This window comes from Rhinolophus hipposideros, assembly GCF_964194185.1.
Source record: "Rhinolophus hipposideros genome assembly, chromosome: 7".
NCBI lineage: Eukaryota > Metazoa > Chordata > Mammalia > Chiroptera > Rhinolophidae > Rhinolophus > Rhinolophus hipposideros.
This window is the reverse complement of record NC_138053.1, coordinates 10,934,916-11,079,094: the sequence shown is the minus strand read 5'-3', so window position 1 is coordinate 11,079,094 and position 144,179 is coordinate 10,934,916. Positions and strand designations below refer to the sequence as shown.

General features: G+C 37.2%; 3 protein-coding genes across 5 annotated transcripts in view; 2 read left to right on the top strand and 1 right to left on the bottom strand.

Moving 5' to 3' along the window:
* The first annotated feature begins 34,769 nt into the window (after window positions 1–34,769).
* SLC27A6 (solute carrier family 27 member 6) lies at window positions 34,770–95,304 on the top strand. 2 transcript variants are annotated; one of them, XM_081054251.1, is made up of 10 exons: window positions 34,770–36,123; window positions 45,374–45,577; window positions 53,507–53,665; window positions 55,019–55,143; window positions 73,149–73,343; window positions 82,455–82,545; window positions 89,175–89,373; window positions 90,344–90,441; window positions 91,590–91,720; window positions 94,725–95,304. In XM_081054251.1, exons 1-10 carry the CDS (start codon window positions 35,643–35,645, stop codon window positions 94,899–94,901), a joined length of 1,860 nt encoding a protein of 619 aa, XP_080910377.1. In that variant the 5' UTR covers window positions 34,770–35,642; the 3' UTR covers window positions 94,902–95,304. The 2 variants fall into 2 exon arrangements, with proteins under 2 accessions (XP_080910377.1, XP_080910378.1); XM_081054252.1 differs by lacking the exons at window positions 89,175–89,373; window positions 90,344–90,441.
* LOC308500091 (glutathione S-transferase A4-like) lies at window positions 73,618–75,783 on the bottom strand. The gene has a single exon (XM_081054253.1). It carries the CDS (start codon window positions 74,804–74,806, stop codon window positions 74,138–74,140), a length of 669 nt encoding a protein of 222 aa, XP_080910379.1. The 5' UTR covers window positions 74,807–75,783; the 3' UTR covers window positions 73,618–74,137.
* A 38,703-nt stretch (window positions 95,305–134,007) lies between the features above and the next one.
* The window catches only part of LOC308500089 (isochorismatase domain-containing protein 1), a 17,159-nt gene continuing 6,987 nt past the window's right edge, over window positions 134,008–144,179 (top strand). Inside the window, exons 1-3 of one of the 2 annotated variants that reach the window (XM_081054249.1) lie at window positions 134,008–134,403; window positions 142,959–143,078; window positions 143,185–143,388. In XM_081054249.1, the coding sequence (XP_080910375.1) occupies window positions 134,095–134,403; window positions 142,959–143,078; window positions 143,185–143,388 (633 nt within the window). In that variant the 5' untranslated portion in view covers window positions 134,008–134,094. The remainder of the gene's footprint in view (window positions 134,404–142,958; window positions 143,079–143,184; window positions 143,389–144,179) is intronic. The other variant, XM_081054250.1, reaches the window with a different exon arrangement.

Genomic DNA, 144,179 nt, shown 5'->3' with positions numbered 1-144,179 from the left:
ACATATGGAGCAAATATAGACATGGCCTTGACCTTGCAGAACTTCAAACATTAATAATAATCAAAAAACCTTAGAAGGAAGTGGCATTTAATTGCAAGCCAAGTATAAAAAAAGCTCTTGATAAACAAATTCAAGCAATTTTCCATTGTAGTACCAGAAATTCTATCTTTTCTAACTAAAAAAATTCTCATGTCTTTCTTTGGCAAGTCATAATTAAAAGCGTGTGACTAAATATGGTTGCTACCTATCACGATTTCTTATATTTATAATATCCATGGCCTTATCCTTCTCATCTATTTGTGTCAACTTTTGTATGTGGTTTTTTTCCCTTGCTATCCGTTGTCTGAGGAAATTGTGGTTTTTTTATGATAAGAAATATTGATGTTTAAAAATTGAGAAGAAATTATACATTAACATGATAAATATGCTGAAAATTTCTAACAAAGGAAGAGTAGGATCATTCCCATTCACTGTTGCTTGAACTATCTTCAAACTCCCATGACATTTGGCTAGGAACACTTTGGGATTACAGTAGCCTCTTATATTCCATTGAGGTGAGCATGGAACGGTAGCTTCTTTACATTTTTTCCTCACTACAGTTAAAAACTAATGCCTTAATGCTACCACCACAATGCTACCACTTCCACGCTACCAATGAAGTTCTTCAAATCCCTCCCCCCAAAATTGAGAAAAAACGATCATATTTTTGTCAAAGAGACATTAGAATTACAATATGAAAGACTAGACTTTGCAGCAAAAGTCAGAGATGAATAGAACAATAGGAAAATGTTTCCATTTGTGAGAAAAAAACCTAGGAAGCCATCTTCGAATACTAGTCGTGAGGAGTTTGGGTGAGGAAGCTTACTTAACGTATATCACAAAAAGAGTATAAATGCTTAATGTATTAAAGCAGTAAAATTGATTATGATCACATGTGTAAAGAGAGATAGACAAGTGAAAAATATTTATAGAAAAAAAGCAATTAGTCAAACAAATGTTATGGAGTACCACACCCCTCAGCTTAATCCACTGTACTACAGTATGGAGGGGATGCAAAGGAAGAAAGCAGAGGTCAATAAGAAAGTATAGAGTTTAAAGACATGATGCTTTAGAGGGAGAAATGGGCATGTAGTTATCTACTATGCAAAGCAAATGTGATATGCTGCAGTAGATGACAAATAAAGCTCTTCAGGAAGAGAAAAGTTGCTGAGGTTAATTGTGGCTTAGAGAATGTGGGAGGAGACAACATTTGAAGTAGACATTGAAAAATGGGGAAGATCAGGTTGCTTTGGAAATGAAGAGCTCAAGATGTCCAAAAAGAGAGTTAGTGATGTCTAAGACGTTAAAGATGGAGAAAAGACATATTCCGGAAATACAAAGTAGTAGAAATAGAAAATGAAGGAGAGTGTCAGACTGGAAAACAGTATAAGGAAATTGATTTTTCTACCTTGTGAAAAGTGAAAAATAATCTGATAATGATGGCATGAGGCTGTAATGTGAGCAAAGTAAATAAGTGACTGGAAACAGTAATTTATCTTAGAAGCGAAGTGACCACATAATTTATCCTCCAAACTGGGAAACTTGAGAGTAAACCATGGGCACTAAAATTATTAAAATTTAGCTTTTAGAAATATTTATAGGCCATCAAATTGGTTTTATTTTTTTGATGGACTGATAAAATTGTTCTATTTAAAATTCATTTTCTTTTTTAATTAAAGTTTATTGGAGGGGCAGTGGTTAGTAAAGTTACATAAGTTTCAAGTGAACAATTCTGTAATTAAAATTCATTTTCAAAAATAGAATATACATTAAAGGAAAAATACTGATTAGCTGAAAATTAAAAATAACAAGTTAAATACTTGCTTCTGTTTTATATACATATATATTCACATATTTTAATCAGTTTCATAGCTATTTCTGCTTTTAATACCTCATCATTAATATTTTCTAGAGAATATATTTTCAATGTAATGTTATTATTTTTAATTTTTCATTAAATTGCCTGAAATCTTCTTGAAAGTTGTCTTTTATGATACTGAATTTGAAACAGATTTGCCTGTAGATTGTGACAGTTTTTCTTGATAAAATGCTCTCAGTACACATGCTGATGTGCTTAATAAGCTCAGAACAAGTTCTGCTAAATAAAAGACTTCCTCAATTTTAAATATTTTATTAAACTTGGAAATTTTTGGCTTACTATTTCAGGTTTATTCATTTTTATTTTTTTGGTTTTTTGGGGGTTTTTTTGCTTCTGTTCAGTAAACTATCGTTGACAAATATTATTCCAAAACAAAATTTATCAAAAAATCTTCCTGTGTATGATTCTTTTCAATGTTTTGCCAAGCTTAAATGTTAGAAAACTGTAAGCCTGCTCAATTTCATTCCATTCCAGTATGGAATTTAATTTATTAAAAATAAGAGCTCTTAAAATTAAATATTCTTCCTGCAAATTGAGACGTTTCACATTTCAACTGTAGAACATCAAACTTAAATCTTATACAGTACATCCTTTGATTTCATATTATCTAATTTGTTCAGTTCCTCTTTAGCTTTTGTAAGCGTTATTTGATTGTATTCTGTTTTGTAAGAAGTGCTCTCAGTTGGTATACTATGCAAATACTTCAAAGATTTTTAATGCTCAATTTGTAGAACACTTTGAAAGAAAATTCTTCTAAACTTTAAGGGACTAATTTAAAGAAACGTTCAATGCCCTTGTAGAGCACAGGTTGATTTACAAGGTAGTTCTTCAAAGACTTAAATACTCATCTTCAATTAATATTCAATTAGTAAAGGGCCTGCAGTTATGCTGAAGTGGTTTTTAAAATATTAAAAATTAGCTTCATCACAAAAATTTTAGACCACTTATTTACGCCTATGTAATGATATTTATAAATCATAAATTTGGACAGTTAACATATTCTGTTTCAATTAGTGGAATCCTGAAGCTTGTTTGAACTCAGTTATGAGTTATATGTTCACCACCACCAATTCCAAGTGGAACTTTTTAGGACTGTTGTTCTTAATCATAAAACTTTGTTTATTCTAAACTTGTCTCCGTATTTTTACCACAAAATAAATCATTTTATCTTCAGTGTTGAACTTTTAAACAAGTTTTACAAACTGTCAGAGGTTTGATTTTTGCAAAATGAACTAAACATTTCTCTTTGATTCCAAAAATTGGATGAAAAACATTTGAGTGATTTTTGATATGAATTTAACTGATTTTCTGTTGGAACAACCTGATGACATTGACGAACAAACAGCATTAATTAACTGTTTGCCAAGTTTTCTTTTGCTAATAGAGGATGCATTAACAGCCACTGCCTCACTTTCATATATGAACAAGAAATCTTGGAATTGAAAATGAACACATTTAACATATAATCCTAAAATTTATATGGGACCATAAAAGACCCCGGATAGCCTCAGCAATCTTGAAAAATAAGAACAAAGTGGGAGGTATAACGATACCTGATTTCAAATTATACTACAAGGCTACAGTAATCAAAACAGCATGGTACTGGCATAAAAATAGACACATAGATCAATGGAACAGAATAGAGAGTCCAGACGTAAATCCATGCCTATATGCCCATCTAATCTATGACAATGGAAGCAAGAATGTACGATGGGGTAAAGACAGTCTGTTCAATAAGTGGTGTTGGGAAACCTGGACAGACACATGCAAGAAAATGAAGCTGGACCACCTCCTTACACCATATACAAAAACAAATTTAAAATGGCTTAAAGACTTAAATGTAAGATCTGAAACCATAAAATATCTAGAAGAAAATATAGGAAGAAACTTCATGGACATTACCCGGAGTAAGATTTTCACTGACATATCCCCTCGCGCGAGGGAAGTAAGAGAAAAAATAAACATGTGGGATTACATCAAACTAAAAAGTTTTTTCACAGCAAAGGAAACCATCAATAAAACAAAAAGGGATCCTACTGTATGGGAAAAGATATTTGCCAATGATATACCTGATAAGGGATTAATATCACAAATCTATAAAAAACTTACTCAACTCAACTCCAAAAAAACAAACAACCCAATTAAAAAATGGGCAGAGGACTTGAGGAGACATTTTTCTAAAAAAAAGGGCATACAGAAGGCAAGAAGACATATGAAGAAATGCTCAACCTCACTAACCATCAGAGAAATGCAAATAAAAACCACAATGAGATACCACCTCACTCCAGTCAAAATGGCTATCATCAATAAATCAACAAACAACAAATGCTGGCGTGGATGTGGAGAAAAGGGAACGCTAGTGCACTGTTGGTGGGATTGCAGATTAGTGCAGCCACTATGGAAAACAGTATGGAGGTATCTCAGGAATCTGAAAATGGAACTACCCTATGATCCAGTAATTCCACTCCTAGGCATCTACCCGGAGAAATCCAAAACTCCAATTCAAAAATCTGTATGCACTCCTATGTTTATTGCAGCACTTTACACAATAGCCAAGATATGGAAACAACCGAAATGCCCATCGGTAGATGACTGGATTAAGAAGCTGTGGTACATTTATACAATGGAGTATTACGCAGCCATAAAGAAGAAAGAAATCTTATCATTTGCAGCAACATGGATGGATCTAGAGAACATTATGTTAAGTGAAATAAGTCAGAAAGAGAAAGACAAGTACCATATGATCTCACTTATATATGGAATCTAAAGAAAAGACTATGTGAATAAACTAATCAGAAACAGTTTTGGGGACACAAAGGAAAACCCGAGAGTTGTTAGATGGGTGTGTTGGGGGGGGTTGGGGATAAGGGGAAAGGTGAAGGGATTTGGAAGCAGCTGGTAACCACAAGATGGCCTCAGGGTTTTTTTGAAAATTAATTTGGGGAAGGTATTCAATAATGTTGTAAAGATTTTGTTGGGTATCCGATGGACATGCGTCCTATTTGGGAGACCACCTCAGGGATACTGTGGATACCTGATCATGGCATTGTACACCAGAAGCTAAACATTAATGAATGCCAACTATAATTTTATATATATAATGTGATGGTTCAGTGTGAGGTCGGAGGGATAGTGGATGGGGGGAGGGGGGTTCACAGTGTGAGGGATATAAATGATGAACGTCTAAGTATTACCTTGTCTTGTACACCTGAAACTAATAAATAAATAAATAAATAATAAAAAAAAAGAAATAATGATAAAAAAAAGAAAGAAAATGAACACATTTAATTTAGAAAATCAGTCCTTTGCTGTAAATGAAAGTCGTGCTTCACAGTTTGATATGCAAACACATTTTCTGCAATGGCAGATACTAAATTATTTTCTTGAAGCACAGTCTTCCTAAAATAATTAATTTTGAGGTAGGTGTTGATCTTCTTTAGCAAATTTGTATCTTCTAGGTTTCATGAGTTAGTGACATAGTACAGATATCATGGTGGAAGAGGAATGAAGAGTATTTTGTGCAAATCACTTTTTATCATTTACTTTCTTGAGAATTGAAAATTCAGTATTTTATTTTCCTTAAATCTACACTTTTATTTTTAGCTCATTGGTTCTGAATATTTATTACAAATTTTTAAAATTTGAGAAACAATAAATAAATTTACATGGTCCAGTAATAATGATTTCACTACATCAAGAGTAAGACTATTCTCTATTCACTCAATAATAAGACAGCTCCAGTTCTGTTTCTTATACTTAACCTGTAATTTCCCATGTTTCCCCCTAAAGCCCCTCATCCCCGTCTATTATGAACAGTCTTTCATGCAGGATGGTGGCCTGGTAGATTTGTCTATCTGGGAGACCAAGGCAGGACCAAGGCAGCACTGGCTGGTTTGCTAAGTGGCCAGCTAGAGCAGTAGCGTAGAATGTTCTCTCCCTCCAGCATTACCTGAGACCAGAAAGAAATGGCTGTCTCTTGTAGCTTATGTCCCAGGAACATAACCTTATCAGGAAGCACCCTACATATTGACCTTGAAAGGAAATGTTAGTTTTCTTCAGTCTGAGGAAAGTAGAAAAGAGTTATGTAGGTTGTCTTTCAGTTTTAATTAGGTTTCAGGTCGAAACTAATTATTCCCCATAATTCTCACAATCTCCTAGATGAGACTATGACAGAAACTACCAAACCTGTCTTGGCTTATTTTAACACAATTATTAATAATACATTGTGAAAAATAAAAAATCCATAACAAATATAAATCATGACAGAATGCCTGGACAACTGGCAGAAACTGGAATTGTCCTGGGCAAACCAGCATGTAGAATGTTCTGGTTATTAATTGCTACATATGAAACTACCCCCAAAAGTACTAGCTTATAACAACACTTTTATTATATCTCATGATTTTGTGAGTCAGGAATTTACTCAGAGTTGAACTGGATGATTTTGCTATTCGATGAGGCATCCACTGGGGTCACTTGGTGGTATTCAGCTGGCAGCTGGTCTGGTTTGGAAAGGTTCTAAGATGGATTCATTCACATGCCTGTTGCCTTAGCAGAGACAGCTGGAAGAATAGGTTGTCACTCTTTCTCCCTTTCCACTGTAATCTCAGGGTTTCTCCATGTGTTCTGCCCCTCAGTATTCAGACTTCTTACATGGCAGCCTTGGAATCCTAGAAGCCACTGGGAAAGTTGTCAATCCTTTTTAGGCCAGACTTGGAACTACTCTAGTGTCATTTCTGCCATACTCTGTTGGTCACAGCAGTCAAAGCCTAGCCTGGATTCAAAGGGAATGGGTATTATGCCCAGTTTCAATGGAAGAAGTGTCAAAGAACTTGTGGCTGTCTTTAATAAGCCATATATGGTCACAGTGGGCTCAGGGTAACATTGGAATATATGTTCACAGCCGTTCACTTGCTGCTAAAGTAAATAGTATCATCTGTTTTTCCTTATTCAGAGCTGGTAACACCAATTTACATAGTCAGTTTCATCACAATATTAATCTCTTGCCTATCAGTCAGACAAATAACCATTAACACCATCTATGCAACAAGATACTGGCATTCTGCTAATTTCTATGGAGTAAAAATATAAATAAAAACAGCAACCCTTTAAGAGCCAAGAATCTATTGATAAGATAGTCACGCTCAAACAAGAACCAAAAAGAAAGGGAAGTATTTTCATAGGGAAGTTGACCCCCCCACACACCCCTCCGACAGTGCCCATTAAAGCGTATGTACAGTCATACTAATGATCAAAACAAAATTTTATTAAATAATTTAATCTTAATACATAAGTGTCAAACCCATTTAACATTTTATTTCCCGCATTCTTAGTATTCGAAGGCATTCAACTGTTGTAATATGATTTAATAACTAATCACACACGTTAGGATGAGTTAATGTCCTCATTTAAAAACATTTTATTTATCCTTAAAATTAAAACCTTTTATAATGTTAGAGGGGGAAAATATGTACTAGTGAAATGTGGCATTAATACAGGTGGACTTACAGATCTGAAAGAACAAATGTATTGTCTTAAGAGTTAGAACTATTTGTGTGCCAGACACATGAAGTCCTAGAGACTGCTCACATACACACACACACACACACACACACACACACACAGAGAGCAAATTGTATGTGTTTCCATGGTGACTTTAACTTATGATTATCCCTATGTGAAAAAAAGGACAGGCCTCAAAAATAACTGGTGGAAAAAGCCAATGTTTTGTGCATTGAGAAACAATTGGTCTAACTCTATGTAGCTAATACCTCCAGAGAAAGAGATGCACCCTCTCCAAATAAGTGTTACCTTTAAATCTGTAAAGAATTAGTAGATTTTTTTTTTCTTAAGAAATGCAGCAAAAATTGGAAAGCAGTGTAGGATGGGACTATAAGGAAAAAGAAGAGAGACCCAACCAAGTGTGTTATACTTCAGGAGACTGAAGGTTAAAAGCTAGGATCTCAAATGTTAGCAAAAGGTGAACCAGCAATTCATTCTGGAATTCCTAATAATAATAATGGCACCAGAAATCCCCTCCTGATAAATTCTCAAAGGTCATTCACACTGATTAACCGGAACAAGAGCAAGTGAATGTGATATAATGTGGTTGTCATTCCATACTTTTATTATGTTTATCATTTGCTTGATTTGAAGCAGATTACAGCAGAACATCAGTTGACAGAGATTGCAGAAATAGCTCCGTGGTTTTTTTTCCTTTTTGAGTGTTGAAATATTCCCAGCCAGAGCTACAGAGTTTATCTCACTACTCTACTTGGAATGCAGAGGAAGACATAGTCTGGAGATAATGTGTATGCTTATCAGTCACTACAAATGGGTTTGTTTTATAAATCCATCTGATTTATTTGGAATATTTGGTGTTCCTGGCTGGTAGTTACTGTTATCGTTATTATTAGATCTGACAGTTTTTTTCTTTATTAAAAATTTTTGTTACAAAAATAATAAATTTTCTTTAAGCAAAAAATCAGTAAAAAGAGAGTAAAAGTTATCTACAATCTAGAAATAATTCTGTATCATTTTGTGGCCTTTGTTCAGTGTTTTAAAAATCCGCTTATATATATATAGGATCATGTGTATTGTGTATAACTGTCTGTATTACACCTACATGGATAACAGGGGGTTCAAATTCAGCATTAAATATACTTTATTTCAGACCCTTCGGGGTTCAGAAGAATGTGTAAATCACATAGGTCTGACTGGAGATGGGGTGGACACTGAAAGGTGCCTTAGGTTCAGTTCCTTGAAACAGAAATGAAATGATGTGTGCAGGAGTCTAATTAGGGTGCTTGAGGGGTTTCTCCTCTTCTTTCATCTGTAAAGAAGTAGGGAAACCAGGATTGAGCAGACAGGGGTGATGCAACAGAAGGCTCAGCCAACCCAGGGTGAGTTTCGAGTGTGCATGGTCCTTCAGAGTCATCCCGCAGCAGGGCAGGCTTCCAGTAGTAATAATTTGTCTTTAATTTGGAGACAATGTCTGGGCACATCCCATACTATCCAGCTTCTAAAATCTTAACTGATGTGATATGCTCCTGAACTTTTGTAGGGTGTATTTTCTGCTTTGTAGTGTGTCTAGCGTCCTCCAACATACAGCTACTTCTTGAAGTCGATTTTTTTTTTTAATTAATATGTAGGACACTAGCTGTCTTTTACAAAACTTCCTGGAAGAAGTCTCTTAGCACCTCTGTTTCCTCCTCATGGGTTGGAACTTAGAGAGTCATATCTAGAAGGCTGAGAAATGCAGTTTTCAGTCTAGGCATCCAAGTGTGCAGGTGAAAATTGAGGTTTGAGTTAGGAACAAGGGACAAGGTAGAGGATAGATAGAGGAGGACCACTAGCTGCTCTGCTGTTAGCATTGAATATATCTAAACATGGAACCAAGGTTAAACAAGTGTGGGAGTTATGCTGTAGAACCAAATGTAAATGCCATACATCTTGACAATATAAAAACATATCTGTAGGGGAGGTGAGATAGGTCTGTGAGACCGACCCAGCCACCATCCTTTGTAAGATAAAAGTGATGGATCTGGGCTGGGTGTGAGCAGGGCCACAGCACACAGGCAAAGGTCAAACTTGGGACCCAGTACTACAGCAGAGTGACCTGTCACACACTTTTGCTCTCAAGTCAGATGAGGTCACAGTAACATATCATTGGTGATGTCCCATGTTCTTGAATTTTCCATGTGACAGGGAGTTATTTTTATGACACATTAATTCACCTCCTCGGGAAGCTCCCCCCTCAGGAAGCTCCCCCCTCCCCAGGAATCTTGTTCCTCTGAGCACAGAGCTCATAAATACCCAGGCCGTCGTCAGTCTGTTCAAGTCCCTTACAGCTAAAAAATACCAAATTCATGGATGTGGGGAAGAATAAAAATTCTTCTTTTGAATATAATCTAGCATATGCAAAAAAGCAATTCATCAAAGATTGAAAGACCAGATCTGCTTCAGTGTAGAAAGGGGTTGATTTGGGGAATTACAGAATAATGAAATTAATCTAAAAATGATGTATTGTGTATTGGGAAGAAATTTTATATATGGTGAAATAATTTTACAATGCAATTCATTGTTTTTAGTCAAACTACTCAAGTCTGTTTTTACAAATTTCACTTTTTAGTTGTTTTATTCAATGTTAACTTAATTCAAAAGTATTTCATCTCAAAGATCAGTTATAAAACATGCTTTTGTTTCCCAGGAGACACATTTGGTCAACTAGGAGAACCTGTAGTGGCATAGGTGTAGTAAATGTAGTAATTTAATAAGATTTTTCTGTTGTGCCACAAGATGGCAGCACATGCAAGGGTGCCTATTTGCAGTAGTAGTTGTGATTGTGTATAATTAATGTTTCCTTTGGTTTGGGGACATGTAAAGCATGACTCAAAGGCTGACATGCAGTTTTTAGACTGTAACCAGTTTATTTTATTGTTGTTCACGTTCTTAAGTTCACGAGCAACATATACTTTTCACCCCGTGGTTCTTTTATAAATGAAACTACCTGGTGAAAAATCTATTTACATTTAGGCCAGTGGGAAGAAACATATCTTATTTGGTCTGTCTTCTAATTTACAGTCTTCAGGGGAAAATCATCTCAAATTGCTGTTCCTTCTGAAAGATTGTTCCCCCAAATTCTGCATGGCTCCCTCTCATTCCATAGGTCTTTGCTCAACTCACTTCAGTGACAATTTCCATGACTACCCTGTAAAAAATAATAACACAATTAGGTATCCCCTGCTACCCCTTGGTATTCCTTTTTCCCCTTACCCTAATTTATTGTTAAAATCTACATTTATCATCAACCAATCTACCATGCATCTGCTTGTTTATTCATTTGTGTTCTCCCCTAATGACATGTAAGCTCCTCAACAGATAGAATCTTGTCAGTTTTGTTCATTGTTGTATCCCCAGCCTCTAGAACAGTCCCTGCATATCATGGGTGTTTAATAAACATGTGATGAACATATTACCACAGAGACTGGAACAAATAATTTTAGCAAGACGGTAGATGGATTTAAACAGGGCAAGTGTTGCAAATGAAAGTGTCCTAGTCTAACACTAGAAAAGTAGTTCTCATTCCTGTTCTAACTGGTGAGGGACCTTGTGCTGTTATTCAAACTTTGTGGGTCTCAGGTTTCTATTTAGTCAATATGGAGTAAAAATAAAACCATTTTAACCCACATCCTAACATAGGTGTAAAAAGTCATACCATGCTAATGATTCCCACATGTATCTCTCTAGTCAGGACGTCCTCCCTCCACTGCAGACCTCATTGCCTACTCAATATCTCTATTTCAGGGTCTCACAGGCTTCTCAAACTTAATACACCTAAAACTGAACTCCTCGCAATTCTGTCTTTTTGATGAGTCAGGTCAAAAACTTTGGGTTTGTGCCTACCTCCTTCTTTCTCATACATTTCTCATACATCCTAACCTCTAATTCATCAGAATACACTGTCAATTCCATTGTCTTAATATATCCAAACTCTGATCACTTTTCTCCATCTTCACTACTGTCAGCCGGATCCAAGATATTCTCATTCCTAGAGTACTATCAAAATCTTGATGGAGGTACTGAAGATGTGTCTTGACCATGTATCCAAGTCAGTTCCTGCTGGTATCCATTGCCTGACGTTGTAACAGATGAGAAAATCAGTTGCTATTATATATTGTGTATTTCTTGGACTTATGTAACCAAGAGACCTGACATCCCTTTTGATTTTGCTAGATCAGTATACTTGAACTTGCTCTCTCAACATTCATTCATTCAGCATACAAAAAGGGTCTGATATAAGCAAAACACTTTGCTCGCTGAAAAACAGTTAAGGGCTCATATACAGCAGGAATTATTATTTAAATACCTAATTACAGAAACCTGATTAAAGTTTCAAATAATTAACAAAATACCTACATATATAATTAGATGCTAAAATAAGCAGATAAGAAAATAAGTACTGCAAGAATTCAGATACAAGAGTGCTATACAAGAGTGCTAAAGATATTGAGACATTTTTTAAAGAAATTGGGTTCGACCTACACAGTTGACAATTTGAGAAGGGCAAATGGCATTTCCAACTTGAAGTTGGAAATGGGCAGTTTGGGGCAAAGAGCAGTATTAAGAATTCATGGAAAATATGGTTGAATAGTTAAAGGGAGAGGTGTGGATTAGAGAGTACTAGGAAGGGAAATTTGAGAGCTATCTTACAAGATATGAGAATGACTAAGCGCTTTTGAGAAAAAGAATGACGTGGAATTGATATTTTAAAAACATAATATGACTGCAGAATGAGAAATAGATTGGAGCAGAGAGATGTTATATAGATATAGATATATAGATATATAGAGATCTGTATGTATGTACACACACACACACACACATACACACACATTTCCAAAAAAAGGGATTGTTGCTAAAATCATCAAATTCCCTGTCCGACTCAACCAACCAAACCTCTACAACAAGGACTACGCATATTTAGTACTATGCATATTTAGAACTATGCATATTTAGTCTGTGTCTCATTGTCCAAGCACACACAAGTGTTTCCTAGACCTACATGAGTTGTCTGTAGCACAGGTATGTTTTTTTTTAGTGTAGATTCTGACCATCCTCTGACTCTTGGGTCAATACAATAGCCGATTCTGTCTACTGCTCACCTTGATTATTAAAGAAGAAAATTTTAAAAAGGACTTATCTCTGTTCATTAACTTAATTTATTAAAAGAGCTCATAGTGATATATGTCCAATGAAATTGCTCATTTTTAATAAGAATATTTTCTACAATCCTTAGATTCATGATTGCCTAGTATAAAATGTATTCATTAAACCAGATTATTTGTATAACTTGAGATTCATGAGTCAATTAAAAATTATAGTTCTTGGTAAGAAATAAAAAAGAAAAGGATGTAAGTTACAGCAATGCTGATTAGAAAAACTGCCAGACAGCCATTAAAATCATAGTCATTCTTGAGATTCTCAGACTTATTCCTATGTGCTTTGAAAAATATGATAACAATTGTAACTAGACCAGGTCAGAAATTATATTCTTGTAGGTTTCCTCTGTTAAAGGAAAAATGAATTTCCAAATAACAGAGTGGTACAGGGATACTTTCTGGATTAAATGCTTTTGTTCTTAGAGATTCTTTCAAACACTTGAAAGTTGGTGTTGAGAGACATGTCTGGAGCCTGCCTGACAATATGAGGTGCAGGAGTAATGGAGAGTATCTCTCAGAAGACCATTGGAACTGAATTATTAGACATTCTTTAGAAAACAAGACATTAGACATTCTTTAGAAAACAGGACATTAATTATGATGTTAAAGCATCCTGAGTTCCATGTCTGCCTTATAAAACCCTTGACTTAACCCAGTTCAGCTGTGGGCTCAAACAGACTCAAGAACAACTATACCGGGTTGCATGATGAGAAAGATAACTTTATAAACACATCATAGTATTAGATTGGTGCAAAAGTAATTACAGTTTAAGAGGGTAAAAATAATTGCAAAAACCGCAATTACTTTTGCACCAACCTAATACGTGAAGAAAGACTGACAATCATAGGCTATGCTTTCAAAGTTGGATTAATGGATATGGAAATATGAGGAACAGGAGAAGCACTGAAATTACTGGTATTAATAATTTATACTGACAATTCTGATTTACCTCATTTCTTTGGATAATTTAACCCGTTTGAGAAAGCTCTTTTTCCTAAAAGTGCACAGAAATGTTTCCCCTGGCCAGACTTAAACGTGGTAGCTGAAATATACCACTTCTTATATTCTGCAATTTCAGGGTTAATGGAAATGTCTACAGTTTTTTTTCCAAGTACTTACTGGTCTAAAATTAGACCTCTTTTTTTTTTTTTTTAACATAAGGCTTTTTGTATTTTGGTAAAGAGCAAACACGACTGCTGCCTGATTCTCCAATAGGGTGCCTCTATGACACTGCCAGTGACACCCAGTCATCTCTGTGCTTGCATGAGGCTGCCGTCAACATCCTTGTGTCTGTCTGTTCATAAGTCTGAGTGGATTGGGGGAAGGGAGGTGGGGGACTATGATTCTTCCATACCCCACCAACCCCAACAGCCTGGGAGTCATGGTGCAAGCAATTTTACCTAGGCAGTGTGGTGAAAAGCAAGAGCAAAATTTATGGCTTTCCTCCAAACTATCCTTTCGTTTCAGCCACCAGCCACTCCTGACCCCATAACAGCACTGCCTCACTCACTCCTCAAACCAACTCATGGCAGTCTTCAGTCTCCTCAGGTAGACTCTTGCTTCTGTAGTTTCTCTAGGCTCCATTTAGAGGAGGGTAATCAGGAGCCATTTAACAAAAAACAAATATAATTCTTTGGAAGTGGCATCCCTTTCCTTACTATGACTCAAGTTAGGAAGAAACTCAGCATATTCATAAAGTCTTGTCCCATCTTGCTCTTGAGGTGGATAAGAAACATCATTACCCTTCCTATCTGCCCTTTGGAGTCTAAGATGAATGGATGATCATTTTCATTGTTGCTTGACACTTAACATGGTTTAAAATTTATTTCTTTAAACTTCATGCCATAGGAATTTCATAGTTTATCATTTTTACAACCAGATAAAGTAAAAATAACAATCATCTGAGCATGGCATGGGAGTAAAAAGCATTCTGGAAACAAGGGAAAGAATAATAGAAAATCTTAAGGTCCTCTTACCATATGATTCTATCATTCATGATTAAATTCTCTAGGAAAAACAGATGAACTTGGGGCACTGTCATAGTTTGTTCTGCTATGACAAAAATACCATAGACTGGGTAGACTTAAACAATCATTATTTATTTCTCATAAATGTTCCAGTTCTGGAGGCTGGAAGTCCAAGATCAGAGTACCAGCAGTGCTGGCTTCTTGGTAAAGGCCTACTTCCTGGTTTACAGGCAGCCACCTTCTAATCGTATATTGTCATGGCAGGGAGAGAGACAGGAAGCAAGTCCTCCCATGCCTCTTTTTATAAGGGCACTGATTTCATTAACAAGGGAACCAACCTCATGATCTCATCACCACTCAAAGTCTCCTCTTCCTAATACCATCACATTGGGGGTTAGGAGTTCACCTTATGATTTGGTGGGAGATACATTCAGTCCGTAACAGGCACTTAAGGATATGTGCCAAACGTTATAGAGTCTTAATTTGTTTAGTGGAAGCTACGTCATGAATAGATTGATTATGAATATACATATGTGCATACACATATGTATACTATATATGTATACACATAATCATGTGTGTACATATAACCATGTGCATATGTATATATCATACATATGTGTACACAATCATGTATGTGCATATATGTATATCTACATATGTATATATGTATAGAGCTATCTGTCTATCCATCCATCGATCTAGTTTGGAAAGTACATTTTATGTTTATGGAAAATTTTCTAGGGCTGCCATAACATTACCAAAAACTTGGTAGCTTAAAACTATAGAAATTTATTCTCTCGCAGTTTTGGTGGCAAGTCCCAATCAAGGTTGGCAGGACCTGACTCCCTACCGAGACTCCAGGAAGAATCTGTCCCTTGCTTTTCCAGCTCCTGCTTAATGGTCACATCACTCCAGTCTCTGCCACTGTCTTCACGTGGCCTTCTCCTCTGCATTTCTTTTCTGTGTGTCTCTTATAAAGACATTTGTCATTGGACTTAGGGTCTACCCAGATAATCCAGGATTATTGCTTCATCTCAAGATCCTTAATTTAATTACACTGAAAGCCCCTTTTCCCAAAAAATACAACATTCACAGGTTCCAAGGACTAGGGCATGGAGACAACTTTTGGGGGGCCACTGTTCAATCCACTTCAGAAAGGAAGATATTTTACTTTTTGCTTTGTGTTTGCTTGCCTGTCATTAAACTCTTTACTATATTTTTTAGCTTTGTGTGATTGCCACAATAATACTGTAGTGTTATGTCTTTCATCTCAGGCAATCAAGAATGGGGTACTGGAAAGAAAGCCATCTTATACTCAATTTGGTATAAATATACCATCTATGACCATCTCCAAATTGTTCATTCTTTTTTACATCAATATGAAGAAGGTGATAGAACTGTCAAACTAAATGAAGTAAAAACACCATTTGGTTCAATCGTGGTTATTTCACATACACCGAAGGAAGTCTGAATCAAACTTGTATACTTCCAGAGGCAGGAGTCAGCCTGCCTGTCTACACAAACGCATGGTGACATTTCCCTCAGAGAAGACACTATGATATCCCACAGCCCCAGTGGTGTTTGTGTAGATGAAGACAGGATATATTTTCCTCCTTGGATCTCTAAACCTCAACGTTTTAACTGAACTAAATGTTCAAGAAGTTCCTTCCAAGTCTCAGGCCTTACTCCAGTTCCCAGTGATCTCTCTTTTCTTCTAAAAATGTAACACTTTTATGTGGCATGTATTCGAACGATGTTTTAGGAAAACAAAGAGTGGAAAGGAAATCATGAGGCCAAATACTAGATGCACAGTTTGTTTTTAGGGCTTCATAAAAACTGTAAAATACGTTCCCATTTAATCATTAGGTTATAAATGAAACTCACAGTATTGTGCTCACTTTCTTTACTGGCTTCCAGGTTCTTAAAATTAGAGGTACAATGATCCTTTTGCAGAAAATGAGTCTTCCTTTCTCAGAGTGAATTTGTACTTAACCTGTGTGGGGCTATGATAAACAGAATACTCAGTTTCTTATTCATTACTTTCCTGTGGTAACTTTGTCGCTCGGTGATAATGGAGCACAATTTGAGGATTGTCTCACACATTGTGACTTTTTATGTGCCAGAGTTCCTCTCAGATTAAATGAGGATCTTAGAGGTAAGGTCAAAGGGCCTCAAGATAGAATGTGCCACTCTTCACTACTTCTTGGCCCCTGGTGGATAATTGACCAAATTTCCTCCTTACAATGGGTAAGGAAGCTGTATGAGTGAGAATATGGTATATTCAATGCATCCATTTGTAAAAAGCTTTTATTTAGAACAATTGTACAAACATCTTGTTGGTTGGTGAAAATGGAGGAATATAGCACAATTCTAATTTTATGTCACACCAATTTTTCAAAAATGCCAGTTGTATAGCAATGTGACTGTAGTGTTTCTTAGTTCCACATGTGCGTGCCATGTGCTAGATGGAGCCCTTCACTCTCAGTGCCCCAGAAAATGGTATTTCTTTTCTAATTTGAGTTTTCATTTTAACCTTTAGAATTGTTCTCATGTTTTGCTTGTCCTTCTCCTGCTTTTACCTTTTCCCCAGCTTGTGATGGTTATTTGTCTTCCCATCATTAGATTTTGGTTCATAGTATAAATGAAAATATTTATGAGGTTTTAAAAAAAGGTCAATTTTAAAATTTGCACATGCAAAAAAATTATATTGGGAAATGGCATTGAATGAATAAATGAATTTTATATTTGCTAGTATATATAATTAGGAATTGTTTGGGGTGTGCAGAAATAGGCACTAATCAGAAAGGGCAATTAGGCACCTATAAGATATATTCACGTCCAACCTAAATAAAAAAACACTAAATATCATTCATAAGGAAAATCTGAAAATTTTTTTTCTCACAGAAAAAGGTTCATCTACTTTATTTAAAAAATCTATAAATACCTAGCCAGTTCAGAAATACGAATAGAATGTTTCTCTTAAATCTTGAGCTAAATTTCTATTTGTCTTATAGCAAAACCAAGGCTATTTGATGAAGTAAATTGAAAAGTGTTGTGGACATACAGATATTAATTAATATTTAGGTGAGTCCCATTAATTTTTAGGTGATGTCCCATAAAAACAGAGACCAGGACTGCTTGACTTCATCTGAGCCATGTTTGAAACACCATGCATATTTCTGTTCTTAATGATTTTTAAATCACATATTAGCAGTATATTCTGGCCATTATATGATCTTCTTACTTATTAATACCCTATTTTTATAACAAACTATAACCAAAAAATTAACTTGCTTATAATTTATCTCCGCTCCATATCTCTTCCATTACGAACTTGCTCGTTTCAAGAGACAGAATTCTAGAATCTCATTCTTCATCTCTACCAACGTTTAAGAAAAGTAAAAGAAAACTGTTTCTGGGCTAACCTAGGTCATGCTTAAATACAAATGAATGTGTCACTCTCGTTAATCATATCAACAAAGCACTCACTGGCAATTCTTACTGATGATCCATAAAGCAGAGGTATTTCCATTTTTATGGGCATCGAAAACATGGTAAAGCCATAAACCACTGATGGGACTCATGAGGGAAAATTGTGAGACCTATGCTGTGTAGAGCATTATCACATCTGAATCTGTAACTTGGTAGTTCGAGATAAAATGAAAATCTGTCCTAGGCAATGGATCATCTTATACTACAAATAATTTAGTTAAATGTCTAAAATTCTAAAAACATATATCAAATTGAACACAGTTTTATGACTCTGGCAACAGAGAAATTCATGAATCATTCAAGTCCATTTAGCAGAAAAAAAACTGGAGAAAAGTATTTGTCTTTCACATCTTAATGTGCACTCTTAGATTTTTAACTTAAAATTGTAAACTTACAGTGGCAATGGTTTGGGGAGTAAGGGCTATTCCCACATCCACTTAGATTGCAATTATATTCCTGTATTTATTTCCAGTTTTCTAAGTTGTGCTATTCAGAAGCATGTCAGTTAATTAGTTGTGTACAGTGTGCCATGGGCCAGCAGAGAAACAGTGCACTGTAATAAAACTACCAGGACTTTGGGAGTCGGTCTGGACTTGGGTCCACATCCAGGCCTGGTCGCTTTCTATTTCTATAAACTTAGGCAAATTATTTAATTACTCTGAAAAACACCTATCTTGCATAAATAATGTAAGGGTGAACTAAGGTAATGTATGAGGGTGCCAAAAAATGTATACACATTTTAAAAAAGGAAAAACCTATTAAAATTATACTGATGGTAACCACTTTGAGCACCTCTTATAATTGCAGAAGTCAAACGTGACTTGTGTTCATCTTGTTATCAGTTTATATTGAGTATTACAATTTTAATACAGTTTTTTCCTTTCTTAAAATGTGTATACATTTTTGGGGCACCCTCTGTATATATTAAGTGCAGTCATTGCACCCAGCTTCCTTTGATTCTTGTTTTGCCTGTGTCTGATTCTCCAGCCTTTCTGGCAATTTCCTTTTTGTTTGAATCTGCATAGTGTAGGTTAGTTTCTCTTCTTTGCAATATATATTATATATGTGGTTAGAGAGAAAATGATTAGAGAAAAGCCCTAGCATGCTGCCTGCAATTTAGTAGATAACAACCTTTACTGGTCAGAAGCAGAAATATGGATAGAGCAGTTTCTTTTCTGTCACCATCAAAGTTTCTCAAAGCAGACTATTGACGTTTTGAGCCAGATAATTCTTTGTTGTGAGGGATTGTCCTGTGCACTGTAGCGTGTTTAGCATCATGCCTGACCTCTACCTGTTAGATGCTGGTAGTGTGTCTTCCCTCAACTTCCCTTACCTCTCTCTGCCACTTGGGAGCCTTGCTTGTAACAATCAAGAGTGTTGTGCGGACATTGCCCAATATGCCGTAGGGCAAAATCTCCCTGGTTTAGAACCACTGGTCTACATGAAGAGCAGGGTCCATTGCCCAGTATCCTGGACCCAACCCTGGGAACCTGTCCTTCAAATTCACCCTTGGCTAGTCACTAATTAATGCAGAATTACCCCAATATATAGAAACATGGTCACTGCATTTTTGGTAGTCATTCCAGACCTTACCGGAAGAAAACTTCTTAATCACACAAGTTGTTCCTAAATTAGCATAAAATGTCAGGAACAGAGAGAAGTGAGATGAGATATAGTATTGAATTACTTAGTGCTCAGTAAATTCCATATGAATTTGAAAAGAAATGACCACTTCAGATTATTCATTCAGAAATATAAATAATTCATATTTAACAATTATCCTTATTTAATGAAGAAAATCTCAAGACATTATTCCATTTCTAAAATTCAGATATAATCAAAATGAAGTGAAATATGTACTGGGGTAGCAAAGTATTCTGCCTTTTGCTAATAATTCTATTCTGTGGTCTTTATTAGACACTGTGTGGGAGAAATTTAAAAACCTGCTGTTCTATGACATACCTGCTTTCACAAATGGTTGCTTTGATTTTAATATCTTTGTGAGGAAATAAAACTTTTTAAATTACTATAAACAAACTGCTGACAGTTTTAAGCAATAAAATCTATTAAGCCTGTAAAATGAAAGTGTCTGACTAGACATTTCTTCAAAGAAGATATACAAGTTCCACTAGGCACAGGCTCAATAACGTTACTCATCATGAAAATACAAATCAAAACCACAAGGAGATACCACTTTACACCTATTATAATTAAAGAGACAGATAATAACAGTTGCTAGTGAGGATGTGGAGAAATTGGAGCTCTCATATACTGATTGTGGGAATGTGAAATTTGGAAAATACTTTGGGAAACAGTCTGGGATTTCCTCACAATTACCATATGATCCAAAAATTCCATTCCTAGGTATATCCCCAACAGAAATGAAAACAATTTGTCCACAAATAAAACATATACGTGAATGTTCATAGCAGCAGCATCTGCAATAGCCAAAAAGTGGAAACAGCTCAAATATTCATCAACTAACAAAACACAGTATATCTATATTATGGGATATTATTCAGCAATAAAAGAAGTGAAGTATTAACACTTTTTATAACATGAACCTTGAAAACATTATGTTTAATGAAAGAAGCCAGCCAGATGTAAATGACCACGTGTCATATAACTGCATTTATCTGAAGGGTTGTGTTGGTATGTTTGGTTTGGTGGTAGTGGGGGTGTTGTGGTCAGAGCTGGAATGTCCCATCTGAGGAGAGATTTCCCTGACCACCAATCTAAAGCAACTACCCAGTCCCTCTCTGAACATTTATAATTTTAATAGTCTGCATAAAACCAATCAAAGTCTGATATTTTTCCTTATTCATTTATATTTTATCATCCTATCACTGAAATGTAGTCCTTCAAGCGTAGACCTGGTCATGTTATTCATGGCTGCATATCTAGGACCAGGAATGGTGCTGGGCACAGAGTTAGCCACTTAATAAATGTGTGTTGTTTATACAAAACATCTTAAACTAAGGCTATGGGAGAATCAAGGATAAAAATATTAAACTAACAGTGACAATTTCTTGGAAGTCAGTACTTTAATCTTCACATAAGCCCTGGGAGGTCAATAGTATTATTTCCACTTTTAGAGAAGTTAATAGTTCACTTGAGATTTCAGTCTGTCCTGGAGCAGGATTACAGCTGATGTTTTCCATACTAAAAATGCCATGTTTTTAAGAATTACACAGTACTATAACTGACATTCAAGCAAGTACCACTGAGAGTTAGGGGTACCAGGGAATGCTTCAAGAAGGATAGATATTTATAACTGGGTTTTAAATGAGAGGAAGCTTCTTCTTCAGGTGGTGGGATTATATACCAATCATAAGCATGGGGAGAGTAGAGCACAGAACTTGTAGAAAGCAGTGAGGGGTTCACTTTGCCAGGAGTCCAGAATGAGCTATATTCCAAGAAGAGGTTTGGAGAGTGAGGTGAATATTATGATTAATTTGCTCTTTTTTTGCAGAAGTATTAGGCCTTCACAGAGTATGTGTTTCACTTCTCTCCCCACACTCTAGCTAACTAAAGAGCTTTCTCAATTCCTAGAAATATTTTAGAATCTCTATAGGCTGTGTACAATAATTCCATTACAGTTCTCTTTTTTCTTTTTTTGAGATTAAGAAATAAATCCAATTCATGTAACATAGTGAAATTGTACAGATTTTCTTAAATGTACATAACGTAAATAAACGTCCAGTTGGCTCCCATAGCTATTGGAAATGGATTGCTAAATAAAACGTGTGTGTGCTAAATAAACACACAACCCACACAAGTGATAAACCTGGAGCACCCAGCTCTGGTGACCAGGGAGATTGCACCACTTGGCCCCAAAGACACCTACTACATAAGGCCACGCAGCCAAGATTGGGAGATTTAACATATCTACCTAATACGTAGAAACAAACACAGGGAGGCAGCCAAAATGGGGAGTCAAAGAAAAGTGTCTCAAATGAAAGAACAGAACAAAGCTCCAGAAAAAGAACTAAACAAAATGGAGACAAGCAATCTACCAGACACAGAGTGAGCTCAAAATACTGGTTATAAGGGTGCTCAATGACCTCAGTGAGAACTTCAACAAAGAGATAGGAAACAAAAATGGACATAAATCATTTCAGTTAGAAATGAAGAATACAATAATTGAAATGAAGAATGCATTAGAGGAAATTAACAGTAGATGAGATGAAGCAGAGGAAACTGATTCCAAATCAGCGATTTGGAAGGTAAGATAGAAGAAAACACCCAATTACAACAGCAAAATGGAAAAGGAATCCAGAAAAAATGTGGATAGTGTAAGGGGCCTCTGGGAAAACCTCAAGAGTACCAACATTCGCATCATTGAGGTACCAGAAGGAGAAGAGAGAGAGCAAGGAATTGAAAACCTATTTGAAGAAATAATGACAGGAGACTTCCCGAACCTGGCAAAGGAAATAGACATACAAGCCCAGGAAGCGCAGAGTCCCAAACAAGATGAACTCAAAGAGGCTTACACCAAGACACATCATAATTAAAATGGCAAAAGTTAAAAGCAGAGAATCTTAAAAGCAGTAAGAGAAAAGCAGTTAGTTACCAACAAAGGAGCTCATAAAATGTCAGCTGATTTATCAACAGAAAAGCTTTGCAGGCCAGAAGGGAGTGGCATAAAATATTCAAAGTGATGAAAAGCAAGTACCTACAACTAACATTACTCTACCCAGCATTCTAAACTGTCATTTAGAATCAAAGGTCAGATGAAGAGCTTCCCAGACAGGAAAGCCTAAAGGAGTTCATCACCACCAAACCCATGTCACAAGGAATGTTAGAGGGACTTCTTTAAGATGAGAAAAAGAAGAGATAAAAAATATTAATAGTAAAATGGCAATAACTGCATAGCTATCAATAATTACTTCAAATGTTCCAATCAAAAGACATAAGGTGGGGCTGGCCCGGTGGCTCAGGCGGTTAGAGCTCCATGCTCTTAACTCCGAAGGCTGCCGGTTCGATTCCCCCATGGGCCAGTGGGCTCTCAACCACAAGGCTGCCGGTTCAAATCCTCGAGTCCTGCAAGGTGGGCTCCGCCCCCTGCAACTAAGATTGAACACAGCACCTTGAGCTGAGCTGCCGCTGAGCTCCCGGATGGCTCAGTTGGTTGCAGCACATCCTCTCAACCACAAGGTTGCCGGTTCAACTCCCACAAGGGATGGTGGGCTGTGCCCCCTGCAACTAGAAAATGGCAACTGGACCTGGAACTGAGCCCTCCACAACTAAGACTGAAAGGACGACTTGACTTGGAGGAAAAGGCCTGGAAGTACACACTGTTCCCCAATAAAGTCCTGTACCCTTTCCCCAATAAAATCTTTTTTTAAAAAAAAAAGACATAAGATGGCTAAATGGGTAAGAAAACAAGAGCCTTACATGCGCTGCCCAAAAGAGTCTCACTCCAGATCTAAAGATATACACAGACTGAAAGTAAAGTGATGGAAAATATATTTCATGAAAATGGAAACAAACAAACCAAAAAGCTGGGGTAGCAATACTTATACCAGACAAAATAGACTTTAAAACAAAGGCTATAACAAGAGACAAAGAAGGATCCAGTAATCCGACTTCTGAGTATTTATCTGAAGAAACCCGAACACTACTTTGAAAGGACATGTACATCCATATGTTCATTGCAGCATTATTTACAACAGCCGAGCTATGGAGGCAACATGGGTGTCCATCAGTGAATGAATGGATAAAGAAGAGGGGATACATATACACAGTGAACATTACTCAGCCATAAAAAAACAATCCCATCTGCCATCTGCAATAACATGGATGGACCTAGAGGGTATTGTGCTGAGTGGAGTAAGTTGGACAGAGAAAGACAAATGCCATATGATTTCACTTATATGTAGAATCTAAAGAACAATACAAACATACAAAACAAAAACAAACTCACAGAGACAGAGAACATTTTGAGGGTTGCCAGATGAGAGAGTGGTTGGGAGTTAGGGGGGCGATGAAGAAGGAGAAGAGATTAAGAAACACAAATTGGTAGTTACAAAATAGTCATGAAGATGTAAAGTACAAAATAAGGAATATAGTCAGTAGTATTGTTACAACTGTGTATGACGTCAGATGGGTACTAGACTTATTGGGGTGATCACTTTGTCAGTTATATAAATGTCTAAACAATATAGTGTACACCAGAAACTAATATAATATTGTATGTCAACTGTAATTGAAAATTTAAAAAGAAAAACATTTAGGAGACATAGCAAAAAAAGTCATTCAGTGGATTTGGGCTAGAATTAGGATTTGATTATAGTATAGATCAGAGTGATTATAATATATCACTCAAATTGTCTGGTATAGATATCATCTATAATGGCTTTAAAATAAATACTTTGGGTTCTGTGCTATGATGGAAAAAAGGAAGCTAAGAGTTGGGGTATCTGATGAAAACATGGGATGAACTTCCTGCCTCCAGATTTATTTTACCTAAGAACAAAAGACTAATTTATGTAAGCCCCTATTATTTAGATATATTCTTGTCTATACAGCTGAAGCAGATCCTAAAACTACCAGCCCTAGAGAGTTTCACTCAAGGGAGGCAGAAGGAAATAGCAAAGGAAATAGCTACTCTAGCAAAGGAAACAGCACTCTACTGGACTACTTTTTAATTTTACTTTCATTCTCATTTTGATAGTTTCTATAAAGCCTTTGGTAACATTTCTTGTGGTCTTCATTTTTTCCAACAATACTTCCACATCAGAAGAGGTAGTTTAGCTCTATGGACTCTTGAGTCAGAATACATGGTTAGGATCCCAGCTTGGCCTCTCATGAGCTGTGTGACTTTGAGCAATTATTTAATCACTCTGTTTCATCAACTGCAAAGTATAAAGAGTGATGAACTGCAGTTTGTAGGGCTTTTGTGATTATTAATTAGGAAACACGTAACAGTAAATGTTGGAGAGAAACACAGCTATCCCACCCCAGAATGACTTGTTGAGCGTCAGTTGTATATTGAGCTCTATATTCAACTTGGGAGCACAGAGTTAATTAAGTCTCATTCCTTACTCCCTAGAAATTGACAGTCTAATGCCCTGTGAGAGAAAATGTGTCTGCATTCTTGGAGATGATTCTCTACATAGTTCCATGTCCTGTTAACCACATCATAACAGGCAAGTCTGAGTTACAGAACAATGCTTAATCAGCAGATAAATTATGCAATTCAGTGCATCCTCCAGTCCCAAGAAGGGATGTCTTTGGCATGGTGTACAGAAAGATCAAAGTGAGTATCATGAGATTTTTTAACCCCACAAAAAGGGAAAACAGACTGGCTCTCAATACCTTCAAGTTGAAGATAATTCAGTTTTAGGGAGACAAAGTATGACAAAGTATGACAACATGAAAAATGTCTAATATTACTGAAATTTGTGCAAATGCCAAATTAAACTATAAAAGCTTTAAAAAAATTATACTATGAAAAAACTGACAAAGCAATTTCTACATGGCTTCTACCGCCTGTTCATATGTTTATGCTGAGAGATGCTTCCACTATTGTCAACATGACAGCCCCCACCCCTACTTAGAACTACTGGAGAAAGTTACTAAAGCTTGGAAAGTTGTATCAGTTCTTTAGAAATTGAACATATTTTCAATAGAAATAATGTTATACATGTAGCCTCCCTAACTCAAGATGTGTCTAAATATAGCAATAATAACACTGCAGGCTCTAGCAAGGTACTCCACGCTTTCTCAGGGGAAATTCATAACAGATTCCAACTTTGGATGTCAGGAACCATGTTCCAGTGTTGTCAACCTTTCTGACACTCTCCTCAATCACTGGGAATGATTACTGGGACCTGATAAAGAGTTCCAGCCATCTGGGGCTATGGTAAAGGATAATAGGAAGAGAACAAGAAGTCCTGGGAGTGCCTGATCATTGCGCTGTACACCTGAAGCTGAAGTTGAATAATATTGAATGTCAACTATATACACACGTGTGCACACACACACACGGGATGTGGAGTACAGCATAGGGAATAGAGTCAGTGGAATTGTAACAATCATATATGATGTCAGAGGGGTAGTAGATTGGGGGGGATTATCACTTGGTGAGGGGTGTAAATGTCTAACTATTACATGTTTTGTACACCTGAAATTTTAAAAAATGAAAATTGCCAGGGAAAATTTCTTTACTGTAACTCAAACAAAATATTTAAATAAAATCCTTATAGATAGTGCATTCAAAAAAAAAAAAAAAGAAGTCCTGGGAGGTCCTTGGTTTTGCATCAGCTCCTAATTACATTTCTTATAGGACTCTGAGAGTCATTCATATCCCGTTACACTGACCTGTCCCTTCTGCCTACAGTTTGGATTCTTTTCTAGACCACTGGCATGAAAAACTAAAGTTATTCTCTAGTCCCCAAGTTCCTGAGTGAAAGTGTACAGTCTTTTGGAGCAGTGGTTTTCAAAATTTTTAAACTATGAACCACAATAATAAAAGTGTTTAAGTCATAATTAAATAAATGCATACTTACATATATACATAACTGAAACAAAGCTTTATGGAACAAAACTCATATTATGTGATATGCACATTGATAATTGTTATTCATTCTTTTTATTAAAAAATGTTAGTTACAAATCACTAAATTGATTTCACATCTGATTTACAGGTTATATCCCACAGTTTAAAGAACTCTTATTTGAAGGTTTAAAAAAAATTAATAATAAAAGTAAAACAAATACAGCTTGAAACTAACAGATAAGGGAAAAATCACAAAATTCCAAGTCTTCTCAAAAATGTCACTCTACTGGAACTTTAGTTTTCTTTTTCTTGTTTAGATGTTGAAGCTCCTTCCTATGTTTGTAAAATTCTCCACCTCATGATACTTGGGGCTGCAGGGTTCATCTCCTACTCCAAAATCTCCACTCTCCAAACACCCGCTTTCTCCAGTCCCTAGGAGTGAGGGATGAGTACAACTTTCCAGGCCCTGGTCATGGAACAAGAATTCATCTGGCAGCATAAATTACTATTGGCCACAGTCATCATGGTGGACCAGTGTACACTGTTTTGTGCCAAATAGACCTGGGTGCCAGATGCTGCACCCAATCGCCATGTCTGTGTCCACTTGGAGTTTGGTGGTGTGGTTTAGTCACAGTCATTGTACCCAGACTCCTTTAATTCTTGTTTTGTCCAGCCTTTCTGGCAATTCCCTTTTTGTTTAAATCTGCATTGTGTAAGTTACTGTCTCTTGTTTGCAATCAGTTGCAATCAATTTCCCTAAGGTTTAATTAAACATTAGGCATTTTATATCTGCTTTATGCAAAAGAAGACTGTCTTGGCAATTCCTTGCAAAATCTACTTCAGAAGTCCAGTGAAGGGAAGGATGGGTAACTCTGAGAGGCGAAGGTTTGATTGAGAGGTAGAGAATGTGGCTTGCTGGTGAGACAGTAAATAGAGGAAGAACCCATTTGGGGCTTTTTCCATTTTACTTTCTCAACTAGCTTCCCCATTATTTCCCTTCTTGTCTAAAACTCTGAAGTGGGGTGGTTAGATACCAAAAGACCAAGATTCTGTGGGCAAAAAGGTAAGATAGTCATCGGTAATGAAAGGGAAGGGAGCCCTGGTTGCAGCATTAGGGACTAAAAACACTCCCTGAGATAGGCTTTCACATGTAAAAGGCCAGTCCAGAGTATATATGAATGGAGAACTACATGTGACACTAAAATACATCTATTACCCATGAGCAGCCATCTGAATATTATTATTATTATTATTATTATTATTATTATTATTATTATTATCATCATCATCATTATTATTATTTTGGTCAATAGATTGTGAGATCCAGTTTAATTTTTCCCAGTCAAGGGCTAGATGACCAGTATAAATTCTCCTGGTCAGTCCATCCAGATGGTACCTCAGTTTATGTACAATTTCTAGACAATAGGATTGGAACAAGGAATACCCAAGTACAAAGACGTGGGTTTGTTGGAAAAAAAAACGCATTAAGTTCCATTGTTGCTTTCCTCTTTGGAACATTATGTTTTGACATTTCAACCATCCTCATTGCACAAGAAATTCAGACTAAATGTTTTGTGTATGAATCTAGTGCAGATATGCTGAAAACTTGAATTCACACCCAAAATGTCACCAGCCTACCAAATCTGCGCTGGATTAACACCCATATGTAAATGTGATGACTCCTTATGCCTGCTTCTAGGAAACACAATGTATGGAGTGACAAGGAGGGATTTTCAAGTGAAGATACTTTGGGGGTGATGGATATGTTTATTATCTTGATTTTGGCAATGATTTCATCAGTATATACATATGTCAAACATCAAATCATATACTTTTAATATGTACAGTTATTATTTTATGTATATAATAATCCTCAATAATGTTTCAAAACAAGACATTCACGAAAACTCATTCATATAAAGAACACTTAAACTTGACTAATAACAATATCTTATTATTAGATTCTAGAAAGTAAAAGAATATGCATACATGCATACAGACATATATACATGAGCTAATTCTGAGTTGTTTTCCTTGTTGTGAAGCTAAAACAAACAAAAAGAACCCATATACTATTTCGAATGCCTCAGTAATAGATGTTTCTGTATATTCATGTTGGTGAACCACTATTTTTAGTCCAGTGAACAAACATTGGTTTTGTTTTTTCAAAACCAAGCCTACACAGAAGCCAAATGTTTCATGAAAGCACATCAGAAAACAATCTACTAGCTTTGCTAAAAACAGAAGAGTTGCTCAAGCAATGGATCGTAAATGGGGTGGGTAGCCTTAGCCTGGTGCTTTAAATAAATCATAATTCCTAGCAATAAAATATAAAGAAGTAATTTGTATATTCTCATCCTTTTAGAATATCTTCTCTTATCTGTTGAACCCATCTTATAACCCTTAAATGAATTTTCAAATAGTTAAGAGGCTTTGGGGATAAAAAAGTTCTCATTAAGATTTGTCACTCCCTCATTCTAGCTCCATAATAAATCTCTAGTAATTTGTAGGTTTACTCCACCCTTCTCCTAATCCAGTGTGAGGAAATATACCAAGCATTGTGCTTGGGAAGAAGAATGTTGGCCTATTCAGAAAGTTTCCATTTTGCTAAATGAGGTCCCTGCCTTCTCCTACATCTCCTGTTCCACCATCTACACTTGACCCTGTGTTGACCTCCCTGTTTTATATTCAAAAAAGGAATGGGAGTGATCTAGGCCCACCTCAAGTATACTGTAATTTCTTAGCTCCATTTAATCAGCAGAACACCAAAGGGCCCAATCTGTCCTCTTTTAGCAAAAAAAGCAGCAACTGGAAGATCGATGAGTAATCTTGCCTGATACTTGAAGGACCCTAAGCCCACGTGGGAGAGAAATATCACTGCTGGGATTGAAACTTTATAGATTGAAACTTCATAGACTGAAATCTCTCTGCAGCTTGATGTCACCCCGCTCCTGAAGTTGGGTCTGTCCCTTCCTGTCTCTAGGGGCAACACTGATTGTTTTACACACTTTCCCGTATTTGTCTGATGGCCTCTGGAAGCTACAAGGGCAAGCTTGAAGCATTAGTACCAATAGAGTTAGATGCTAAAGAAACAAACAACAAAATACCCTAAAATGTTTAAAAAAAAAAATTCTCAATAGTCCAGCAAATTATCTTTGAAATGAATTAAATTCTGGTGAATTTGTCACTCGTCAAATTGATCATTGGTACATTGATAATGTAAGGATCAATCAAGCATGGGAATCAGTGGGGGTTGGCCAGCTGCAGAAGTTGAAAGATGGGATACGCCAACCTGCCAGTGTTAGAGCCTCAGCACTTCTTGTGGAGAAGCCCAAGAATGAATCCCAGCAGTGATATTTCTCGTATATGTGAGCTGAGGGTCCTTCAAGTATCAGACATTACTCGTCGATTTTCTCGTAGGTGCTTTTTGCTAAGACAGCAAGCTGGGCCCCTTGGTGTTCTGCTGACTAAACAGAGCCAAGAAACTAAAGTATGCTTGAGGTGGGCCTGCATCTCTCCCAGTCCTCATGATTCTACAAATGACCATTGTGGTTACATGGCTACAGGATCATCATGCCATCTATCCCAATCCCTACTCTTGGTACTGAGCCTGGTGAAGAGAGAGGTGCAACCAGGCAGATCCTATGGGCTAATATAATAATAGGAGGGAATGGTGGAAGCCAGGGTTCAAGTCTTAAAAGAAGGGAAAGGAAACTTCAGGCCAACGTTTTCCTGGGGTATTAGCTTGTAACTTCTAACCTGGGGTATTAGCTTGGAAACTCTGGCCTGAACATCAGCCAGGGAACCTCTTGTTATCGGAAAGTCCAAGGAGAATGATTATGGAGAGATGAGAGCTATAGCACATGCCTACCAAGGCTCCCTAATATGTACGGAACTAGAGAATGGAGGTCTTATTGGCTATGGTTTCCTATCTCTGGTTTACCTACTTTGAACACTTTTATTTGTCATGCAGCTTCTCTGAATCCAAGCCTGCTATAGGAATAGCCACAGTGACAGTGGGAGAGATAAAAGCTGTTATAATGAAGGATGTGTACTAATGAAATGCCTGGAGAGAAATAAAGTATGCCAGTTTTGTCCCAAAGCAATGGTGAAACACTAGGTGATGGAGCACTGGAGATGCCCTCACCTTCCAGTTTTCTCTGCATTTGTTATCGGCATGGGAATGGGTACCTGGCATTTTTTTTAAAGGGCCCACCAAGAGAATATTAATTAGAATTTTTTAGTTTTATATCATGTGATCGTGAAAGCCAGAAGACATAAAGACTGAGTGTGGAGATCTGAGGATGATTCATATAAAAAAGCTGAATTGGGCAACCTTGGCTAATAAGGGTGTGAAGACCAATAGGCAGGTCCACTGAGACCAGACCCCAGGGCACCTGGGCATCAAAAGCAGGTACAGAAAACTCTTCAGGGCAGCCAGTTCGCTCAGGGGTTAGAGCGCAGTGCTCCTAACACCAAGGTCGCCAGTTTGATTCCCATATAGGCCAGTGAGCTGTGCACTCACAACTAGATTGAAAACGACTTCACATGGACTGATGGGTCCTGGAAAAACACACTGTTCCCCAATATTCCCCAATAAAAATAATAATAATAATAGAGTAAAAGTGAATAAAGATTTATTTTTAAAAAAAAGAAAAGAAAACTCTTTGGTTCATCTGGTGGATGAATATATTCTGTACAGTGTGGATCATTTATGTGAGGTGGCATCAGCAGATGACCCAAAGCTCAGATTCTGTGTGTTTTATATTGCTGGTGGTCCACCAGTATTGTGCCCAGGTAGAGTGCCAGACATAAGCTTGTCTGGTGAGAGATGACTTAATTAATTAACATTCCTTTCAGAACCTTGTCACATATCATCCATCCTGAGTGGCATGAGGTACTCCTGTGCCTACACTTTGACTAATTACGTGCCCAAATGACAGCAGCCAGATCTAACCGTGTTTCTACCCTCCCTTGGGTAAGTCCTCTACCCCAAGGCTCTTGTAGCCTGTGGTAGCTGGAAGTTGTGTCCCAAATACTCTGATCTTCAAAGAAGGGTGTCAGTCCCCATGTTTGTTCTGGTTCTCAGTTTGTTGGAACAGAGCCACCAACATTGAGAAAGGGGAAGTTATCATAAACAGCAGTATCTGTATATAAGAAAGCTGTTTTAGAAAACCATGAATATATATGTAAAATGTCTTCTCGGCAGGATCCTGATTGGCATAAATTTCTGGGCATAGTTTGTAGTCTGTGGCATAAATGATAGTTAAATATTTAATTTGTTTGAGAATTGTTCCCAAAACTATTATTACAGGATCACTTATTTGGTGCTATAAAATTTTTATATTTTAAGAAGCGTTTGATGTGTTGAAGACCTATAGTAATGTTAACACCTCCCAACCGTCTAACAGCTGTTCTCATGTTTAATGTTGAAGTTTGCTTCACGAGTCCTTGTGAGGAATGATATTCTGGGCAATAACTGTTTATTAATACAGACAGATTGTAGGAAGAGTAAGCTTCCCATCAAAAACCAAGCTCTGATCAGAGACTAAAACAGTGATTATAACCTGAGCAGAACCCTGTTCCTGGACAGAACTGTAAAGTGGGTGAGTCTTGCATTCAGCATTCTCACTCTGATTTTTAGAGCCATCCATCTCCCTCACATATCCTGTCCACTCCTATCTGCAGTCTAGGTACTCAGAGGTTCTTGGTCCATTGCAAGCACCCACCGTTGTATTTTGATACCAACATAGCAACATTTGGGTCCTTTCTGAACCTTTTCCTTCTCACCCAAACCTCCCATAATCCAAAATGTGACTGGGGTAGAATTTCATTAGACTTTTTCTGGACCCAAGTAACTTGCACAAAGTCAGAATTCTGGAGTTGCAGTGGTAAAATCCTATGGGTGTAAGATTAGTGTCCATCATATGACGCTATTTGTTCAGTCTTTAATCTACTCACTAAACAATTCATCTTCAACAGAACTGAGGATGCAGAGGGAACTGGGAGAGGGTTCGAGAGGAAACTCAAATCAGAAATGGGAAAAGGATAGAGGAGAGCATATTTAGATTGAAAATAAAAATTTTCTTTTTGCATTGATTTGCATTGTCACAATATTTATTTCCAAATGACATTAAATAAAAACATAACATTTCTATATTTCCTAAAGGGAAACCTGGGAAATATTGCGTTGTCCCTGATCAAAAGTAATGTTAACAAATGTCTAGACTATTTGTATATGTTTATTCTGTTCATTTTAGTTAAATGATAAATTTACTCACAACTAGCTTATTGTCTGTCCCACCATTTTGCAATAATTAAAAATTACAATTAATAATTATCTATTTTACTCACCTGTCTTTGACACTATTTGAAAATGAATACAAAATTTCTGGAAAAAATAGGAACAGACACATGGCCTGATGTAGGCATGCACACAATGCATAAAATCCCAAGATTTTCATCGACTCCTTCTTTCATTATGAGATTTCAGGCATGAAATTGGTCTTGGCCAATATAAATTTTGGCAACATATGCTGGTAGTACTCCTGGTAAGTAAAATTGTCTCACATTTATGGTGCCAAAAATATTCTTGACTCATATCAGTAGTTGCTGAAAATTTATTTCCATGCCTTGGAATGGTGTTAGCAGATCCATGATAAGAAAAATAAGTGTAACACAATGAGTTTTTCATAAAGTTAATTTTATTATTTTGAAATTTGGTCCTTTATTATAATGGTATTCCCTCCCTTCTAATGTTGAAATAAATCCTCCTTTTATGAAACAATGGTGACAGTAGATGTCATAATTGTAATGTGCGTTTAAGGTTTCTAATTTAACAAAATAAAACAATGGGAATCTTGTTTCTTTACTCATTTTCTTCCACTAGAGGAGGACAGATTTTACTTGTATTGGAAATCCAAAAGTCTGAGACCAACTGCTCCAGTTTCTATTCTCTGCTTCAAATATTGTTTTCTAGGAGGTGACTGAATCAGACTAGAGCTAGGATAGAAAAGGAGAGAATTTCAAACATACTTTTCAGGTTGTAAACTGATATCCCTAGTTGTAAACTACTTGATACTAATACTTTTTCTTTTAACTGAAAAGATGTTTCTGAATTGAAAAGACCAGGGCTTCTGAGTAAATTCAGAAAGTGTTTCCTTCATCAACACAAAAGGGTTTTAAGAGACTTTCTTACTTCTGGGCTCTTCACTGTGACTTTAAGTAATCATTTTCAGATTAATAAACCAGAGTCTGTCTATGGAGTTATCAGTTTTTTCTGTATTAGGAAATCTGAGGTAAGCTAGACCCCAGCTACGGAATGTAAGACAGAAGAAGCAGAAGCCTGATAAAGTGAGGCATTGTAATCATTTCAACACGTATAATTAAGCATTTATGCATACTTCTTAAAAGCAGAGAGCTGGAAGGATAGTGTCTGCAGGGAGGGGGGGAGTGTGTAATTAAATACGCCTCAGTTTTTTATCTTCAGCAAAATTTCATCTTTGTATAAAACGTTATTGTTATTCTTTGCAATTACCTATTTCCTCTCCACTCTCTCCCCCCTTTAGAATCCTTAGTTTGAAAATCGGGATAATTTTTTAAATAATATAATTGAAAACAATGTTTTGTTATTTTTAAGTACAGAGAATAGTCAGTATTTTATACTTCTTTAAAAATATGGAGGTAGAAATGGAAAAGCTCCCAAATCAGTCAATATTTTTGGACGTTTTGTGAAAAACACTGTCTAGGCACTCTGGAATTCCAATATAAATGATCCTTTTTGTAGAACAAACCAGTTTTGTGGTGTTTTATGAACAAAGAATTCAAATATATTCCTTGGCTGTCCAATTCCTCTCTTCTCTCTTTTCTCTCTCTCTCTCTCTCTCTCTCTCTCTCTCTCTCTCTCTCTCTCTCTCTCTCTCTCTCTCTCTCTCCCTTCCCTTCCTCCCTTCCCTTCCTCCCTCCCTCCCTCTCTCTTTTTGTTTTCTGTAATCATTTAGTTCCCTTAATTCTTTATCAGTTTAATAAATGAAAAACCCTGACCCAGTTCCAGCAGCCTGGTCCCCTCGACCTCATGCTATGCTCTCGGGCGTACGTGGCTTTGTGCCATGGGACTGTCCGCTTCGCCTCCAGAGGCCCTCGTCGGTGTCGGCTGGTGTCTCCGCACAGCAGCCGAGCGGGGGTGGCGGCCGGGAGCCAAGGGAGGAGCCCGCGGGGGTGGGGGGCGAGCTGTTCCAGCGACCCAGCGGTCGGAGCTGCGGTTGGCCCGGAGCCTGGAGGCCGGAGGTAGGCGAACGACACCCACGCTGCAGTTGGAAGGAGAGCTAAACCAGCCCCAAGGGTCCTCGGAGGGGAGCTGGGGCCGGGCTAGGCGGCAGCTCCGTCCAGCGGGCTCGGCGGTCACCTGGGAGCACTTCGCCGGGACAGGTGTGTCCGAGGGGAGCGCGGAGCGCAGCAAGGGCGGCGCTGCCGGGCGGAGATCGCACTGGCCTTGGGGACACAGCGGGCGGAGGCGTGGCCCCGAGACCCTCCCCAGAGTCTAGCGAATCCAGACGGAAAGCCTCTGATTTCTCAGCCGCCGCCATCCCAGCTTTTCCTGGCTCCAATTCAGCCTCCAGGTCGCAGCGGCGGGAAAGACTACCCCGAGAAGGAGAGCATCTGCCGGAGGACCTACCTCTGCTGAGGGGGTGGGCTGGTTTAGGGCCGCAGAGGCGCCGGGCACCGACCCGCCCGCGCGAGGGAAGAGTGGAAACTGCGGGAGATCCCGCCGTCGGGCTCCCCAGGCGAGGGCCCCGCAGCTCCCTGCGTTGGTTTCGCGCCAGAACCGCACGCTCTCTGCTTCGCCGCCAGGTGCACAAAGCCTTATCGCCAGGATCCCGTCCTCCGAGCAACCTCTTGTTTGAAAACTTCTGATTCTGTTTCGCAAGGTCCCCTTCTCACCCCGGAAAGGCTAGCGAACTACATACAGGTGCCAGCCCTGGGCCCTGAGGACACTGACGGCGCTGGGATCAGAGCTGCCGCCTGGCCCGGTGGCCCCCATGTACCTATCGTGGCTAACAGGACTGGGGGCTGCAATGGTCTTACTGCACTTCCTGCAGAAACTCCTGTTCCCTTACTTCTGGGACGACTTCTGGTACCTTGTGAAGGTGGTCCACTGTGGAATTCGGATGAAGCTGTACAGTCGGAAAGGGAAGCTGGTCACTGTCCTGGATAAATTCCTGAGCCATGCCAAGAAGCAGCCCCAGAAACCTTTCATCATCTACGAGGGAGATGTCTACACCTATGAAGATGTGGACAAAAGAAGTAACAGAGTGGCCCATGTCTTCCTGAACCATTCCGAGCTGAAAAGGGGGGATACCGTGGCTCTGCTGATGAGCAATGAGCCCGACTTCGTCCACGTGTGGTTCGGCCTGGCCAAGCGGGGCTGTGTGGTGGCGTTCCTCAACTCCAACATCCGCGCCAACTCGCTCCTGCATTGCCTCCGCAGCTGTGAACCTAGGGCTGTCGTGGTGGGCGCAGGTAGAGTATGGGGTCCGCTCAGCTTCTGCAGAATGTCAGCCCTGCGGGTTCCCCACCTCCTTTTTTTGTTAGAACAGTGCACAACTAATACTTTGGGCCTGTGACAAAGGGTGCATGTTACAAAATAATTTTACAAAGTCTATAATTTTACAGTTCTGTGACTGGTGTTTTAATAACCCAACTCCAATCACTCTGATGTAGATTAATAAATATCAAGACAGCTTCAGAAAATTTTTATGAACTCTCTGCTTCTAACTATTTTGGGAAAGGGCAATTTCACTGCTATGGACAGCTTCATTGAGTGCAAGAACAGAGAGGTAAAACTGTCGGTTCTAAATTTTATCAGATCTGACAAAATTATTTGATGAGTAGGAAAGTTATCTTGATTTCATTGCAGAATATCGACTTGCTTCTAATAGTAACACTATCAGGGTTGACTACAATTACAGAACAAATACAGAGGGTGCCAAAATAAAATGTAGACACATTTTAAGAAAAGAAAAAACTGTATTAAAATTGTAATACTCAATATATACTAATAACAAAAGATGAATACAAGTCATGTGTATACATTGTGTTCAATACCCCCCGGTGTGTTTCATCTGAAGTACATGAATTCCTATCTGCATGTCTGCTCTTATTTTGTACCTCCTGCAAGCTAGGATTTGCCTAGCAAGGTTGGGCTTCCACATACCAGCCAGTGGGCGGGTTCTTGGCAGATTCTATAGGCTTCTTTCTCTCTCTTCCCCTGTGGGATCTGTCCACGATTTCTTTCCTTCAGTAAGTTCTAACCTTCTGCCCCTAACCCCCACCCTTGGAGTTAGATTTTGGATACACATATTGACACTGAACTATGAAGAAAAGTCTTTAGTTAGGGGCCTAATTAACAAAGTACTTAGGAAAATGGGCTGCAATTACAAAGCAAAATTGAAGTATGAAAAATGATAGTTATTCTCTGAACTATAGCCATAAGTAGGATAAATGAATCACACAGAATTTGGATGACATGTTGAAGCAACATTTACCACTTGTGCAGGGACAAGTGATCATGTGACCACAGTCCATCTCTGGATATACTCTGACATTTTATTCCACTTCTTATATTATTGCTCATTCTAATTTAGATTACAGGTTTGGGAGCAAATCTGAAACTCAAATTGTGTTAAAAATGGATAAAGCCATCAATTTCCATTAGAAAAGCAAACTGAGAGGGCTACGGTATCCCTGAAAAGATTTCTGTGGCCATGATGTTAAGGCCAACCAGAGGACCATCCATAGCCAGTCTCCTGAGGCTCTCTTAACACGCACAGGACGGTTACCTCTCAAAATAGAGTATTCAAAGTTTGCTGTTGACTGAGTTGTTGCTTAATTAGGACCAATTAATTTCGTAGTTTTACTTGTGCCTGCTTTCCCATCGCTTGCCGATAACTAATTTCATTGTTTCCTTGTTTTTGTTTTTAATAATAACAGTCATTTTTTTATATATGAAAGCCATTTTGGGACGCTGGAGTTTTAAGCCAAAACAATATAGTCAATTTGCTCAGTAAGTAGATAGCTGAAGAAATCAACCTTCAATCTTACTAACAGTTCTTTTTAGCATACCTCCAAAGTATAGAAATTACATGTTTTTCAAAGATGGGACAATTCTATTTTGTTTAATTACTAGCTTTTTTTAAAATAAGATATAGCTTACATCAAAGTCACTTTTCTGTATTTGAGCCTCTTACCCTGAAATACTTATACTGTGTTCTTAGTATCTTGAGTTTAATCAGTGAACAATACATACATATAGTTTTTACAACTTTAAATTTCATTGGATGTTTCTGATGGAGGTGTACAGTTAAATCGTTATATCCCCAGGGTGAGTACATTGAGGTGGAAAGACTAGTCACGTGGTTTAGACAGAGATAAGCCTGACAGACCTGGATTTCATTTGCAGTCTGCCATTTCTTAACTATGTGGTGGAAAATAAGATCAGTTGCCCTGGGCTCACTTTACTTCATTGTAAAATGGTGATAATACCATCTACTTCACAGTGTAACTCTGAAAATGAAATGGCATACCTTTAGTAAAGTGGCTAGCTGAGTGCCTGGTATGTACTAACTAGATCCTGAAATAATTACTATTATTATTATAATAGAATCATCCGAGATTAATAAGGGATCTCATTTGAATTTTGCTGCTACAACTTACTTTGATGTTAGGTATAAGAAAGACTAGTAAAGACTTTTATTTGGAATAAGACTTTGAACACTACTTTGGCATGCTTTAGCAAAATTGTCTTTTTCAGAAGTTATATAGAACCAGTTTCAGAAAGGTTTAACAGACGGGACAGATAATGTCCATGGTGATAGGTGAAGTTTCAATCATGGCAGGTGACTGCTAAGTGTCTCCAGGAACAAGCCAAAGGAAAAGTTATCAGCTAAGCCCCCACCAAATGTTATTTCTGCTGTTATTGTCATTAACAAAAATATTAACAGTTGCCATTTACTCAAGGCTGATTATGTAAAAGGCACTCTCAGTGATTCTGTGAGGCAGATACAGAGCTATATTTTGAAGACTGAGAGGGAAAGAAATTCATCTAGGGTGTCAAAGGTGACACAACCTAGTAGGTTTCAGAGCAAAGATTCAAAACCTGGTCTCTGGTGTGAGACCATATATAGTCCAATTGTTTCTGAGAGTGTCAATCCCCTTATGATAAAATATGCATTCCAGTTATATAAAAATAGTAAAGTAAAAGTTTCCAATATTAAGACATCAGGCTTTTAATACACAAATAACTAGAAAAAATTAAAATGTTTATAAAATTAGTATTCCTTTCTCTCATAGTCTGAAGACTCAAAAAGACTTGCAAAGAAGTTTTGTATCTGTGTAGTTTGGTTTAGACGGGATGTGGAGTGGCATCTAAAATTTCCCCAGAAAATTTCAGCACTTACTGAGAATTAAATAGTCTTAGATTAAACCTACTCCTTTCCCCCTGATATTTCAACTCTGACATTCCTAACAGTGCCTGTGCCAAGATTGTCATCTACCTGTGTGTTTGTTTCTCTTTACTTAGTACAAACAGAATATGTTGTGATGCGTGTATATCATTTTTAAAAGTCTGTGTAATTATATCCTTTGACGTATTGAGCCATAATAATAACAATCCCCTCCATTTTAAGACTACTATATACATTGCAAAGTGGTTTATACGTATTATCTTATGTGAGCTGCATCCCAGCTGTAGCCTCCTGTAAAAGCTGAGGGCAGCCTGGTTAAAGTGGGCACAGACTGTCCTCTAGCTTATAAGTCTCGGAGAGGCAGTGTGGGGACGTAGCCTGCATTTTCTGATGCTAAACCATAAAAGCGTGCTGGGTGCATGATTGTCTTTGTCCTCCTTTCTGTTCCTGTTTGTTCCGTCTTTTACCTTCCCCTCCCCTTTCCTTACCAACCCCCTCACCTGCTCCTTTTCCTTCCCTCTCTCTCACCTTCCATCTGTCCATCTACTTTCAGCACCTTTTACACTAAGACATAGTGTAAGCCTCAGGTGTGCTATGGCTAGTCACAGCACCCCAATGGAACGGTAAAGTTTTATTAGCCAATTCACAGACATAGATATTTGTGTGGCTTTGAGGAATAGGACCAGAACTCGGATGTCAGCTCTTTGAGCTGAGGACGTTTGTTTTGTTCACTGATAAATTCTCAGAGTTTAGCACAAAGGAGATGCTCAATAAATATTTATTGCCTGGATGTATGTATGTGTGTATATATGAATGAATGAATGAATGAATGAATGAATGACCTAACAAAACACTATGAGGTACGTATGGGCATTTGGTAATTTTATTTACTTACAAAGTTTTGCTAATAAATTGTCCCTCTATTGTCCATTTGGTAACTGATTTTGAGAGTAGATATATCAATAGAATTTCTTTGTTGTATTATTTTATACCAATAAAATAAGTGCTAGAATCATGACACCCTAGAACAGAGGTGTCCAAAGTTTTTTCAACGTTTTTCACCAAGGGCCATATGCAGTAAAATACATAAACAGCCGGGCCACTCACTCGAGGTGAAGTACATATTGCCTCACCTGGTTTATTTAAGTAAACTAAATATATTTTTGGAATTTGCTGCGGGCCAATTAACAATGGATCGCAGCCGCAGTTGGCCCGCAGGCAGCAGTTTGGACACCCCTGCCCTAGAAGTACAGTGTTTTAGACACACTGAGCGTCCACAGAATTTCAGATTTACTTGCATGTACATATTTTTCTCTCTCTCCTCTGTCAATATACCACATATTAAATCATTTTAATTATACATAAATAACTAAGAAAGATTATGTTCATATTACACTGAACACTTTTACTTTATATTCAATATTTTGTGTCGCAACATATTTACAAGGGTTTTGGATTTCTGTTCACAAGAAGTAAAAATCTTGTGTCAGTTCAATGTACTTACAGTAATCCATGCAGCCTTGCTCTGTTAGTTTTTTCACAAACTGTTCATTCAGACTGTGCAGGACAAATGTTCCAGTTAACAAACGAGCCATTGTAATTCTCCAAATGACTTGCAGCCATAAAGGCATCTGCTTTTTAAAGACCAAGAAGAAGAGCTAGAGGAAAAATAAAGACCCTTTACATTTTATAGAAAACAATATGTATTCAGATAGATAAAATACATGGCTTATGTGAATTTTGTTATTCACCCATGTACTATGATATTCTGACATATAGCTATTTTAATTTTTAGGGAATTCTATATTTTTACTTACGTTAGTAGAATGGATAGTTGTTTTGCCTTTTTTTCCATTTTAGACTCAGCTAGGTCAAGGATTACCTCCATTCCAAAAGAAAAACCTGATTTTGATAGGAAGTTTAAGTGGCTTCATGGTTTATTAGCTGGAAAGGGCAGTGTGCTAAGCACTGATGATGCATGGCTTATTCTTTACTGATCATGGAGGCACTGACCTAGGGGTTCTTATTTTCAGTATTTGCTGAACGTGTGTTTGCTCGAAGAGAATGATGCTTGAATAATGGCAGGAGCAAAAACAAATTAAAGGAAGGTTGTATCCCCTCAGGCAAGTCCTACGGCTGAATGGGAGAAATACGCATCTTAGAGTCAGGTGAACACGGGCTTGAACCCTAACTGTGCCATTAACTGAGACTGCTAACACATAGCAGATAATGAGGAATATCATTGGGTTTTCTGTGACTTAAACGTCAAGGACACAGATGGCTGGACCACCGTGTATATTCAATAAATGGTCGCCATAACTATTTTTAATTGTATGGGGGCAGAGACATATATGCAAAATATGACATAAGTCTGCCCAAATCTCCTTATTTGGGATTTGCTGTGGGAGAGCCAGGCACATGTCACGTGACCTGAGAGAACTGGTTTTAAGCAGCCGTCCTGTCTTCCCCCAGTGACGGAACAGTCATATCTACTGCCCAACCCCAAAGGCCAGGGCTGACATGCTGTCAGGCACAAGTTAGGAGCTAGATGGTTAGCTCTTCTCTGGTCAAGAGGATTGTTCCATTTATAACCAAGAACGCATGTGGCAGATAGCTCTGATGGGGTCTGAATCTTGCAGAAATGTCACCTTGGAATTGCCTTTTGAAAAATATATCATTCACTTACTGAAAAATAGTAAACCAAGTACATCATACCATTTTGGTCCTATTTGAGTAATAATTATTCATTGGCAGTAGGAGATGTGTTGGAAATAATGTCAAATAAGCTGTTATACTTTTTATTTTCTTGCACAATTTTGCCTTTCTGTTCCCCAAAAGATGTGAGGACAGCTGAGAGTGAAAACACATAAACCCACTTACAAACTTGTGTGCATATGTTCAGGGCAGTCAGTAAAATTGTTTCAGGGAAGAAAATGTAACTACAATTGAAAGACTAGTGCTCCTATGCACTTTCTAGGGTTATACTAATAATTAATAAAATAATATTTGTTAAAAAAAGCTGATATTATTCATGAAATGAGTTTCTGGCCTAATAAGAAGTATTAGTATCTACATCACAATATGAATTGCTTTAGGACTTTTCTTATTTATGCGTCAGTTTTCTGCCCATGCATCCTATGAAAAACCTGTGGAGCTGCTCTAAGTAGTAGGATGGATGGTAGTTACAAGTATGTGGTGAGATCTATCGTTTATTTCGCTTTGGATTCTGTGTGAATATTGCTTTGCAGTATGGAAAACTCAAATTGACCATTTGTAGTGGAATATCGTATTGGTTGTACTAATGCACAGAAGTTTAAACATTTGCCAATGTATTAAGAACTACAAACAATACCTTTGAAAACATTAGCTGGTTTCCTGTATAATATTAATAGGGTATTTTAACGAGTTTTTAATGCCGTATGATAACATAATTCACACGAATGGCATTTTAGAGGATGTAGTACATTCTTCCTCACTAACTTTATAGTCTCAGAAATTTGAATAAGAGATACTATAATGATACAGAAAAAAATAAATTAATTTGTAGAAAAAGTGCTAAAGGATTGTACGGAGGGAGCATAATTTATCTGTTTTTCTGCTTGCAAACACACCTAACACAGTGGCATGCATATGCAAGAAACAATATATTCCTTGGAAGAACCTGTTGCTTTGAAGAGATTGAGGCTTCTCCTGTACTGCAGACTCTGTTAAAGGTCATAGAATATTCAGCTGTCTCATTTTCTTAAGGTACTTTACTGTCAAGACCTGCAACTACAGTGGATCCCATGGGCAGAGTCATTTCCACAACCAGGTGTCTGTCCAGCCCCTATGGTGTGTGTGCAAGGTGCCAAATGATGGAGGACACATATCATTCTTTTGAGGCACTTACAGTTCTACAGATTTCAATGGCAATACGCGTCACTGGCAATACAGTAAACCTTTGTGAAATACAGCCAAGTTTTCCCTGAAGTATTTAAACAAATGCTAGTTTGTGTCAGGACTTAATATTCAGAATTTACTTTCAAAATGACAGTAAAACTTTTCATCTTATTAGGAAAGATTGACAGTGATAAGTAAATAATGACTCTTTATCCCCTACATGACTTTTCACTTTTTGAATTTCAACTTTCACTGTCCTCACCCACAGTTCCTACCACTATTGAATAAATAATTTTGTTGGATAAAATTCTGCTTGAAAATTCTAAATGTCTCAGCTAAGTCAATTTAAAATTAAATTGAAGGAAATTAAATTGTGTCTCCTCTCATTCTTAGGAATCCGCTCACTTTTTTTTTTCTTGTAAAAGTCATCACTCTTTGTAAATGCTGACTGTTTCTTCAGACTCCACAATTCCAACAAAGATTTTGGGCCACAATTAATCATACTGTAACTTTCTTTGCACTTACTTTTGCCTATTCAGATATACATATCACTAAGAACATATAAAAGTTTATGGTGTTAATTCACAATTCCAGATGAGAAATTTAAATTAAGGTAATGAAATGAGTCAGTTCAGAGACTTGTACTTTTACCTGCAAAGTGCCAGATAGAGTCATTAAAACAAAATCTAGTACTAAAAGTTAAAAGCAAATAGACCATTTAAATCATTTGCTTGTCTTGCTTTTTCATTTCTTTATGACTTGTCCTTCCCTCAGCATTCCTTCTGATTTTTCACTACTCCTTTTTACCAAAGCAATCTGTAGACAGAAGCTTGCTGTGTGTGCTCAGTAGAACTAGATATTTTCTCTGGACTCTTACCTTTTGCATTATTTGGATTTGTCACAGAAATAAAAATGAACTCAAAAAATTTCAAGTCCCACTCTGCCTTCCACCCCTGACATATCAACTCCTTACCATTTTCTGTTTCCTTCGTTTTCTTGCTTTATTTGTGGACTGCCTAGTCCCGTGTGACAAATTTCTCTTGCTGCCTATCTGTGGTCAATCTGGATTATAGATTTTGAGGAAGTAAATCATGATTTTTCTCCAATGTGTTGTTTTCCAGTAGAACTAAACAGTGACTAACAGATGGCTTTTTGAGATAACCAGATGCTGATTCACGTTCCCAGGAAAATGTTTGATGATGCATCGTGGAGTCAGCTTCAAAGCAGACTATATCTTGTGGTTATTTTTAAAGTTTTGTTAAATAATTACAAAAAAATATCATTGTTTAGATGGAAAGGTCCATATTTACCTTTCCATTCTGTTGAGCATTCTGACCAGGGTAATTTTTACATTTAATAACATTATTTTTTTATCATTGATTTCTTTTATGAGGTAATGTATATATTTTACAGTTAGACTTCGGTTAGACTAAAACCAATTTTACTGTCCACCAACTGTGACCTTGCTGTATTAGTCTCCTAGGGCTGCTGTAATAAAGAATCACCTATGAAGTAGCTTAAAACGACAGACATTCATCCCCTCACAGTTCTGGGGGGCTAAAAGTCCAAGATAAAAGTGTCTGTAAGGCTATGCTCCTCTTTCAATGATCTAAGAAAGAATCTTTCTTCACCTCTTCCTAGCTTCTGGTGGTTGCTGGCAATCTTTGGCATGTCTCACCAAAGACATGTAGCATTAACTCCAAAAGACCAGTAGCATCTCTCAATCTCCTCATTTCACTTTTGGCTCTGAAATTATCTCTAAGACATAATGACTTTGTGATTCCTGAGTTGTCAGAGGACTCCCCTGAATGTATTGCGTTCAAGTAGAACTAAACAGTGACAGGTAGATGGCTTTTTGGAATAATGAGCTACTGAGTTGTATTTCAAGGACAATGTTTAGTGCAGTATCCTGAACTTAGATTTAAAGCAGAATATAAAATATAGTTTCATGGGGCAGCCGCTTGGCTCAGTTGGTTAGAGTGCAGTGCTTATAACACCCAGGTCGCGGGTTCAATTCCCACGTGGGCCAGTGAGGTGCGACCTCCACAGCCAGATTGAAAACGACTTGACTTGCAGCTGATGGATCCTGGAAAAACACACTGTTCCCCAATATTCTCCAACAAAAAATATTTTAAAAAACAGTTTTATTTAAAATTTGGGAAAAAACATAGTCTGGATAATGGAGTCTCCATAATTCAATTTGAATTGGCCTACTTGCATTGGTTAAATCAGGTGATAACCAGATTTCCCTTTCTGTGGTCCTGTTGAAACAGAATCATAAAATGGCTTTGATATTACTTACCCAACATGGAAAGGAAATCAGCATTGTATTTACATTTTATCCCTGTTCCAACACGCAAAAGAAAATACAGGGCAAATGGTTTGAGATTTATGTTTTGTTTACTTATTCCTAATCGTCTGGTTTTTAGATTTGCTTGAAACTATAGAAGAAATCCTTCCCAGCCTCCCAGAAGATATCAGTGTTTGGGGGATGAAAGATTCTGTCCCACGAGGTGTAATTTCACTTAAAGAAAAACTGAGCACAGCATCTGACAAGCCGGTGCCACACAGCCACCATGTTGCCACAAACTTCAAGTCTTCTTATCTTTATATTTTTACCTCGGGAACAACAGGTATGACTCATTTCTTCTTAAAACTTGGAAAGCAAGAGTGTCAAGCAACTTGCTGCCATGAGTGGTAGCTTGGGCCTTAACTTGGTTTAACTTGAACTTGGAAAGTCACCGTGTTCACTCACACAGCCGTTGTCTTCAAGTTTGGTAGGACCAGCAGCACGGGGATATCTGAAGACCTTGACCAGCAGCTTTGGTGCTTAGAGCATGACATTTGGCCAGCTTCTGTGGGAAGGTCTTCGCTAGTTTACTACTCTGTTCCTTAGATTCCTGATTTATAAAATGAAGAGATTATTTTAAATAGTTTCTAATCATCCTGCTGGATTGAAAAATTCATTAGTCTACTTTAAAAGTTTTCTATATTCTTGTGTAAAATGTTAAATCCTAAACGCTATCCAGTTATAGCTTCAATTTAAGCACCTGTTGCTGGCTCTCCTGGTTTTCCTTAGGGTGATTGGAACACGTGACAAACAGGAAATCTTTTTACAGGTTTGGGAGAAAATACAAAATAGAATCAAGTAACTAAACTTTCCCTTTTTTAGTTAAATGATAACACACACACACACACACACACACACACACACGCACACACACAACTGCCTAAGAATTCAAAAGGAATGTTAAACTTAATTGAGTCTTAGAAAAAAACTGGTATTTATAGTAGGCTGAATAAGCTTTTTTAACTAGTTTGAAGATAACTGGCAGTTTGAATTGGACATATTGAAAATATGCTGATACTAATTTCTTGTGCACAGGTAGCATTGTAAGCAGAACTACTATTGTATGAGTAAAATTGTCTTACTTTTTTTCTTTTTCTCTTCTTTCCTTTTCTTCCTTCTTTTTTTATTTTTCTATTTGGAGTCTAACAATGCTCTCTTTTACACTAGACAGTAGACTATATTTTTACTATGTTTAGAAGAGCTTTGATAAATGAACAGGAAAATGCTAATATGTATCAAGTTGTTAGCATAAATTTAGTAAGGCTTTGAACTTGGAAAACAACAAATAAAATTTTAGAAATGATAAGCTTTGAAAACTTCCAACAGAACGTACCTAACCAGTTTGTCTTTATGGCTGATTTCCTGTGAAAATTAGAAAGTGACTCTGGTCTTTAGAGCAATCTCACCACTGCCCCTTCTCCCCACCCCAAAGAGAACAGGCTGGAGCAGACTGTTATCAGCTTTTGTTCTTCAAGATTAAAACCAGAGTGTTTTATACATTTGCACAGTAGGCTGAAATCAGACGCATTACTATTTTTTCATTTCATGTTTATTTATGTTAAAGTTATACGGCACAGAGATAAAAAATTCTAATTTTAAAGAAAAACACCTTGCTTCTCCCCCGCCCTCATTTCTCCTTCCCAAAACCAAGCACATTTAGTAATTTTAGATCTTTCTTTCCGTAATCATCCCCATATGTCTAAATAGAATCAGTATCTTATAGATACTTCATGGATACGTAGTAAAAACTATCTACTGATTTTTCACAATGGAAGACAAGGATTTTGTCTTCTTTTATCACCATTCTCTCCCCCCACTCATTTCTTTCTCTTTCGTTCAGGCACTTTTTCTCCCCAGCATCACACTAATAGTTTCATCATAAATTTTGGCTTGGTTGGTATTAGCATCATAACTTACTAAACACTACTTCTAACTGAGCCCTATAGTATAACAAAAGTATATTTATTTCTTTTCACATAAAACTCCCTCCAACCTGGAATTAGCCATTGTTTTGTTTGTGTGTTTGCTTGCTTAGTTTTCTATACACTTGTAACTGATTCATATTCATCCCTTTGTCAAAAAGGTAACTCACCTTTGATGTTGAAAAGATGGCCTATACTTTTCAAGCCCATGTTTTTGGTCACCTCTTTCCCTTCCTCCCTTCATTTCAGTCTTGACCAGTTGCTCTCTTGGGATCATTCTTCACCATCTTCCTGGGAATTCCCTTCAACTCTTCTTTTCTCTGATCCCCTAATTCCTAGATCCTAAGTTTGTTTCCTCGATTTACTTTTCATTTTATCATTGCCCTGCATTCAGTAGCTGTCTGATAAAGAGTATTTAGGGAGTAAATTTAAGTCCTCACATGTTTGAAAATGTCCTTTTTTCTACCATTACACTTATTTGTATGGAATTATAAGTTAGAAATAATTTTTGTGCAAGGGTTTGAAGACATTGCTCTATTATTTTCTTTTTTTTAATTAAAGTTTATTCGGGTGACAATTGTTAGTAAAGTGACATAGATTTCAAAGTGTACAATTCTGTAACATGTCATCTATATCTCACACTATGTGTTCACCACAGAGTCAGTTCTCCTTCCATCACCATCCATTGATCCCATTGATCCCATCACTTTCATTGATCCCGTTTACACTCTTCTATAGCCCCCTCACCTTTCATCCTCTGTAACCCCTAAACTATTGTCTGTGTCTATGAGTTTTTGTTCCTTCATTTGTTTGTGTTGTTCTTTTATTGTTTTCAGTTTTATATATCACATATCAGTGAAATCATATGGTTCTCTACTTTTTCTGTGCTTTATTATTTTCTGATTTTCAGTATATATATTGAAAAGTCTTTTTCTTTCTGATTTATTATCCTATGCAAACTGGTGTTGTTTTTCTTTCTTTCTCTTGGGGATTTTTAGAATTTCTTATGAGTTTTCAGTCATCTGTAACATCATGATGACTTATATTGGAACTGGTCTTATTCATTCATTTTACTGAGAAATTTACAGGACTTTTTAGTCTGGAAACTCATGTCTTATGATTCAAGATACATGAAAAACTTTTTTTAATTTTGCATTCCCTTCTCTTTCATTTGTATTTCTATTCTTTCTCCCCATTCCCTCCTTTCTATTATACTTGATTAGTTGTTTATTCTTCTATCTTTTATCTTTTGAATTCAGCCCTCCTGGACTGAATTATTATTTTTAAAATTTTTTCTATCCCATTTTCCTTCTCTTACCGTTTGATTTACTTTTTTGAGACATTTATCTTCTAACCCTTGTATTCTCTGAATGTTCCTCTTCTTGTAGCGTGTTATTTTTGTATTATTGATACTTTACAGTCTCATATCTCTCCGAATATTAATAGTAATAGTTTTTTATAAATTTCCCCTCTCTATCTTGTCTTTATTTTCTTCAACATCCTTTTGTTTTTGGTTTGTATTGGTCTCTAACCTTTATCCTGGAGAATTTCCTCAATTACCTGGTGACGTTTGGCTAGAAGTTAATATCTAAAATGCAGATACCAGAACACACACACACACAAACAAACCAAGTCCTGACTAGAAGCTCTGTGTGCCAGAGCTTGACTTGTGGACTGCTTAGCCTCACTGTCCAGGTCACTTCTTGGGGGGATTCAGAATGACTGTCAGTGTCTTTCAGTTTTTACTTGCGGGCTATTCAGATTCCTCAGACAAGAATCTTGAGGGGTAAAACTAGTCAAGTGTCAAAAGGGAGCTGGAGGAGTAGACAGACTTTCTCTTATTTCCCCTGTTTATTCAATCCCTCCTCTTCCTGGTGTTTCCAGGGTCATCTTTTCCAGAGAATAAATCTCAGATCTCTTGCCAGTATGGAGGAAGCAACCTGGGCTGTAATTTGGTTGTTTTATTTTTCGCATTTTAAAACAAATATCAAAAGCATTTATTGACACTCCTCCAAAATAGGTTTGTGAGTGATCTTATTATACAGGGAAAAGTTTATCAATGTATTCTTTTAGCTTCAAGTCCTGAGCAACATGAGGTCTTGTGGAGAGCAGAGCAGAGCAATGTACAAAATTAGACAATGTTGTGCTGTATGGATCTGAAGCCATCACAGAGTGTAACAATATCACTTTGCGCCTCAACAAGGATTTAATTGACGTTTTTTATAATGTCAATTATAAAAGGCATTTCTCTCTTTCTCTCTCTCTACTGTAAACCGATGTTTTACAACTCAAAACCCACAGCTGAATTAAGTGATTGGAATGGTAGTAATATGAGAATTTGTATTAGTATGCCACCTAATAGAAAAATCACTTGATTCTCACACACACAAAAAAAATCTCATGATGTTAATAATGAAGAAAGTGTTGGTGCAAGTTAGGAAGTGATATAAAGAAGTGAGGCTTTGAAAAGTTAAATGATGGGAGAACAGTCTGCTTATAGCCCCTTTTGGAAGGTTATAAGGAAGCCCTTTGGATAATATTGAATATTTCCTAACCACTCTTACTACCGCCAAGTCCTGTTTGCCCAACTTCACCAAAATATTATATTCCAGAACCCAGGAACAAACTCAGAGTGTCTCTGAATAAGAAAAGGATTGTGGTCGCTTTTCATACCATTCATGTCTCTCTGACCTAGGAGATTGTGTGATATCTTGATGAATAAGAAATGCGTTATACAGATTCCCTTTTCTATGACCTTGATGCAGTTGCTTCTTAAACAGAACTTCTATAAGGCTCCTTATTTATAGTTCCATATTTATCTTCTACTCTGTGAGGTAATCAAATTTCTGAGCCTTTCTGGGGTTCGGTGGGAATAAATCAGCTTTCCTCAAGGCTTCACTTTAAATTTCAACTTCTTGAGTCTGCTGTGTCAGTTCCCAAATCGTCCATCTGTTATTCTAAATGTTGTTGCTGTCATCTCCAAATCCATTTTATTTTGCCTTGAGGGTCTGTGTATGTGTTCAATCTGCCAACTTCTAATTCTGTCATTGCTCACTGGCCTGAGTTAGGCGGCCTCAAGAATGTCTATGGAAGGCTGTTTAAGCCCAGACAGAGCAGCCATACATGCAAAAACCCCTAGAAGCAGTGGGAGGAGGGAAACAAGGTAACTGCCTGCGGCTCTGCACCTGGGAACCAGTTGCTATCATCATCTAAATCTCTATTTCTGTTTGTCTCTCCTTCTCCTTAATCTTATGGATTCATTTCCTTTGTTAAAAATTACCCCAGAATTCCCCAAATTATTTATCCCCTCATCTGTTTTAGTTTTCTCTTAATATCATTTCTTCCTCCTTCTTCCTCCTAATGCCCAATTCACTGGACATAGCTTCACTCCCACCTTCATGCCTGGACCACATAACTATCTACTTATGTCTGGGGATATTTGAAGAGTTCTGATGTCGAGAATTCATAGAAAGTTAGAAAAACAAAGGATTTTAGAGAACATTTAACGTGTCATTTCTCAAAGCATATTCCACACCATATCCCTTCATGATTTCAAAGAAATGAAATAAAAATTGAAAAGGGGCTTTATGACCACATAAGTTTGAAAAAATGCCATTAACAAAAATGCCAAGGTTTCTGTACTGCTGGGCTTTTCAAGGGCTTTACTATATTAATCTGCTTTCTAAGTCTTTTAAGAGGGAACTCTAAAATGTAATTTTAACAAACTTCATTTATTCCCCTGGTTCTTTCCTTCTTTCCTTCTTTCAAACTTTAAAGTCCATCAACCTTTAATCACTTTTGTTTGTTGGACAATCTCATGTCTGTTGTCTCCTTTATCAAAAAATCTGAGTATCTTGGATAGTTTATAATAAGTTAATGAGATCATTATTCACTTTTAGCTAACCAAATTCGGAAAAGAAACATGGTAATCAGTTTACTAAAGTGCTTTGAAGGAGTGACATAAGCACTCAGATGGAAAGTAACTAGATAAAGCATCCTTCTTTTCTTGACATACCTCCAATTGAAAAGTTATTATTTCTCAAGCTGGGTTGCCATGAGATCAGGAACAGTGTGGGAATAACATGGTGACTGAAAAACATGGATAGAAACTTCTTGAAGAAGAAAATGCATAAATATTTGATCCCCTAGAATGAAGGAAAGCTATTGCATTATTAAGAATCAAATGGGAGCTAGTCAGGTTTTTTGATAAAGGAGACAACAGATAGTGAGCTTGTTCAACAAACAAAAGTGATCAAAGGTTGATGGACTTTGAAGTTTGAAAGAAGGAAAGAACCAGGAGAATAAATGAAGCCTTGTTAAAACTGCATTTTAGAGTCCCCTCTTAAAAGATTTAGAAAGCATATTAATATATTAAATCTTTATACATGGCTTTGAGAGGTTCTGTATGCATGTGGAGGACAATAAACTCTTTCAGGTTGTTGGATGCCAAGCTATCAGGAAAAGCCACAGAGACTTCTTTTGAAAAAATGAATAAACAAATCTTAGTTAGGATAATAGGCAAGATAATGCCAGCTTTGTGTATAAGATTGAGTCTCTCCTAGTTAGTGGAAATGGAGCACAAAGCCTGTGGAAATGTCAAAGCAGGTGCAGCAACAAGGTCGGCTTGAGACTCACTCTGATAAGTGTGTAAAAGTCACTGTAGATTGTGGTTCATAGCTCTGTGTGCTGCTGTGACCAAAAATCCAGTGAAAACTTTGAATCAGTAAATATGTTGAACCAGAGAAAACATAGTGTCGTACTCTGGGTGAGATGGTATGCCAGTGGACTGCGGAATGTATAAGTAGTTCCGGTTGATACGGATCACAGGATATATTATGAAACCTGAGAAAGCCTACAAGAGAAAAAATTGGGATTTAGTTTGTATGGAAGAGATGGAGCTGGTTGTCTGAGTAGCTATGCATTGGGAGATACAAAGAGCAGCAAGTGTGGGTCAAATGTCAGTTGGAAGATAGAGCATCATGTCAAGGAGGTTGAGCCAATATGGGTAAAGGATCAGAGGCAGAGACCCAAGAAGAAACGGCAGTAACAGGACATGGCATGGAGCCAGGGCACAGAAGCTGTTTTAGACTCTAGCCTTAGACAAGCAGACAACAGCAAGGAAGTCCTTCATTGTCAATTTAGGACTCAGTTTCTAGAATTGGGAAATAAAGTCAAATCAGATGCAGTGTAAGTTTGCAGAGCCACTGAGGTTAGTAACCCCCCTTTGACAAGTGGCTAAGTAAGACTGTATCAGCACGAGGTAAAGGACGACTCTTACAGCTGCACTGCCCGCTGCTCTTCACCTGATTCTGCCATTTGCTTGCTTCCTGGGATTTCTCTGCCATTGGTCTCTGCATGCCTCTGGAACAACTAATGATACTTGTCACCATTGTACTTTATGAATCAAAGTAACTTTATTGATGAGGTAGATTTAGGATGTGGCCCTCTCCATGAAGACCCTCTAAAAATATTAGATGTCAACTCACAGGCAGAATATGACTAAAATATTACCTAATCTAACAAATTAATTAGGTGTTGATACTTATCTTTATAAAAACAAGTTGTGTTCCATGGTAAAGAAATATAGTTTAAATCACAAAATCACTGCTATTCAACCATTGACAGGGCAATTTCATATTATGTTACATACAAACTGGATGAATTTATTATGCTGACGTTATATAATACAGAGGACTATAACAATATGAAAAATATTTAGGCTAAAAATGCAAAGTAACAAAAGCAAAACTTTTTATACACTAATTACAATTACAATTTTTTTAATAAGAAACCCATGATGCATAGAAGACTGGAAAGAAAAACTTTTAAAATTTTTTCATGAATGTATAAAACAATTCCAACATACGTATCATGGAATCTGATATTCTATAATGATCATATTCTGGGACATATTAAACATGACAAAATTAATGGCTCATAATTCAGACAGAATCTTACTTGGAATGTTCACTAGAAATTTTCTACTTTAAAATAATTTAGATTTATATTGTGATTTGCCTCATTTTGGATGTACATTTTCAGGTTTTTGTCATTTTTGTCACTTTTATAGCAGATAGGGCTCTTATGGTATCTCAAATTCTATGTAATTTTGTAGTTTTAGTTCTTCTGGAAACATCTAAGTTTCTAGAAATTAATTACAGTAGTAGCTTACGTTTGCATGGACCCTTTTACAAAGCATATTTTGATGTGTTTTGTCTCAAGCATGATTGTAGTTGGTACCAACTTAGACTTGATTTCTACTACATATGTATTCCTTTCTTTTCTTCCAGGTCTCCCTAAAGCAGCTGTGATTACTCAGTTGCAGGCTTTAAAGGGTTCTTTTGGACTGTGGGCTTTCGGTTGTACTTCTGATGACATTATTTATATAACCCTTCCTCTGTATCATAGTTCAGGATCTCTCCTGGGAATTGGTGGATGTATTGAATTGGGTAAGTTTTCATTTTCTGTATGATAAGTTTTCACAATGCCTAATAATTGGAACTCCTGTTTTTAAAGTCTGAAACTCTACCAGTAGAATTCAGAGTGATTATGTGCACATTATAAAATCATAACACAGTATTTATTAAAAGGATACAATTTTATGATATACTCAGTGTATTCCTGAAATGGAAGGAGCAGTGCTCTGGGATGGCCATGTGGTTGGAGCTGGCTTTTGCCTGGGCTTCCTTCTCCATGGGGTCACTCATCCTTTAATAGTCTGCCCTTATCTCTTCAAATGGTGGGACGTGTCTTTCAAGAGAGAGAATGTGGCAGCTGCATTGCTCTTAAAGTTTATCCTTGGAAGTCACAGAAAACCTTTCAACTGCATTTGGTTGATCAGAGCAAGTCACAAGCCAATCCAGATTCAAGATGGGAAATACACCCCATCTCTTGAAGGGAGGAGTGGCAAATTCACATTGCAAAAGTAAGTGCATGATAAGAATTGCTGGGCCTGCCTGATGGCTCAGGCGGTTAGAGCTCCATGCTCCTAAATCCGAAGGCTGCCAGTTGGATTCCCATATGGGCCAGTGGGCTCTCAACCACAAGGTTGCCAGTTCAATTTCTCGAGTCCTGCAAGGGATGGTGGGCTGAACCCTCTGCAACTAACAAAGGCAACTGGACCTGGAGCTGAAGTCCGCCCTCCACAATTACCATTGAAAGGACAACTTAACTTGGAAAAAATCCTGGAAGTACACACTGTTCCCCAATAAAGTTCTGTTCCCCTTCCCCAATAAAATCTTTAAAAAAAAAAAAAAAGAATTGCTGAAACTATCTTTGCAAACAATGTACCCCAGACACCCCATAAGTTGGCTTGTAGAGCTTGTGACATAGTAGATTCCACTCATAAACATGCTGACATTATTTGTTCATTCCTAGCTAGTCCTGAAATAATATATAGAGGTCATTTACTACTACATATATGTCTAAAATACTGTAAAGTAATTTTATAGAATAGCCTATTTAGAATATGATCAATGTCCAGAGTAAGTAAAGATGAAAGTCAAGTCATTAGCATTTTCCTCAGAACATATTCATATGACTTACATTGTTGTTAAAGTTAGGTTCTACTGCCATCAGTGAACTTTTTTGTTGGTACTATCTCACTACCTTACTCTCAGCCTCAAGATATGGACTGTACGATTAATGTTTTCAAATGAGCTTGATATAAATGGCCACTGATGGATTATAAAAGCCTTGAAAGTGAGCAAAAGTGTTCTAGACAGAGCAACATCATGCGTATTTTATGTTAATTCTGCCCTGGAATATTTTTCCCTAGTGCCTCTTTTTGCCTTTTCTCGTAGGAGCTACTTGTGTGCTAAAGAAGAAATTCTCAGCAAGCCAATTTTGGAATGACTGCAAAAAGTATAATGTGACTGTGTTTCAATATATTGGAGAACTTTGTCGCTACCTTTGCAAACAACCTAAGGTAAGAGTAATCATTCTCACAGAGAAATAGTAATTTCAGAAAGAAAAAGTATTGAGAGAAAAAGTAAATTTTTGTGTGTTATACTCCACCTTCTTCCAGAACATAGTTTAGCTGCCTTACAAATATATATGCAATACCCCAAGATACAATGAATATAAAACAAGTCAGAGAAAATAAAAGGAGAGCTATCCAGGAATGTACTAATGTGCTTTATATGGTGGCAGGAAAGGACAGACCTGCAATCCAGTCCACTTCATGTTTAGACTGATTAAAATTTCTGCACACAAGAGCCTACATCCGATTGTGAAAGTAGATGCATGCTATGTTTACAGAAAGCAATTATTCCAAGATTGAATTAAATAATCTTTTAAAATGCTGTTCTCTAAAAACTCACAACACTGATTTAGCCTTGTTTTTCTACTTTTTTCTTTTGTATAAGTGGTTACATGAGAATATATTTTTGTTTGGTTTTGCTTTAAATGTAAAAAGAAATTTTGCTTTGATTTATACTTGTCTCCCCACCTAAAGCAATCATTTCCACATACTTTTGATAAATTGTCCCCTTCTGAAACTTGTTTAGCAGAGAGAATTGCAACAGCCTGAAGTTTGTCTTTACTGGTTTCCTTGCTTTTTTGTCCTCACAAGTTATTTTTCTTTTTCTGGTCTCATTTATATTTCAAGATGCTTATTTTTTTAACTCTCTGATTTCTAAACATTCTTGAGACTACCAAGAAGTGACTCTGTAATCAAATCAATGTCAGCCCCTTGAAGAATGATGATAGAGAATGCTTCCCTGTGTGGGCTGGGGCAGCAGAACCCCAGGGCCTGCCCTTGGCCTTGGAGGAACATCCCTCCTAGGCTAGGGCATCTCTCACTCAGGACCTTTGCCTTCATCACTCCAGCTTAAGGCATGAATGGTGGCTGGGGTATCTTCTCTGTCTGGCTAAAATAAGGACATGCAATCCTTCTTTTACCCACAGGGCAGCTGAGACTAGGCTGGAGGCATTTAAATAAAACTTTATTAAACATATGGGATTACACAGAGGAAATAAACACAGAAAAGAATGTGAAACTGGATAATCTTATTTACAAAATGCTTTTCTTCATTTTAAGCTTGGAGTTTGCCAGGGAGAGACCTCCTGTCTAGCTTCTGACCCACCTCCTTGTGGCAGAAGCCATCCTTATTCTTTTTGTTTGGTCAGGAGTGCTTCAAATAGCTACCAATTTCCTAGATCCATAGCTAAGACAGGGAGTCCCAGAGAAATGTTATAATTGTTTTTTACCTTTATTCTCTTCGGAGAGACTTTGCTTATATCAGCATTGTGGTCTTACCTGAAGAGTCCAAGTAGAACAACTATAATGCCACATCCTGACATATATTCTCTTCCAGTTTTTATTGTATTCTTTGGTAATATAATATCTGGACTAAGTTAGTTTAAGGAATTAATGTCCTCCAGTAAGGTAAAAGTCACCTTCAGTAAAGGACATAGTAGACACTACATAATGAACTTCTTCGTGGCCTTTCTAAACTATGCCCCCAGCCATTCCTATTTCCTCTCATCCTGTAATAGAAACATTAGTTTTTACAGGGTCTTTTGCTCAGTATTTATTGAATGACTAAATACATGCATTTATTTTTTTTTCCTAAAATTTCACTATCTTAAATAATGCTGAAATTATTATCTTCATGCAATATAGCCAATGTAGGATCTCAGAAGTAAAGGTTGTCAAAGGGCATAGCTATTTTCAGTGATTTTCATGATATATTCCCAGATTGCTTTTTCAAAGTCATTGACATGATTTAGAATCTCAACAACGTAGGAGTCTGCCCGTTGCACAGTCTCCTTTCAGTACTGGATGCCATTAAAAACAGTGGTCTTCCAGTTGTGCTTCATGGAGAACTAATGCTCCCTCCAGCATCCTCAAAAGTCCCCAAAGGATGGAGAACAAGGAAAATGGGCCAGACTTCATGGCCCACCCTTTCAGATATGGTAGATGAAACCCAGTTTGCTTAAGCTTCTTAATAACATTTTGTTTTAACAAAAAATGTCTTGTTTGTTTTTTCAAAGAATGGGGAAAAGATTATTTAATTTTACTTATAATTTTATAGACTAGAAACACTTTTAATTTCTTCATTAAGATTACGGGCAAGGTGAGATAGTGTTCTAGCTGTATTTCGCCCTTTAAAATGTCTTTTCTTAATTTTTAACTCATTTATCTCTTTGGCATATAATGTTTTATTTTAGCCATTTGAGCTATGATTTCGTATAGTAAAGGTATTAATAATTTGTCATACTTGCGACAAACATTTTTTCAAGGTGTTTTCCTTTTACTTATTTATTTTTTATGAAATGAAATATTCTTTTCACCTATTTGTAATGCACCAATTAGGCGGAAATGAAAGAATTTGAAAGAACTGAGAATTGAAAAAGAATCCCTGATTGCTTTTAGTTAATTAAATATTTTAATTCTTGGGGCGGCTGGTTAGCTCAGTTGGTTAGAGCGTGGTGCTAATAACGACAAGGTTGTGGGTTCGATCCCCACATGGGCCACTGTGGGCTGCACCTTCCTTATATAAAATATATGTAAATATATATTTACATATATATATTTATATATTTTTTAATTCTTAAAGTTCTTTGAAGAAAAGATAGTGTTTGTGAAATAATCTCTCCGCACTTACTTGCAAGCAAATTGAGAAGGCGAGAGGGAAATAAATATAAAGATTTGCCCAAAGGAAAACAATCATTTTTCTGAGCAGAGATGCATTGTGTTACCTAATCCCCTTTGTTGATTTCGATCCGAATGAGTACAAGCAGTTCCTGGCGTTAGAGATTAGGAAAAGGAGAGTCATTCTGTGATGACGTCTTAGCCCTTGAAGGACAGCTTGCTTTTTGCTGTCCAATAGTCATTCCTTTCGATGGACGTGTGCAGGGAAGGGCTGGCATCTGCTGTGCAGCCAGCACAGCAGTGGATTCAGGTCGGGCCAGAGAGTGAACAAATGATGTGGTCCACCCCCTCAAGGAATTAAAATTGAATGTCTCGTAAGCCATGGTTGGAAGCCCCAGACATTTATTTAACATAAATCCTTACGTAAAACAAAGAGAAACCACATATTCTCTAAGTATATCCAGATTTGTTGTCCGTCTCAGGGTAAGTAATATATTCCTAAAGAGATTTATCTGCAGGCAGAAGTCACAGTCTGAGTTGAATGTTTATATGTAGTTGCATAAAAACACCCTAGAATTGGGTTTTCCCTGGCAGAAAGCATTTATACACCCCCACCCAACGCTATCTCTTCTCAGAGTTCTAGTTACAAAAGTTCCTTTTAACTTTGAGGCATAAACATTGGTTGTGCCTCAAACTGTTGGCAGCAGCGCTATCCTGTAAAAAAAAAAAAAAAAAGCCAAGGTACTGGCTTCTCTCACTAATGGAACGATGGGGTAATTATTCTCTTCCCCTGAAACTGGGAGAGCAGCTCTTCCCCACTTTCCAATTTCCTAAGTTTTCTGCATTGTCAAAGTACCATCGCACAATATCTGGTTGGATCTGGTTTTGTATGTCCTTAATATTAATGCTGCATTTAGTATTGATAGCTGGGGAAAATGGTGGAACTTTAGTCATCAGTGATCCTCTGGGGGAACTTCTACAGCGTATATCTTATTGAAAAAAACCCACCTAAGGCAGTCAATGCTTAACCATACCTAGGGATATACCTAGGGATAGTGTCAGATATGTCACTTCTTCATTCATTTAAGTAATATTGTAGGTTTGCGTATACGGGAGGCACACAAGACAAACAAGACCCTTTCCTCATGGAACTGACACTCTAGTTTGGGGAGAGAGAATATAAACCAGCAAACGCATAAAGGAAAGTAATTGCAGACAATGATAAGTATTATGAAGAAATAAAACAAATTGAGGTGATGGAGAGTGATGGGTGGTGGGATTGGGCATTGTTAATTAGATCGAGTGGTCAGGGAAGACTTCACTGAAATGGTGGCCTGTGAGCTGAGGAGCTAATAGGACAAGTGGGATCCAGCCATGGAAAAGCTGGGGGATTGCAGTCCTGACAGAAGTACCTGAAAATGAGGAAGCCCACAGAGAATGCAGCCTGAATCTCGGAATAGAAGGAGAGTGTAGCTTGGCCATCTATGGACCAGAGCTTGTAGGTTTGGTAGACCATAGAGAAGAAATTTGGATTTTATTCCCAACAGAGCATTTGGGAAAAGGTAAAGGCAAACTAGAAAAATAAAACTATACCAATTTGGGATCTATTTTGAACGACATGTTAGTTCAGGGATAGGGAGAGAAAGAATTGATAAAATCAAGAATGAATCCCAGGTTTTTGGTTCAAGCATCTAGGTGAATTTTGAACCATTTGCAGAGATAAGGGAAACTGAGATTTGAGGAATGACATGAAATTTCTCTTGGACCTGTTGAGTTTGGTATATTAATTAGGCATCTAGATGAAGAAGTAAAATAGGCAGTTGGATCTATGAATCTGGAGCCCAAAGAGTCCGGAGGATGGGGTCTAATTAACAAAGCGAAGACCTGTTATGATGCATATGGATGATGCCTGCTTTTCAAGTTAATATTATAGTTTATCATTTAGGCTGTATATTTTGTCCATAGCTTTTGAGGTGAAACACCGACATTTTGGCATTCCCAAGGCATAGCCTATACCTTTTAATATATGTACTTTAGCATACATATTTTTTCTATAAATTATATCCCTTTTCTTTATTCTGTTTTCTTAAAAGCTAAAAAATTCACTGGGAGCCAGAAAGTATCCTTATGATTCTAGGGACTTTCATTAAACTATATTAAAACTTTTACAAAATGGATTATACTCTACTCCCATTATGAAAAGAGAGACATTATAAAGAATCCAGATATTTGATAAATATTCATTAAATATCGTTCATTAAAAGCCATACAAATTGTATTAAATTTTCCACTAATAATGTTTAGTCAACCCTTAATTGAATTCCTGTTTGCTCACTCCAGTTCAAGTTTGACAGTAGCAAAATGAAAATGTTGAGTAACAAGAATCAAATGATAACACTGTGAGATTTTTTTTAAGACTTCAGTTTGAAAGGAGACCTACTTTATTTGCTCTAGTGAGAGCCCATCCTTTCTTTCAAGCTTTAAGAGTTTTCCTTGTCATGTTTAGATAAGCTGTGGAGATGAGGAAGATGTAACAGTACCAGAGAGTAAAATTTTAAGAGGGGAGACTAAATGAAGTTGACTTGACCTAGATCTCTTGAATTTGTTTATGTTTTGAATGGGTCTAACAGTAGTTATAGGCTAAATGCATTGGCATTACCTTGTCCCTGGTTCAGTGCATTACTATTTATTATTTTTTCTATTAAAAATGAATATATTAAAAATATTTATTCCTTTGTCATGTTTTCATTTCCTTAGTTTCTACATAACTTCAAGTGTTTTATCGTCATGTTTTTCCCTTCCACATCTTGTAAAAGATATAGTTTATTGAAGCATTAATCTTTGTAAGCTTTTCTCATCATACTTAGTAACCACTAAAGAATGACATTCTTAAATTAATGTAAATGTTAATTGTTGTTAAGATATGTTGATAACTTTTCTATATGCCTTCATATCTGGTGTGAGAATATTAAATGCATCTTTGATTTATTTAAGGAAAACTGGATTTTAAAAGACAGGTGATTTTCTCAACCATGTAATAATATGCTTCAAATATTTGAGGGAAAGAAATAATAAAAAAAGGTATAAATTTCTTAAAACAAGTAGGTCTTGGAGATGAATCAATTGTTTTGAATGTTGCAGAGAAGAAAATGGTATTATTAACTAACTTCATTAGTTTCATTACCATTTTCTTCTCTGCAACACTCAAAATTTCAAACTCTTGTTGTATGACTTTTTGCTGGTCACTTTCCTCTTTGAGCCATAGTTCCTATCTTTATATAAAATAGGTAACCATAGCTACTTCTCCTAATTTGGCCCTTGATTCCCACAATCCAGTTATGAGATATATGTGAAAAAGCCCAGTACAAATGGAAGGATTCTGTTTTTAAACAGAATGTAGTAATGTTTTCCATGAATGTCATTATAAAATTAATTTTTGTGGGTGTTGAAAAATAATTTGTTTTTGACTAATGAAAATCACACATTGATTGCAAAAATCAACTTAAATGGGGCATAATTTAAAATAAAATTTAATAATATTAAAATATTAAAATTTAATGTTATTATACTTGTCACAAATAAGAACACTAGAAATAAGAATGTAAAATCAGAAACCCTGAAACATTGCTTTCTTTCCACTTTCAGTTTTCCCAAGTGCTGCCAGGATAGAAATCACCTATTCAGAATAAATGGTCTGTAAATGACAACCCCTATTACTATTATTTTTCCCCCTTCTTCTGCCTCCCCTACCCCACCCCACCCCACTCCACTCAAGTTGAAGCCGCTGTTTCTCAGTCTAGTTGTGTAGGACACAGCTCCCTGGCCCATGCTGGTATTATGAGCCTTGCGTTCCCCCCAGCTGGCTGAGGCAGTCGGTCGCCGGTCATTGGTCATCCGCTCTCAGCAAGTCACAGCAGCCCAGCTCCAGGGAGAGCTGCTGTTCATAATCTTAGCTGTTAAAGGGCATAGCTCACTGGCCCATGTGGGAATCGAACCGGTGTACTCAGCGTTAGGAGCATGGCACTCCAACCACCTGAGCCACCCAGCCAGCCCCTGCCCCATTACTATTATGTCTAGAAAACGAGTTTGAAATTAGACCACAACGTGGTTGCTTTTTGCTGTAATACTTGAGATCATAGAGGTTTTTCAGAGTATTATTTTTGCCTTTAAATGGTTTGCTGAAAGGATGGCTGTCATCTCTGAAACCATGGTTTGCCCAAACCTGGACTGTAGAGGCAACATGACAAAGACTTGTAAGGGACAGCTGGAGCCCCCACTGTCTTAGCCTTGTAGGCCTTTCATTTTACATATTCTCTGATTCTCTCTACAAAAGGCCCCTACCCTCTCCTACTACATTCCTTTCCTGCTTCAGTATAAGAAAGTCTGTTATATTATGCCTGTTTTTCTGCCCCAGGATTCTCTGATATCCTGTTTGCATTTAACGTTACTTTGTACCTTTCTGTAATACCTCTTGGCTTGCTGTCTGTATTTTTTCAATGTATACAAGTATTAAAATGTCTGTGAGAGAAGCAAACTGTTGGAATGTATAGTTACTATACCTTCCATTATATGGGGTATATTGATTGGCATGACACTTGTGCATGTATAATTATCAGTACATTTTAGGGAAAGGGGGTCTTATATAGAATCAAGACAGAAAAATTATGGTTTTCCAGTCAAGATGGCGGAGTAGATAAATGCTGTGCTTGCCTCTTCTCACAACCACATCAAAATTACATCTAAACTACAGAACAACCATCTTTGAGAATAGCCTGAAGTCTGGCTGAAAAGAAATCCTGCAACTAAGGACATACAGAAGAAGCCATTTCAAGACTGGTAGGAATGGCAGAGATGTGGAACAGTCTTCTCCAACATCCACGTGTGGTGATTTAGAATCGAGAAGGATATCTCAGCTGTGGAGCTACCCTCTGAAAGAGTGAGGGGTCCCAGCACCACACTAAGGTCCCCAGCCCAGGGTTCCAGTGCCAGGAAGAGAATTCCCCATAATTTCTGACTGTGAAAACCCAGCAGAGATTATGGCAGGGTGAGATGAAAGGTGTCTACAGTCCCAGGTGTTCCTCTTAAAGAACGCATGCACAGACTTACTCACTGATGGACTCACTCATTCTGAGCTCCAGTGCGATGGCAGCAGCTCAAAAGTCACCAGGGCCATACAGGGAGGAACTTAATTATTTGGCTTCAGGGCAAGGGCCAGAGAGGCAGCTTTTTCCCAAACAGAAGTGCTGGCAGAAGCCATTGTTCATTTGCTGAGCCCTTCCCGAACCCGACGTACAGATACAGGTGTCTGCAATGTTGGTGTCTCCATTAGCCTGTTGCCCTAGTGATTCCCTGAGACCCCACACCACCTAACTTTCGGGCACACTCAAACCACTTCCAGTGGTTTTTCCATATAAGCAATCTGTCTTGGCTCATGCTACAGGCTTTCCTAAAAATCTTTCAAAGGTACACAAAACCCAGACAAGCAGCATCTGGCCTCAGCATACCCAATACCTATTGCTGAGCAGCCCCAAGGCCAACAATAGCAGCAGCCAGCCTCGTTTCTTGGCTTGGCCTCTCCCAAGCACCTCCAAGCCCAGCGTGGGTGGCGGCCATCTGCGAATTGCTTTTTGGCTCATTCCAGGTGGCCGCAGACAAGGCACAGGCTACTTGGCCTATCGCAGGACCCATCACAGGACTCCCTGGGCCTGGCCTGCCCAGTGGCTGGCTTTTGGACAGCCAGAGCATCACCCAGCTGCCTCTGCAGACAACACAACCAAAAGGCAGACTGAATGGACACCAAAACCCTGCTAAAGTGAATCCTGCTACATGGGGTCAGCTCCTACACCATAGCCCTTCTACTGTAGTCACAGCCAGTCCTCACAACCAATAAGCCCAAGATTCAGTCCCTCCCACTGATGTGCAAACAGAAACTGAGGATCAACTACAACAGGAGGGAACACTCAACCCACAAAAGTGACACACTTGCAGCACCCGGCTCAGGTGACCAGAGAGGCTGTGACACTGGGCCCCACAGGACACCTACTACATAAGGCCACTCTACTAAGACTAGGAGACATAGCAGCCCTACCTAATACATAGAAACAAGCACAGAGAGGTAGCCAAAATGGAGAGACAAAGAAATGTGTCCAAAATGAACTAACAGAACAAAGCTCCAGAAAGACAACTTGACAAACTGAATACAAGCAATCTACCAGGTATAGAGTTCAAAACACCCATTATAAGGTGCTCAGTGAACTTAGGAGAAGAGTAGATGAACTCAGTGAGAACTTTAGCAAGGAGATAGGAAACATATAAATGGAGACAGAAAACATAGAAAAAGAACAGTTAAAAATGAAGAATACAATAACTGAAATGAAGTATACATTAGAGGGAATCAACGGTAGATTAGGTGAAGCAGAGGATAAAATCAGCGATTTAGGAGATAAGGTAACAGAAAACACCCAATCACAACAGCAAAAAGAAAAAGAATCAAGAAAATAAATGAGGACAGTTTAAGGAGCCTCTGGGAAAACATCAAGCATACCAACATTCACATCATTGAGATACCAGAAGGAGAAGAGAGAGAGCAAGGCATTGAAAACCTATTTGAAGAAATCATGACAGAAAACTTCCTAACCTGGGAAGGAAATACAAGCTCAAAAAGCACAGAGTCCCAAATAAGATGAACCCAAGACACATCATAATTAAAATGCCAAAATTTACAGCCAAAAAGAGAATCTTAAAAGCAGCAAGAGAAAAGCAGTTAGTTTAGTTACCTACAAGGGAGCTCTCATAAGACTGTTAACTGATTTCTCAACAGAAACTTTGCAGGCCAGAAGGGAGTGGCAGGGAATATTCCAAGTGATGACAAATAAGGACTCAAAACCAAGATTACTCTACCCACTCTCCCCAGCAAGGCTATCATTTACAAGAAATGGTAAAGGGACTTCTTTAAGAAGAAAAAAAATTAAAAAATATGAACAATAAAATGGTAATAACTACATATCTATCAACAAAATTACTTTCAATGTAAATGGATTAAATGCTCCAGTCAGAAGACTAGGGTGGCTAAATGGATAAGAAAACAAGACTGCTTGCAATGCTGCTTACATGAGACTCACTACAGATCAAAAGACATACTGAAAGTAAAGGGATTGAAAAATATATTTCATGAAAATGGAAACAAAAAGAAAAGAAATTGGGGTAGCAATATTTATACCACACAAAATAGACTTTAAAACAGAGGCTATAACAAGAGACAAAGACCCAGTAATCCCACTTCTGAGTATTTATCCGAAGAAAGCCAAAACACTGCTTCAAAGGGACATTTGCATCAATATGTTCATTGCAGCATTATTTACAATAGCCAAGCTATGGAGGTAACCTGGGTGTCCATCAATGGACAAATGGATAAAGAGGTCATACTTATATATATAATGGAATATTACTCAGCCATAAGAAAGAATGAAATCTTGCCATCTGCAACAACATGGATGGACCTAGAGAGTATTGTGCTGAGTGGAGCAAGTCAGAAAGAGAAAAACAAATGTCACGTGATTTCACTTATATGTGGAATCTAAAGAACAAAACGAACAAATAGAAACAAACTGGTAAATTCAGAGAACATTTTGATGATTGCCAGCTGAGAGGGGATTTGGGGGGCTGGGTGAAAAAAGGAATGGGATTAAGAAGTACAAATTGGTAGTTACAAAATTTTCATGAGGATGTAGGGTATAGCAACAGGAATATAGTCAATAATATTGTAATATCTATGTATAGTATCAGATGAGTACCAGATTTATGGGGTGATCACTTTGTAAGTTATATAATTGTCTAATCACTATGTTGTACACCTAAAACTAATGTAATATTGTATATCAACTGTAACTGAAAAATAAAACAATTATTAATTTTTTAAAAGATCAAAGAATTATAATCACTAACACATATTGTTATATATTTTAATTGATCCTTTAGGAATTAGACCATATATTCATTTTTGGTATTAAGCAGCTCGTTTTCCAGAGCTGAAGGCAGGAGTGATTTGCCCCTTTATTTTCCCTATGAATTTATGTTTCCTTTCTGTCTTTCCATCATTAATAAACAGAACAGTCTTTGTTTCCTGAGAAATGAAGATTGATACAAAATTACCCGTATTTAAACAGAACCTCCAAAGTTTCACTTTTCATAGTCATATAAAGAGGCAATTCAGCCTGGGTGTGTTATAGATTCTCTGAGTAGGATTAAGCACATGCTCTGGAAGAAAGAGACTTTGTTTCTAGGAGGGCATTGTTAGAGGCCTGCTATTTCAGCAACTGAATAAATAAATCTATGACCGGGTAGGAGGTAACTATAGTTCAGTCACTGCCTCACCTATAGCCGCTCAAAGGACACTGCTGGAAAAACAGATCCCTAACATTTTGAAGAAACAAGAGCCTTTGTTCAAAATCCATGCGACTCCTTTACTGATGTGGTCACATCAATTTAATGCATGACACTGAAAGCCAGAGGAAAACTGATCTGCTGAAATCCAACATCTTGGGATCTCTATATTGAAAGCTCTGACTCATTCAGCAAATTCTCTTTAAATTACTAATAGGATTTAAATGGCTGAAGACAAAATGAGTACTTTCTGTATATTGTAAAATGGCTTGTGCTATGTGTGTGTGTGAGTGTGTAAACATTTAAACACTAAGTACTAAATTAAAATTCATGTTTTGATTGCTTGCTATTATTGAAATCATGGGGAAAGGCTTGGGAAAATGGAACATGGGCTTTTCAGGGTGTTTTAAGCTGGTTTTCTCCCTCCTCCCCTTTCTTTTCTTCCTTTTTCTCCCCTCCTTTCCTCCTTTCCTTCCTTCCTTCTTTCCTTCCTTCCTAAGTTCCTTCCTTCCTTCCTTCCTTTCTTCTTTCCTTCCTTCCTTCCTTTTTTCCTTTCTTTCCTCCCTTCCTACCTCCTTTCCTTTCTTCCTCCCTCCCTCCCTTCCTCCCTCCCTCCCTTCCTCCCTCCCTCCCTTTCTTTCTTGGACCTGCCTTCCTGCCCTTTCTTTCTACCTTCCACAAATATGTTGTGAACACCTCTATGCATAAAGCACCGTCCTAGGAAATGGAGTACAGCAGAGGACAGAACAGGCAGCAGTACCTGCCCACATAACGCCTACCTTTTAATCCGTTCAAATTCTGTCTCTGATTATTTGGCATGTGACCTTGGCCCTGAATTTTGTTATCCCTGTATGCAAAATAAGAATAATGCTTCTTGTTTTATAGAGTTATCATGGTGACTAAAATGAGATAATACAGTAAACTGGACATGTAGAGCTCAAACATAGAGCTTCACTCCCTTTGCTTCTCCTGATTTGGCTGCAAACATGATTTTTGTTCCTGTCCCACACTCTGGATTTCTGTATTTGCCCTCTTTCTTGGTCTCTCTCTACCTCAGTTTCTGTTTGTATGTCTTTCTACTTGCATGTATCTCAGTACCTGTTTCTCTCTGTGCAACTGTGTCTCCATATTTGGGTGTCTCTATGTGTATGGCTCTCTTTCTTCAAGTTTGTCTTCTTCAAGTATGTCTTTCTTTAAAGTATGTCTCTGTGTCTAATTTATCTTTTCCTCTCTCTCTCTCTCTCTCTCTCTCTCTGTCTCTCTCTCTCTCTCTCTCTCTCTCTCTCTCTCTCTCTCTCTCTCCGTCTCTCTCTCTCTCTCCTTCTCTTCCTCTATGTGTCTCTCTTGTTTTCTTTCTCTGTGGGTCTCTATAATTTTTTTCCCCTTTCACTCTCTTTCCTGCTTTCTGTCTGTCTCTGTCTCTCATGCATTCTCTGACTCTCTCCATCTCTTTGTCTCTCTCTGTCTCTCAGTCTCTGCCATTCTATGGCTTTCTCTGATATATGTATATATGTAGGTGTTCTGTATTCATTCATTCATTTAATTGTAGTTATATTTATGTATATTCCCCTCATTCCATTCCCAGCACAGCTTAGATATCCAGTGATATTTAGGTAGTAGCCTCATAGCTCAGGAAGAATTAAAAGATATAGGAATTTGTTCTAAAGAAGCATTGAGGGAACCTATTGACAGAGTAGGGGATTTTTTTAATTATAGATGGATGTTACGAAAATCTGGTTGTTTTTGAGATAATGCACTGCTAGTTTCACAACAATTTCAAAATGGACAAATATAAAACCAAATATAATTAGCAACCCTCAGACCCTCCTCTCAATTTGCATATATTCCAGGGTCACCTTTTAATGGTCCCTTTGCCAATCCTAACGATTTTTTTCTTCCGCACATTTGTCATTCTGCTGACTCTCCTTTCCCATTTCTCCAACCATAATCTGGTTTCTTCCCCTTATCGTCTTTTATCTGGACCACTTCAGCTGCTAACCGTCACCCCACCAACCTCCCAGCCCACTGTGCCAGTTGGAGCCAGGTTAATGCTGTTTTTATACAGGCTCTGCTTGATTCCCTGCCCCTGGCTTGCAGTCACCTTCCACGGTAACAAGAGATCTTCACAATATCATTTATAAAAAGGCTCAGCTAGCCAATAATTATTTTGCTACCAATATACTCACTGTGCATAAGAAGCTATTCACCCACTTTACAAATAAAACCAACTCCCAGTTATTTCCAATGCGATAAAGAAACAAAGTGAACATACATGGTAATCTAGATGAGAAAACTTAGTGAATCAATATTTGCAGCACTCATGTATTATTATCCAATTAACCAGATGATACTTGACTTGTGTTAATATTGAGAAATTGTTGCTTTTTTCACTTTATTTATAATTTAGGAAGGGGTCACCAAGCTTTTTCTGTGAAGCACCAGATTAGTAAATATTTTAGGCTTTGTGGGTCATGACTTTGTGGGTCACAACTACTTAAATCTGCCTCTGTATTGCAAAAACAGCCATAGACAATCCATATAAATGGGTATGACTGTGTTCTAATAAAACTTTATTTATAAAGTTAGTTATAAAGGAGGTGGTCTGAATTTGGACCCTGAAGTCTGTAGTTTGCTAACCCTTCATCTACAGTTTATGATAACATCTTATTGTACATATCTTTTAGGTAATATTTCCATTCCTGTGTAAACTGGTTTTTTTAAACTTCTGGGTTTTTTACATGTATATACATGTAAGTTTGTGTGTATATGTATGCCAAAAATAACTATATTTTTTGGGCATGCTATAGGGCGTCACATAATTTTTACATTATTACAAATAAAGGAATCATAGGTTTCAAGTGTACAATTCTGTAATACATCATCTATATATCACATTGTATGTTCACCATCCAGAGTCAGTTCTCCTTCCATCACCATATATTTGACCCCATTTACCCGACTACCCCCCTACTAACAATTGTCACCCCAAAAAATTTTAATTTAAAAATAAAAAATAAAATAAAGAATTCATATTATTTTCATTTATATGTATTAAATGGATTATGATTTGAATCAAGCAAACAAAATCTGTATAATGTCATTGACAAATTTAGATAATTATCTCAATAAACTGTAAAATAACTAATTTATCTCACATGTCAATTATGTCATTTATATTTTTCTCCTTCAGGAGTGCTTATGTTTATATTCTCAATTATCTTTTAGAGGAAGATTTGATATAATTGTTTAAAAGTATTCTGTGTACATATGCTTATTGAATTAGCTTAAAGATGTTTGTAAAATTTTAGACTTTTATTAATTGATGACTTTTTATTTGCAAGTCTATGGATAAGTACAATTGAATTAATTTAAAACTAAACTTTTATGAAGTCTAAATTGGTCATAAATGAGATAAATCATTATAAAATTTTGAAAGTTACACCTTTCTCACAAGATTATTCTAGATGAATATAATAGTTAAATGTAAAGAAGAAAATAATCTATTGATTTTTTTTTTTTACTATGGGATGGGAAAGATTTTTAATAACAAATTAAGTAGAAATAATAACAAGAAAAAAGTATATTTATTATAAAAATAAACACACTAAACAAATATTAAAAGTAAAATTAAAAGAAAATAAATAATGCTATTAAAATAAAGCATTAATTTTATAAATTATTAATGACATTCAACTTGTCTAAAATCAAAGATAAACAAATTAAATCTATAAAAAGAATACACCACATTTTCTTATCAAATCTACAATGTTTTAAATTAAATGGAAATCCTTAATTCTAATGCTTTAAAGAGATATGATGTAAGTAGGAAGTCCTTTTTATACAACAATTTGGCAACAAAATCATAAATATTTACAACTATTGGCTTCTTCCAGGAATTTATTCTAATAAGATACAAAGATTTATAGAAAAGATATTCATTCTGTGTAATTTATAAGGTTGAATATTTATAAACAGTGTGGCTATCAAAACATAGGTGATAGTAAATAAATTATGACATAATTATATGAAAATCATATAAACATGAAAAATTATATTTGTAAAGGACAAGAGCTAATCGTTTAGAACAATGCTCAGCATATAACAGTATATTAACAAAGTAGAATAGTATATTGTTCTATATACAGTGTGTTTAAAACTTTTCGTGTGTATATATAAACATATAAAAATAATGTTGGCGTGGTAGAATTTAGATTATTTTTATTTCTTTTTTATTTTTCTATACTTTTGAAATTTTCTATGATGTGCATGCATTTCAACATCAGAAGAAATATAATTCTTTTTCTCCCCGCTAACTAAACACTAAATAATGAATTCGTTAATCCTTTCTCACACCCTTCCTTCAAAGCATGATCTTCTGGCTTTTCTTTTAATGGACAGGAAAATAGAATAAAAATATCTTGAGAGTTAAATAAATGAATTTTATATTTCTAGACAAAAGCCCTATCCTGATTTTGATAATTTGATTTTCTATATCAATTAAATGATTTTGAATAAGTGTTTATTTTTATTTAGTAAGCTTGTGTACCTATATCCCACACAGGTTAAAGTCTAAGGAATTTAGTTTATAAACCACCTTTTTTTTGGTTTCTGGAGTGTGCCAACACATTCTGTAAATAATGATACTTGCTAAAACCCATCTCTGACCTGAAAAGTATCCAAGAGTTAAGCCATATTAAAGAGTGTTCTCTGTTCAAGCAGGATTAATCCTTTGATTTGCAACACTAGTGTTTTATACAGGAAAATGGCAGTGGAAAATCCAAAAGCTAATTCTTGCCAGGTAGGCAGTATCTAACATGCCCATAAATGAGAACCAGTGTAGAACTGGTCAGGGTTTACTTAGCAGTAGAAAAGAATCCTCTGTCCTGGCAGGAGCCGCTCTTATCTGAGTTTTGTTTTGTTTTTCTCTATCTGCAGAATATCTACCATAAACCCCATTGATGTGGCCCTAAGGAAATCAGCAAATCAGACTATTATTTCCATTTTATCCACAGTCTTAGCTGTCTCTCTCTCTCTCTCTCTCTTTTTTTTTTTTTTTAAAGATCTTGTTGGGGAAGGGGAACAGGACTTTATTGGGGAACAGTGTGTACTTGCAGGACTTTTTTCCAAGTCAAGTTGTTGTCCTTTCAATCTTAGTTGTGGAGGGCGCAGCTCAGCTCCAGGTCCGGTTGCCATTGCTAGTTGCATGGGGCGCAGCCCACCATCCCTTACTGGAGTCAAACTGGCAACCTTGTGGTTGAGAGCCCACTGGCCCATGTGGGAATCGAACCGGCTGCCTTCGGAGTTAGGAGCACGGAGCTCCAACTGCCTGAGCCACCAGGCCAACGCCCTGTCTCTCTTTTTTTATTTAATTTTTATTTTATCAAATTAGTTTTCACAGTTAAAAAAATCAAATAGTACTCTCCAGACAAAAAGTGTCCCCCCATCCTGTCCCCCCCCCATCAATACTTTGTCTCTGTAGTGAACATAGGGTAGCAAATATCTTTTCAAATTAGTGTTTTTGTTTCTTCAGATAAATACCCAGGAATGGAATTACAGGATTGTTTGGTAGTTCTATATTTAATTGTTTGAGTAATCTCCATACTGTTTTCCTAATGGCTGCACCAATTTACATCCCCACCAACAGTGCCCAAGGGTTCCCTTTTTTCAATGTTGTCTCCAACACTTGTCATTTCTTGTCTTTTTGATAATAGTCGTTCTAACAGGGATGGGGTTATAATTTTTGATCAGTGTACAATTCATGTTAATTAACATAGTGCTTATTGAATATAGAATAAAATGTAGTTCTATTTTTTTAATTTCAAAATATGAACTAGCAGTAAAAATACGAGAATATTGCACATTCAAAAATAATAGTTACAAGTAATTGTAATATTTGCAAGCCAAATATTACAGTGATTAGATTACTTCAGTTTCTTGTTTACTATAAACTAAGCACTGGAATTAACTATATATTGCAGTATATAAGTGAGACAGGTATTATTATCAGTTTTTGCAGACGAATAAACTAAGAATCAGAATGGTATTCAACCTCTTGTTCAAAGTTACGTAGGTAATATATAATAAAGATGAGAGTACAAACTCAAGTATATTTTATAATTTTTTGTGAAATAATGCTTTTTTCCTGAAATACGCTTTCTTCCTCACTTGATCTCTACCAAAATAAGGCTTCAGAATTCTGGATTTTAGGAATAGCTTTTTTCAGATAGAGGGAAATAAAAGCAACCGCATTTTGCCATGTATAATGCGCATTTTTTTGCCCAAATTTGTGAGGGAAAAATAAGGATGAGCATTATACATGGGTAGCACTCCGTATCTATGTTTTAAATCTTTTATTTATGCTTATAAATTAAATGTGTAACTCTAGAAATCAATAATGATATCCATATGCAAAATAATACGCTGGAATACAATAATCGGTTTTGTTGAACTTGCAACGACAAAGCATTCTTGGCCTTCTATGATGCATAAATATCCTAAATTTGTTACTGGTACATAAAATTTCTTGTACCTTGTATCTGTTCTTGTGTTTTGTAATTATTTGTCACATAAAATTTCATGTTAAAAAATGCTAAAATTCCTTTATAATACAAAAAACAAGTACCTAAATGTAAACAAATGAAAATTTGAATTAAAAAATTAGAACAAAAGATTTTTTTCCCCTTTGAAAGTTTGGGCCAAAAACATGGGTGAGCGTTATACATGGGAGCGCATTATAAATGGTAAAATATGGTATATTACTCTGGGCCAGTGTTAGTTTCATGAGCTATTGAACACAATTCTGCAGCAGAGACTTACATGATTTTTTTTTTACTTCCCTTCCATTATTGCACATATGTAACTTACTTCTGGATATTTGCCATTTAATTAGCAACAAAAGGAAGAATTGGAAACTAGAATTAATAAATTACAAGTAAAATCTTTTGTTCTAACAGAAAGAAGGAGAAAATGATCATCAGGTACGTTTGGCAGTTGGAAATGGTATACGGAGTGATGTATGGAGAGAATTTTTAGACAGATTTGGAAATATTAAGATGTGTGAGCTTTATGGAGCTACCGAAGGAAACATTTGTTTTATGAATCACACCGGGAAAATTGGAGCAGTTGGAAGAACAAATTTCTTTTACAAAGTGAGTACAATATTTTCTTCACAAAAGAAATATTTTGAGGTCCGCTAACCTCTCTTCTAGGTTTGTGCTTGGAAAGTATGGTAAACATAATCACCTTTTTTTTTAAGTTGAAAACTTCTATAAAAAAGTAGTGTCTTCTAAATAAACTACGGTGCTCTAAGTTACGAAAACCTCAGCCATCTCCCGTGTCTTCCCTCTGTCATATGAGGATAATGATACCTAATTATTTTGTTTGTTTTCAAATTTAATAAGTATAAACAGCAAGCATAGGTCTTGATATATATTAATTTGACTCCATTTTCCTTGAGTATTTTCTTTTTTTTTTTTTTGATTTGTAAATTCTTTATTTTAGCTAATAATGGACGGCATTCATTATTACCATTGCTCAGAGGAGAGTTATTCACTAGACATTCTGTTGTTATTAGACACTAAAAACTAGGAAGAGACCAGAGGGGGTTTAAAATGGGAGAAGGAGAGGAAAAAAGAAGCTCAGAGGAGAACATGAGGTCCTGCCCAACCCTGTTATCAGGAAATGAGTTTAAATCAGATCTAATTTAAATGCCAGCCTCTCCAAAAAGATTTTCAGAAAAGGGTCACATAACAATCATTCACTGGACAAAAAAAAGTCTGTTTCTAGAAGAGATTTCATTGACATGAAAGACCCAACTTAGGAATAACTATACATAGCACCACGACAAAGCTGGGATCACGGCAGCCTGGCATGAATTAAGATACTACTTGTAGATACAGCAATTTCTAAGGAGGACCTCTCACTCACAGATGCATGTGTTGTTTTACGGCATAAAGATGTTGTAGACGGTTCTCACATAGATTTCATCCGGAGGAGGCTTCTTCTGGCTTCCGGGTTCAAGGAATTTCTTGATTGTAGGGATATTACTCATTTTCACTGTGTACTCCTGGAGGTGAGGAAATGAAGACAGGATATTAGGAATTTTCTCCTCTAGAGCCAAAATGGTTTGGAGTAGAATCACATCTGCAAGGCTCATCTGACTGCCAACGAGAAACCTTTGTCCATGTTCCCTTAGAACCTTTTCAAACACAGGAAAGTATCTAATTATAGCCTTCTGGGCCACGTTGACCACTTCCTTTTGCTGATCGTCTGGTTTTAGAAAAGGATGCATGATAATCAGTTCCAGCAGATCCAGCGTCCCCTCCACATACATGTCAATCAGGGTTCTCTCTTTGAGGTCCTTGCCAAAGAGATGGTGCTTGTCTGCTATGTAGTGGAGAATGCATCGGGTTTGCACCAACTTCATCCCATCAATTTCAACCATTGGCACTTGCTGGAACAGCAGATGGTTACCATCCTGCAACTTCTGCAACTGTTCTTTTGTTTCTAAAAATTCTTCATCAAACTCGACTCCAGCGGCAGCTAAAACCCATCTTACGGTTTCCATCCGGCCTCTTCCGTTGGGATAGTGGAGCTTAGGCTTCTCTGACATGATGGCCTTTCAGGCTTTCTGCAGTCCGCTAGGAGCTCCGGAGCGGCACCTCCGTGAATATTTTCAATCCACTATTTCTACTTACCTTTCATTTCAGCATCACTCAAAAATTATGTATAAGCTTCTAATATATGGTTTCTTTAAAAACTATATCAAGATACCACTAAAATCTTAAAAGCAGCCAAAAAACACCTTCCTAGAAGTAAAAGATTTACAGCTGATTTCTCAATAGCAGCCATGAAAGACAAAAGATAGTGGACAGATACCTTCAACTGTCTTGGAGGAAATAATTGTCAAAATAGAATTTGTACTCAACAATACTTTTTAAAGAATAAAATTGAAAAAAAAGAAACCAGTCTCGAAATTATATAGCACAATTTATATAACCTCAAGGGAAAATAAAATTCAGGATCATAGTAGGATATTTTAGTTTAGCTCTTTCAGTATTTCACAAAACAAGCAAAAAAAAAAAACTTTCAGTGATATAGAATATTTGAATAACACAATAAACAAACTACTTTAACTAATGAATGTATAGGACACGGCATCTAAAAACTGCAGAATATCCATTCTCTTCAAGCATTTATGAAAAATTCACAAACATTTCTGGACCACTTAGGGAATTCTAGCAAATTTCAAAGGATTGAATAAATATGGATTATGTTCTCTGACAACAGTTTAATTAAGGTAAAAGAAAAATTCTTAAATGGCAGCTAGATCATCTCCTATATATTTGGAAATAAAACATCCCTAAATTTCCATGTGTCGACAGAAAATGAGAAAGCAATTTGAGCTGAATCATAATGAAAATATTACATTTCAAAATTTGTGGACTCAGATAAGAGCCCCTGAAAATTAGTGGGCTAAATAACCATTTATATAAGTTAATTTTAAAAAAACAACTAAAATAAACTCAAAGAAAATAAAAAGAAGGAAATAATAAAGAGCCTAATTTTTAAAATAGAAAGAAAACATTTAATGTCAAAAGAGATAAAAATATAATTTTTTAAAAGTAAAGAAATAGATTCAAAGCTGGTGTAAATTGCCCTAATGTTTGGAACCTGCAGAAGGCGCAGACTGGTTTTACAGCACATTCTTTGGGATTTTAAGTGTCTTGTCGCCATGTCAGATATGCGTCTGCATTCTGAACAAAAGTAATTTGGGGAAAGTAAGTGCTGATACTACTGAGTTTTACATTCCTTATGGTTAATTTTCTTAATTCATTGCACTGATTCCATTAAAAATTGGCATTTATATTGAAAGACTCAGCTTAGTGAAGCTGAGTCATGCCAAGGCAATCATCCAACAGGAGTACAATGAAGAAAATTTGTATTTTTATTACTGGCTTAGCTTCATTATAATTTTTTAATATCTCAAATTCCCTGTCAGACTATAATAATGTCAATAATACAGGAAGTCATGATTGCCTCCAATTTACTTAGAAAACTTCTGATTTTTCAACTGAGGTTTTATTTTCAGTTTGGAAATGAAAAAAGTATATACCTAATATCATAATGAATTCTAGTCTGTCTTTTATCATTTCACTCATATATTGTTTTGTTACATAGCCAGCTGTCCAAACACTTTGGCCCAATAACTGTTTCATAATTATGTGGGAAGATTTGATAAGTGTGCCTCTAAAAAATTTAAACCTAATGGAAGTTTACACTTATTGTCTCAGAGAGGAATCAGCTCCTAAACGTAGTTAGCATGTGATGGAAAAAGATAAGGGGGCAATACAGAATTCATGTGACCCAAAAGTCCTTCTTGTGTGCCATACATACTATTTAAATGCATGACACTAAAGGGATATGTGTCCCATATATGCCTCCAAAACAAACAATATAAAAACAATTTGGTGAAAAAGCATTTGAGAGACAAACCCAAGTAAAAGTTCTGGACTGCCTTCTTTTAAACACATGGGGATAATAATTGGGAAGGAACAAACATGAAATCCCTAGAAGAAATAAAATTTGAAAAGCAGAGAAAATGAATCTAAATGAAACACAGCTGAAAAAAATATGGATGCACATCAAAATAATAAGTCCTCCAAAGTGGCCAGAAAATGTTTAGAAAAACAATTTCCCATACATAGGTATAAAAATTGCAATAATATGCTTTTTATAAATAGGAGCTCATGAAAGAGGAAAGTGCAAGGAAAATATACGTATAAATCAACAAAAGGGATTGGAAACTAAGCATGCTCAGCTCAGAAAAATGAAAAAAAAATATTACAGAGATGAACACCACATTAAAGGACTTACAAATAAACAGAATTGTAAATACTGTTAGGGAGCAAAATGGATGGAATTAAGGAGCCACGTAACCAAAAAAAAAAAAAAAAAAGAAAAAGAAAAGAAAAAAAAAAGAATACACATGTAATAATATAAAATAAATTAACAAGATAGATTTTTAAAACATAGACAATGATCTGACATATGCTTAATTGGTGTTCCACAGGGAAAAAAAATCAAAGACATGGAAAATTATTTGAAACCTAATAGAAGAAAAGTTTCTTAAGATAAAGATTTGAATCTTCAGCAAACCAGCACATTGTGTTCCATGAAAAAAAAAAAAATATGGCACAGAATGATCATCAGAAAAATATATCCTGGTGAAATTATTGAATATAAGTTAAAGAACCATAAGGAGACACTAAGGCAAAAAAAGCAAAGGATGTATTAAGTGTAGGGTAGAAATGGAAAACATCTCAGGCATCTCTCAAAACAGAAACAGGGGCTGCCAGATGGCTCAGTTGGTTAGAGAGTGGGGTCTTAACAACAAGGTTGCGTATTTGATTCCCACATGGGCTAATGAGCTGTGCCCTCCACAACTAGATTGAAGACCATGAACTACTGCTGAGCTTCCAGAGGGAAAGCCAGATGGCTCAGTTGGTTAGATGGCTCAGTTGATTAGAGCACAAGCTCTTAACAACAAGGTTGCCAGTTCAATTCCCATGTGGGATGGTGGGTTGTGTCCCCTGCAGCTAAAGATTAAAAATGACGACTGGACTTGGAGCTGAGCTGCGCCCTCCACAACTAGATTAAAGGACAACGACTTGACTTGGAGCTGATGGACCCTGGAAAAACATACTGTTCCCAAATAAAAATTTAAAAAACAAAACACTGAATTACAGAAAAAGAAAAAAGGAAAGCAATGTTTTCACCTAAGTTGTTCTTCAAGTATAAAGGCAGCAAAGAGGTGTTCTCAAAATTTTAAGAAGTCAGACAATATAATACCCATGTATATACAGAAATGCAATATTTCTTCATAAAATTCACTGAAAGAGTTTCTGGTCAACCTGAAGATAAAGCAGAACTGAGCAATGAAGGAATGACCTAAGTTAAAAGGTTTGATTGAATCCGTTTACATATTGAAGATTGAATGGCTCTGAGTTATGTTTACAGATAGAATGGAAGTATAAATCCTCACAATATAAAGATAATTAATGCACTAACAAATGGAAATTGGGTGGGAAGAGAAGAAGAAGCATAAATGCTAATTCTCTCATCTTTCATAGTAGTAAATCTGTAGATACAATGTAAAGATAAAATATGTCATTTAATAAAAAGGTTCATTCTCCTCACATTTTTATAAACTTTTTTATTGTCTTTGAAGTAGGCATCTTTTAGGGACTGGAAAATTTAGCCAACTGCAAAGTTAGGGAACAGTCCACATGAGACCACCCTTACTTCTGACTTCAGTTGCAATTTGGGAGCCCCTAAAACCACCATTAGGTTTGATAATTCACTAGAAGGACTCACTGAAAGCTGTTATAGTTACAGCTCATTACATCTAAAGGACACAGATTAAAATCAGCCAGGGGAAAAAGCAATAGTACAGAATCCAGAAGAGCACCAAATGCAAGACTCCCGGTCGTCCTCTCCTGTGGACTCAGGACAGAATTACTTTCCAGTAACCAATGTGTGACAATATACTCCATGTGGTAAATGGAGTATTACCCACTAGGGAACCTCACCCAGACTTGGTATCCAGAGTCTTGATTATTTAAATCTAGTTGGCTGCATCCGTAGCTGACCTCCATCTACAACCTCTCAGGAGGTCAAGCTGAGTGACTCAAGCCTTACACTGATTACATCATTAGTGTGGCTCTAACTCTTGTTGTTTTCATCTGGTTGCCCAACACCCTTAGGCAAACAATTACACTCCCATTGGTCACAACATTACTAGGGCTTAGAAATTATTTCCCAGAAGCTGAGAGCAAAAGCCAGACCTCTGGTTAAATTAACGTTAAATTCTTTACCCCAGGGACTGATATCTCTCATGATAAAGAAACACTTCAGTTTAACTTTCCAGTGAAATTCAATGAAGGAATTTTGTCAAATTTAAGAAATTTTAAATTGACTGCATGTATTAAAATGGTGTGGTTTCACTTTTCACAAATAATTTTATTAATCAATTTCCAACCTTTATATCAATTTCAAAACAAGTTTGTAATGACATTCATCAAGTGCATTCCTTTATACAGAGGGTGCCAAAAATATGTACACGCATTTTAAGAAAGAAAAAACTGTATTAAAATTGTAATGCTCAATATACACCGATAACAAAAGATGAATACAAGTCACGTGTATACATTTCTTGGCATCACCGGTATGTATTTATTAAAAATTTTCAATATGCCTGGCACTGTGAACACAGTCAATAAAAACAGACTGCCCATGTGCAGATCATATTCCATTGGGGAAGACAGAAAACAAGATAAAAAGTGAAATAGAGTCTATATTACATACACATAAGTGCCGAGGAGAAAATTCAATAGAAAAGGAGATTGTGTATGTATGTGTGTGTGTGTGGGTGGGTGTGTGTGTTGGGAGGGGATTTTGCAGTTTCTGACAGGGTGGAAAGGGAAGGCCACAGTGCAAAATTGACATTTAGAGAAAGACTTGAGGAAATAAGGGAATGAGTCATGAGGCTATCTGGTGTTCAAAGTGGAATGAATAGCCAGTGCAAACGCCCTGAGGTCTCGCTAGACCTGGTATGTTTGAGATCACAGTGGTGAAAAGGAAGTGAGCAAAGATTTTGAGCAGAAGATTGAGTGCATCTGTTTTAGCTCTAATGGGAACATTTTGGTGGTGTTGAGAATATATTACAGCATGTTGATTTTGGTTTACTTTCAGTTGAGATTTGAGGAAATTTTAAATTTTCTTATTTTTCTGTTTTGCTTGACTTTTTTAAAATGAGGATTTTTAACCACAATGAACTCTGCAGCCATTCGGAACTATGCTATTGCATAACAATGCATTCTAAAACTAAGTATTCAAAATAGCCCAGCTATATGTGATATTATATGTTATAATATATAAATATATATTTATAATAGCTACATAGATGGATAGGTTTGTGCTTTGTGTGTGTGTGTTTGTATTTTTTTTTAGGGTCGTCTATTTGAGAAAACAGAGAAACTGCCCTTGACCTATGGTGCCAGGTAAATGAGCCTCTACTATACTGGCCAAGACAACATAATATAATGTTGAAAGGAAAAACCCTGAATTGGAATCACTGTGCCAAGGGCCCTAGTCCCTGCTCTTTCCCTACTTGACTTTTTGACATTGACAAGTCACTTTCCTCTGTATTCAAAGTCTCCTCATGTATTAATAGAGGAAATAATTTTTGTGTTCCCTTTCTAAATTGTAGGTTTACAAATCTGAATATGCAAAGGCATCCAGGTGTGTGTGGGAACTCCAAAGGCCAAGGTGTCTGGCCACATAGGTGTGTGCTGCGCAGTTTAGGGGGATCCATTTATCTAGAATGTTATGGATGGGCTCCCTGCAGCTGTGCTCTGGACACATGTCCCTATACTTGTACATAGGCATCCATTTAGGGTATATGAAAGTGTGGTGCCTATTTTTTTATTTGGTTTTATAACACAGCCATTTTTGTAATGTCATGGGACCTTTCAAGGGCAGGGGAAAACAACAGAAATCCCTCTGGCAGAGACGTAATACTCTGATCCCTGCCACTTCTAGAAGATGTCGTGACATATGTCAATTTCATTTGTATTATAAAATTACCCAGTTGCTGACCATCGGGTCCTCTGTATCTGATAACAGCACACTGAACAGTGGTTTGTTGTGGAGTGAATCTCACCCACACATGTGGTTTGCCAAATGAATATAAAAGAAATAACACTAAAGCTGATAACACCAGTTGCTGGACAAATTTTTCAAAATATAAAGCATGTTAAAACAGGACGGAAGAGATTGTGTAATGAACAGGGCTCTGTTCTTGTTTGGCTAGAATGATAATTGTAGTTCCGGAACTTCTGGAATCTTTCTTTTACCAGTTATTAGGCAAGTGGCCAGTATCCTGTTATCCCAATTACCGACAAAGACCAACAAGATGAAAGCTTGCATTTTAATAAAGAATCTATATGTCTAGAATAACAATGTGTTTTGCTTCGCAACCACTTTCATTGGACCTCATCTTAAAATAAGATAATACTAACTTCTACCTCACAGGGTATTTTGATGATTCAATTAAATACTGCTCTTAAACTTTTCACACGGTGTCTGCATACAGTAAGTGCTGAATCAATATTAGTTGCTCTTATTTATATTTTAATTCAAATAGTGAATTGTGATTCTAGTTACACGCTGATTTCACTGAGATTAATAATATTTGATAATAACATTATTACATTTATCTCGAAATCTTATCTTTTCTTATTGTTCTATATTTATTCATTTCTCTCCTCCTCTGTCCTTCTCCTCTTTCTCTCTCTTCTATTTGTCCTTCCTTATTATTTTTCCTCACTTCATTTCATTACCTCCATTGTAGTTTACTGTTTTCTAGCTCAGCTTACTAAGATTGCTTATTTAATTGATCAGGAAAAATCTCAATTTTCTTATATATAAAATGAGGGTGTTTGATTAAACCAATCTGTGATTCTCCCCCAGGATTAGATTTTAGTGGATCTATGAATCTGCGTGACATGGTAATATGGACATTTCAGGAGCAGGGCAGCTGCAAATATTTGGAAACAAGGAGAGATGTCCGATAAGTGTGGTTTCCAGTGGAATGTGGATGTTCCAACAAATTTGCCACCTCACACCACAGTAGTGTACAGAGAAGTACTGAGGGTTAGTTGAGAGACGTTACAGTGAAAGGCCTGGGGAAACGGTCAAAGTGAGCGTCCAACAACAAGTACTTTTTTGGCATCTGGTGCCTTCTCAAAGGATTATAAGTTAAAAATAGACAACAAAATCCTTGCATTCACATAGTTTACATTTTAGTTCTATTAAAACTTTCCATTTCAAGGGATGTTTTGAATGATTGCAAAAAGAAGGCAAGAAAGTGGTCCTCTTCCCTAGAATTTGTAGAATAGGTGACTGAGTACAGAGATTGCTGACGTTCACTCAGTCAGGATAGAAGTTACTAATGTTTGGCTCGGGTAGTGTGCAACATAAAAGAAATGAAAGTAACGCCAGTACATGAGTGCTCTTTACTAATACCTTCAATTTTGATGTTCAAATATTTATTAAATTTTGCCTTTCAGAAGGTTACGTGTTTTAATAAATCCACATTCTAATTCTTTATTTCAATTGAGCATAAAATCTGCTACCAGTAGATGTCACTGCACAAATAAATAACTAAATCTTGTTTTCATTTTATTTTGTTTTTGCAGCTTTTTTTTGCCTTCGATTTGATAAAGTATGATTTTCAGAAAGATGAACCTATTAGAAATGAACAGGGCTGGTGTAGTCATGTGAAAAAAGGTAAGATTCTTGTATCTGAAGATGTCACCTCAGGCAAAGTTTCTCAATTTCCTTTGAAATTACTGCTGATTTTAGAAAAGGAAGAATGGTTATTTCTAATATATAATGTGACTTACTTGGAATTTCAATGCAGGTAGAATGGCTTAATTATTAATATTAGGTTGGTGCAAAAGTAATTGCGATTTTTGCAATTATTTTTAACCTTTTAAACCGCAAGTACTTTGGCACCACCTTAATAGATGTTAGGGGCCCCAGGTAAGTTGTTAAAATTTAAAAGTGATTACTATTGACTCATCTTTTTCTTAATCCATCACTTCTGGTTTGTGATAGAGGCATATGTCCAATGTCCTGTATCACCAAAATATAACATAAAAATGAAGGACTTAATTTAACATTCTAGGTGTAGTGGAAAGTCAGGCAGGCTTGGATTTAAATCAGGGCTTTCACACTTAGAAACTCTACTACTTTTGGAAGGTCCCTCAACCTGTCTGAGTCACTTTTTGTTCCTATTTAGAGGGGGCGATATTGATTTTGTGAGGTTATTGTTGACATTTCAATGAGATAATGTATGCAAAGCACTTTGGAGGGTCTGGCATGGGCTAGTTATGCCCTCCTTTCTCTTCTCCTTCTCATTTCCCTCCTTCACCAAAGTAGACTTTCTTATAATTTTTGGTTAGAAATTTTAATGAAAGCAAGTGCCCCAATTAACTTGCTGCTGCATAAAATCAATCTAGAAAATTAAATGTAGAGAGGTGCACTTAGAATTGTTTAGGGATCCAGTCTGAATAAATCAAGCCAAAATTATTTTTACTGCCTCAGAATATGTTTAAAATATATTTCAGACATAATTTCCTTTAAATCTTCACTTCAAATATGGAGATAAAGGTTCCAAACCTGTTTTTTGTTTTGTTTTGTTTTGTTTTGTCTCTTTACTGGCAGCTGAAAGATTGGAAAATATATAAGCTTTGTCTATTAAAAAACAGATTTCCCTATCCTCTGCATTTCAAGCCTAAGGGCATTTATCAAATGTCTTTCCCTAATTCAACTCTATAGGCAGTGTCCAAGAGAAAAGTCATTTCAAAGAGATTACAAAGAACTTCATTTTCTTAAATATTTTTCTTTTTCAATTACAGTTGACATACAATATTATATTAGTTTCAGGTGTACAGCGTAGTAGTTAGACATTTACGAGGTATGATAGAAAAATATGGTGAATGTTTAAATGAAAAAAGATTTATTACAGTAAAAATCACATTGCCATTAATCCCCCTCAAAATACTGCCCCTTGCTTCAAGCTCTTATCCCATCGTTCTTGCCACTTTCTGAAGCAGTTCTGGAAGTCCTCTTTCATGAGGGTCTTTATTTCATTCTCCTTCATGACAACACTGCATGTCACATATCACTTCTGGTATACGGCAATTTCTGTCAAAAAAACACATTGCAGTGTGTCCTTATCCGCTTTATTCACCGGTTCTAGCACTGTGTGACTTCTGGCTCTTCCCCAAAGTCAAAATGATCATGAAAGGTAAATGTTTGGAATTGATTCAGGACATCAAGACAGCCATAACAGCGCAACTAAAGACACTCAGGAAAGAGGACTTCCAGAACTGCTTCAGAAAATGGCAAGAATGATCAGATAAGTGTGTTTGAAGCAAGGAGGAGTATTTTGAGGGGGATTAATGGCAATGTGTCTTTTATTGTAATAATTTGTTTTTAATTTAAACATTCACTGTATTTTTTTAAATCACACCTTGTGTATAATTTATGATGTGAACCCCCTGTCTAGTCTATTACCTACCTGGCACAATACATAGATATTACAATATTATTGACTATATTTTCTATGCTGTACTTTACATCCCCGTGACTATTTTGTAACCACCAATTTGTACTTCTTAATCCCTTCCCCCTTTTTTACCCTACCCATTCTTCCAACTCCTCTCCCATCTGACAGCCATCAAAATGTTCTCTGTATCTATGAGTTTGTTTAACTGTTTTGTTTGTTTCTTTATTTGTTCTTTGAGTCCAAATATAAGTGAAATTCTATGACATTTGTCTTTCTCTGTCTGACTTACTCCACTTAGCACAATACCCTCTAGGTCCATCCATGTTATTTCAGATGGCAAGATTTCATTTTTTTTATGGATGGGTGGTAGTCCATTGCATATATGTACTTCTTTATCCATTCACCCATTGATGGACACCCAGGCTGCCTCCATATCTTGGTTATTGTAAACAATAAACAATGAAACTATGGAGGTACACGTCCCTTTGAAGTAGTGTTTTGGGTTTCTTCCTATAAATACCCAGAAGTGGGATTACTGGATCGTTATTTGTCTTTTGTTATAGCCTTTGTTTTAAAGTCTATTTGGTCTGGTATAAATATTGCTACCCCAGCTTTTTCTTTTTCCATTTCCATTTTCATGAAATATCTTTTTCCATCCCTGTACTTTCAGTTTGTGACATTTCTATCTGAAATGAGTCTCTTGTAGGCAGCATATGTAAGGGTCTTGTTTTCTTACCCCTTTAGCCATCATGTCTTTTGATTGGAGCATTTAATGCATTTACATTTAAAGTAATTGTTGATAGATAGGTAGTTATTGCCAATTTTTTTGCTTATATTTTTTTATCTTTTTTCTTCTTCTTAAAGAAGTCCCTTTAACATTTCTTATAATATTGGTTTGGTGGTGATGAACTAACTCTTTTAGCTTTTTCTTGTCTAAATGAAGCTCTAAATGATAGCCTTGCTAGATAGAGTAATCTTGGTTGTAGGTCCTTGCTTTTCAATACAATATTCCGTGCCAGTACATTTTGGCCTGCAAAGCTTCTGTTGAGAAATCAGTTGACAGTCTTATGGGAGCTGCCTTAGCAGTAACTAACTGCTTTTTTCTTGCTGTTTTTAAGATTCTCTCTTTGCCTTTAACCCTTGGCATTTCAATTATGATGTGTCTTGGTGTGGGCCTCTTTGGGTTCACCTTGTTTGGGACCCTCTGCACTTCCTGGGCTTATATTTCTATTTCCTTCACCAGGTTAGAGAAGTTTTCTGTCATTATTTCATCAAATGAGTTTTCAATTCCTTGCGCTCTCTCTCTTCTCCTTCTGGTACCCCTATGATGCAAATGTCAGTACACGTGATGTTGTCCCAGAGAGCCCTTAAACCATACTCATATTTTAGGATTCTTCTTTCTTTTTGCTGTTGTAATTGGGTATTTTATTGTACCTTATCTTCTAAATCACTGATTTGATCTTTTCCTTCATCTCTCCTACTATTGATTCCCTCTAATATATTCTTCATATTGTTATTGTATTCTTCACTTCTGACAGGTCCTTTTTTTCATATTTTCTATCTCCATTTTTATGTTTCCTATCTCTTTGTTGAAGTTTCCTGAGATCACTAGGCATCCTTATAACCTGTGTTTTGAACTCTGCCTCTGGAAGATTGCTTGTCTCCATTTTGTTCAGTTCTTCTAGAGTTTTGTTCTGTTTGTTCATTTGAGACACCTTTCTTTGTGTCCCATTTTGGCTCCCTTCTTGTGTTTGTTTCTACGTGTTGGGGAGAGCTGCTATGTCTCCCAGTCTTAGTAGAGTGGACTTATGTAGTAGGTGTCCTGTGATGCCCAGTAGCACAGTCTCCCTGGTCACCTGAACCAGGTGCTACAGGTGTGTCCCTTGTTTTCCTTGTGTAGGTTGAGTGTGTCCTCCTGTTATAGTTGAATCTTGGTTGCTGTTTGCCCATCAGTGGGAGGACTAGCTGTGACTACAGTGAAGGATTTGCGGTTCAGGGGCTGACCCTGTGGAGCAGGGTTCACTTTATCAGGACTCTGGTGCTGGCCCAGTCTGCCCTTTGGGTGTGTTGTTCATGGAGGCAGTGGAGTGGTCCTCCTGGGAGGGGCCCCGCCTCAGGCCAAGTTCAGCCGCAGCCTGTGGCCTGCCCAGGGCTCCTTGGGATGATCTGTAAAGCAATCCGCAGATGGCTGCCACCTGTACTGGGCTTGGAAGCGCCTGGGAGAGGCCAAGTCTCAAACCAAAGTCAGCTGCCACCAATGCCCAGCTTCAGGCTGTTTAGCAAGAGGTACAGGGCATGTGGAGGCCAGATTCTGCTTGTTTTGAGTTTTGAGAACCTTTGGGAGATTTTGGAAAAGTCTGCAGCAGGAGTCAAGACAGATCTTTTGGATGGAATAAACACTGGAAGCAGCTTGGGTGGGCTGGCAGGTTGGGTGGTACAGGGTCTCAAGAAATCACCGGAACAGGGCAAACACTATTAGCCAGGTTGATGGAGATTCATATATGGTGACCACCTATGTCTGCACGTTGGGAAGGGGGAGGTCTCAGCAAAGGAACAGTAGATTCTGCCAGCACTTCTGACTGGGAGAAAGCAGCCCCTCCAGTCCTCACCCTGAAGCCGGATTGCTCAGCTCCTCCTTGTAAGTCCCTGGTGCCTTTTGAGCTGCTGCCCCAGTGCTGCAGCTCAGAGCCAGTGAGTCCATCAGTGAACAAAATCTGTGCGCAGGCCCTTTAAGAGCAACGCCTGGGAGTGCAGCTGCCCTTTGTCTCACTCAGCCACAATTTGCACTGGTTTTCATAGCCAGAAGTTATGGGGACTTCTCTTCCTGGCACTGGAACCCTGAGCTGGAGAGAGCCTGGGACCCCTCGCTCCTCCAGGGGAAACCTCCGCAGCCATGATATTCCTCCCAATTTTTAACTGCCACACGTGGGTGTGGGACCATTGTGTTATGCATCTCCACTCCTCCTACCAGTTTTGACATGTCTCCTTCTGTGTATCCTTAGTTGTTCAGACATTTGTTCAGCTATACTTGAGGCAATTTACAATGATGGTTGTTTAGTTGTAATTTTCATGCGGTCATGAGAGGAGGCAAGCACAGCATTTACATACTCCACCTTCTTGACTGGAAATCACAAGTACTTTATTTAAACACACTTTATTAGTGTGTTTCATTTAGTATTACAATTACAATAATATCTGAAATTGGAATTTGAATCCAATGCTTACATAACCTCGGAGTTTCTTAAAAAGTGGATTGTCCCCAAATGTCTGCTTTACTATTTTGCAATTCTCATTATGGGTTACTAGATATTTTATGTTTCTATTAAAGCATCATGTTTTGCTTTAAATTATGCCTATAACGGATAGATAAGAATGCACTATAGTCTTTTTAAGCATTTGCAATAATTGGTTTCTCAGGGAAGAAACTGTCAGTTTGTGTGTTGAAGAAGAAAAACAAAATAAATTTTAAGAGAAATATGAGGCTTGGAAAAATTCTGAAGTACAGTGAATGTAGACCAATGGAATAGGCAATGCAGGAAAGGCTTTGTAGTGAGATGGACCTGATTTAAAAAAAAACTTCAACCCCAATATTTGGCAGCTGTGCGACAGTGGGCAAGTTGCTTTTTATTCCTCCGTTTCTTCAGCTGTTAGATGAAGATCATAGGAGGGCCTGTCTTACAGGTTTGTGATAAGAATCAGATGGGATATATTTGTAAGGCTCTCAGAATAGTGACTGGTCCCCAGAAAGAGCTCAATACGTGTAGTAATGACAGTGATTACTACGATGATGTTAATGATGGTGCTGGTGATGGTGATGACAGTGAGAGGCCTGTGCTGTAGCAGAGCAGGCTTGTTCAGGCTAGTAGCATGTGTGCCCTTGGAAATCAGAATGCCCAGAAGGACTGGGAGTGATGGGAGTTGAATAGAGACGGTTAAAATGACATAAATTACTGCAATTCAACCCCATCTAACTCTCGCCTGGATGTTGTCTCTCTTCACAGGGGGCAAAGCAAGTCAACAATGGCCTTGGGATCTTCTGAGGCAGTGATTGCTGCTCCCTTTGTCTTCTCCCCTTCTCTTAGAAGTGGTTTTCCACCTTGCAGATTGCTGGGCGAAATCTTGATTCATTTGAATTAAAACTGATGAATTTCATGTCTCATCTCTTGCCCGTCAAGGATTTCCAGACTAACATCCCAGAGGATTAAAACATTTTCCTGAACTTCTAATAACATGTTAATTAGATCAGAAATGGTACTATACAAAAACCTTGAGGCAAAATCATTGAGACTTGAATTTGAGTTCTAGGTCCATTGCTTTCTTTCTGTTGAACTTTGGTAACTTTACCCTTTTGGGCCCTGGTTCCTTCCCCATGAAATAGGGATTATAATTATCAATTTCAAAGGATATCTGTGAAGAATAAAAGGGCTCATGGGGCTTGCTACATACGTAGTAAATGCCCAATAAATAAATATTGCTATAGTACTATCATATCCTTATTAAAATTATTATTATGGTTGTTGTTTATAATATAGTTGTCATTATTTATTATCAGTTGTATAATCTAAAAGAAAACTAGCCATTGGTCTACCCACCCAGAATGTGAAATAATATACCTATTTTTACATTCAATTTCCTTTTTGTTAGTTTTTCCAAAGTGGAAGAATGTGTTAGTTGTCCTGTAAGCACCCAGAACAGATAATGTCAAATATAATAAAAATAAGTTCAAAGGAAAGTAAGATAGGTAACACTGGCTGTGTTGGTCGGATATAATTTAGGTACATAATGCATGGTGTGTATAATAATAGTTTTGATCAGATTACTGAAGAATACCTTTTTCTTACAGGAGAGCCTGGACTTCTAATTTCTCAAGTGAATGAAAAGAATCCCTTCTTTGGTTATGCTGGGAATAAGAAACACACAGAAAAGAAATTGCTTTGTGATGTTTTTAAGAAGGGAGATGTTTACTTTAACACAGGAGATTTAATGGTCCAAGATCAGGAGAATTTCCTTTATTTTTGGGACCGTATTGGAGACACTTTCAGGTCTGAAATATCATCAGTTGCACTAATTGTTCTGTAAATGTGAACTGAGCTCCACAACCAAGGCTCTATGGGAACATTATAAACCACATGCCCTTTATCTTCAGGGTAGACAGAGGCCTTTTGCTCAGTCATGTTTCCCCATTTAAAAATGAAAAATTCGGCTATCTGTTTCCAGATTGAAACATAAGTTAAATTTTGATGTCAATTTTTATAATTATTTTAATGAATCCATTAATCCAAATCAGTGAGCTCCTTTCTTTAGTATATTAAACAGATAGATGTGAAGTCTAAATGGTAAGGTTAAAACAGAAAACCAGTTTGGTCAAATATGGTATAATTCTTGACCTAATGATAAAAATAATGAAATGGCAAAATTTCCCTTTCTATTATTTTCATTTTTTATTACTTAAAATTATTTTAGGCTTATGAAATTATTATACTTTACTAATCAGTGACTATAGAACAATGAAAGACAGACAGTAGACATGCCAAAAATGCTTGAATGAATTATACTTACTTCCTCACCTCCTTGTGCTATGTTAGGAGCTCACTTCATGTAAAATTATTTTAATTAAAATATACACTAAAAGATTCAAAGGGATTAATCCCTAGAAATTAAAGGAGGTCAGTACATGAAAGACAACTATAGCTTTCCTTTTAATTTTGTTTTTTTTCTTATCTCTATTATTAGAGATAGGAAATGTTTCTACTTAACTGTTATTATATTACAAAAACACTGACAGTAAGCAATTTATACCAGTGAGACATAGGTAAAGTAATTTTAACTAAAAAGCATACTAATCTTGTTGACTTATCAACAAAGTGCTTCTTTAGAAAATGCCTTTCGTTTTGAAAGCTGCCATTATTTTTGTTTATTAGATACTTGCACAGAGCCAAATGCAAGGCACTAAAACTGAGTACGTAGTACTTCAAATATAGGTGCTGTAACTGGAACTTGCTTTTTATTTAGATGGAAAGGGGAAAATGTTGCAACCACAGAGGTTGCTGATGTTCTTGGAATGCTGGATTTCATACAGGAATCAAATGTCTATGGTGTGGCTGTGCCAGGTAGGAATATATTCTGGGTTTTGGAAGGATTCTTAAAAAGAGAACTTTTCTTTAGTTTTGCTACAAACATAGTAATTCGACATTTTATTATTTTTGTATATTAAATGATTATTGTAGTCTCGTCTTGGCAAATAATGCCCTGGACCAAGCTAACAAACTTCACGGGCACATCAGGGGAAAGGTATCCAATGAATTTTAATGTTTGTGTGTGTTTTTCAGCAAAGCTTAAAAACCCTGGTCAGTGAGTCACTGCTTGACAATAGGTTACAGCTTTTCAATAGTCTATTATTTTTCTCTTTATGACTAGAATTTATACATGCCACTAAACAGAAACATGTTCTAGTTTAAATGTTCAACAACACTAATTTGTAGTTAAGTTGTATCTTTTTAAAAAATTGTTTTAAAATTTGGCCTCATTTATCTTTATAAATATGCGTTTTAGGATTGTCTCATGATGGTACAAATGGTAAATAAAAATGATCAACTCGAAATCACAGGATTCCCCTTCACTGTCTATTTTTTGCTTTTTTCTTTACAAATGACAGTATTTTTCAACTAATGCTTACATGGGGGAGGATGGGGGACTGTGGATAGGGTAGCAAAGGAAGGAGATGCTTACTCTAATAGCCAACCACTAGGTGCTGGAGAAATGGTCCAGGAAATTCTGATCTTCTGGAAGGATCGATTGGTGGCATGATAAGCAATAAGCAATCTGTGGAATTAGTTATGGAAATACTGTCTCTAGTTTCTTAACCTGGAAATATGTCCTTTATTTTTTTCATTGATACTTAACATGGACATTTCTCTGTAACATGTTTGCCTTTAAATAAATTTTTTCCTCAATATTTTGTATTGATGTTGGTAGGATGCAAATTATGGGTCATTTATGATGTTTTCTATTCCATCTATTTCATTTTTGTAGCATAGACAGTTAGGGATAGACTCTACCCTTCCCTGTTCCTAAATTATTTCTAGGGTATAAATCATATGCTCAGGGAAGGACTCACTCATTCACGATACTGTTGCACTGTTCTTGTTGCAATAGAGTTAATGTCTCTGTTTACAACAATTAACATGCAATTTACAGGATTATTTTAAAAATTCACCTAGTACTTATAAAATTGACTCTGTTTCAAACTTTTTTTCAGAATGTGAAGGAAAAACAGGAATGGCCTCTATTATTTTAAAACCAAATAAGTCTTTAGACTTGGAAAAAGTTTATGAACAAGTTGTAACATTTCTACCAGTGTACGCCTGCCCACGATTTTTAAGAATTCAGGTAATCTTACTTACCCATCAAATTTAAGACCAGGAATCTAAGAGATGGTTTAATTACAAAATAATATTTTATCCTTTCGATAATATGTGCATTTTATTTATATTGGAGAATTTCAAGAGCAATGAAAAAGCGTTGGGATGCTAATTTATGCCATATTTTAAGCCTAATTATAGAAGGGGGAATTTGATGAAATGCTAGGGTGTCTTTCTCTTTATCCTAATTTGGAATTGCTCTCTTCCTCTTCAATCAAGACCTCAAGAGCAAAAATTGTGGCCCCACAAATAGTGGCAAGCCAAAGCCCATCTTACACTTGCCTTGTGAAAATATCTGGTGCTCTGTGCCTAAAATTAGGTTCTGCCAAGCTGACATCAAGGTATCTGTAGGATGTGTGCAGAACTTAAAGGCAACTGCTTTAAGCAATTCTGCTTTTAATCTTTGTTTTCATTCTGTCTAACTTCCCTCTGGGATTTTATATTTCGGAGGAATTCTGAATTTACTTGTTTTGAGAGGTGAGCGCTCTCTTGTTAGGTTACTAGAATAGAGCACAGTAAAAAGAAAATAAATTTACTCAGCTACTGGGTAACTTTGCTTGCTCATTTTTTTCAGCCATTCATTTATTTAATACTGTGCTTCAAATATAATTTCCCAAAGCTAGTACTCATCACCTCTTAACACCCAAACACAGAATTTTTCCAGATACACTTGTCATATTGCTATTAAATTTTCAATAGAGCAACAGATGGTGTCATGTTTGTTCATTTTTAAAGAATTTGCTGAGCAATCCTTATGGTCAAGTCACTGTTTGACCAATGGGACACATCTGAACTGTCATAACACATATTTCATTTACATAATATTTTTTTATTTTTGACAACTTTTACACATTATATCAGATTATTTTCCTAACAGTAGTCTCAAACACTAAAGATAAGTAAATATAAAGCAGAAGTGACACATTTTTAATTGAAAAAAGTTTTTGAGATAATTGTGGAGTCACATGGAGAACTCCACATGAGAGTAAAAAACAATAGAGAGATCCTGTGTATTCTTTACTTGGTTTCCTCCAATGGTAACATTTTTCAAAACTGTTACAACCAGGATATTAACACTGATACAATCTATCCATCTTATTAAACTTTTCTCTGTACTCAAGTGTGTGTGTGTGTGTGTGTGTGTGTGTGTGTGTGTGTGTGTGTGTATCTGTGTGTCTGTGTGTTTATGTATGTCTGTATTGTGGGGGAGGAAGAAATTTTTCTCCAGTCAAGATTCTTCCAGCTGGTCTAATCATAAATTGACATGAGACAGATTAACAAGCAAAAATAACCAAATTTAATTACATATGTACATATGGGAATCCCACATATCTGAGAGAGTCAGAGACCCCACATACAAGAGAGGTTCAGAAACAGAAAGTTAAAATGAGACGTATAAGGTATTCTGAGCTAAGGATGAGGTAGGCTCCTGGTCTTCAGAGAGGAGGAAGGTCATTTGCAGGACAATAAGAAGAGCAGATGTTCAGTAATTAGAAGTTTTCCCTGCCATATGGATAGGTGATAAAAAGTTATTTCTGGTGATAACTCATTATGGGCAAGTCCTCTGATTTAAATTTTTTAAGGGAGAGGTAAAAGTGTCTTATGAACCCGCAGGGTCCCAATTGCTTTCAGCTCAAAAATAATTCACATGTCAAAGTGGTACATTTGGGGGAGGCCTGTTCTGAACCCCTCCAGTATTAAGTTCTCTTATCAGCTGTGTAGCTTTACATATCAATGAAGACAGTCAAGATATGAACAATTTCAACACCACAAGAATCCTTCATGCTGCCCTTTTATGACCACACCAGCTCCCTCCTGCTCTTCCCTACACCACCCCAGAAACAATGTATTTTAATGGAATAGAAAGTTGACAAATCAAATAATATTTTAAACAATTTTTCCCCTAGGACCACTTAAAATTCACTTTTATTAAGCAGAAGAAATATTTTGGCATAAGACTACTCTAGAAGACTAAATCAGTCTTGTACAAATTTAGAAAATATTTTAGCATCATTAAACAACTAAAAGCACTTGGGCTATGACTTTTATGTTTATTAGAGTATTTGCTATAGTTAGCATAATGCGTGACACTTAGTTGGCAGTCAAAATATTTATTTAATAAATGAACTAATGATATGATATAAACAAAAGAATAAGTTACTTCTAACAAAATGAATAAAACAATTATCTTATTAAAAATCTGTTCAGCACAAATTTTGAAAGGATTCTCTTGCCAATAAAATTACAAAAAATAAAAATTTAAATGTTACATTATTCCAGTATGGCTGCAAAGAAATTAAATTGGTCCTTTCATTCTGCCTGTGGAAACACAAATTGTTATAAACCTCTCTAAGAAACAATTTGGTAAATATATGACCAGAGTCTTAGAATTTGCATATATTTTGACTTAGTGATTTTATTTCCAGAAATTTATCCTTAGGGAGTAATCAAAGACGTACAAATGTTATGTAGAAAGTTGTACTTCAAAGTGTTATTTATAGTAGTAAAAATTTTTTGATGTTCTAAGTTCAAGAATAAGAGTGAGGTTAACTAAAATATTATAATTAGATGAGACCTTATGAAACCATTAAAAAGTACTATTTTGATGAAAATTACCTAACCTGGGGAAATGTACCTGGTATGGTGCATTTTTTTTAAAGCAGAACATAAAATTGTAGAAACAATGAGCTTCCAATTTTGTAAAAAAGAATATTTGTTTCTACACAGTCAAATCTGATTCTGTGATGACAGTGTTTGGTAGGAGAGGGGAGAAAAGGGATGAGAGCAGAGAAGGATGTTTTAGAGGGCATTTTTTATTTCTAATGTTAAATTATTAGTAGTAAATAGAGATGGCCATTGGATATGAAAATGTTATACGTAACTCAATATTATAGTTTATATTGTTAAATATGTTCTTTATGTATTATATATAATATTAAATGATTCCACTAATCCTGGTAATTGCTTTATAGGAAAAGATGGAAACTACAGGGACATTCAAACCAAAGAAGCTTCAGTTGGTGGAAGAAGGATTTAGTCCACTGAAAATTTCTGATCCACTTTACTTCATGGATAACTTGAAAAAATCTTATGTTCCATTGACCAAAGAACTTTATGATCAAATAATGTTAGGTGAGATCAAACTTTAAGATTTTTTTATATATATATATGGGTTTCATATGCTTTCTTAGGAGAGGTGAAGGGAAAGTGTGCAGTTCTTTAATATGAAATGGAAAAAAAGAACTGACATTAATTAAGCATGTGCTATATTTCCTTAATTAAAGCTTTTCTTTAATTAAGAACTTTAATTTGTTTTAATTGATTTAAAAAAAACTTTAGTTGATGTTCTTTTTACCTATTTGGGGATCCAGTACTAAATATTTACCTTAATCATAAAATTTTTAAGTAATAAATAAGTGGGTAATAGTTTAGATACTACAAATGTACTTTGTAATAGTTAAAGTTTCTAATTTTGAATAAATGTTTAAATTTTAATCAAATATTTTATGTTCTCTGTCCTGTAATTCAATAAAATCATCTTCATTAACATGTATTTTGAGATTTTGTTCTGATTATAAATTTCTAGTCAAAGGAAACTGATTCAATACAAACTCCAGTCTCCCTTATCTTAAACTCACATTAAGATGATAGAAGAAATATGAAAGTTTGAAACAACAGAGCAGGAAAACTGGTAAGCCTGAAGCATTTAGAAATTTTTTGAAGATATGTAAATGGGATTAAATTCATGATAAAATCCAATAGAGCTATAGAAACTAATAACAATACAGGAAAAGAATAGACAAGAATATAACTCCAGTTTTATTTGTGAGTAGTTAACTGGGAAATGCATTGCAAGGGTAGTGTAATAAGCACAATTGTATTTATCTCAATCTGGAAGCACCAGACTCCAGTGTTTGCTTCAAGCAGGAAGCACATGAATGAGTCTCTTAACAGAGTGAGTTATCTTCCATAGGAGGGGTTATTTATTATATATTCATTAACAAATATGTATCACACATCTGAGAGGTATATGTAGAGGCCCTAGAAAAGGAAAGAATTTGGCATGTTGGATGCACAGAAAGGAAGCCAGTATTCCAAGTGGCTGGAGCAAAGTAAATGCAGAGGAGAAAACTCTGAGTGGACGATGGACCTGTAGGCAGTGTTTGTACTTTATTTCAAGTGCAATGAGAATCAATGGAAATCATTTAATCATGGAAGAGACACTATGAAAAAGATTACACCAACTGCTATTTGGAAATCAGAGTGGAAAATGAGGCAAAAGTGGAAATGAGAAACCAAATAGAACTATTTGTTTTGGTGAGTTTTATGCATCAACTTGGGTAGGCCATGGTGTGCAATTGTTTGAGCACACACTAGTCTGGATGTTGCTGTGAATGTACTTTATAGATGTGATTAAATTTATAATCAGTTGACATGAAATAAAGAGATGACCCTCCAAATTGTGGATGGGCCTCAGCCAATCAACTGAAGGCCTTTAGAGCAAAAACAGGTTTCCTAGAGAAAGAATTCTGCCTCAAGACTAATGCAGAAATCTTGCCGAAGTTTTCAGCCTGCCAGCCTGCCCTAGAGATTTCTGACTTGCCAGCCCTTACAATCATATAAGCCAAATTCCTTTAACTCAGATAGATAGATTAGATAGATGATAGAGATAGAAAGATAGATAGGTAGGTAGGTAGGTAGGTAGATAGATAGATAGATAGATAGATAGATAGATAGATAGATAGATAGATGATAGATGGATAATAAATGATAGATAATATAGATGATGTAGATAATAGATATAGATAACACACATACACACAGAGCTCAGTATAGATGGAAACACAGGAGTGATCAGAGAAGTAGAAGGCAAATGAGGCCTAGAGTGTCACAGACCTATCAATAGTCAATAGTGTCGAATGATACTGATTGATCTAGAAAGACAAGGCTAGAAAGAAGCTACATGGGTTTGGCAAAATGGATGTCATTAAAGACCTCAGCAAGAGTAATTTTTGACTGATGGGGAGGCAGCAACCAGATTCAGATAGGCTGAAGAGTGAATGGTAGGCGAGGAAGAGGCGATAATTCTTTCATGAAATTTTGCATTAAACAGGGACAGAGAAATAAAAACTTTGGGGAGTATGTGGAGTCAAAAGAGAATTTAAATATTTTATTTATGTTTTGTTTTAACTGGACCATCTTGATTTAAATGAAACAAATAAAACAAGAGGAAAAGATACATTGATAAGTCTTGGTTCTATCCTGACTTTGTCTCCCACTCTTGGTAGATAAACACTTTTTATTTTATTCATTTCTTGGGAAAACTTTCAGTGTTTTTTTATGAAGATACAGTAAGTAGGCATACATATTCTTATTTCTGTGCCATTTTAAGCATATAAAATACTATTCTGTGCATGAAGTTTTTCATTTAATAATATACATGGGAGACTTTTCCAAATTAACATACAGAGCTTCCTCATTTTTTATAGTAGTTTTTGGTGCATATGTTACACTTTATTTAAACAGCTCCCTATTCATGCACTCCTGGATTGTTCCTAATATTGTGCTACTACAATGCCCAAATTAATGACCTTGTAAATATTTCTTCCTGTAAACATCTAGGTGCATCTGTTGAATAAATTCCCAGAAATGAGATTGCTGGACCATGTTTTTATAGTGTAGATAGGTATTGCTAAACTGAATTCTGTGGGGTTATATAATTTTACATTCCTATCAGCAGTACATGAGGGCCTGCTTCCCTATTCCCTTGCCAACTGTTGTGAAACCTTTGGATTTTGCCAATCTGATAATTGAAAAATAGAAGCTAAGTGTACTTTCAGTATGTGTTTCTCATATCATGAATAAAGTTGGACATTTTTATACTCTTAAAGAATTATATTCTCTTAACTTTGTGTTCATTAAATAGCACAAAGTTACCTTTGTCTATTTTTTTTCACTTTGTTACTTACCTTTGCTAAGAGATCTTTATTTAAGAGATTATCCCTTATCTGTGATATGAGTTGCAGATATTACCCCACTTTTTCATTTGTCTTTTGATTTTGGGGTGTTTTTTTCCCAGGCAGATTTTTTTCTTCTCTCTTCTATTCCCTTTTCTTTCTCCTCCCCCTCCTCCTAACTCTTCTTCTGCTCTTTCCCTCCTTTCTCTGTCATCTTTCCACCTCCCTCTATCTCCTTTCTCTGTCTCCTCTTTCTCTTCCTTCTTTCTTTCCTTTCCTTCCTGTTCCTTTCCTTTCCTTCCTTCTGCCCATTTATGTAGTCAAATATTTTATCTTTCCTTCTTGGTTTGTGAATTTTGAATTAAACTGGAAAGGTTTTAACCTCTCTGGTATTCAAAAGAAATTGTTTATATTTTCTTTCAGTGATTTTTATGAGGTTTTTTTTAAATAAAATATTTCATATATCTAGAGGTTATCTTCATATGTAGTGTGTGGTATTAATTTAACTTTATCTTTTCCAGATTGTAGTCTTATTGTCTCAAGACCATTCATTTAAATTTTTATCTTTGTCCTATTTATGTCACTATTACTGTATACTAAATTTTTATCTCTGTTCTACTTTTTTGATCTCTTTCTATTGGTCTGTCTTTCTAGTCATGAACTAGTAACACACCGCTTTAATTGCTGAGGGTTTATAGTATGTTTTAATATCTGATGTGACTCATTATCCTTCATGGCTCTTCCTTTTCCATAGTTATCTTAGATGATTCTCCTGTTTATTTGTCCACACAAACTTTAAAATCACCTTGTCTAGTTCTAGAAAAGGGAAGTATTTTTAAATGTGGAAAATGACAGAGCATATTTATATGCTAAGGAAAATAATGTGGTGGAGAGGAGAGATTAAATCAAAAGAGAAAGGGGAACAATCAGGAACAATTCTTTTTTTTTCTTTTTTCTTCTTTTTTTATTAGTTTCAGGTGCACAAGACAAAGTAATACTTAGATGTTTATCATTTATATCCCTCACATTGTGTAAACCCCCCTGCCCCCATCCACTATCCCTCTGACATCACACAGAGCCATTACATTTCCACTGTCTCTATTCCTAATGCTGTACTCTGCTTCTTGTAAGTATATACATACATACATATATATATATATATATATATATATATATATATATATATATATATATATATACACATATATATAAAATTATAGTTGGCATTCATTATTGTTCAGCTTCAGCATCAGGGGTACATTGCAGTGATCAGGCATCTACCTCATCCCTTAGGTGATTTCCCAAATGGGACACGTGTCCATCAGATACCCTACAATCTTTACATTATTGATTACGTTCCCCAAATTAATTTTCAAAACCCCGTGGCCATCTTGTGGTTACCAACGGTTTTCTAATCCCCTCACCTTCCCCCTTATCTCCACCCCCCCACCCATCTAGCAACCCTCAGTTTTTCCTCTTTGTCTCCAAAACTGTTTCTGATTAGTTCATTCACTTATTCTTTTTTTTAGATTCCGCATATAAGTGAGATCATATGGTATTTGTCTTTCTCTGTCTGACTTATTTCCCTTAACATAATGTTCTCTAGGTCCATCCATGTTGTTGCAAATGGTAAGATTTCTTCTTTATGGCTGCGTAATTCTCCATTGCATAAATGTACCAGTTTCTTAATCCAGTCATCTACCAATGGGTATTTAGGTTGTTTCCATGTCTTCGCTATTGTGTATAGTGCTGCCATAAACATAGGTGTGCATAAAGATTTTTGAATTGGAATTTTGGATTTCTCCGGATAGATACCTAAGAGTGGAATTACTGGATCATAAGGTAGTTCCATTTTCAGATTTTTGAGACACCTCCATACTATTTTCCATAGTGGCTGTACCAATCTGCAATCCCACCAACAGTGCACAAGCATTCCCTTATCTCCACATCTGCGCCAGCACTTGTTTGTTGATTTATTGATGATAGCTATTTTGACTGGGGTGAGGTGGTATCTCATTGTGGTTTTTTTTTTGACTGGGGTGAGATGGTATCTCATTGTGGTTTATTTGCATTTCTCTGATGGTTAGTGAGGTTGAGCATTTCTTCATATGTCTGCTTGCCATCTGTATGTCCTTTTTAGAAAAATGTCTCTTCATGTCCTCTGCCCATTTTTTAATTGGGTTATTTGTGTTTTTGGAGTTGAGTTGAGTGAGTTTTTTATAGATTTGTGATATTAACCCCTTATCAGATATATCATTGGCAAATATCTTTCCCATTCAGTAGGATCCCTTTTTGTTTTATTCATGGTTTCCTTTGCTGTGAAAAACTTTTTAGTTTGATGTAATCCCACATGTTTGTTTTTTCTCTTACTTCCCTCGTGCAAGGGGATATATCAGTAAAAATCTTACTCCGAGTAACGTCTGTGAAGTTTCTTCCTATATTTTCTTCTATGTATTTTATGGTTTCAGATCTTACATTTAAGTCTTTAAGACATTTTGAATTTATTTTTGTATATGGTGTAAGGAGGTGGTCCAGCTTCATTTTTTTGCATGTGTCTGTCTAGGTTTCCCAGCACCATTTATTGAATAGACTGTCTTTACCCCACCATACATTCTTGCTTCCATTGTCGTAGATTAAATGCCATATAGGCATGGATTTATTTCTGGACTCTCTATTCTTTTCCACTGATCTATGTGTCTGTTTTTATGCCAGTACCATGCTGTTTTGATTACTGTAGCCTTGTGGTATAATTTGATGTCAGGTATTGTTCTACCTCCCACTATTTCTCAAGATTGCTGAGGTTATCCGGGATCTTTTATGGTCCCATATAAATTTTAGGTTTATATGTTCTATTTCTATGAAAAATGTCGTTGGTAGTTTGATAGGAATTGCGTTGAATATGTATATTGCCTTAGGCAGTATGGACATTTTAACTATATTAATTCTTCCTATCCATGAATATGATATGTTTTTCCATCTATTTATATCTTCTTTCATTTCTTTCTTCAGTGTCTTATAATTTTCTGAGTACAGATCTTTTACTTCTTTGGTTAAATTTATTCCCAGGTATTTTATAGTCTTTGGAGCAATTGTAAATGTGATTACTTTTTTAATTTCTCCTTCTGATGTTTTATTATTGGTATATACAAATGCAACTGATTTCTGAATATTAATTTTGTATTCTGCTACTTTACTAAATTCATCTATCAGCTCTAATAGTTTCTTGGTGGAGTCTTTAGGGTTCTCTATATATAGTATCATATCATCTGCATATGGTGATAATTTGACTTCCTCCTTACCAATTTGGATGCCTTTTATTTCCTTTTCTTGTCTGATTGCAGTGGCTAGAACTTCTAGCACTATGTTAAATAGAAGTGGAGAAAGGTGGTAACCTTGTCTTGTTCCTGATCTTAGAGGGAATGATTTTAGTTTTTCCCCATTGAGTATGATGTTATCTGTGAGTTTATCGTATATATGTCCTTTATTATGTTGAGATATGATCCCTCTATTCCCACTTTCTTAAGGGTTTTTATCATAAATGACTGCTGGATTTTATCAAATGCTTTTTCTGCATCTATTGATATGATCATGTGATTTTTATTTTTCATTTTGTTAATGTGGTGTATCACATTAATTAAATTGCGGATGTTGAACCACCCTTGTATACCAGGGATGAATGCCACTTGATCATGGTGTATGATCTCTTCAATGTATTGCTGAATTCTGTTCACTAATATTTTGTTGAAGATTTTTGCATCTATGTTCATTAGAGATATTGGCCTGTAGTTTTGTTTTTTTGTGGTGTCTTTGTCTGATTTTGGGATCAGGGTGATAGTGGCTTCATAAAAAGTGTTTGGGAGTCTTCCCTCCTTCTGGATTTTTTGGGAGAGCTTGAGGAGAATAGGTGATAATTCTTTTTTGAACGTTTTGTAAAATTCACCTGTAAAGCCATCTGGTCCAGGGCTTTTGTTTGTTGGGAGATTGTTGATTACTGATTCAATTTCCCTGATGGTAATCAGTCTATTCAGGTTTTCTGTTTCTTCTTGAGTTAGCTTTGGAAGGTTGTACGCCTCTAGAAAATTGTCCATTTCTTCCAGATTGTCAAATTTGTTGGCATATAGTTGCTCATAGTAATTTCTTAAAATTTTTTGTTATTTCTGCAGTGTCTGTTGTCACTTCTCTTTTATTTCTGATTTTATTAATTTGGGTCCTCTCTTTTTTTTTAATGAGTCTGGCTAAAGGTTTGTCAATTTTGTTTATCTTCTCTAAGAAACAACTCTTGGATTCATTGATCTTTTGCATTGTTTTTCTGGTTTCTATTTCATTAATTTCCACTCTGGTCTTTATTATCTCCTTCCTTGTTCTCCCTTTGGGCTTATTTTGCTGTTCTTTTTCAAGATCCCTTAAGTGTGAAGATAAACTGTTGATTAGTGATGTTTCTTGTTTCTTTAGGTAGGCCTACAATGCTATGAATTTCCCTCTTAGGATTGCTTTTGCAGCATCCCATAGATTTTTGGGTCATTGTGTTTTCACTTTTGTTTGTCTTGAGATATCTTTTGATTTCTTCCTTCATCTCCTGCTTGACCCATTCGTTATTTAGTAATAAGTTATTCAGCCTCCATGAATTGGTGTGTCTTCTGGGTTTTTTCCTGTAGTTCATTTCTAATTTCATAGCACTGTGGTCAGAGAAGAAAATTGGTATGATGTGAATTTTCTTAAATTTATCAAGATTTGTTTTGTGGCCTAACATATGGTCTATCTTGGAAAATGTTCCATGTGCGCTTGAGAAAAATGTGTATTTTGCAGCATTGGGGTGAAATGCTCTGAAAATATCGATTATATCCAAGTGGTCCAATGTATCATTTAAGGCTGTTGTTTCCGTATTGATTTTCTGTCTGGAAGACCTGTCCCTTGTTGTCAGAGGTGTGTTGAAGTCCTCTACTATGATAGTGTTACTGTTGATCTCTGTCTTTATGTCAGTTAGTATCTGTTTTATATATTTAGATGCTCCTATGTTGGGTGCATAGATGTTTACTAGGGTTATGTCCTCTTGTCGGATTGATCCCTTTATTATTATATAGTGCCATCTTTATCTTTTAATATGTTCTTCATTATAAAGTCTGTTTTGTCAGATATAAGTATTGCAACTCCAGCTTTTTTCTCATTTCCATTTGCATGAAATATCTTACTCTAACCCTTCACTTTCAGCCTGTGTGTGTCTTTTTGATCTGAGGTGAGTCTCTTGTATACAGCATATACAAGGGTCTTGCTTTCTTATCCACTCAGCCACCCTATGTCTCTTGATTGGAGCATTTAATCCATTTACATTTAAAGTGATTATTGATATGTACATAGTTATTGCCATTTTAAAATCTGTAGTTAGATAGTTTTCATCTTTCTTTTATTTACAGAAGTCCTTTTAGTATTTTTTGCAATGCTGGCTTGGTGGTAATAAATTCCTTTAGTTTATTCTTTTCTGGGAAGCTCTTTATCTTTCCATCAACTTTAAATGATAGCCTTGCTGGATAAAGCAATCTAGGTTGTAGGCCTTTGTTTTCCATCACTTTGAGTATCTCCTGCCACTCCCTCCTGGCCTTCAATGTTTCTGTAGAAAAGTCATTTGATAGTCTTATGGGAGTTCCCTTGTATGTAACCCTCTGTCTTTCTCTTGCTACTTTTAGGATTCTCTCTTTGTCTTTAAGCTTTGCCATTTTAACTATAATGTGTCTTGGTGTGGACCTGTTTGGGTTTATCCTGGTTGGAACTCTGCACTTCCTGGGCTTGTATGTTGGTTTCCTTCATCAGGTTAGGGAAGTTTTCGGACATTATTACTTCAAATATGTTCTCAATCCCTTGCTTCCTCTCTTCACCTTCTGGTATTCCTATGATGTGCATGTTGTTGCGCTTGATGTTATTGCAGAGGTCTCTTAAACCATCTTCATTGTTTTTTATTCTTTTTTCTTTCTGTTGTTCTGTTTGGGTGATCTCTGCTAACTTGTCTTCTAAGTCACTGATTTGATCCTCTGCTTCATCTAACCTGCTGGTCATTCCTTCAAGTGAGTTTTTAATTTCGGTAATTGTGTTCTTTAGTTCTAACTGGTTGTTTGTTATGATTTCTACATCCTTCTTTATGTCGTCTCTAAGCTCCTTAAACATTCTTATCACCAGTGTTCTGAACTCTGTCTCTGATAAGTTGGTTACCTCTGTTTCATTTGGTTCCATTTCTGGAGGTTTCTTCTGTTCTTTTATTTGGAACATGTTTCTTTGTTTCCCCATTCTGGCTGGCACTCTGTGTTTGCTTTGATGTATTAGGTAGATCCCCTAGAGTTCTTAGTTCTTGCTGGGTTATCTTATGTAGTATGTGTCCTTTATATTTGACTTACACTACTTCTTTCTTCTCCTCTGAGTGTGCTCCGAAGGTGACTCTTGTGTTGTGTATATTGTCCTCCTGGCTTTTGTGTTCTCTGTTCTGTCCTGAGATACCCTTCATCTCTGTAGCTGCGGGTGCCGGCCGCTTTTCCACCGCCGCAGGTGCAGGCCTCGTCTCCACTCCGCTCCCTTCCCTCTTCCCCTGCTTGCCCAATTTGTGCTCCTTCAAGTAATTCTTCCACGAGACTCTTAGCTGTTCTGTGTGATGAGCAGAGAGTCCTTTGATGGGTTATATGTCCCGTTTGTGATAAGATCTGGAGGAGAACTCAAAAAGTGCGCCCCGCTGCCGCCATTGCTATGACGTAACTCAGGAACAATTCTTAATAGGGGGAGAGAACATGACTTCCAGAACATGTATAGTAAGAATGGCTTTTGATAGTCAAAGGGACATTCATTCATTCCATGGCAAGAAAAATCAGGACAACTGGCATATGCATTATTTGAATGCTATGAAAATGACAGTGTTCCCATCTGATGACTTGTGTAATTTCAAATAAATATGAGTGAGTAGAGCCAGCATCTGAATGGAGTGGCCTGGGTGAGGAATGAAAGATTGGAAAAGTATGATAGAGTGGGAAAATAATCAAAACCTAACTGGAGATTGGAATGGATTGATGACATGAATTGGAAAGAGAAGAAAGCTGAAAGCCCTTTGAAGTCTTCAGAGGTTGAGGTAGAGGTACCAGGATATGAGAAAGTTAAAGCACGATCACAGAACCAGGAAGCATAATAGTCCAGAAGAGACCATGAAGTACAAGGAGCACATCTTGACCACAGTATTTAGGGTGTGTGAGAGTTTACAGCCTTCACTTCAGTGGACCAAAGGGAAAGTGGGTCTCTCCAGGAACAGCCAAGTTTTTAATAAGGCAAATAATGGAAGGATGGGTTTGATAAGACATTGAGGGTTTATAAGGAATTTGATGTGCACATATCTGAGTTCCATTGCGGCCCAGAGGAAAGTCTGGGCAGCAGGGACAGTTAGAGAATGAGAATAAAAAACCAGGATATAATACATTGCCCGAGTTCAGAATACTTGGAGAGGTGTTAAAAATACAAGTTCCCAGGGCTTACATCCAGTGTTTCTGATTCAATAGAGCTGGGTAGCACCTAGAATCTGCATATTAAAAGCTGCACAAATAATTATTAAGCGCTTTGACCTGGAGAACCTTTGTGTCTTATTGGAGGCTGGGTACTAAGGTAATAAAGGATTCTGACAGTAACTTTATGGAAGGAGGAGCCACACTGTTCACAAGGTCAGGTGTGTCCACTTTGAAACCCTTTCACACTTGCAACCCTTTCACCTCACTGTTGAAATGTGACAGAGGAAGCAGACGGCAATCACACAGCTGTGCTCTTATCTCCAGAAAGATTTGAGTCAAAGAGGACACATAGTTGAAATGTCAGATTAAATCAAGAAACCAAAGTTCTGAAAGCAAAAGACAATAAAAGCACTACCATTTCCAGATTTGGGAAAGGAAATAGGTAACTCATTCACTATCTTTTTCACCATGACTCTTTCTTGTGCCATTTCTTGAATGTGCTATTCTCTGTAAGTGGGCATTGGAGTCAAAAAAATGCCATTTTCTGTTTTACAAATTGTCAATGACATAATGAAAAATTAAAGCAAATTCTCCATATATTAAGAGCTGCAGTATTGAGACTATATATTATATTTTAATGCAAACAAGCTAAAAATATTGAAGGTGATACCTGAAAGCTTATGCCAAAAGGGCAATAATATAATGAACAAATTCTGTCAGACTGAGTTTAGCAAACGAAAAAGGCAATTCATTCTCATGTTGCCAAGAAAACCAATAAGGGAGAAATATGAACTAATTGGTTTATATCAAAGATAATAATCAAACCTACTGTTGTAAATCGGGCATTAACCAAATATTTTGGTGATTCATAATCAAGCTAAATTATTAAAAGAAAAGCTTATGAATGGTCCATTGGTTTTTATCTGCATCAAAATACCTTCATACCCTATTTAAATCCAAAAAGAGGACATTATTTGAAGTTATTATGATCTAGTTGTTTGCTATATGAAAACATAGAAAGACATTTAGATCAAATGGAGTTTTGTAGTAAAATGAATCATTGTCTAGCAAAAACAGTATTACTTTATAAAACAATATAAAAATATTGATTTAAGAAAAAGAGAATGAAAACTCCCTCTCGTACTATTTGGTAGCATCTGAGATTTATAATTGATCTTCAGTAAGAAGGGGAGAGGATGAGGAAGATAAGTTCTCTGTATTTTTTTTTCTTTTTCCTGAGATAAAATTTTGCAAGTACCATGTGACCATGTGACTGAAAGAGAACATGCTGTAAAAATGTGAGTGAATTCTTTTCTTCCCCAGCACATTTTATTCCTCATAGCACTTTTAAAAATCTAAAATTTAACTTATATCAAGAAAAATTACAATAAACAAAATTATGCATATATTTTTAAAAAACTGGTTAATTAACTAGCACTTTTTTACCTCTCCCCTGAGAAGATAAATTTCTATTCCAGCCTGAATTTAACTCTCTAATCCTATTCCCTCTCAAGAAAAGCCATTTTCACCTCACAACTCATCTACTTTCAAGAATTCCACATAATTTAAGAGCTTCCTCTCCAAATATTCACTCATATTCGTTCTTTTCCTTGTCTTTATGAGTTTGAGACTAAGACTCTGCACTGTGTTAATGAAAAAACATACAGCCTAAGAAAAAAATGTTTATAAGAGTTTATTTGAGCCAAACTAACGACACTTTCCAGGAAGCAAAGTCTCAATGGATTGAGAAAATGCTCCGGAAAATGGCCGTTTTGCAACTTATTTTATTACATTAGAAACAAAGGAGGAGAGTTATAGCCATTGGCTATAGATTAAGGGCATGGGAGAAAGCAAAGCATGGCGATCTCTGGCATTGGATAAAAAGTAAAATGGAGAGACACATACTTCTTTTACATGGGTGGGTACAGGATAGTTAACAGTATTTTATAGAACATAGAGGTAGTATTTGGGGAACAAGATAACAATGAGGGATTTTGTGGTTTCCTGCTCTGAGGTGGTGGGTTGTGCCACCTGGGGGGGTCTGGAAAAAGAGAATACTCTGACATTCTAAGACTCTGTTATCTTAGATACAAAAAGATAACAGATAAGATAAAGATTGACCTTTCTCAAGGAAGCCACAAGCCAAGGATGTGACTACTGGCCACAACTCGCTTTTACTTAGGAATTTTTATGTTCAGACCCTCTTATGTGGTTATTTTCAGGCTCCTGAGCTTGTCAGGTTTAACCTGTGGCCCCATTTTCAATCCCAGGAACCACCTTTCACCTGTCTCCCTCCCTCTGTTACCCGAGAACAGGCCCTTCTTGGCACAGTGTCCCGGTTTGGTTCCTACATCCGGGGTCAAACATGGCGGTGTCCAGGCTTGGCTCCCACACCGGGGTTCGACCTGGCAGTCTGGACTAGATTCCCACACTGGGGGTCGAACCCAGGCCTTGGGGAGAAAAACTGGGGATCCTAGCTGCTACATTGCCAGGGGTAGGCCGTCCTCAGCGCGATGTCCAGGTTCTTGGCATCTCAAGCAAAGAATTGAATGAGACACAGAGGTAAAGTGGTGAAAGAGAAGTTTTTTAGAAGAGATAGTACACTCCAAAAAGTTTGGAGTGGGCAAAGCACAAAGGAGTGCCCAAAAGGCTCAAAGGGCTCATTATTAGAAGAAAAAGTACACTCCAAAGGGTTTGGAGCAGCCCCCCCCACCCCACCTGAGCAAAAGCAAGGCTCAAAAGGCTCTGACTGGTGAGGTCTTGGAGTTTTTATTTCCTTTTGTGGGGACAAAGCCCCATAAAGCAGTTTCCAGGCTCTCAGCCTCACATAGAAAGGTGCTGGCTCGGGTAGTAAATGGCCATCAACTGTGATCAGATGGCCATCAGCTGTGGCTAGTTGGCCGTCAGCTGTAACCCATAAGCCATTGGCCACTAATATAACTGCTGTGGCTACGCTAGCAGAAAAAAATGGGGGCTAGCAAGAAGATGGTGGCTGGCAAGCGCAGACTGCTGTTAGGACAGTGGGTTGCAGATTATGTAGATCCTGCTTCCTGTGTCTCCAACCCAGCTGCCAGCGAGAATATAGTGGTATGACTCCCCTATCTATGGCTCCATGGGTGTTCCTTTTTGGCCTCACCACATCCTGCGTTCTTATGTGGGGAGTGGGAGCTGAGACCCCGCGTGACACCTTTTCTTCTAGAATGGTGTGGGGACAGAGCCCCAGAAAGCAGCTCTCGGCCTCACATAGAAAGGTACTGGCTCAGGTAGTAAATGGCCATCAACTGTGATTGGATGGCCATTAGCTGTGGCTAGTTGGCCGTCAGCTGTAACCAGTGTGCCATTGGCCACTAATATAACTGCCGAGGCTACGCTAGCAGCAAAATGGGGGGCTAGCAAGAAGATGGTGGCTGAGCTGACAAGCGCGGATTGCAATTAGGATGGCGGGTTGCAGACAGTGTGGATCCAGCCTCCAGTGAGACTATAGTGCCACCAGCGAGAATATAGTAGTATGACTTCCCCATCTATGGCTCCATGAGTGTTTCTTTCTGGCCTAGCCATATCCTGCATTCTTATGTGGGGAGCGGGAGCTGAGACCCCACCAGACGCCCTGCATGACAAATGGGCTACTCCTCTCTAGGTGTGGAGCCACTTGATTGGTACCTGTGATCAACAATGGCTAATGGTTATGGTAAACATGGGCAAGTTTGGGCGGAGAGGGGAGGTCTTTTGTGCGGTTATTCCCATAGACTATGTTGGACGTGCAGAAATGTTACCTTACTTACCCAGGCATCTCGGAGACCCAATTCCTGTCTCTAACTGCCTGCCTTATGTCCCCCTTGAGAGTCATGATCCCTGTATGTCTATATGGGAAGCTGAGGGACAGGAGATCTCTTCTTCTGTATCTGCTTCCTGTTGAAAGTGGCTGTTGTCCCTACCTATTGGGGATTCACGGGACTCTCACCCTATCTGATCTTAGATGAGGGGAAGGGGTCTCGAGATCCACCTGGAGGACCAGGTTGACCTCTGTGGTTGGGATATAGTGGAAGTCTTGTTGGGGCATCACTTGTATCCTAATGGCCTCTAGATGAGGAGAGCTAGATTTTAGTTAATAGTGTTGGCCCAAGATGCAGGATTCAAAGCCATTGACACAGGGTGACTGCATGATGAAAAATTGTTCAGCTTCATGGAGCCTGGCCTTTCTTCTGGTTTGACTGGTCATTCAGTTATTGTTCACCTGGGAGCTAGGCCTGGAAAGAGCACTGTAATACAATGACCATAGTCAACAGACTTTAGGGTAATTACCTAAAGCAGGAGGTAGGGGATGTCTATGATTCAGGTTAAAAACAATATATTATTTATGATTAAGAAACTGATTTGAAAAATGACTATAACCAGTCTTAGGCACGGATGGAAGAATGAGTTGCGGGAGACCAAAATTGGTCTATTAGGATTTATTTGGCGTGTTTGGGCTGTGGGAGGTCAGGCTAGAAAAGACCATACTTCCCCGAGCAAAAAGGGGTATGGAGTGTTATAGGAGAGGGGTAAATGAGTCTGCTCCCCCTTCAACCCTTCAGGGGGTTTTCATTGTGTTGTCTCTTGGCAACAAAGGGTTTCTGAGCATGACCGAGTCCTCTGGCTACACATCCTGGCCCCCAGGCCGCCTTCTGGACCCACAGCCCAGGCCCACTGATCATAAGCCACTAGGAGACAAACACAAGCCAGCAGGTACAAAGTACAAAGCAAGACAAGATGGCTTTTAGGCTAAGATGGTTTTTATATTCCAGGCGCTTCTCCAGGCCTAAGGCAAATACAAGCCAGCAGGTAGAAGGTACAAAGCAAGACAAAACTTAGAGCTTCTATAGTGAGAAGAAAACTTAGAGTCTCTATAGTGAGAAGCCCTTTCGTTTGGCCCATATCGCCTCTTCACTACCCTCTCAACCAGCTAAGGCAAGAGGTATCCATTACCTCAAAGTTGACCTGTTAATTGTAGCAGAACACAGAACCATGAAGTCAGTACTTCATTTCTGAGTTTCAGAAGTCTAAGCTCCAAAGGCAGTCAAGTTTCCTCTTTCTGGAGAGTATATTCAAGGAAGAGGGCGGGGCAGATACAAAAGGGTTAGATATTGGTGTGATTCCCAGAGAATGGGCTCTGTGTGCTGACTGATGTCTGAGACCAAATACCAGGAAAGAACAACAGAAACCCTAATTAGAGCACTGGTGGAAGGTCTGAACCCCAGTCCAAGTGAAACGCTGGGAGGCTGCAAGAGCTCAAGGGCCCCTTTATCCAATATGTGTGGTGTGGGTAGGAATTTCCTGTTGCATGTTTAGGCAACAACAGTGTGAGACAGACAGCCTGAGAAAATTCTTCTTCTTCCAGCATGGTTTGGGAGCACAGCCAAGGATTTTCCCAAGCCTTTTAGCGGGGCACTGTAGTAATGAAAGAACTGAAGCAAAAAGGGTTGATGTTGGGAAGAAGGAACACTCAGCTGTCACTTATGTGCCGCTGATCTGCTGGCCAGATGGGCTCATGGGATGGTGGACAAGTCAGCAGATTCCAGCACGAAGTGATAAAAGTGACCAAAGACTGGTGTCATTTCCTGTGCTCCTGAGTTTGTGGCCTGATACGTTCACCAGTCACCGCTCATGTTTTTCCAGTCTTCTTCAATGTTTACTTTGCTGAAAAAGAGGTATGAATGGCTACTTTGTCAGAAAACTGGTAGCACAAATAGCATCTGCCTACTTCTGTATCAATTCAGGATTTTAATAATATGCGTGTGTCTGAAATTTAGTAATGAGAACGGGATTTGAGTCTGTGGAAAAGGTTGAGACAATTTAGAGTATTATCTACATAATTATTTTTAAAATTTTATAACACCTTCTTTACTACTCTTATTGCGGTTTCAATATATTAAAAGTTTAGTTAAAATATTAATAGAATGTAAATTCTACAAAAGATTATAGTTCATCATGAGAAATGTGCAGTAGAAATATAAATAAAATTAAAAGAAAAGAATAAACAGTTTTCAAACATTGCAGATGGCGATGTTTGAACATTTTGAAAAGCAGCTGACTTAACACCTTAGTATGCATGACCTAGATGATAAGGAATTTTAAATACATTTTTTCCTAATAAATGTATGTGATCAGATATAATAATTCAGGAAAAAACTGTTGTACAGGATTTTACTGAGTTTAAAGGTTAGGCCTTTTCCTATAACTATGTCAGTTTTTATCCAGGTTACATTAACCTATTTTTTTAATGAGGCCATAGTAACAGCACACATTGGAGCGTCTCTGTTGTCTAGCATAGCACGTGGCTCAGAGGTGCTTTAAAAACTATCTTTTTTGAATGGATGAATGTTATCTCCTTTTCGAAATATTATACCCCTACTAATTCAGCTTATAATTGCATTATCTTAAAAATTCGTATTGAACATGGAGTCAACTGAAAAACCATAACACTTTATTTCTGACAATATTTCTGTGAAAGCATATCATTTTCACTGCTTTTAAGGCAAACTAATTTGTTCTTTTCCTCTTTTTACAGTCGGTCTTAAAATATAGGATTATTTGACCATGTTTCCATAATGTGCAAGTTTTACATGAGAGGACTGGAAGCAACATTTTATTGTATGGGTATAAATATCTCATTTTACAAGGAGTGGCTATTACAATCCACCAAATGTTAGAAGTAAGTTATACATGCTTAACTGACATCCACAGTCATTTTATTCATTTTATGTGACTAATGCTGAAAGTAATGATAATTAACCAAGAGCTAGTGTGTGTTAAATGATAATTACTGCCTCAGCCGGGGGGAACGCAAGGCTCATAATACCAGCATGGGCCAGGGAGCTGTGTCCTACACAACTAGCCTGAGAAACAACGGCTTGAACATGAGTGGGAGGAGAGGTGGAAGAAAGGGGGAAAAAAATGCTAACACAATCCTTTGGCTACGTTTATGGCTACAAATAGCTCCTTTTTTCTAGGGCACTAGCTCTTCTCCCAGGAACCACTAGGAAACCATGAGAAAGTTTCCAGGAGTTACGAGCCTCTTAGGCATTTTTTCTAATTAGATTTTTACCATCAGGTCAATAGTTCAGCCTTAACTAATTTCCTGTAGTCTGAACAGCTAAGCTTATAATTTCAAGCAAATCAAGGTCAAATGAGATTAAAGCAAAATGCGTTGGCTGTGAGTGGTTTAGGGCCAGCACCAATGGACATAGCAATCTGTGTGTGTTTTAAAAAATAAAATAAAAAAAAGATTTTATTGGGGCAGGGGAACAGGATTTTATTGGGGAAAAGTGTGTACTTCCAGTACTTTTTTTTTCTCCAAGCCAAGTTGTTGTCCTTTCAATCCTAATTGTGGAAGGCGCAGCTCAGCTCCAGATCCGGTTGCCATTGCTAGTTGCAGAAGGCGCAGTCCACCATCCCTTGCAGGACTCGAGGAATTGAACTGGCAACCTTGTGGTTGAGAGCCCACTGGCCCAGGTGGGAATTGAACCGGCAGCCTTCGGAGTTAGGAGCACAGAGCTCTAACCGCCTGAGCCACCGGGCCGGCCCACAATCTGGTTTTAAAATGTCTTAGCTCTCCTGATTTAACATATTCACTCAACTCCAGCATGACCATTCTTTGTTTCAATGTCCAATCAGTGTGCCTAAATCTAGGATAACCATATGACAAACATTAAACAGGAAAGGATGCTGTGACAGCAGATACAAACCAGGCAAACAAGGACCAGTGATCTCTATTTAAATCCTGAAGGCTAATATATTATAGAAGGTTACCAGATACCATAAATTGTAGTGAATGCTTCAAAGACCCTTTTCTCAGCTCTTAATTTGTATCATAATTTTAGGCATGGCTTCTTCATTGACTTCTGCCATCTCAAGTATTTGCCTTATCCTGACCACTGGCATTTCCTTTGGTTGATGGACTGGATGTCCTTGAAGTCTAAAGGTAGCCTTACAGGTGAGAATAGCCCTTGTTGGAATTTCAGCAACTTCCTTTCAGCCCATAATCGTCATTCAAGCTCAATCTTGCATACAAGATTCTTGTATTAAAATCTTTTTGTTGGATTTGTTTGCAATATAATTCCTTATTTAAAGTCTTCATTATGTGGATGACTATTACAAATTGTCTTATTTTTCTTAAGTATAACATTTATATTAAAATCAACTTCTGCCTGATCACTGCACTGTACACCTGAAGCTGAACAATAATGAATGCCAACTATAATTATATGTATATGTGTATATATATATATATATATATATATATACTTACAAGAAGCGGAGTACAGCATTAGGAATAGAGACAGTGGAAATGTAATGGCTGTGTGCGATGTCAGAGGGATAGTGGATGGGGGAGGGGCTTCACACAGTGTGAGGGATATAAATGATAAATGTCTAAGTATTACTTTGTCTTGTGCACCTGAAGCTAATAAATAAATAAAAAATCAACTTCAACTGAGTTTTCAGAGTGCAGCTAATCAGTGTGTAGCCTAGGGTCTGATCAGGCATCATCTGCACAGTAAACTTCTACAAACATACACACACCTGTATCTTTTTTTTATTTTTTTTATTGGGGAATACTGGGAAGCAGTGTGTTTTTCCAGGACCCGTGAGCTCCTTGTCAAGTCATTGTTTTTTTTCCAATCTAGTTGTGGAGGGCTCAGCTCACTGACAATAGAACCAGCGACCCTGGTGTTATGAGCACTGTGCTCTGACCACTGGGTAAACCAGCCACCTCACACATGTGTGTCTTCATTAGGCAACTTTTGCCTGCCCTCAAATGTTAAAAATATTCTTTTTTATGGCCAACCACTTTCCATTGCTTTCCATTAAGACTCTTCTTTCTCACTTGGTATTCTCTTCATCAGTTACGCACTTTTTCTCCTACATTTATCCTACCAGTCCCCTGGGTCTCTTCACAGTTTCTAGGTTTACTCCTTAACAAAAAGAGAGAGAGCGAGAAAGAAAGAGAGAGATAGAAACTCCCTCAACCTTGCACCCCTTTATAGCTACTATACCATCTCATGACAGCCAAGATTCTTGAAAGTCTACTGTGCCCTTGTTATTTCTCCTTCCTTATTTGCGTCTTAACCCACTTAAGTCTTATTTTTGATGCCGTAATGACATCAAAACGGCTCTCCAAAAGTCCTTAGTGATCAACATATTGCTAATCCAATGGCTTTTCGGTATTTTCTATTTCAACTCACAAGCTTTGTTTGACACCTTTGAGAACTTTTTTTCTTGAAACTCTCAAATTGCTTGATTTCTGGGTTATTACTTTCTCTGGGTTCTCTTCCATTGGTGGATGAAAAAGGGGCCACATACTAACCCTGATAAGCTCAGGGGAGGCCTGCATGGCAGGCTCTACAAACTCAGAGACAGAAATGAACCACATAGGATGGTCTGAACACCAAGATGTCTAACTAAAAGCAGGTCATGGCAGGTAGTCACATCCGTGGCCCATAGCTTCCTTGACAAAGGTCAATCTTTACCTTAAATGAGCCTGTCTTTTTGCATCTAACATACCCTTGGAATATCAGAGTAATCCTTTTTTCAGACCCCCTCAGGGCACAACACACCTCACCACAGCATAAGACTACAGAACCCCTCATTGTTATCTTGTTTCCCCAAATACCATCTACTCTATGTGCTGTGAATGTTCATTGTTAACTATCCTGTGTCCACCAATGTAAAAGAAGTATGTGTCTCTCTGTTTTACCTTTTATCCAAGTCCAGAGATTTCCCCACTTTGCTTTCTCCTATCCCCTTAATGTACGAACAATGGATTTCATGTAACCCGTCTTATGTCTCCTCTTTTGATTCTAATGTATAAAATAAGCTGCAGAACTGCCAATTTCTGGAGCATTTTCTTAATCTGTTGAGATTTTGCTTCCCAGCAATTGTTGTCAGTTAGGTCCAAATAAACTCATTAAACTTCCCTACACTTTTGGACATTCCTTACATCAACACATTTCATCTCAAAATCTTTTGCTCTTTTTCTAACTAATTTCTTAGCTATTGATGTATCTCAGGATTTCAACCTGCTTTATTTCTGACATAGTAAACTGCACCATTATTTATCCATTCAACTACTCAAATCAGAAAATTTTGTCTGATTAGAGGCAGAAATTACTCCTGAGATTCCCATGATAAGATCTTAAAATATATCTCTTAAATATCTCCCTGCATGGATAACCCTTCCCTCACGCCCTTCTCTACCTTGCTAATTCATACTCATTATTCAATAGTCATCAGAGACTTTGTCTTTCCCTGGAAATCTTCCCTACTCCATAAGCAATTTCTGAATAGCACAAAGCAAAGCTGGAAGTATGAAAATAACTGAGTCCATCTCTTGCCAACTGACTGCACATTTCTCGTTCACACTAAGAAAAGCAACTGAAAGCCTTTGAGTTAAGACTAACTTCGATTTAAGTTCTTCTGGCTATCTTTTAGAGCCTGTTAACTGGCCATACCATCTGGCCTTGTTTTCATTATAAAGAATAGATGAGGGTAAATGGGATCAAATATATCATGATGGAAGGAGAACTGATTCTGGGGGATGAACACACAATGTGATATAGATGATGTATTACAGAATTGTAAATCTGAAACCTATGTAACTTTACTAACAATTGTCACCCCAATAAACTTTAATTTAAATAAAAAACCAAGTATGAAACTATAAAACTGAGATGGATAAAATATTCACATGAACCCCCCAATTCAACATAAGTTGCATACTAGAACTGTCAGCTATTCTAGAACAGCTCAAGAGAGTCATACTAGATTCTAGGAAAATTGAGAAGTGAAATTTGTTTCTGTCTTTTCTTTCAACTTCATGATGTTCCTCTCTCTGGATAGATATTTGGAGTCCCAGGTTATAGATATTTGGAGTCCACTTGCTCCATACCCCTAATATTATATCTATTATTATTATTATTATTGTTGTTGTTTCTTTAGAATTAGCTAAGCTAATGGAAGTTGATGTTAAACATGCTTACATAGAACTTATGCCCATTTGAATATTGATGGAACTGGTACTGGGGCAATACATATAATAAATTCATGAAACCCTTTACTTATAAATAATAAATATATTACTAATGATTAAATTCAGAAATTATCTGACTTTTATGTGATTTGTATGCAGTTTTTATTAAAACACTTATTTTTAATAAGTTTAAGAAATGAAGAAACCATTTTAACTGGATAGTCCTTGTGCATATAAAAAATAATAAGAGTAATTACCTTGACTGGTAGGACAAACTAGTTATTGAGTCCACTCTTCCCACTGAGAACAACTATAAAACCTGCATAAAATATATGGTGAAAAAATGTATTTGAAGTGATCAGGATCCTAACAAGGCAATAAAGAATTACTGGACGAGGAGACAGAAATGCAGAAAATTGAGCCTTGACAGAAATACGGAGAAAAAAATCCCTTTGGAGCTGCTTTGGCTGAGGGATCTTTGGTCAACCCAGAAGTAGGGTCAAGGAAGCTGAGCAACACAAGTGAAAGAATTCAGGGGACATGGGGACAAATTTTGCACTCCAGAGTCCACCAAGTGTTCTAAGTGGGAACACTTAGAAACCCACAATGCTTTAGGTCTCAGAAGATTGCATTCTAGGAGTTAGGGTAAACTGGGAATGATCAGCTCTTGCAGAGATGGCAGAACAGCTTTAAGGTATCTGAGAGGTTCTGAAAAAATTCCAGTTCTAGCATTTAGCACATTTACATTTAATGTGACTAGTATTAATATTATTTGAGTTAAAACCGGTAATCTTCCTACTTGCTTCCTATATATGCTGCCTATTTGCTATTCCTTTTACTACTTTTGTAACTTCTTTAACCATCTGCCTATTTATCTGCCTCTAACCTAACTTTTATTTTGATTGAAGTTTGAGTTTCTTGAATCTATGGATTAAAGTCTTTCATTAGTTTGGGGAAACTCTTGGTGGGTATCTCTTCAAATATTCCTTCTGTCCCATTTTTCTCCCTTCTAGGACTTTAATTAAATGCATGTTTTACATTCTAGAAAAATACAACTTACTTACTTAAACTGATACAGAAGGAAGTGGTATATCTGAATATTCTTCTATTAAATAAATTCAGTTGGAAATTAGTTGTTCCGACTACAGGAAATTAGCTAAGGCTGAACTACTGACCTGATAATAAAAATCTAATCACATCTAAAAAAACGAAACAAATGAACAAACAAAACAGAAACAAATTCATAGATACAGAGGACATTTTGATGGTTGCCAGATAGGAGGGGGGTTAGGAGGATGGGTAAGGAGAGAAAAGCGATTAAGAAGTACAAATTGGTAGTTACAAAATAGTCATGGGGATATAAAGTAAACCATACAGAATATAGTCAATAATATTGTAATAACTATGGATGGTGTCAGAGGGGTACTAGACTTATCAGGTGATCACTTTATAAGTTATATAAATGTCTAATCACTATATTGTACACCTGAAACCTAATATAATATTACACGTCAACTGCAGTTGAAAATTTTTTAATATATTTTTAAAAAGATGAAAATTAAAACCACAGAGTATGAGAAAACATTTGTGCATATGTGTGTATACACACACACAGAGCACTCACTTTTTATTGAAAAGAATACATAACATTAAGTAAATGTCTAGAATAGCAAAAATATATAACCTTATATTAGTAAAGTAAGCTTGTTAGTTTTGCATTTTACCCTCTATGTGCATGAATATTTTTATGTTGTAATTATGGTGTACATACAATTTTGATTATTTTATTTTAACATAAATATGTTTTGATTTTCTACATTCTCTACATTCTCATGTTTTTAAAGTCTTCATAGGAATAAATAAGGTAGTTATGTATAATAAAAGTTGGAGCTAATGTATATTAATATTGTAAAGAGAAGGAACTTTTACTGATGCAAAAAAAAGTATGGCATAAATGAATGACACGTGGAAAATACTTAATAAATTAGTTTTTACCATTTTCCATGTTTTGTGGTTTCCATTATAAAAATTAGATAGATTAAAACAAATCAAATGTGTAAGAAACTCAGATTTAAAACTTTATGAAAATCTTTACTGAAATTAAAATTTCTGAGTTTAAAGACTTACTGTTTAAATTAAATTTACCTCATCTTATTTAGAAAGTACAAGTGTAAGTTCATAATAATAAAATAACATGAATATTAAAAAATATATGATTATAAATTACAAAATATATTTTAACTGCAAGATGAAAATTTCATTTATTAATTTAAAATTCCAAAAGAACATGAATACAAAATCCTTACCATTCAAGCTATAACCTGATTCTTATTTGAAATTTATCATGGAATACTATGAGAATTCATCTCAAAAATATTTAAGCCTCCAAGTTATTGGATATAATGTAAGATTACAGTCAGGAGAACTAGAATTCTATTCCATATTTTACCTGTTAGGAGTTTTGTGACCTTGGATACACTTAACTTCTCTCTGTCTAAGAATCCTTTAATATATAAAGATACTTACATGACAACGTTTACATTTTTTATTTGTATTACATTTTAGATATTTGTATGCATGATTTATGTGTGTACGTGTACAGGAATGTGTAAATATATAAAAGGGTAAGACATTCCTCTACTTATTTTTTCAAATTTTATATTCATTGTTTTGCCATTCACATAAACTTTATCTCAGTAATAATCTTCTACATAGCAAAAGAAGTGTTTCCAGTATAAAAGGGGTAGTTTGATTTTACTAACAGTCATTGATAACCACCTAGTTACCAGACCCTGTTACGTGCTGTTTTCTGAATGCAAGATTACATAAACAATTATACTTTTTCTATTTTTAAATAACTTTTAATAACTACAATCAAGATGATTGCCAACATTAACGCACACATGAATCACCGGATGATGTGGTTAAAATGCAGACTTGGGTTCAGTAAGGTTCAGAATCCAAGATTCTGCATTTCTAACAAATTCCCAGATGGTACCCATACGGCTGGGGCACAGATCACGCTTTGACAGTGAGGGTGAGCTTTCTGTACTGCTGTTTAAAAGTTCCCCAGGCTTTTTCCTCTTCAATTGTTTCTTCTTTTTGGTGTTTGGCATTCTTTACTTCTTCTTGGCTTATTTTGCTATTTCCTGGTTCTATTCCTCTTGAAGTATAATCTACATGTTAGAAGATAACCCTAAACTCTTTCATTTATAATTTATTTTTCAGCCGATTGTGCTATCAGTTACTGATTTAAGAGTTGTGATAGGAAAGTCTTCCATTCTTCTAAAAAATATCCCGTTTCTTTTTGTAGATCTATCTTCTTAAGGGGAGCACTCACTTGGGACCAAACAAATTAAATGCCAGAAGCACAGATACTAGACTTCAGCCCAAATGAGTTCAGGGGCTGCAGACCACACAGGTGAGAGGAAAATAAGGTGAAATACAAGAGAAATGCATTTGCTAAAGAAGTCCTAAATTTAAAGAGTTTTAAATTTAAAGAGAATTTAGTCAGCTCACAAGGGAATTTTATTTTGCAGATCTACAAACTGACAGAAATGCCTGGGATAAAAGCAAACTATGTCATATTCTGGTGCCTATCTATCTTTGTATGTGCTACATAGGGGTTTTAACTTTTTCATATTAATTTGGCAAAGTTCTGAACGGTGAACGCTTCTTGTGTCTATCTTTTCCAGGTATCACCCTAGGCCTAGTTTAGGATGAGTGAAATGCCAGACAGCCTCACAGAAAAATCACTGTACTAGCAATTTTCAGCAGCTCTTATCTTCCTGAACTGGCCTGTTACGTTTACAGCTTTATCATGGTTACCTGCGTCTGTTACACTAATGTATAGTGTGTGTGTGTGTGTGTGTGTGTGTTAGATGTTGTTAACTTGTCTTTTTAGTTGATAGATCTGATACAGGAGAGCCTTCCACTATAGGAATTCTTTTTTTTTTCTCCTACCTCCCCAGTTTTTAAGCCATTGTTTCTCTGTTTAGTTGTGTAGGACACAGCTCGCTGGCCCATGCTGGTATTATGAGCCTTGCACTCCATCCAGCTGAGGCAGTCAGTCACTGGTCAGTGGTCGGTGGCTCACAGTAGCTCGCTGCTGGCCGCTCACACCAGCTGCCGGCCTGCGCGGCCACCGGCAACTCACGGCAGCCCAGGACATCTCACACTGAGCTCCGAGCTCTAGCTGTTCACAGCAGCCCAGCTCCAGGGAGAGCTGTTGTTCACCGTCTTAGCTGTAGGGCGCGCAGCTCACCAAACCAGTAGCCTTTGGCTTTAGGAGCATAGCACTCCAACCGCCTGAGCCACTGGGCCGCCCCTGCCACTATAGGAATTTTAAGTCTCCTTTTCCCTAGTTTCTTAGCTCCCTAGTTCCTGATCTTAATCACCTCTCAAATCAGCTTTTTAATCTTAACAGAAGATTGTTTCTAGCAGCCTGAATCATAGGAAGTCCCCTGCCATTCCAGGTCCAGCTCCTGGGTGCACACTGACACCTGAATGACTGGATTAACCAGAGGAAAAGGCCACAGGCTCCATGAGGCTAAACAGAATTTCTATCGCACAGCCAGCTTGCATCAGTAGTTTTGGTCCTGCTTCTGAGGCCAACACTTTTAACTCTGCTTAACGAAAATCTATCTGTCCTCATCTAGGGGCTGATGGGATACAAATGATGCCCCCGCCAGACTTCCAGTACATCCCATCCAAAGAGGGCAACACAGCCTGCTGGGCAGATCCTGAGACCCCTTCCCCTCATCTAAGATCAGATAGGGCTAGAGTTCCATGAATCCCCGATACATAGGGACACTCCACATTCAGCAGGAAGCAGATACAGAAGGGATCTCCTGTCCCCCAGCTTCCCATAGAGATTTATGAGGATCACGTCTCTCAAAGGGGATGTAAGGCAGGCAGTTAGAGACAGGAATTGGATTTCCGAGACGCCTGAGAATGTCAGATAATATTTCTGCATGTCCAACATGGCCTAGACTGCCCAGAAGACCTCCCCTCTCCACCCAAACCTTTCCCATATCCCCTATAACCATCGACTACTATGAGGAAGCTAGAGGATACAAAATACCTAACTAGATTAGACCAGTCACTCACACCTAAAGGCTACAATGACCTTCACTTCACCTTAGCCTCATTATCATTATAATATCATACATATGCCCAGAAGTTCATTAAATCATTATAACAGACTGAATAACAGACTGAATTCTGGGAAGGAACATGCTGCAGTCTAAAAAGATGAGGTAATAGCCTCCTGTCAATCGCAGGTGCCAATCAAGTGGCCCCACACCTAGAGAGAAGTAGCCTATTCTAGAGAAAATAAAATAACTCCAAGTCCTTGCCAGTCGACGCCTTTTGAGCCACTCTGTTGCTCAGGCCAACTCCTATCTCTTTGGAGTGTACTTTCACTTCTAATAAACTGCTCTTTCACCCCGGAATTTTTGTGTCGCATTCAATTCTTTGTTCGAGATGCCAAAAACCTGGACACCATGCTGAGAAGGGCCTGCTCTCTGTTAACAGATCTCCATTTTAAAAGTAGCCATATCTAACTTTGAGGTAGAAATTGATGAGTATATTGCAGAGGTCCAAGATACTGAGCTTAGAGCCATAACTGAGTGGAATTCTTGGGTTATCTTCCTCAAAGTAGGGCTAGATGTTTTCTGTTTGGGGGGTTGAGTGTGAATCAATTGAACCAATACTGAATAAACAAAATGGTGGCGTGGATGGAAAAGGGGCCACATGTTAAACCTGGCAAGCTCAGGAGACTGAAAATAACCACATAGGATGGCGTGAACATAAAAATTCCTGACTAAGGTGGGCCATGGCAGGAAGTCCTTGGCCTGTAGCTTCCTTGACAAAGGTCAGTCTTTACCTTAAGTGAGCCAGTCTGTTGTCTTTTTGCATCTAAGATAACATACCCTTTGGAATGTCAAAGTAATCCCTTTTTCCAGACCCCCCCAGGGGGCACAACCCACCACCTCAGAGCAGGAAATTACAAAATCTCTCATTGTTATCTTGTTCCCCAAATACCATCTCTATGTGCTGCAAAATGCTATTAACTATCCTGTACTCACCCATGTAAAAGAAGTGTGTGTCTCTCCATTTTGCTTTTTATCCAATTCCAGAGATTTCTCCATGTTGCTTTCTCCCACCCCTTTAATCTACAACCAATGGATTTTATGTAACTTTCCTCATTTGATTCTAATATATAAAATAAGTTGCAAAACGGCCATTTTCCGGAGCATTTTCTCAATCCGTTGAGACTGCTTCCTGACAATTGTCATCAGTTTGGCTCAAATCAACTCTCATAAACTTTCTCTTAGGCTGGATGTTTTTTCATTGACATTAGTCTTTGGTAGTCATTATGTTGATTACCAAATAGTTCCAGCTCACTTCTTTCTAGGCGTATCGTGGAAGGTACACTGGTTTCTGTAAAATTATAGGGGACCATGGGATTCGCTGTGGACAACTGTGATCAGAAATGATGCATATTAATTTAGCAAGGAGTTCTGATGATCACAGAAACTTCTACCTCCTGAATAACTACATTGGGCAGAGCCCTCTGTGACCCATGCTGAACATATGCTGCAAGCAAGAAAACAATTTTACTGGATTAAGCCATTATTACTAGGGATTATAGGTTATACATCATAACCTACGTATCTAGTCTGACTAATGTAGATTTTAATTTGCTCACTCTCTGTCCTCCTAGCCTTTTCTGACTATTTCCTTCTTTTTCTCTCATCTCTCCCCTACCTCCCACAAGCTCTAGTGCTTGCTTCAGTCTGTACCGCATAATTTGTGATGGGCAAGTGGTCTTCTTCATGGTCTCTCAATAGACAACATGTAAGTAGCCACCAATGTCTAATCTTAAGGTCAACCCTGACAGTAGATGCCATACGACTCAAATAGAATTCATGATGACAATATAAATTATCTCCACATCATCAGGAAATGACTCACATTAGTTAATGACTGGCCTTCCAAGTGCTGACTATATGTTTTTGTTGTAAGTATTATTAACTTATGGACTGCAGCCATTATCTAAATTAGCACATATTTAAGTCTGGATGAGCAATACAAAAATCTTTCAGAATTGGGCCGTGTGTTTAGATTCTGTTATCTTTAGTCACAGGGAAAGGGTACTGCAAGAAGTTTAGTGGTTTGTCTTTCTTTGATCTGTGCAGAATATACGTTTGTCCCCAGAAATCCCTTTAGTGAACTGCATGTATTAATCACAATAAAAACAACTTGAAAATCATTATGATTTCCAACTAGAGTTACTAAATATTAGTTTATTAAGTTTATTTTTTAAACAATATATCAAGCCACAACATAAGCAATGATATTTTGTATTTTTAAATGAATTTAGTTTTGAGAATATACATACAGGACATTGTAAATCAATAAGTAAAAGATAAACACAAATGACAAAGAATTAAAATAAACAGTTATAACAAGAAATCTAAATGTCTAACAAAAATATGAAAGATGTTTAACCTCGTAATTAATCAGTGAAAAGAAAATTAAAACCACAGAGATATCATTAAACACCATAAGTCTGACAAAAACGGGAAAAAGTCTGTGAAAGAAAAGGCAAAACGAGATGGAAAATTGAACCGCATATATTCCTAGTAGAATATAAACTCAATAAAAGACCAATTTGACAATATTTCATAAACCTCAGTTTAATTTTACTTCCGATAATATGCTCTAGAGATGGTTTAGGAGTGTGACAAGTTTGATGTTTAGTCTAAAAAACCCTTTCCCGGAATCTACCTGTTACAGCAAGAACTTTAACTAGGATGGGGTATTGCGGGTACAGGAGTCTAGCAAGCTATTCTAGAAGGGTCTGTCATAAAAATTTTTAAATGATAAGGTGTATCTCATTTGTTTATTGCTTGTTGCCAACTCAAACATGGTGTTCCTTTGATGGATTGGTTAAAAGTCCATTCGTTCAGCAAATACCTCAACTGCATACAGTTTATACAGCATACTTTTCTCACGTTACTCTAAAAGCCCTGCACTTACAGTGACTGTGTATGTATAAGATGATAAAGTACATGATGGAACAAGGAGTCCTGCCAAAGACGAGAAAGTGGGAAAATTCCATAACCTAGGAGGACTGCCTTTAAAGGAAAAACCTCTTTTCATTTGACTTCTATCTTGACACATTCGTTCTGGGCAATTTTTCTATAGGATTTTTTTTTTTTTTAACAGTGGCAGCTAGTTTTTTAAGGTCACTAATTTCCTGGGTTCAAATCCAGACACTGTCACTTAATGACTATACTATATGACCTTGGATAAGTTGTATAAGCTCTCTCTACCTCAGTTTTTTCATCATGAAGTGGGGATCATAACAATATTTATCTCCATGGCTGTGTGATTGACTTAAATGTATAAAATACACTAGTAGGCTGAATCATGGCTTCCAAATATATCTGGTCCTATATGGCGTTGGTGGTATAGTGATGAGCAAAGCTACCTTCCAAATATATCCGGTCCTAATCCCTGGAAACTGTATGTTACCTTCTATGGTTAAAAATGTCTTTGCACATGTGATTAAGTTAAGGATCTTGAGATGGAGAGATCATCCAGGTGAGCCCTACATACAATCACATGTATCCATATAAGAGGGAGGCAGAGGGAGATCTGACCATCTATGATCTGATGGATATAGAAGAAGGTGATAAGAAGATGGACGCAAAGTTTGGAATGATGTGACCACAAGAAAATGCCAACAGCCACCAGAAGCTGGAAGAGGCTAGGAACAGATTCTCCTCTACTCTCCAGAGGGCCCAGCTAACATCTTAATTTTAGCCCAACGGTACTGATTTGTAGAACTGTGAGAGAATAAACATATCGTTTTAAGTCACCTAGTTTGTGGTAACTTGTTACAACCGGCACAGGAAACTAATACAAATACTTAGACCCATGCTTATAATATACTCAGCATTAAAAAGCATTTGTTAGTTTTCCAAGAAAATGGCCAGATGTTCACACTCTGAAATACTGAGAACTGAACAGCTCGAAGAACATTAACTGTGTATTTTCAGGGAATTTGTGTCTGAGAACAGAAGGAGGTTCCAGGTGGAAGCGAATAGAACATGCCGTGTGGCAGTCCACTTTCTACCAGCAGACCTTTTAATCAAATGCAACAAGGGAGAAGGGACCCCTGTAACCTTAGAGGGAGGCAGTGGCCGCACTCCAAAGCCTTCCCCTTCCACTTAATTAAGAAGATGTCCTATTTATATTTCAGGCAGCAAAGTCACCTGGAAGGATATGTGAAAATGGTCAAAGCTTTGAAAATGGTTTCCCCAAACGGTATCCTGTGATAAAATTTTGCTTTCCAAAGAATGATGAGAAACTCATGCAGGAGAAGCTGGTCTACTATAGTGATTAAGAGACTTTGGAGTCAGATAAACTGACCCGCTACTGGGTCCCTATTCTGCAGTCACAAGTTAATGAACCCAAGCTGCCATTTCACCTCTGTGGGCCTCAGTGTTCTTAGTAAACTATGGTGGGAAGGAGGCAGGAGGAGTGAGGGAGGGAGGAAACACTGCCTCATTGGATTATTGTATGAATCAAATAATACATGCAAAGTAATTGGGCTTGGACCTGCTGAGCAGTAAATATTCAATAAATAGTATCCACAAAAAGTGAGGTCAAAGAACTAATTTATTAAGAGATACGGAGGATTAAGTAGACAACTGATTTAAATAAGGCTAAGGGAAAGTAAAAACATTTGTGCACAAAAACAAAAAAATCCCATTTGGTTTTTTGTTGTTTGTTTTAGTCCCAAATATTGGTTTTTATTTTGCTTTTATTCTATAAAACTTAAAAATCCAGTAGCACAATGTTTGAGGGTATCATATTAGGGTTGAAAAGGTTGTTCCTAAAAAGAAAAGTAATAAGAGATAGCACAATGTTTTAATAAACTTAAATTGGGGGAATCCTGCCTATGAAAGTAGAGGTTGGCATCAAAGCAATATTAATTATAGAAATCCTCTTTTGCTAAGTCACCGCTCCAGAAAGGAGGTTGTAAGATATCACTTAAACTCTTCATAGCTAGATTTTAAAATTTAACTCCCTCATTTTCTTAATGAAGGTGAAAGAATTGACAATATGAAGTGGCCACAGAGGCCTTGTAGAAAAGCCAGACATGTATTACCCAAGTGGAAAAAACACAAAACCTCCCCATCTGCTTCAGTCACAATGCTCACGTGTTGAAAAACATCCCAAGATTGTTGAGTAATGGAGCAGAAATTGGGGCAACAGCCATCTGCTGCCCTCACTATACAAAGCCAGAGATGGAAGGCTGAATTTGGCTATTCTTGTGATAGTTTGTGGCCCTTAGTCTTTGTTGTTCACCGGAAGCCATTCTCTCCTTTAGTACCAAGATACTGACTTGTAAGTCTAAGGGTGGGCGTGTGACCTACTTCTGACCAATAACATGCCAGAAAAATTTTACTCAGGGGTTTCTGGAAAAGATATTTTTTCCTCAATAATGGCAAGGGAAGCAGAGAAAATGTCTCTGCCTTGTGCTGTCCTGATTCCAGCCACTAAATACAGTTGTGTGGTACGACTGGACTTACAGGGCCTGTCCCAGGACCCTAAGAGAACTAGAAAGACCGACCTTGAACTATGACATTGTTGAGCCGGTATTCCCACTGCAGCCTCCACCCTCCTCGGGACTTCTAGTTACATGCAAATGTAAACTATTTGTCAGGCATGCCATTCTTGCAGGTAAAAGTATTTGCAATTGATACAATATATACAAATAAATTCAGATTGTCAATGATTTTGGTTCAGGGACCTTGGAGCACACAAATGTTAGTCGTTGTTGATTGTTGTATCTGTACAAAACATGCACAAACTTTTTTTCCTTGTCATCATGCCCTAATTCACACAGTATAACTATTTACATAGCCTTTACATTGTATTATAAGTAGTCTAGAGATGATTTAAGTATATGGAAGATGTGTGTAGGTTATATGCAAATACTACACATTTTCTATAAGGGACTTGAGCTTCCATGGATTTTGGTATCTGCAGAGATCCTGGAACCAATTCCCATGGATACTGAATGGAGACTGTATATTTACATCCTTGGGGAAAGGGTGAGAAATGACTTCAAATCATTCAACCAGAGAATAAAAAGAATGTGAAGGAAAAAGATAAATCAAATTTATTTATTCATTTATTTGTTCAAGTATTTATTAAGTTTGTATTATTTGACAGGCATCGAGCTATTGAGAATACCGATGAAAGAGATGGACAAAGTCTCTGCCTTCATGTAGCGTGTACATGAATAAACTTATGAAAAAGATGAATACTGAACAGCAAGATAAATTATGTGGAGACAATGGGAGTTCTGGGTTTAGTAAAGAGTATACAATTTTGCTTTTTCCTTTCCATTCCAGGAGTCCCTTTATTGAAAAATGAACCAGACTCAGCATTGGAGAGAAACTTCCTAATGCAATACATGGAAATTCTGAAATAAAAAGTATAATAAATTATAAACACCTTTCTATCTACAAAAGATGGTCATAGCAAGGTGAATGTATTAAAATAGAAATGTGGCTCTGGAAGTATGTTTTTTGAAAACAAAATAGTTAAAGACTGTTAGGAATACCAGACTAGACTAAAATTATTATACCTTTAATATAGTGTTTATATATATATATATATATATATATATATATATATATATATATATATATATATAAAGAATTAAGGATAGCAGACATTTGAGAATAGTAAACAAAATTATATACAATAAAAAAGAAAGTATAATTAGACAACTCCCTCATTTTCTTGTTCCAACGTTATTAACCTGACTACATGGTTACCCAAATTCTCTACTGTTCATTCTCAATAGAACAAGTGTCCCTGATCCTACAAGAAGCCCCAGCTTCTTTCTGTGCTCTGGATTCCATCCTTTTCAAAGTCTGTATTCTTTCAGTTCTCCTCTCTCCCACTGCACAATAAATCTGTTCCTTTCTTCTGGTTAACTCTCACCAGTGCAGATCAATAATTTAATGTTAGGAGCATTTTCTATCTTTAAAGACATTCTTTAAAATCCCTGTTACTCTTAATCTAAACAGTTTATTGTCCTATTTCTCACTACCAATTTTTTCTTTGATCTCAATAAAACCAGACCTTTATCCTCTATATTCCAATGGAACTGCCCTTGTCAAAGCCACCAAGAGCCTTTATGTCACCATATTCTCTATGCTTCTCCTCTTACTTGCTCTCTCAGCAGTATTTGACATAGTTGTCCGTTCTTTCTACGAGGTTGAACTATATGAAATTTCTGGCTTAGTAGGTCAAAAGTGATTTAGGCGATTTCATTTGGCTCAATAAAATCGTGATACATACTTTATTTTTCTGTTAACTTCCATGAATCCAGTGTCTGGGTTTTTTTTCCCGTAGTATCTATTCCTTATCAATCTCACTTCTACCTTCATCACCTTAGCTTTACCTTTCCTCTTTGACATAGGCCTTATTTTCTCCTCTACCTCTCATCTCCCTCCTGGTGATCTCATCTATTCCCATGATTTAAATACCTTCTTTGTGCTGGTGTCTTTTATATTTATATCGCGAGTTTCCTCTGCTATGAGTGCAACTACCTGCCCATCTCCTACTTCTGATATCTTATAAGCATCTCAAACTTACCATGGCCGAATTGGAATTCTTGATTTTAACCCCTGACTCGCGCTTCTCCTAGTCATCTTCACCTCAGTAATGGTGCTCTGGCGTTGCCAGATACGCAAACACAAGTCATTCAGGATTCCCACCTTTTCCTAATCTCCCCCATCTAATCTATAGCAAGTCGTCCTGCTTTTACCTCCAAAATACTAGCAATTCATCCACGCATTTCCATTTACAGTACCAGTAGCCTAGGGCAGTGTTCCTCAACCTTGGCACTATTGACACTTTGAATCAGTTTCTATTGTGGGGGGCTGTCCGATGCATTCATGGGGTGCTTAGCACCATACTTGGCCTCTACCTAATAGGTGCCAGTAGCATCTCAGTCTCCAACTGTAGCAACCAAGTGTCTCCAGGGGTTGCCAAATATGCCCCAGGGCAAAGTCACTCCTTACTGAGAACCACTGCCCCAGAGCCATCTGCCACTACCTCTCACCTGGATGACAGTAACAGCCAACCAAGCAGGTCTCCTTGCTTCTTCTACCTCTGACCTCCTACACCTTTTACATTCAATTCTCCACATACTAGTAAAATGAGTGTTTTTTAAAATTATAAATCAGTTCATGTCATTTACCTGATAAAAACATTTTACTCGCAATAAAACCATATTTTTTATGGGGGTTAGCCATTGCTCACATCTCTGATCTCACCTTACAATTCACTACGTTCCAAACACACCATTCCTTAAACATACTAGGCTTCTTATATTCTGAGAGCATTTGGACTTGTTCTTCCCTCTGTCTGGAATACTTTTCTTACACTCAGATCACAGTTTAAATGTCTCCACCTGAGAAAACAGATCACAAACCATCTTATTTAATAGATCCTGCATCCTACCACTCCCAGCTGTGCTCTATGACATTTTCTTCTTAACCTTTTCACTAACTAGGGTTAGCTCATTCATTAATTTGTTTCTATGTTTTTGTCTACCTATCCCCGGTAGACTGTAAGCTCCAAGGAACTCTATAAGAGCATATCTTTCTCATTCACCACAGATTCCTTAGTGTATATTATTCATTGATCAAATGAATAGGTCAATGAATAATTCAAATGAATAATGAATAATTCAATGAAAAATTCAAAAATTTAGTTTTATATTAATGTGAGTTTGAATAACTTTATGGGTAATAGCCACAGCTGGATGTGCCCACAATTGACTAACATTTCATGATGTTATAATAAAATAATAATAAATCCTAGCAATAATTTTCTGCTGTTTGTCTCTATTAGATGATCTCCAAGGTCTCTTCTGGTTCTAAAATTTATCTGATAGCTCTTCAGATCATTTGATTGTACTACATTCCATCTATGTATAAATTAACATTTTGACACCCTTCGTTTCCTTTGCAGAAAATTATCAGGATTCCTCATGGTGAAAGGTGAGAAAGCTATTGTGATAATTGATTGTCTTTGCTTTTATTATCACAAAATTTCCACAGAACACAAATAGAATCAAAAAGTCTTGTGTGAAGCCTGCTGAGGGATCCAGAAATCCTCTAGTAGCTATCCCAGGATTAATTTACAATGTAGACAAACATTCACCTAAAAAAAAAAAAAAAGACCTTTAATTGAGTATGCCTTTGATTTTTCAGTATAGTAAGATTGAAGATATATTCAGTGTAACAACTCTGCACCAAATATTTGTAAAGAGCTTACTATATGCCAGGAAGTGTTCTTCAGGTTGTGATCCAACAGGAAACAACAAAAGCAAGTCTCTGCTCTTACAATACATACAGATGGTGGTAAGTGTTAAGAATGGGAAGAAAAATAAGGCAGGAAACGGGCATAGACTGTGAGTGCCCTGTTTTATATGAGAGAGGAAGGGTAGATCTCCTCTTTGATTTGAGGCCCGTATTTGAACTCAGATCTAAATTTAAAGAGAGAGCAAAAAGTCATAGACTCATGTAAAACTCAGATGGTGTGGCATCTAGGACAAAAGTAGTTTTCAGGCAGAAGGAAAAACAGGTACAAAGGATGAGGAAAAACAAAAAGTCAGTGGGGCTGGGCTGGAGTAGAGAGAGTGGCAGAAATGAAGATCAGTGAAATAATATAAGACATTGGATTGTACTTTATAAATTATTTAAGATAAAAATTTACATACAGTAAAATGCATAGATCTTAAGTACACAAATGAATTAGAGAATATTTCCATCACCCCAGAAACTTCTGTGACCTTTCTGAATCATTCCAATCCTTCCATAGGCAACCATTGTTCTAATTTCTATCACCAGAAATTAGTTGTGTCTGTTTTTGAACTTCATTTGAATGGAATCACACAATATGCACTCTTTTACATCTGGCTTAATGTTTTTTTTCCAGATTTATCCATGTTGTTATGTGTATCAGATACACGTTCTTTCTTATTTTTGTGTAGTATTCCATTCTGTGACTTTGTTACCATTTATCCAATCTCATTGGTATTTGATTTATTTCTAGTTTTAGGATATTGTGAATGGAGCTGCTATGCATATTTGTGCATAAGTCTTTTTGTGGATATATGTTTCAATGTCTCTTGCATAAAACTTAGGATTGCGATTTTATGGTTAAAGGACAGGTGCATGTTTAACTATGTGAAAAGCTGCCTGATTAATTTCTCCAAGTGGTTGTGCCAATTTAACCACCTACTGTAATGTAAAAAAGTTTGACAACCTTGATCATTCACCCTCATAATCTAGTGCCACACATAATCTCTCAGTTTCTGCTGGTACATGTTGGTTAGATTCTGCAATCCCTTTCCTTTCCTTCCTTATCAGGCCCAGTACATCTGTGGCCTGGTTTTGCTGTTACTTAAGTCTGTGAATGGCCATAGGTACCAAGAGCAAAGTTGAGGGGTCAGAGAATAGAATCCTGGGGGAGTTCATTGTCTGAAAAAAAATGGGGGAATGCTAGTCATTAAGGAATCTGAGGATTCATGATTTTTGGATTCATCAACCCCATAAATATGAGCATGCTGAAGGCTTAATAGGATTGCTATTTTTGGCCATTATTTCTTCAAATATTCTTTCCATCCCACTATGTCTCCCCTTTCCTTCTTAGACTCCAGTTACACATATGTTAGACCACTTAATATTGTCCTACAAGTCACTAAAACTATCTTCATGCTTTGTGAATCTCTTTATGTTCTTCACATTAGGTAATTACTATTAATTTGTTTACAGTTTCACCAATCATTTCTTTTCCAACCTATAATATGATGTTTAGACTATCCAGTGAATTTTTCATTCCAGATATCGTACTTTTGTTTTAAAACTTACATTTGTTTTTTTGTCATTTTCATTTCTCTGCTGATATTCTCCATCTGTTCATTCTTATGACCATGCTTTACATTCTTAAATGTACTTGTAGTAACTGCGATTACCATGTTTCCCCGAAAATAAGACCTAATCAAAAAATAAGCCCTAGCATGATTTTTCAGGATGACATCCCCTGAACATAAGCACTAATGCAACTTTTGGAGCAAAAATTAATATAAGACCTGGTCTTATTTTGGGGGAAACAGGGTATATTACGTTTGTTTTTTTTTAATTCCAACATCTGGATTTTCTTGAGGTCTGTTTCTATGTACTACGGAATTTTGAATAGAAAAATGATGTACTCTGAAATTATGTTTTTTAAAAGAATTACTCTGATTGCTACATGGTAAATGGACCTTAACGGTACAAAAATCAAATAATGGGCACGATTTATGTGGGTAGTGTTATAGTCAGATGAGAAATGATGGTGAGTTGGTCTCGGGTGGTAGCACTGGTGTGGATGAGAGGGTTCTGACCATCAGGTTTTATTGATAGATTGGAAGGAACACTTTTATAGTTGGCCCACCCAGAATAGGTACCTTTTGTAATCAGTCAGCCTAGAGGAAGTACCTTTCTCTTATTAGCACAGATTTGCACATCTGCATACAGAAGGCCCTGCAATGGAGTAATAGCTGTAAAAATATCATTTTGACTCTAAGGGGTTCAGAAAACAGAGTTTCAAATGGAATCTCTCAAAGGTTGATGAGAAGCCAACAAACGGACTATTTCCTTTAGTTTGGATACAAGTGAGTGATAAAGGACAAAGATTGGTCCTAGCATTACTTTAAAGCAGTGGTTCTCAACTGAGGGCAAATTCTCCCCCTGGGGGATTTTTGGCAATGTCTGGAAACATTTTTGATTGCGAAGACTCAGGAGGAGTGGGGTGCTACTGGCATGCCCCAGCCAGGATGCTGCAAAACATTTTACCGATACACAAGCTAGCCTCCCATGAAAAAAGTAGTAACCATTCCAAATGTGCCAGTTGGGATACCCAGCCTTAAAAGTTATTACTTTACACAACTAGGAAACCCCTAATATCTAAAATCTAATTGTATGTTTAGATTCAAGATCCTATCTTCCTAGGACCTGATGTTAAGGAAACTTTGTTCATTGTGTATGCTTTTCTAATTCCAGTTAATTATAGTGCCGTACAGCGTTCATAAGGCAGAGGATTATTTTATTTGAAGATGATCGCTTTTACTCGCTTAAAAACAAATCCTCAGTTTAATTTTAAAGTCCTGATATCTTCTCTTAAACCTCCTTATATTTTGCAATTCCCAGTCCAAGTTCTCCCGGAAATTGGGTTCAAGATAAAGGGAGGTCAAGATATCAAATCCAGACTCGAGATGTGTGTTCCATGGGACTGGAAAACAAAACATAAAATTCTGAGCCTTGGGTGGCCATCAGGAAGCATTTTAAACTCTGCTGCTCCTAGAATATCGATCAGCGTGTCCTACTGATTTTAGATTACTGCTGCGGTCACCGAGGAGCACAGCTTGCCTCTGCAACAGGATCAACAGGTAACTCCTCCCAGCAGGTTCTGGCAGCCTGTGTCCCCGAGCGCAACTCCAAACTCTCAGAAAACACCACTCCTTCTAAGGTGGGCGGAGCCGGATGGAAGGGGTGCCCCAAACTTCTCGGAGAGGCGGCCCCGCAGCAGCTAAGGTTGCAGAGGGCGATCCGGAGGCGGGCGCAGGCGCTCGCTGACTCGCGCGCGCGCGCCCCCGCGCCCCGGCGCCCAGCCCTCCGGGGAGTCCGCCCTCTGCCCCAGCGGGAGGAGGACCCGCCCCCTCGCCTGCCCGAGCGGGCGGGCGGCGCGGAGGGGCGGGGCCGCAGCGGCCGGCGGTGTCTGCGCCTCGGCGGCCTCGGAGCTGGCAGACGCTCGGGGGAACATGGCGGCGACGGAGGCGGCGGTCCCAGCGCTCCCCAGCAGCGGCGGCGTGGGCGCGGGGGCGCCGTCGGGCACGGTCCCGGTGCTCTTCTGCTTCTCGGTCTTTGCGCGGCCCTCGTCCGTGCCGCACGGCGCGGGCTACGAGCTGCTCATCCAGAAGTTCCTCAGCCTCTACGGCGACCAGCTCGACATGCACCGCAAATTCGTGGTGCAGCTCTTCGCGGAGGAGTGGGGCCAGTACGTGGACCTGCCCAAGGGCTTCGCGGTGAGCGAGCGCTGCAAGGTGCGCCTGGTGCCCCTGCAGATTCAGGTGGGTCCTGCCGGTGGGGGCGGCTGCGCGCCCCGCCGCTGCTCCCGGTCCCCGCGCGTCCCTGTCCCCGCTGCGCTCCTCAGGTGCCCCGCGCCGCCCGGGCCCTGCGCGCCTCGCGGGCTTGGAAGGGCCACGTCGCTATCGCACGCTTCGGAGGCGGCCCAGAGAAGGTGCCGGTCCGAAGGTGACGGTCACCAGCTGTCCTGGGTCGAGGCGGGGGCGTGGGCCTCCCAGCTGGTGGCGGCGCGCGCGAACGCCCCCACGTGTGTGGTCCTCAGCCGCCCGCATCCGCTTTGTGTGCCAGGACCCAGTCCCAGCCTCCTGCGTAACCAAAAGGCTGTGCAGTAGTGGCTGTGTTTTTACGTGGAGGTGATGCGGCACGAGGGGAAAGAGATTGCGAGGAGTATTGGCCTTAGGGTTTGATACCCGGAGTTGGGTTCAGCACTTGCGGGAACACAAACTTCAAGGAGTCAGACCCTTTCCCCCTCCTCTTCCCCAGCTTTCAATTTCTTGACCTTAAGCCTCCCGAACCTTAAATGGAGTAACCTTTCCTTAGCCTCTGCCTAGTACCTGTCACCTGAATCTGTTGATTGATTATGTACACGCATCGCCTACATTGAAGACGTCGATTGACTCCAGGACTGCAATACCTTATTAACTATTAACTTCAGCTAGACCATGATTTCCTGGTCGTGCTGGCCCATGAGAAACTTGTTATACTTCAGGACTAGCTCACATCTTTTAAATATTCTTTTAAAAGCTGTGCGCTAATACTACAGTGGGTCAGGTCTCCTGTCTGCTTTCTACATTCAGAGGATTCACTGGAGGATTTATAGTTTTGAAAAGAAAACATAAAGGTATATTTTAGATATTACACCATCAGCGTTTTTTCTTTAGTCGAGAAATTGATAAGCCATTTCTTCAGGAGGCCACATTGGAATGTGGGATTCAGAGTTAAAAGGCATTTTAATATTCAAGTGTTTTCTGAGGATTATTCTCTAGTTTTTTTTCCAGCTGTCATAGGCAGTGGAATTGGTCTTGCTTCCTCTCACTCTAACGCCCTTGCCAGAAGCTTCCAAAGCAGGTACTTTAACCTGGATAAAGTTCCTGTTCAGAGGACAAAGGCCTTGAGAGTCCACTGCCAACCCTGGAGAGTCTAGAGGGAGGCAGATGGTCTCTATTACCCTAGAAATTGTCCTGCTGTCCTAATGGAGAATTTGGACAATTGTGGTTCGGTGGTGTTTACTACTCACCATTTTTATGTCTTCAGGAGTTTTCATGGCAGTCACCGGGATGTAAAGTATAGCATAGGGAATGTAGTCAGTAATATTGTAATAACTATATATGGTGCCAGATGAGTGTTAGATTTACTGGGGTGATCACTTCGTAAGGTGTGTAAATGTCTCATCACGATGTGTACACCTGAAATTAATATAATACTGTATGTCAACTATAATTGAAAAATGAATTTTAGAAAAATAAAAAATTAAATTAAAAAAAGGCTGACACCTCTCTGCAGCCTTCCTTGTCCGTCTATTTAGATTATTGCTGCCAAAATACCTAAGAAGTTGGATGCACCTTTGACAAATCCATTAATAAAGGCAGGAATCCAAATACCAACTGAGGAAGTCTAGAGCTATCCTGAGGACTCAGACTTCTTTGTGATGATTTGCTGTAGTGGTTGGGAGGGAGGGTGGGCTGTTACCTATTAAGATGTTGTGCCAAAGTAGCACCCCCCCACACACATCTGTAAGGTTTTTTTCCTCCTCCAAGGTAGGATTTTTTTTTGTTTTTTGAAAAAGCCAAAGCCTGTGTCTGACAACTCTTCGTAATTAAACGTTCTGGAAATGAATAATGCATATGTATATACTTGAAATGTCTTGTACATTCTCAAAAGGCATTATAGAATTCAGGTCACTCGTAGCTTTTGAAACATTTCACTTGGTATAGGAGATAATTTTTTGTGGTGCTATTTAAAATAATTATAATAATAGCACTACTCTGTACCATTCTTTAAAAAAATTTTTTTTCACTAAATAGTCCAAGAATTCTTAAGTATCTGTTATATAATACTTATATATTCTTAAATATTTTAAAATATTTTTCTTTTATGTCATCTCATTTTAGTAATCTTATATTTTGATTTCTTCAGCCAGGTGCCTCCCCCAGCTTAAAAATAGATAACGTGGAGGGATCCACGCACACATACGTACACACTCCCCACATATATCCATATACCTATTCTGATACCTATTTATATCTACATGAAAACATAATATATGCATATATGTGTATATATGTGTGTATATACTCTCAGAAGAGAAAGAGAAGATATTTCTTTTCATGACCATTTTACTATACGTTTTTTGGAACCCAGCTTATAATCCTAGAGACATGAACATTTTATGCTAGAGTTCTTTCAACAGACATTTGGGTGGCAGCTATAAGTGCCTGGCACAGTGAATGCAAACGTGAATAAGACCCAATTCTCGTTCTGCAGAGGAGCAGAACATACAGAGGATTGCCAAGGTTCCATGGTGGATGTACGAAAGTATGTGAAGGACCTCCATTATAACTGACTGTAGCATTCATGTTTTCTTTTTTATGCTTAATGAAAATATCAAGCTGAATGGAAAATAGGCCACCAATTTAACTTGTAATGTCATTTGTTTTGATGTTATTCATCATTCTTTGGAATAGATGCCTATCATGTAGGAAGATTCAAGGTGGCCCATTGGTGAGGCCATGCTACTGGGATGGTAGGCCCCTTCTCCCAGAGGCAGAGACAAAGAACGGAAGTTTGGCCACATATCGTCCACTGCTTAAATAATGTGACTTGTTATTTCTCCAAACATAGCCTTAGAGCCTCCATGACCCTGGGTCACATACTATGTATTCTAGAATATATTCTCCATTTCCATAGAGATCTAAGTTTGCTTTCATGTTTGTTCTGACTGCCATTGCTAGTGACCTTGTAAAACACAGTGGTTGCTTGTGCCACACTGTCTGCACCCATGTTTGGTTAGTGGTTCTATGGGGACAGATCTTTAAGACCCCCCTTTGCCAGTATTAGCCTATAGTAACTATTTAGTGTCTTTTATAAAATAGTCTGTCAAAGTGATCAAGGTCTGCTGACAGCTCAGGTAGCCGAACAGCTCTTGTTTCAAGCATGGTTTATGTGTCTTTAGCTTTGCAGAATGCTCGAAGTCTGAGGAATTTTGAGATGCAGGAGAAGAAATGTAAATGAGAGGATTATGCACTGGGAATTTAGGTCATTTTTATGACTTACAAGTTTTAATTTTTCAAATGGAATTTTTAACTAATGGAAACATTCATCTCTGGAAATTCATGTAAATTTGATATCATACCTCCACCAGTGTGTTTTCCAGCTTGTCACCAGGGAAGGCAGAGCCCAAATAGAAGAGAGGAAGTTGTAGACGTTGTGAGAAGGATGCCAGTGAGAGGATTTTGCTTTAGTACGGAGGAGGGAAGGCTCTGACAGCTTTGTGTGGGCAAAAGATAAGGGCTTCCCTGGGAAGGTTATTTTGACCTTTTCCTGAGATTGTTAGTTGGGAAGGGATTTGGCCCCAGCTTTCACTTAGAAGTTTATTACTACTGTTACTATTTTAAACAGGGGTGTGGACATTTTATAGCTAGAAGAGACCCGAGAGTTCATGGTGGGAAGAGAGAGAAAGCAAGGTTTGGAAAGAAGAGGAAAAGGAATCTGCTTCCCCTTGGGCTTGCTAATTTGAAATGGGTGACTTTTTAGTATGGAATCGTTACTATGGGAGCATATGGGAGGAGCAGGTAGAAATAAATGTTATTTGGCAGCCTAAATTAAAAAGTCTAAAACCTGTTTTGCCAGAAACAGATCATGTAATGGTTTTGGTGACATTTGGAAGTCTACTTTATGAATCATAATTCTGCAGACTACGTTAACAAGTTAGGCAATATTAGTGTGTGTGTATATATATATGTATATATATATATATATGCATATGCATATATATGGATCTTAGTAGTAAATGGTATTTTTAACCTCATTACACAAAAAGTTTTTTAACATGCTGAACTTCAGAGTGTGATATATGTTTCCTATACGAGAGATAGCACAATAGCCTAATGTATTTATTGATGGATTACATGAAGCTCATTAAATCCTTGAAATAGCCCAATGATACTATTTTACTTGCTTTGTTACAGATTAAGAAACTGCTGTTTGGAGATAATAATGGATTGGCCTAATTTAATGTAATTGAAATTAGTGAAATTGAGATTTGGACTCAGATTCTAATGTCCATGGGCTGTGCTGTGTAGGGAGCCTTGTAACCCGGGGAAATCATCACGCAAACTTCTGGTTTCAGTGAGTCAGTATTGGAACAAGGTCTTAACTGTAGCTGGGTAATCAGATTTCCTTAAAAACACTTCTGAGTGAAATAATGATGCCCCATGTCCTTTTCTGGACTTTCACCCAAGCAGATCATGCCTATTTTGTGACTTTAATAGACTACCAACATTTTGAAAACATCACATTTACAATTCCAAACTTTAATCATTCCTGAAGATATACACTTTACTCACTGTAATAGTTGACTGAGGGGCTGCTATTCCAAAGTACCACACACTTAGTGGCTTACACAACAAATTTATTTTCTCCCCAGTTCTGTAGGCTAGAGACTAGGGTTGGTTCCTTCTGGGTTGTGAGGGAAAATCTGTTCCATGCCTCTGTCATGGTTTTTGGTAATTTGCTGGTAATCTTTGACATTGTTTGGCTTATAGATACATCACACTGATCTCTGCCTTCCTGTTCGTAAGGGCACTCTGTCCAAATATCCCCTTTTTATAAGGATGCCAGTCATATTGAACGAGGCATCCACCCTTCTTCAGTATGACCTCATCTTAACTAATTTTTCCCCCCTTCTTCCACCTCCCCCACCCCCCCAATCTAGTTCAAGCCGTTGTTTCTCAGTTTAGTTGTGTAGGACACAGCTGGCCCATGTTGCTATTACGGGCCTTCCGCTTCCCCCCGGCTGAGGTGGTCAGTCCTCGGTCGGCCGCTTACAATGGCTGCTGGCCACTCACATTGGCCACCGGCCACTCATGGCAGCACACGGTAGCCTGGCAGCTCATGCCAACCTCCAGCTGCTCATGGCAGCCCTGCTCCAGAGAGAGCCATTGTTCACAGTCTTAGCTGTAGAGGGTGCAGCTCACTGGCCCAAGTGGGAATCCAGCTGGCCACCTCGGTGTTAGGAGCACAGCGCTCCAACCACCTGAGCCACCGGGCGGGCCGAGTATTTGTTATTTATGTATGGATATGTGTAGATATATAGATATGTGAAGGGGTGTGTGTGTGTATCTATATACATACATATATATTTTTAAATGTGATTTCTTCATGCTTCTTGAACATACATTGATCTTTAATTGCTACATTTACTTGTGATGGCACTTGGTCAAGTCCACTTTTAATTTGCTATCTTGCAGTTGCAAGATGTAAATGGCTATGAACAGCATTTTTAGTTAACTACAAGGTTTTGTTTTAAGAGAAATTCATGAGTAAGAAGTCCCTGAATTATAGTCAGTGTGTAATTTAACAACAGCTTTTGGAATTCATACAGATTAGTGAGGGGTAGGGGGTGTTGGTTAGACATGGTTAGAGCGGTTTTTGGGTTGATTTGGGATTTTTTATTTTTCAGTTTTTTGTAGCCTCAAAGCCTCTTTTGGCTTATAAGACTTGGAGCTTATTCATAAATTAATATCTTTTTCCCCAACTACTATTTCATAGGGAGACCATTTTTTAAAGTAAACCTTTTATTTTAGAATAATGTTAGAGTTACAGCAAAGATAACACAGAGTTTTATACCTGTATCTAGCTTCCCCTCTTATTAACATCTTACGTTACTGTAGCATATTTCTCACAACTAAGGCACCAGTATTAGTACATTACTATTAACTGAGCTCCACACTTTGTTAAAATTTCAGTAGCTTTTCCCTAATGCCCTTTTCTGCTCCCAGGTCCAATCCAAGGTACTAATTACATTTAGTTGTCATGTCTCCTTAGGCTCCTCTGGGCTATGACAGTTTCTCAGACTTGCGTTGTTTTTGATGATCTTGACAGTTTTGAGAAGTACTGGTCAGATATTTTGGTAGCATGTACCTCAGTTTTGGTTTATGTGATTTTTGTTTCATACATAGATGGGAGTTGTGGGGTTTAGAGAGGAAGATCAGGAAGGTCATTCTCATTACATTACATCAAGGCTACATAGACCTAGCCGGACCATCACCTCTAATGTGTCTTTTGGAGCAAAAATTAATATGAAACCCGGTCTTATTTTAATATACTATAAGACCGGGTATAGTATAATATAATAATACAGTACAATACAACACAATACAATACCGGGTCTTATATTAATTTTTGCTCCAAAAGACACATTAGAGCTGATGGTCCGGCTAGGTCTTATTTGGGGGAAAACACGGTACCATCAACATGATGTTATTGATTACCTTAATCTGGTTGAGGCAGTATTTGCCAGGTTTTGCCAGGAGGGTAAAGTTACCCTCCTCCCTTTATACTCCACTTTGAGGTACCAGATTATTACTAAGTGCAGGCCACATTTAGGGGGTGCTGGGAGTTAAACTCCATCTCCTTGAAAGGAGAATATCTAGGCATTTTTGATTCACTGAATTATAACCAGTTATCTCTGGATAAAAATGTGCCTTGCCACCTTATTTCTATGGCTGTTTTCTTTGTTTACGGAGGGTTTATAGATCATGAGTTCCTAGACTAGAAAGATTTTGCAGGGTGGTGAGTATTTTAGGGCTGCATTTTCTGATCTCAATCTGTGTCTAATATGACATATATCTGATGTGATCTCCTGCACAAAAAAGGGTACCTCACTGCTGAAATGAGGTACAGAGAAGCACCAGGTCACAGGAACCCCAGTAGACCACAACTCTGAATGTTTAGGATTTCTGTGTAAGGTTTTATTCCTTCAAATGTCCCAAATATTTTGACCATTTTATATTGTAGTTCCAACATTTTCTTAATGAGTGTGCTAAAATGATGTCCCAATTTATAAGTTATATACAGCTTGTTACTCCTTCACTAGAGGTCTAGATTATAGAACGAGTTGAGTTTTGATCTGCTTTTATTGTATTTTGAATCTTTTCTCTGTTGGCTATCATTTCTTGCTGCTGTCAGTTTGCCAATCTCCAGCAATTTCCTTTCTCATTTGCTGTTTATAACCTGGGAATTTAGAATCCAAACAGCCAAACTTGTTGGGAATGTATTCGAAACTCTTGGTACTCGAATACCCAATTTTCATCCTAATTCATTGAGTTTCCTGATTGTGGTAAATATGTTTAAAAATGCAGATGTCAAATTTATGTCTGTCCATTTAACAGTAGTGATGTGTTTGGCATCATTTCATTACATTTTTGTGAACTCTAAGAAATTACTCTTGAGAATAGTGTCTTAATATTTCTATCTTGATTATAGCAATAATTGTGGATTTGTTTCTGTTGCTTTTTTAGTTTTATGTTCCATGGTCTCTACTACAGATTATTTTAAATTTAACTCTTTATGTGTAAACAATGCCATCATCAAGTTTATGTTTTTTCCTATTGTAACTTTTTTTCTGATTATAAAAGTAATACATATTTTTAAAATGACATCCAGAAAATGTTTTTAAATAGCACTTGGAAAATGTAAAAAAGTACGAACAAGACAAATAATCAAACAAAAACTCATGGACACAGACAACAGTTTACTGGTTACCAGATGGTGGAGGTGGGGAAAGAAGAAGGTAAAAGGAGTCAAAAATATGGTGATGGAAGGAGAACTGACTGTTGGTGGTGAACACACAATGCAGCGTACAGATTATGTGTTATAAAATTGTACACTTGAAACCTATATAATTTTACTAACCAATGTCACCCCAATAAATTTAATAAAAAGAATAAATATTATAGAGATTGAAAGGTAGGTATATGGATAAGAAAGGTATAAAGAAAAAATATTACCTAGGTAGAAAGGTAGGTTGATAAGAAAGGTATAAAGAAAAAAAGATTACCAACAACCCTAACCATAATATATAACCATTTGTTATTATTTTCATATATTAGCTTCTGTTTTTTATTCCTATTTTTACGTTATTGAAATACCATTGAACTGTGCTCTGTTTTTAAAATTCACATTAGATTATGAATATTTCTTCTTAGATGGAACAAATTCTTTGAAAACATATACATGTGTTATTTTAATTGGCTAAAAAATGTTTTCCATATGAATATGTTAAAATTTGTAAAATGATTTCTGTATTGTTGATCCTGGATTTATTACTAATTCTCACTATTAAAAGCAGTTCAGTGAACATCTTCATGGATCTTTTTTTTTCTGTAATTCAGATCATTTCTTTTGGTTAATAGTTGCAGAAATTGACTTACAGGGTCAAACAGTAGGAACATTTTTCTTTCTTTATTGACCTCCACTGAAACTAAATGTCATTGTATTATACAGTGAGTACTAAATCATTGTTTTCTTTTTTTCTCAGCTCACTACCCTGGGAAATCTTACACCTTCAAGCACTGTGTTTTTCTGCTGTGATATGCAGGAAAGGTTCAGACCGGCCATCAAGTATTTTGGGGATATTATCAGCGTGGGACAAAGATTGGTATGCTTGTTTATTTTTTCCAATTCACTGAAGCATAATATACATTCATATATACACACATACGTATATTGCTGATTATCTTTGTGGGTTTTGTTTTGTTTTGCAGTTACAAGGGGCCCGGATTTTAGGAATTCCTGTTATCGTAACAGAACAGTACCCTAAAGGTCTTGGAAGCACTGTTCAAGAAATTGATTTAACAGGTGTAAAACTGGTACTTCCAAAGACCAAATTTTCAATGGTATTACCAGAAGTAGAAGCAGCATTAGCAGAGATTCCTGGAGTCAGGAGTGTTGTGTTATTTGGAGTGGAAGTAAGTACTTTTTGTTATATTTTGGACATGATATCATTTGTAGAAAACTTGATTCCAGAATGCATTTTTGTATATAGAATACCATGTAGGTGGTAATCATGATGAAAAATAGCCGTTTATTATTGATGGATCAGCATGCCTCTGATCCAAACACTTTATATAACGTTGGTGCAAAAGTAATTGCGGTTTTTGCAATTTTTAACCTTTTAAACCACAATTACTTTTGCACCAACCTAATATATATACGTTTTAATTCATGAAACTCTCACAGCAACCCTCTGAGCTAAGTTTTCTTGGTCTTCCCATATCATATATGAGAAAACTAAAACACAGATGCTGCGTGACTTGCACAAGGTCATACAGCTAGTTGGGGGATGGAGCTAGATTTGAATCTTAGGTTGGTGAATTCTTGGGCCTTTACTATTAACTGCTCCTTTGGAACACATTTTCATCAAAGCCATAATTTTTTATTTATGTGCTATAGGATTTCACCTTGGTCGTATTTTGCTTGAGAAGAATCTTAGAAGTCATGTCACTCATTGTCCTTCACATTTGAATTATGTACATACCTGTTTTTAAATTAATTAATTAAGTAATTAATTTATTTATTTTAAGAAAGGCGCAGCTCACAGTGGCCCATGCGGGGATCGAAACATCAATCTTGGGGTTATTAGCACGCTCTAACCAACTGATCTAACTGGTCATCCTTGTACATAACTTTTTAAAAGGAAAGAATACTCATGGATTCCTAGTACTGATTAAAATGATATTTTGTTTGAGTTTTTTGGACA

Excerpts from the sequence above, each read along its gene's own strand:
- SLC27A6 (XM_081054251.1), top strand. The coding sequence starts at position 35,643 with ATGTACCTATCGTGGCTAACAGGACTGGGGGCTGCAATGGTCTTACTG. Across the intron at positions 45,578-53,506 it reads TTTTACCTCGGGAACAACAG|GTCTCCCTAAAGCAGCTGTG; the intron begins GTATGACTCATT and ends CTTTTCTTCCAG. Across the intron at positions 82,546-89,174 it reads GTGTAGTCATGTGAAAAAAG|GAGAGCCTGGACTTCTAATT; the intron begins GTAAGATTCTTG and ends TTTTTCTTACAG.
- LOC308500091 (XM_081054253.1), bottom strand. The coding sequence starts at position 74,806 with ATGTCAGAGAAGCCTAAGCTCCACTATCCCAACGGAAGAGGCCGGATG.